This window comes from Scyliorhinus torazame, chromosome 3 (assembly GCF_047496885.1).
Source record: "Scyliorhinus torazame isolate Kashiwa2021f chromosome 3, sScyTor2.1, whole genome shotgun sequence".
NCBI lineage: Eukaryota > Metazoa > Chordata > Chondrichthyes > Carcharhiniformes > Scyliorhinidae > Scyliorhinus > Scyliorhinus torazame.
Window position 1 is genome coordinate 274,879,059 of NC_092709.1, and position 144,179 is coordinate 275,023,237.

Below are 144,179 nucleotides of genomic sequence, written 5' to 3' on the forward strand. Positions count from 1 at the left end.
ACAGTGGTTAGTGCTGTTGCTTCACAGCTCCAGGGTCCTAGGTTTGATTCCCGGCTTGGGTCACTATCTGTGCAGAGTCTGCACATTCTCCCCGTGTCTGCGTGGGTTTCCTCCAGGTACTCAGTTTTCCTCCCACAGTCCAAAGATGTGCAGGTTAGATGGATTGGCCATGCTAAATTTCCTTTAATATCCAAACAGGTTGGTGGGGTTACTGGGTTGCAGGGATAGGGTAGAGGTGTGGGGCTTAAGTAGGATGCTCTTTCCAAGGGCCGGGGCAGACTCGATGGGCTGAATGGTCTCCTTCTGCACTGTAAATTATATGATTCTATGATTGTTAAGATTAGATATGATATTTGTAAAGGTGGATAAGATCTGGGGAACTGTCAAGCTGTCAAGTCATTTAAATCTCCTGTCCTTTAAATTTTGAGATTAAAAAACAGGCAGCCAACAGTTGAAAAAAATCAGTGCTTGCAATTTCACTAGCTGTTTGTTTACATAAGCCTACCATCCACGACCTACCATTATTACAGTGTGGGGGGGGGGGGGGTTAATTCACAGTTTGATTGGCAGCTCCAAGTGGTTATAAAAGATCAGCCATCTTTGATGTGGCACTATGAATATAAATGTGTGTTATTATAAAGTACTCAGTCCTTGATAGGTTTTAAATGCATTGATTAGGCTTTTTTAACAATGAGAGTTTAACGCTGATTGCCATTCTGAGCAAGTTAATTTTCTGAAATTCCCTAGATTCAGGGAATGCTCGACTTGATTGGAAATTAGCAAATATAGCTGCTTTATTAATAAAGGGAGGCAGACAGATGCAGGAAATTATAGGTCAGTTAGCATAACATTTGTCATAGGAAGATCTATGGATGCTACTGTTAAAGTTGTTCCAGTTGGGCTAAATTCAAGGAAATTAGGCAGAGTTAAAATGGTTCTTTGTGAGGGAAATCATGTTTAACCAATTTTTTGGAGTCAATTGAAGAAGTAGAATGTGCTGTAGTTATAATTAGATGTACTATACTTAGATTTCCAGAAGGCTTGTATAAAGTGCCACATCAAAGGTTGTTGTGGAAAATAAAGGCTCATGGTGTAGGGGCTCACATGTTGGTGTGGATAGAAGATCGATTAGCTAACAGGAAACAAAGAGTAGCCATAAATGGGTCATTTTCTGGTTGGCAGGTTGTAACAAGTGTTGTGCAACAGTGATCAATGCTGGGGCCTCAACTTTTTTAAATTTGTGTAAATTACTTGGATGAAGGGACCCACATTATGGTTGTTAAATTTATTGATGATACAAAGAGAGGTAGGAAAGTAAGTTGTGAAAAGGACATAAGGAGGCTGTCACGGGACATAAATAGGTTAAGTGAGTAGGCGAAGATCTGGCGAAGAAATGGAGTATAATGTGGTAAAATGCACAATTCATATGTGCAAATGTGAGGTTGTCCATTTTGCTGGAAGAATTAAAAAAACATTTGGTTGAAATCTTCTATCCGAGAATGTCAATGGCTGGAACATCAAATTTTCTGTTCTCACTCACAATGAGTCCCGCCACAGACGAGACCGGAAAATGGTGCCCACTATATAAATGGTGAGAGGTGGTAGAGCTCTGAGATGCAGAGGGATCTGGGTGTCCTAATCATGAACCGCAAAAGGCAAGTACAGCATGTAATTTGGAAAGTTAATAGAATATTATTGTTCAATGCGAGGACAACTAAAATAAAAGTAGAGAGGTTGTGCTTCAGGTGTCCAGGGCATTGTGAGACCACATCTGGAGTACATTGGGCAGTATTGGTCTCCTTATTTAAGAAAGGATGTAATGCTTTGAAAGCAGTTCAGAGAAAGTTTACTAGACTTATACCTGGAATGGACAGGTTGTTTTATGAGGAAAGGTTGCGCAGGCTAGGCTTGTATCCACCGGAGTTTAGAAGAGTAAGCGATGACTTCATTGAAACATATAAGATCTTAAGAGATCTTGACAGGGTGGATGTGGAAATGATGTTTCCTCTTTGTGAGACAATCTCGAACTACGGGTCAATGTTTAAAAATAAGAGATAGATACTTTCCTACTTATCTTTGTAGCATCAGCAAATTTAGCAACTTTTGGTCCTTTCATCTAAGTCATTTCTATCAATTGTAAAAGGTTGAGGCACATTTAACACAGAGATGAGGAGAACCATTTTTCTCTCAAAGAGGAGTGAGTCTTTGGAACTCTCTTCCTTAAAAGGCAGTGGAAGCCAGAGTCTTTGAATATTTTTAAGGTAGAGTTCGATAGATTGTTGATAAGCAAGGGGTGAAAGGTTACTGGGCAATCAGATCAACCATGTCTTACTGAATGGTGGCGCAGGCTAGAGGGGCCGAATAGCCTCTTCTTGCTCCTAATTTGTCTGTTCATTTGTGTTACGATTTAGGGGTCATAGTCGAACAGTCTCTTAAATTGTTCTGGGGCTTTAATGACAACAATGATGATGAGATGAGATGTGGAGCATAAACAACAGCATGGATGTGCAGGGCCAAATGACCAGTCTGCTTTGTAAAATTTCATGTTGTTCAAAGTAACTTATTTCATAAAAGACAAAATTAAACAGGGAAATCTTTCGGGAATGAAATGCTCCATTATTGTTGGAATGCTGGCAAACCTCACAGCAGGGTTGTTTGTGAAACCATTCAGGTTTTTTTCACTCATGTTTATTGCATTTTTTTTCTAAGAAAGGCCATCTCTAATGCGAGGGCCTCTGAAGCCTGTCCTTGTCTCCCCCTAACACGGATAACATTTATCTCTGCGCCAAGGCCTCATGGACTGTTTTTTGTCAACCTGTCAATTGTAAAGCCGAATCTGGAGTTCAGTAAATAAAGATAAACGATCCTGTTGCAGCTCTATAGCCCCAGAGCTAAACCATGTTGGCCCCTCAGGATTTGGAGCTGCTTCGTTGACTTTTCAGACAGGCTAGTAATATAGCAGATGCGTACAGTCAATTCCCCCATCCCCCCTCCTCTGTCCAGCAGATTATGTTATTTTATTTTTCCTGTGATAACATTATAAGCATCAAGGTCAAAGGGAGCATTGGCATCATTCTGGCGCTCCATATATTCTTTAATACGTGAAGAAGCCTTTCTCAGCAGAAATTGATGCGGCAGAGGGAAAACAACTTTGATTTTTCTTTAAAGTGAGAAATTTTCTCTTTACCCGAAGCTCGTGTTGTAAGATAGCGTCTCTTATACAGCTTTCCAGCTCATTCATCAACAAACAAGTGTAAAAAAATGAAATTTAACTTTGTTCGTAAGGCGAGCTAAATCACTTCACTGCTATTGACTTTGGAGTTGACAATTTTCTCATCTATCTCATATTGCTTCATATTGGGATTGCAAATGTATTTGGTTATTTGGGAATTAAGCAGTTACACTACAATCAAAGTAAGAACCATAATAAACAATTCTTGGAAAAAGTCAAAATGCTTTCCTGAATAACCCACGCTGGCGGGACTCGGCCGAATTCGGCGGGCACTCGACCCGTCAAGGCCCGGAGAATCGCCGGGGGGGGCCACTTTCAACGGCCCCCGACTGGTGTGACTGCGATCCCGCGGGCACCTGAGAATCGCCGCCGGAGAATAGGTAAGCCAGCGTCGGGGTGGCATGGAGCGATTCCCGCGTCCCCTCCCGGGGATTCTCTGACCCAGCACGGGGTCGGTGAATCCCGGCCAAAGAGTCTAGACCTCTTGGGGGCCGCTTTAGCTCAGTGGGCTAAACAAAGCGAGGCTAAGAGCATGGGTTCAATTCCCACACTGACTGAGATTATTCATGAAGGCCTGCCTTCTCAACCCTGCCCCTTGCGTGAGGTGCGGTGACCCTCAGGTTAAATCACCAGCAGTCAGCTCTCCCCTTCAAAGGGGAAAGCAGCCTCTGGTTATCCAGGACTTTACTTAATTTTGATTTATTGTTTCTAGTTGTTCATTGCAGTGAAAGGGATAACTGGAACATTGAGTGGAATCTTACCAATACTGATCTGAAGTGGGAGGTCGAGACCATATTTGGGTCCCGATGCCGATATTTTCTGAGTCAGCCAATTAACAGGCTATCGCCAGCCTCCCTCTCCAATTATGGTGGGCGGGTAGGTGGATGGATGGATGGGAGGGGTGATCGGAGTTCCTGAGGTTGTGAGAGACCAGGAACCCCACCAGAGGAAGTGTGCACCCACAATGTGGGCTGGTGACTGAAAAAGCACCTCAACATGAAGGTGCCATTTGAAGAATTTAAAAAAGGTGAAAGGAAGAGCTGTCAGGCCTTCCCTGTGGAGGGTAAATCCTCTCCATGGAATGGCCTGCAGCTGTGGCCCTCTGGTACCCATTGCTTCAGGTGGGTGGGGGTCGGGGGTGGGGCTTGAAATTAAAGGAGACCTTACGGACGTGCCACTGGGAGGCTGCCCGAGGTACCTGCCAGGATTTGACTTCAGCGGAGGGGACCAGCCTACCCCCAGGCAGGTTGCTGATGCCAACCTGATTCCAGGTGGCCCGACATGCAACTTTCAAAAATTCCCAAACCGCAAACCTTTACCTGATAAGATCCTGCCCATTGTGTCCCAATGCATTTAATATTGAGGAGACTAAACAGCACTGGAATCACCTGAATCAAATTGTTCTATACTTCAATCAAATATTCATATGATGGATATATCTATCCTGCCAAGCTTACCAGCTGCATTGGACCAACAGATATCGGTCTTTAATTATACCCATATGAAACAGATTTCCAGCACAGCAGTATGTACAGGAATTGAGGGAGATGGCGCAGTAATATTGAGGGAAGTACATTTTTGCCATTTCTTAACTATTTTCCTGATGTTTGTTTCTTTCCTCTCTCTCGCACCTACAGATAATATTTATTTACCAGTAAACATTTTACTTAATTTATCATTGGTGTTCTTTGAAACGTTCCCTGTACAACTGCTATATTTATGTTGAAACACTGTTTGTTTTTAAATAAAAGTCAAAAGTGCATTTCTTATCAGAGAGAAAAAAGCATGATCTTGGAAATAAACGACGGCTTTGTGATAACTGGATAATTTATTACGTACCAATTATTCTTAATCTGCAGTATACAGTCTAATAGAAAACTGCATGACAATTTATAAAACAAAGGATCATTTATTTGGAAATAAAATGAAAATGAAATGAAATGAAAATCGCTTATTGTCACAAGTAGGCTTCAAATGAAATTACTGTGAAAAGTCCCTAGTCGCCACATTCCGGCGCCTGTTCGGGGAGGCTGGTTTGGGAATTGAACCGTGCTGCTGGCCTGCCTTGGACTGCTTTATAAGCCAGCTATTTAGCCCTGTGCTAAACCAGCCCCAATTACAATTATTTTCATTAGTCTGTGACAGATGAAGTCAGTAATTTATTTGTCACAAAGACCCATTGTGACACAAAAGAACAAAACGTTGCCGATAGGAATTGATCAGCCAGATGGAGAATATGTTAGAAGTCAGCTCATTGGGAATGGGACTTCAGCACTTAAAGAAAGTCAGATTTTGGATTTGGGATGAGGTCCAGAGGAGACTAAGGCCCAGACTTCTGCCACGATCTTGGCAAAAATGACAGAAGGGGCCAGAAATTCTAAATCCCACCCATGAATTTCCTTCTTTTCCCACGGCAAGGCTGAAGTCAAGCCAGGATTCATGATTGTATGGTTTATAGAGGCAGCTGGCCATTTAACTCACCAACTGCCTCCACAGAAGTAGGATTTTGGTAGGTCTAGAATGTGGAAACCAAAGTGTACAGATTAGACCACATGACCAGGTAAGAGCTGGACTGAACTTGGTGGATTCATTTGGAAGATCAAGGTACCTTTTTGGAGAGGTATGGTACCACTTTGAATATGGTCCTGGGATGCCTTTTGGAGAGGTAAGCCACCCTTTTGGCAGTGTAAGAAACACTTTGGGAATGTTAAAAGTAAACACGACTGTGCGTAAAAATTGCATAAACTCATTTGAACTGTTAAAGCTTTCAAATAACTCTCATGGTGATCAGAGAACTGCCAAAAATGGTTAAAGAACTGTCAAACTATCAAAGAACTGTCAAAGTTGTCAAAGGACTGTCAAAGGATACCAGGTGTGTTAGCATGGTGAGGCAAAGGGCAAAGTATGGTACATGGGCAGCATAGGATGGCTTGAATTACCATTAAATTGGCATAGGGGTTATAAATGGCTTTGGAGATGTGAGGAGCATAGGGTGCATGAAGGACCAAGAGAGTCGGCATGAGTTGGCATGGAGGTACACATAGGAGTGCCAAGGAGGTATGAGGGCCATAGGAGGTCGCATGGGAGGCATGGGTTGGCATAAGGTGTATGAATGGTCAGAGGTGGGTGGCATGAGGTGGCACTGGTTAGCATGGGTGCAGTCCTGGCCATTAGCAGAGCTGAATCAATTGAAGATGACAGCATCCTCATGCTTAATTTTCCTTCTCATTGTTGTGTCAAAATGACATGAAAAGAAATCCAAAACTGTATTTATTAAAGCATTATTCCTTTTGCTATTGTTAAAATGTACTTTCTGTTGGGGCAGCATGGCGGCACAATAGTTAAAATCAATTGTTACCTCACCTTTTATGACTCCTTAATTGCAGCTTTAGTAGGCTCACTGCCGGTATGTATTTTAAACCAGGGTTTTTAATAACATTATTGCCAGAAATTTAAAATATGGTGACCTGCAACTTCCAGATATCGGGGGAAAGCCACGGCCCACTGATACTGGAAAAGAAAACTGCGCAGTTACCTACCCATAGTTGTCAGGCCTTCAGCACGTCAATCTGCACATACTCCAGTGTGGCGCTGTTTCTATGTAGCCACGCCCCCTTTTACAAAGCAGGTAAGGAAACGCCCATTGAGGGCAGGCATTTAAACTGCAGGTTTATATTGAAGGCTACAGGCAACAAGTTAACAAGTGTTTAAAAGGTATCGGGTGGAGAATAGCTTTCGATGGCTAAAGCGCGGCAAACGCCGGTTTGACCTCAAATCGCTATTCTCCGTCCCCTCAAAAACAGCGTCATTGCGTTTCACTCGTGCGTACTTTAAACACCATTTGCATATCATTAGTTGACCCACCGCGATTCTCCGCCTCCGATGGGCCGAGTTCCGACGGCGTGGTTTACTTGCGCTTTCAAAAATCAGGAACCTGGCATGGTGGCTACTGAGAGAGAGAGTGTACGGACAGTGTCCACATCGCCGACAGTTGTGCACTGGCTGGGGTGCTTCTGCCAGGTCTGGGGGAGAATTGTACGGTGGCCAGGAGGTGGGCTGTGGGGTCGGGGTGGATGGACACGGCCGGTAAACAGCCATGCAGTTGCGCACACCGCTAACAGTCCACTTTAAATCTAGTGCCAGGGGCTGTGTAGATGTTCCACCCCCCCCACCCCCCCACCCCCGCCCCCGAGCACCGTCCTGGGTGCCCTCTGGCCCCAGCCGACCCATCAGCTGTATGAGCGTGCTCCAGCACAATCAGTGCCATCTTTATGGCTTCGAAATGTATGTGTGTGGGGAGTGTGTGGCTGCAGTTTGTCAGGCTCCCGAGTGTCAATCACGGACCCGGCCAATCCTGTACCTATTTTCATGGGAATCGACTGTGTTCCACGTGGCGCCGGCGCTACCCCTTTCACAGTAGCGGAATCGATGCAGGTGCCGTGCTGATTTTTCTGTGTAAAAGTCCATGGATTCTCTGTTGGTATCAGCACTTAGTCTCATAAACGGAGAATTCCACCCACTGTCTGGTAGAGTATCAGTCTTGAAATCAAAACCAGTTCCAGACGCGTGATAAACATTCATTTTAAAATCATTCTGGAGAAAGAAGATCAAATGACTCGAGTGACCATTTTCAAATCTCCATATTCCTTTGAGAACTGATAAATCTTCAGTCTGTTGTTTAAAATCCAACCGGTGTATACCAAAAAGCCGAACTCCAGGCTGAAGAACTCGAGGCCTGTCTCAGCTGGAAGATTTCCTAATATCGCTTTCAGAACTGACCAAGGGGGGTTATTTTCTGTACTGCATTGTGGTGAACCACTGTAATAGGAGATTACATGGCCGCAGACCTGCTGGCTGGCTCCGCCCACTAGGAACTGTATAAATAAGCATGACCTCCAGTGGCCTGCCATTTCTCCAGCTGCAGCAGGAGGCCACGCATCTGACTGTAATAAAGCCACAGTTGTACCCAACTTTAGTCTTTGTGCAACTGATCGTGCATCAGTTTATTACAGTCAGATTTTCCACAGAATGGATATCAGAATCAAACCCGATCGCCTGCAGCTGGATCCGCACTCGCCCGATGCCAGAAAAGACTTTACTCACTGGCTAGCATGTTTTGAGGCCTACATCAAGGCTGCAGACCCCGAGCCAACGGAGGCTCAGAAGATAAACGTCCTGTACTCCAGGCTGAGCTCCAGCGTGTTCCGATTGATCCAAGACGCCACGAATTACACAAAAGCAATGGAACTCCTTAAGGAACACTACGTGCAGAAGGCGAACACGCTCTTCGCCAGGCATGTACTCGCCACCCGCTCGCAACTACCTGGTGAGTCCATCGAAGACTTCTGGCGGGACCTAATTTCACTCGTCCGGGATTGTGACTGTCAGGCCGTTACGGCCGCTGAACACGCGAATCTCCTCATGCGCGATCCCTTCGTGACGGGGATTGCATCGGACCGCATCCGAGAACGATTACTAGAAGGGGCCACGCTCAAACTGGCGGAGACAAAAACCTTGGCACTCTCCATGACGGTCGCATCCTGTAACTTACAATCGTACCCGTCCCGGCGCGCTGCCCACCCTTCTACTCCTTCCTACACCTCCGGGATACCGCCGACGACCTCCTCAGCCGGGGCCCTGCCTTCCCAATACACCTGCGCCGCACGCCGATCCGCGCACCCCGGGGGTCCCCGCTGCTACTTCTGCAGTCAGCAGAAGCACCCCTGCCAACACTGCCCGGCCTGCACTGCAGTTTGTAAAGCCCGCAGTAAAAAGGGCCACTTTGCAGACGTGTGCCAGCCCCGCGCAGTCGCTGCGCTCGCGCCCGCTATCGCCCCCTCCACCATGCCAGACGCACAATGGGAGCCGCCATCTCTTCCCGGGTCCATGTGCGACCAATGGGTGCCGCTATCATGTCCTGCTTTGGCCATGTGCGCCCCATGGGCGCCGCCACCTTGTCCCGACCCCGCAATGTGCGCACCATGGGCGCCGCCATCTTGTCACCCACAGGGTCTCCGGACATCCCGACATCGGAACCGCACACGCTCACCACCCGAAGCATCCGATGGCTATCCGCAGCTCGCTTCGATGACGCTGGACCAATCTCGCTCGCACAACCTGGCCACCGCGTCAACGACGGTTAAAATCAACGGCCACGCGGCCTCGTGCCTGCTGGACTCTGGGAGCACCGAAAGCTTCATTCACCCAGATACGGTAAGGCGCTGGTCCCTCTCAGTCCACCCTGCCAATCAAAGGATCTCCCTATCATCTGGAACCCACTCCATCCCCATCTGAGACTTTTGTACAGTCACCCTCACGGTCCATGGCGCAGAATTTAGTACCTTCTGCCTCTATGTCCTTCCTAATCTCTGCGATGCACTCCTGTTGGGCCTGGACTTCCAGTGCAACCTCCAGAGCCTCACCCTCAAATTCGGCGGGCCCTTACCCCCACTTACCATTTGCGGCCTCGCGACCCTTAAGGTTGATTCCCCCCCTCCCTTTTTGCCAATCTAACTGCAGATTGCAAGCCCGTTGCCACTAGGAGCAGACGGTACAGCATCCAGGACAAGACCTTCATCAGGCCCGAAGTCCAGCGGCTGCTTAAGGAGGATATTATCAAGGCCAGCAACAACCCCTGGAGAGCCCAAGTGGTAGTGGTTAAAACCGGGGAGAAATACAGGATGGTCGTGGACTACAGCCAGACCATCAATCGGTACACGCAGCTCAACGCATACCCCCTCCCACGCATATCTGATATGGTCAATCAGATTGCGCAGTACCGGGTCTTCTCAACAATTGACCTGAAATCCGCCTACCAGAAGCTCTCCATCCGGAAGTCGGACCGACCATACACTGCCTTCGAGGTGACGGTCGCCTCTACCACTTCCTTAGGGTCCCTATCGGTGTCACAAATGGGGTCTCGGTCTTCCAAAGAGAGATTGACCGAATGGTCGACCAGGACGGTTTGCGGGCCACCTTTCCGTACTTAGATAATGTCACCATCTGCGGCCATGACCAGCAGGACCACGATGCCAACCTCAATAAATTCCTCCGCACTGCCACTCTTCTCAACCTGACCTACAACAAAGAGAAGTGTGTGTTCAGCATGACCTGGTTCGCCATTCTCGGCAAAATAGTCTAAAATGGAAATCTCGGGCCCGACCTCGACCGCATGCGCCCCCTCATGGAACTTCCCCTCCCCCACTGCCCCAAGGCCCTCAAACGCTGCCTGGGGTTCTTTTCCTACTACGCTCAGTGGGTCCCAAACTATGCGGACAAGGCCCGCCCACTCATTCAGTCCACCCAATTCCCCCTCGCGGCCGAAGCACAACACACTTTCGCCCGCATCAGAGCAGACATCGCCAAGGCCGGGATGCGCGCAATGGATGAGTCACTGCCTTTCCAAGTAGAAAGCGACGCTTCAGACGTCGTCCTTGCCGCCACTCTAAACCAGGCAGGCAGACCTGTGGCATTCTTTTCCCGCACCCTTCATGCCTCTGAAATTCGACACTCATCCGTCGAAAAGGAGGCCCAAGCTATCATTGAAGCTGTGCGGCATTGGAGGCATTACCTGACCGGTAAGAGATTCACTCTCCTTACGGACCAACGGTCGGTAGCCTTCATGTTCAATAACACACAGCGGGGCAAGATCAAAAATGATAAAATCTTGCAGTGGAGAATCGAGCTCTCCACCTATAATTACGAGATCTTGTATCACCCCGGTAAACTCTACAAGCCCCCAGACGCCCTCTCCCGAGGTACATGTGCCAGCGCACAAGTGGACCAACTCCGGGCCCTACACGACAGCCATTGTCACCCGGGGGTCACTCGATTGTACCATCTGGTCAAAGCTCGCAATCTGCCCTACTCCGTCGAGGAAGTAAGGACAGTCACCAAGGACTGCCAGGTCTGTTCGGAATGCAAGCCGCACTTCTACCGGCCAGACCGTGCGCACCTGGTGAAGGCTTCCCACCCCTTTGAACGCCTCAGCATGGATTTCAAAGGGCCACTCCCCTCCACCGACCGTAACACGTACATTCTCAGTGTGGTCGATGAGTAGTCCAGACTCCCCTTCGCCATCCCATACCCCGATATGACGTCTGGCACCGTCATCAAGGCCCTCAGCACCATCTTCCCTCTGTTCGGTTTCCACGCCTACATCCAGTGACAGGGGATCCTCATTCATGAGCAATGAGCTGCGTCAGTTCCTGCTCAGCAGGGGTATAGCCTCCAGCAGGACGACCAGCTACAACCCCCGGGGAAACGGGCAAGTAGAACGGGAGAATGGGACGGTTGGAGGGCTGTCCAGCTGGCCCTCCGGTCCAGGAACCTCCCAGCCTCTCGCTGGCAGGAGGTCCTCCCTGTCGCTCTACACTCCATCCGGTCACTATTGTGCACCGCCACTAATAACACAACCCATGAACGTGTTTTTACCTTCCCCAGGATGTCCACATCCGGGGTGTCGCTCCCGGCTTCGCTCGCTGCTCCAGGACCGGTCCTTCTCCGTAGGCACGTCCGACTCCACAAGGCGGACCCCTTGGTGGACAGGGTTCACCTGCTCCACGCCAACCCTCAATATGCCTACGTTGAGTTCCCCGACGGTCGCCAAGATATTGTCTCACTCAGGGACCTGGCACCGTCAGGTTCCACCCCAACACACACCCCCACCAATGCGCCCCCCCCCTTTTCCGCACAAGAGGACGAAGAGGACTTCTGCGCAGTCCCGGAGTTCCCCGATGACTGGCCAGCATCAGCACCGCCATCACCGCCATCGGTGCCACCTCCACCACCGCCAGCACCGACTTTGCCACCGTTACGCCGATCCCAACGAAGCACCAAAGCACCAGACCGGCTGAGCCTTTGACGGACTCCGGACCGTCAACATGGACTTTTCTTTCCCTACCACTTTACATAATTGCACTCAGTGTATATAGTTTCACGTCACCCCTGCCGGACTCATTTTTAACAGGGGGTGAATGTGGTGAACCACTGTAATAGGAGATGAAAGGTACGACCTGCACTGCAGGTTCGCCGGTAGCTCCTGCCGGCTGGCTCCGCTCATGGAGAACTGTATAAATATGCATGACCTCCAGTGCCCTGCCATTTCGCCAGCTGCAGCAGGAGGCCTCGCATCTGACTGTAATAAAGCCACAGTTGAACCCAACTTTAGTCTTTGTGCAATTGATTGCGCATCACGCATGCTGGGTGTTTCTCGCCAACAGGAGGCAGCCTGTTATTGGCCGGCAGTGGAATCTTCTGGTCTCACCATTGTCAATGGGATTTCCCAATGAATCCAACCCACGCCACTGGGAAACCCATAGCAGGGGTTCGACATTGGTGGAACCAGAAGATCCCGCTGGTGAGAACGGCCAGAAAATTACTGCTCTGCACCCCCCCACCCCTGGTAATCTTTGTGTACCAACTGCAGCTCGCGGTATCAGTACCAACTATAAAGCAAACTAGACAACCTCCGTCTTTAGCAAGTTGAACTCAAGCTCCTATGTGAAAGAACACTTCATTGGAGTCTGACTCTTGATTTTGATTATGACAATAACTAATGTTCGTTTCTGTGGTTCTAGATGGGCAATCAATTACACTCAAGCCAAAGTGATTTCATAACTAAAGGCTTTGATCTACTAGAACCTGTTCCCCAGCAGCTTTGATACAGAAAGTGAAGGCTGCTGGGACGGCACCATCTGTTATACCCCACCTTCAGGGCGGAGCTATGTAATACAGCCAATGGTAGACTCCAGGGTCTAACCAATGGTCATCAGCCTCTCAGGGACCTGGTACTACCACAGTTCTTTTACTATTACTATCCATAGCTGTAAAACTTTCTTTTTTTCTCTCCCTTCTGCTTACTGAATGTGTATGCAGTGGAATGGGATATTGCGAACACCCCTCCCCAGATTTTGAATGTAAAAAATCTAACCTTCTGAGTTAATCATAAAGCAAGTTTGCTTCAAGTGATTGGATTGTGTCATACAAACTGAGGGTTTGGGGAAACCCCCACAGCATACTTCAAAAAATAATGCAGAACATCTTCTGCTTATAGATAGTCAGTGAGAGGAAAGAATTTCAGTTTGTCTTTCTCTCTTATCCCTAACATCATATCTTAATGCTTAGTCATCCAATAATCTCTTCTGATTTCCAAGCTCAAGATGTGAAAGAATGTGACTCTTACCTTCATTCACCACAACGTTACCCTGAGTCGTTGATTTATATATACAATATGGCATGAGTTAGTTTATACATTTGGCTTGGAATGTGCACCTTGTACTGTTTTCTGGTTTTGTATTGTGGTCAAGAGGACAATGTTATGATCAGTGACAGAGGAAAGGTAAGGTGCAGGGCAGTTGCTGAATGGGGAATTGGTGTTGAGGTGACTGGCATTGCATTTGAGTTAGTTCTTCATGTATAGCTTGGGCAGAAGTGGGAATATCTGGGCTGCAAACTCCCATTCTCTTCCACTCCTTCCATCTCTACTTCCTTGTCCTCCTCATGCTCCTGTTCCTACACTTATCACCTCCAAGCTGATGCCAATGGCTGTCCCCTTATGATGTCACATTTGTGCAGCATGCAGCAGCCCACCATAACCCATTCAGCTGTGTACTGAGCAGTTCAGGCACTAGTATCATTGATTCAGCACGTGAATAGTCTGTTCTATCAGGTTTCTTGCGACAGTTTGGCTTTCACTGCATGCATGTCTCACATGTGCATGAGTTGTGAATAGACCTTCTCATCCACCCTTTGGTTTGGCACCGGAGCTAAAATGCAGATGGTACAGTGAACAGCCACAGAATGAACACATTGTGACTGCTGCTAGAATATTGGGCATTGACCTCTATGATGCACTTCCCATGGTCACACATAATTGTGGAAGTGGAATTTCTTCTGTTTTCAGGGCTTGGTAATAATCGGGCAGTCAGTGAACTATGCACCATGGGGAAGACTGAAATCTGTACAATCCTATACGCTTACCTGCCTACTTCTTTCTGCAAGAGGTGTGATGAATACAGGATTTTAGATATATTGGATTGTAAACATTTTTCGCGGCGGTCAGAGCAGGGTCTCCCCGTATCGGCCTCCCCGAACAGGTGCTGGAATGTGGCGACTAGGGGCTTTTCAAAGTAACTTCATTGAAGCCTACTTGTGACAATAAGCGTTACAGGGGCTGGTTTAGCACAGTGGGCTAAACAGCTGGCTTGTAATGCAGAACAAGGCAGCAGCGCGGGTTAAATTCCCGTACCAACCTCCCCGAACAGGCGCCGGAATGTGGCGACTAGAGGCTTTTCACAATAACGTCATTGAAAGCCGACTTGTGACAATAAGCGACTATTAGGAAGGCACCATGGCACCTGGGACACCCGAGCAACTGCCGGGCCCATCCAGGCTCGGTCGCTCCAGAGGACGGCACCAATGGAGGCCCAGGTCACAGAGCGGGGATCCACCTAGACGCAGCGTCAGGGCCCGTAAAGCCAGAAAGGTAGATACCGGGTAAGTTGGCACAGGTGCTGACAAAGGACAGCGTTAGGGGCTAAAGCACAAACAGTTATGGAAATGTTCACCAGTTATGTTCAAAATAAACACCTGTTCTCAAAAGTTCCAAACTGCATCGGTGCTCTTTCAGAAGGGTGTGAGGGATGGGCTGAGCTGGGCTGGCTGCAGAGTGGGCGCTGGGGAGGGTGGCATGGTCGGTAGAAGGGCGGACTTTGGAGGTGGGCAAGGGCCGAGGCCCCAAGGTCAGACACCGGACATCGCCCCGCCCCTCCCCCTCGCTTTCAACCCCAACCCCCCCCCCCCCCCCCCCCCCCACTCTCCCTACCTTCACCACTCCAAGGGTTCGGTGGGACCGTGTAATGGAATGGCCAACTCGTATGCAGGGGTCCCCCAGATGGACGGTGGAAAGTGCTACCGTGGGTGGCAGTCAGATGTTATTAAGTGACGCAGAACAGCTAAGCTCATCGCAGAGCGAATCGTCATCATCCTCCATCCCATGGACCAGCCTCGCTGTTACTGCCATCCCAGGGCCTGCACCCCATAGTGAGGAAGGTAGGAATCACAAAGGGGTTGCAGGGGGTGCGCAACCATGGGCCATGATGGGCGGTCAGTGGGGCGCTCAGCATCCGGTTAGTACTGGGACGGCGGGCCCGTTAATGATATGCCAATGGCGTCTACTGTACATGCAGAGTAAAATGCATTCATGCCACTGTTGAGGCACTAGAGCATGGCATTGCGTCGGGCACCCGGCACCGGCCACGATTTTTTGGCTCACGCGTGATTCTTTGGCCAATCGCCCTTCGCGATTCCGGGGTCGCAGGACAGAGAATCGCGCCCATGAAATTTGATAACTGAAGGCGGCGGAAAGAATTGGAATGGTCATTCACTGAAACACAATCCTGACCAGTCATGGATTGTTTTTTAGGTATAAACTCCTTGCAACTTCATACTTCTACACATTCGAGTACTTAATTAACAGTGTGTTGGATATGCTTGCGTGCAAAAGAATGATAAATGGCCTTTTGATGGTTAAGTGAAGCATTTCATAAGATCTCTATTCATTTCCTCTATTACAATCCCCGACCAGACCCTAACAGTGGCTAGAGTACTGGAACAAAACTCCAACATTTTATTTTATTTTGTAAGACTGTGTGGAAAGGATGCTTCATTTAAGGAGTGATTGCACAAAGAAATAGGGATTTGGTATTTGAAAACAAAACATTATTTTTAAGACGACTAAAATCTTTAACCACACACCTGAAAATAGCTTACAATACCCCTTAAACAAGATTACGAAAAACAGGCACCTTCCTGACTGCTGAAGCTGTTGATACAGTGACATCTGTCATGGTGCTGTGCAACAGAGTGCATGATTCTGTGTTCATGGACACACGTCTGCTGCACAATGGTTATTTAATGCTTATGTAGGCATAGGGAGCTTTTGGAGTATGCATTTTACACTTGTAAGCGGCTGGAATCAATGAAACACCATCAGATGAAAGAAATTTATGCTTCAGAGGATGACTAGGAATGCTCAGATGTTGCCTCAGTCGCTACCTGGTGCCTGAACCTGCTCTTCTCCCACAGAATGACAGCATTTGTGCTCCCACCTCTGCCAGTGGCTGCCTGTCAGCCAGACCTGTTATTTAACAAGGTGCACTTGCAGTAATTGTCGGCCGGTGAGTGTTTCTGTCCCTGCATTTTGAAATGCATATAAAGAAGAGAAGAATTTGCATTTGTAACACATCTTCCAATTCCCAGAGTATACCAAAGCACAATCACAACCATTATTGTAATGTGGGGAAAGACAGGAGTATAGGAACAGGAGTACACCATTTAATCCTTTGAACATCTCCAACAATTCAAAATCATGACTGATCTGGCATCTGACTATTTATCTACTTTCACCTCTATCCCTTAATGCCATTGAAAAACAAAAATCCACCAAATTCAAATTACCAATTACATAAGAACACAAGAACTAGGAGCAGGAGTAGGCCACCTGGCCCCTCGAGCCTGCTCCACCATTCAATCAGATCATGGCTGATCTTTTGTGGACTCAGCTCCACTTTCCCACCCGAACACCATAACCCTTAATCCCTTTATTCTTCAAAAAACTATCTATCTTTATCTTAAAAACATTTAATGAAGGAGCCTCAACTGTTTCACTGGGCAAGGAATTCCATAGATTCACAACCCTTTGGGTGAAGAAGTTCCTCCTGAGCTCAGTCCTAAATCTACTTCCCCTTATTTTGAGGCTATGTCCCCTAGTACTGCTTTCACCTGTCAGTGGAAACAACCTGCCCGCATCTATCCTATATATTCCCTTCATAATTTTATGCTTCCAGAAGATCCACCCACATCATTCTAAATTCCAACGAGTACAGTCCCAGTCTACTCGACCTCTCCTTGTAATCCAACCCCCTGAACTCTGGGATTAACCTAGTGAATCTCCTCTGCACACCCTCCAGTGCCAGTACATCCTTTCTCAGGTAAGGAGACCAAAACTGAACACAATACTCCAGGTGTGGCCTCACTAACACCTTATACAATTGCAGCATAACCTCCCTAGTTTTAAACTCCATCCCTCTAGCAATGAAGGACAAAATTCCATTAGCCTTCTTAATCACCTGTTGCACCTGAAAACCAACTTTTTGCGACTCACAAGGACACCCAGGTCCCTGTGCACAACAGCATGTTTTAATATTTTATCATTTAGATAATAATCACTTTTGTTGTTATTCCTACCAAAATGGATAACCTCGCATTTGTCAACATTGTATTCCATCTGCTAGAGTCTAGCCCATTCACTTAAACTATCCAAATCCCTCTGCAGACTTCCAGTATCCACTGCACTTTTTGCTTGACCACTCATCTTAGTGTCATCTTCAAACTTGGACACATTGCACTTGGTCCCCAACTCCAAATCATCTATATAAATTGTGAACAATTTTGGGCCCAACACTGATCCCTGAGGGACGCCACTAGCGACTGATTGCCAACCAGAGAAACACCCATTTATCCCCACTCTTTGCTTTCTATTAATTAATCAATCCTCTATCCATGCTACTACTTTACCCTTAACGCCATGCATCATTATCTTATGCAGCAACAAATATATTTTTTCAAATTCATTTACAGGATATGGGTGTCACTAGGCCAGCATTTATTGTCCACCCTAGTTGCCCTTCAGAAGGTGGTGGTGAGATGCTTTCTTGAACCACTGCAGTCTCTGGGGTGTAGGTACACCCAGTGTGCTGTTAGGGAGGGAGTTCCAGGATTTTGCTCTAGCGATAGTGAAGAAACGGCGATATATTTCCAAGTCAGGATGGTGAGTGACTTGGAGGTGGCGTTTCAGGTATCTGTTGCTCTTGTCCTTCTAGATGGATGCGGCCATTGGTTTGGAAGGTGCTGTGTAAGGAACCTTGGTGAGTTCCTGCATTGCATCTTGTGGATGGTACACATGTCTGCCACTGTTCGCCGCTGGTGGAGGGTTTGCATGTTTGTGGAAGGGGTGTTTTGTGAGGGCCACAAAGAATCCAGCATGAGTTGAAGGATAGAAAGAAATAACATTTATTTACAATAACATATATATATATATATATATATACAACAGCAGCAGCAGCAACTCCCTTGCTGCTCACTCCTCTCTATCTGGTTCCAAACTGGCCAGCTCTATTTATGCAGGGAATCTGCTAATGATTTCTCCGCCCCCCTCATTGGGGAAGCTCATACTCCCTAAGGATTGTGGGATTGCCCATAGTCCCCAGTCCCCAGCCAGTGGTAAGCAGGCAGGTTATGACATCCCTCCCCCAAAGTCCAAGGAATCCACTGAAGACACTGGCGAAGGAGGGCGTCAGACTCGTTTTGCCGCAGGCCAGACACCATTTGCACGAGGCGCTGGATCGGGCGGCGTGTAACGAGACGGAGAACGGCACTTCTGTGATGAACGGCGTAATGGTTGTACATCCACAGCCCGTGGGCCCAAGGACTCCCCCTCTGAGGTGTCCTGTGTCTCCATCTCGGAGTCGGAGTCCGCTGCCTCCGTCATCTCGGCGTCTCTATCTCCACGCAGTTTTGCAACGACCTGCGCAGGCTTTGGGTGCGGCACAAGAGGAAGATTGTGAGGAACACTCTCCACTGTCTCTGGTCTCTGCGGCTGTAGAAATGAGCACCGGGGGCAGGGAATCTTTGGAAGAAATGGTCTTCTGGACCAAACGTGGTCTACATGCTTGCGCTGAAGATGGCCCTGGGCTTGCACCTGGTAAGAGATAGGGCCCGTTCGGCGAAAGATAACGCCAGGGAGCCATTGGGCACCACCAGCAAAATTTCGAGCGAACACTGGGTCACCAGGGAGAAAAACCATGTCCCTGCCGTTCTTGAGTGCGGCATACTTTTGTGCCAATGTCTGGGAAAAACATGCTAAGGCGGGTGCGAAGTCTCCGGCCCATTAGGAGTTCCGCGGGAGCTACCCCAGTCATCGCATGTGGAGTGGTCCTGTATGAAAACAAAAAATGGGCCAGTCTCGTGTCCATAGACCCGGAAGGCTGCTTCTTTAGGCCCCGTTTGAATGTCTGCACTGCACACTCCGCCAATCCATTGGAAGCCGGGTGGTATGGAGCGGTGTGGATATGGTGTATGCCGTTCATCTTCATGAAACTCGCAAACGCCTCACTTGTGAACGGGTGCCGTTGTTCGTGGCCAGCACCTCGGGGAGGCCATGCGTACTGAAAGACAAATGCATCTTCTCGATTGTTGCGCAGGACGTTGTGCCTATCATCTTATGCACCTCTAACCATTTAGACTGGGCATCGATAACTAGAAGGAACATGGTTCCTTGAAAAGGGCTGGCGAAATCTGCATGCAAGCGTGCCCAAGGCCGCCCTGGCCATTCCCAGTGATGTAGGGGCACGGCTGGCGGAAGCTTCTGATGCTCCTGACAAATGGAGCAGTTTTGGGCCACCTTCTCAATGTCGGTGTCGAGGCCTGGCCACCAGGCATAACTCTGGGCCAACATTTTCATTTTGGTCACACCCGGATGTCCATTGTGCAAGTTCCTTAGTATCAGCTCCTATCCTTCTTCCGGGATAATCACACGCGTTCCCCACAAGAGGATACCGTCTTCCACGCTAAATTCTGACAGGTTGGAGGAAAATGCCCGCAACTTGCCTGGGAGTTGTCTATGCACCCACCATACAGGACTATGTGCCGAACCTTTGACAAGACTGGCTCCGTCTGGGTCTACTCACGGATCTGTGATGCCGTGACAGGCAAGGAGTCCATAAAATTTAGGGTTGCAACCACCTCACGACATGGGGCCGTCGAGAAAGGCAATCGGCTCAGTGCGTCTGCATTCGCTATCTGTGCTTCAGAGAATACTTGTAGGCAGCGAGGAACAAAGCACAGCGCTGGATCCTTGCGGAAGCAATGGGCAGTATTGGCTTACCCTCTCGGAAAAGTACTAGCAGAGGCTTATGATCAGTCACGTTAGTGAAGTGGTGGCCATACACATACTGGTGGAAGCGGTTTCACCGCAAAGACCACCGCCAGACCCTCCTTCTCGATCTGCGCGTATTTCTTTTCCGCTGCAGTCAATGTGCGGGAGACAAAAACTATCTGCCGCTCGGCCCTGTTCTCCACCTTGTGGGACAGGACGGCCCCAATACCATTTGGGGATGCATCACACGTGATGAGTAAAGGCTTTCCAGTATCACACAATTGTTGTTTTACCCGCTGGAAAGCGGTTTCTTGCGGCTGACCCCAAACCAAGGTGTGATTCTTCTTTAGCAGCAGATGCAACGGGGCCAGCGTAGTTGCCAGGTTGGGGAGGAACTTCCCGTAATAGTTTACGAGGCCGAGAAAAGAACGAAGATGCAAAGTGGCAGTCGGGGCAGTGGCCTGTTGAATTGTGCGCATCTTCTCTGCGGCGGATGCAAAACTTCGCGGTCCACAGACTACGTCCTTCACCTGAAAGACGCACTTTGTACGACGTAAACGGACTCCAGCCTCTGAAAAGCGTCTAAGGACAGCCTCCAAATTTTCCAAATGTTCCTGCTCCGACATCAAGACGTCGTCTAAGTAGACAGCGACACACAGTAAACCTCTCAAGATGCCCTCCATGACACGTTGAAAAATAGCACAGGCAGAGGATACCACAAAGGGCAACCGTGTATATTCATACAGGCCCCGGTGTGTATTAATAGTTACATATGGCCAGGAGGCAGGGTCCAGCTCCAACTGTAGGTAGGCATGACTGATATCTAATTTTGTGAACGAGAGTCCGCCTGTAAGCTTCGCATAGAGATCCTCTATGCGAGGCATTGGATATTGGTCAAGCTGGGAAGCCGTACTCACTGTAAGTTTATAGTCGGCGCACAAGAGAACTGTGGCATCTGGCTTCATTACAGGTACAATTGGTGTTGCCCAGTCAGCGAAACGGATGGGCCTGATAATACCCAAGGACTCCAAACAAGTGAGCTCCCCTTCTACCTTCTCGAGCAAGGCGTAAGGCACCGGGCGTGCCCGGAAATAGCGCGGTGTGGCTCCTGGTTTGACTTGGATATGGGCTACGGCCCCTTTTATTTTCCCCAAACCGGGCTGGAATGCATCTGGGCACCGTCCTAGTACCGCCATCAACCCTCCAGAACCTGTTTGGAGGATGTGCTGCCACTGCAGCCGCAAATGGCGCAACCAGTCCCGACCCAACAGGCTGGGTCCATGGCCGCGCACCACGATAAATGGGAAACACCCCTCCTGGCATCCAGAAACAACAGGGTCATCGTAGTTCCTGCAATGTCCAATGGTTCCCCGTATAGGTGGCCAACCTGGCCTGTGTGTTGGTTAATGTAAGGGTCTGTATACCCTGCTTGATGTGGTTGAATGTCCTCTGGGTGATCACGGAGACCGCTGCGCCAGTGTCCAACTCCATCTCAAGCTGGTGACCATTGATCCATACTGTCACCTTAATGGGGGCCACACGGGGAGCTGCCACACAATGCAGCTGCAGGCAGTCGGCCTTCATCTCCACATCCTTGGGAGTAGTCGCCGCAGGTTCATCCAAATGGAAAGTACGGCCCCTGGGCTGGCCCCAGTTTCTGTCGGAACGGTGGCGCCTCTGGCGCCCCTAGGACCGGCGTCCACGACGGGGTCGGCGCCCACAAGTCCAACACTGACATGGCTCCTCATCCATTGGTTCTGGAGAAGGCTCTCTTTGGTGAGGAACGTCCGGTGGCCACTGGCGTCGATCTGGATGCTGCCCCGCCCAAGGTACTGCAGGGGTGAAGGGAAACGCTCTTGGACGGAAGGGGTTGCGCCCCAAGGCGTGCACCTCCATTCCCTGTAGCTGCTGCACTCCCTATTCTGCGCTCTCCCAGGCAACACTATTTAAATGGCCTGTTGAAAAGTCAATGTTGGCTCAGCTAACAACTTTCTCTGGGTGGCTGCCTTGTTAATACCGCAAACCAAACGGTCGCGTAATATTTCTGACAAGGTCGCACCATAGTCACAGTGCTCCGAAATCCTGCGTAGCGTTGGTAGAAACTCTGCAAGGGATTTTCCTGGGGTCCTCTCAGCGGTATTAAACCGGTAACGCTGGACTATGATTGATGGGGTTGGGTTAAAATGTTGCCCCACTAAGTTCACAAGTTCATCAAACATCTTGGTGTCCAGCGCAGCTGGGTACATAAGGCTCCTAATCACCCCAAACGTATGCGGGCCGCAGGCAGTGAGCAAAATGACCACCTGCCGCTCATTTTCTGTGATGTCATTTGCCCGGAAATAGTAACACATCCGTTGTGCGTACTGGTTCCAACTTTCCAGCGCAGCATCAAAAACATCCAAACGTCCGTACAGAGGCATGGTGTAACGGAAAAAAACTTCCAACCTGTATCCAACAAAATTCCAGGGAAGTGGCTTCAGCAGCGTAGACAGCTATCCATTTTAACCCTCGTCGCCAGTTTTGTGAGGGCCAGCTGTCCAGCACGAGTTGAAGGATAGAAAGAAATAACATTTATTTACAATAACATATATAATAGCAGCAGCAGCATGCAGGGAATCTGCTAATGATTTCTCAACCCCCCTCATTGGTTGGTTTAGCACACTGGGCTAAATCGCTGGCTTTTAAAGCAGACCAAGGCAGGCCAGCAGCACAGTTCAATTCCCGTACCAGCCTCCCTGAACAGGTGCCGGAATGTGGCGACTAGGGGCTTTTCACAGTAACTTCATTTGAAGCCTACTTGTGGCAATAAGCAATTTTCATTTCCTTTTTCATTTCATTGGGGAAGCTCATACTCTCTAAGGATTGTGATATTGCCATTAGTCCCCAGCCAGTGGTAAACAGGCAGGTTATAACAGGGTGCCAATCCAGCAGACTGCTTTGTCGTGGATGGTGTTGAGCGTCTTGAGTGTTGTTGTAGCTGCACTCATTCAGGCAAGTGGAGAGTATTCTGTTACACTCCTGACTAGTGCCTTGCAGATGGTGGACAGGCTTTTTTTTTGGGGGGGGGGGGGGAATAGTGCAATGGTATCTTATATACCCACCTGATTTGCCCGCTAAAAGGCAGCACCTTCAACACTACAGCACAAAAAATGCCAATCTAGATTATTTGTTCAAGTCACTGATTTAGAAGTGACAGTACTCACACTGAGTAAAGGTAACTTCAAGTAACATCAATGAACAAGCCTTTCGAGCTAATTTATTTATTTCTCTCATGCATGTTTGTGCACTGCATGCTGTGAATGGATTATGACCTGGTCATTTAAATTTCGCACCACTTCTACTCTGTGTTCAAGAGAAGACAGGGCCACCCAACTACACGTGGACAGTGATTTTACGATGACAGCTATGCTGCTAAGGGGAGCTCAGATAGCAGGCCACTGGTGTCCTGAAGCAACAGTTCCATTGCTTGGGCTATGAAAGGGGAGACCTTCAGTATATGCCAGAGAGCGTACCTCGGGCCACCATGATCTGCTGTGCATTCTACCACTTGACCATCATGGGGGTGCAGCTCTTGCCAACAGAGTTTGGTGACAACCAGAGGAAGAGTAAGAAGAACATAGAATTTACAGTGCAGAAGGAGGTCATTCGGCCCATCGAGTCTGTACCGGCCCTTGGAAAGAGCACCCCACTTCAACCACACACCTGCACCCAGTAACATCACCTAAGCTTTTTGGACACTGAGGGCAATTTAGCCTGGCCAATCCACCTAACCTGCACATCTTTGGACTGTGGGAGGAAACCGGAGCACCTGGAGCAAAACCAGAGGAGGAGGAGGAGGAAGCATTTGACAATCATCACATCAGACCAGCTGTCCATGAGTGTCTCCTCAGACTCTGGTTCAACTGAAGATGTCCCAAGATCATCATTGCTCCACAAATTCCCACCTTACTATCACCCTGCTACAGGCCAAATACAGTGTTCTCTTGGCCAAAAACCTGAAACAAAATTACCCACAAAACAAACAATCTATGCCAATTTCATCCAATAAACCTTCTAATTAATACATGCAATATACAAATAATCACTTGTGATTCCCCTTAGTGCTTGTCTTGTTCCCTGGTGTTCCTACACAGTGCTACCCCAGTGGCTACAGCATGGCTGGTGGAAAGCTACTGACAGTCAATAGGGGAGATTCCAGATGGTCTCGCAGGACACCATCAAACAGCTTTGAGCCTTGAGGCCCTGGCTTCAGACTGCACCACCTCAGCATGAGCAGCAGTGGTCTGTGTCGAATGTGTAAGGAGATTTTAGGCCAGGTATCATGTGTGCTTAGTATACTGTATTAATATAAGATTAGGATATCGTAATCCTATGCATAAAGAAAAGGGGAAATAAATAGTGAAGTAACCTTACAGCAAAATGCACCTGAGGATCATCAGAATTAAATATTGAGGAATTAAATTATAAAATAGAACAAGGAGGAAGATTATTGAATGAAAAATGTAAATAACTAGATAAGTATCCTCATTTGATTTCTAATTAACCTACATAACTAAATTAAAAATCATTCGGAAAAGATACTAATACAGCATTAAAGCCCAATGGTATAGTCACTCTTTTCATTACATTACTTCTGCTTCATTCCATTTAATTGCTCTGAATATTTCATCGACATTTTACATTTCTGTATGCTAAGGTTTTTCGACAGGTTTATTTAGACTCCCTGGGATACCATGACATTTTTATTCAAGTAAAATTTTACACATACAATTGGAAAATGTGCAGAGCATGGCTGAGCAGAGGTGATGTTACTGGAATAGGTCTGAGTTAATAATCCAGAGAACCATATTCTCCACGTCATACCGCATGCAGTCATGGACAGTTTCATTGTCGAATTACGAATGGAGTTGAAAACTTTGCAATTGTTAGTGAACAGCCCACTTCCAACTTTTTGATGAAGAAAAGGTGGTTGCTGAAGCATTGGACTTTTAAATATTTAACAAATCTTTGTAATTCTCTAGTGTAGAGGCTCAGACATTGAGTGTGTTCAAAGCAGAGTTCAATAGAGATCCAGATACCACTTAACATCAAGGGATATGGGGATAGTGCTAAAAGATGGCTTTGAGGTAGATAAGCCATGATCTAGTTAAATGCTTGAAACCTCTAGACTGGAGATTGTCATTGCCTGGCACATCTGTGACATAAATGTAATTTGCCACTTATCAGCCCAAGCCTAAATGATGTTCAGGTCTTGCAACATATGGGCACAGACTGCTTCAGTATTTGAGAAGTTGTGAATAGCAGTGAACACTATGCAATCATAAGTGAATATTCCTAGTTCTTAACTTATGATAAAAGGAAAGTTATTAATGAAGCAACAGAAGATGGTTGGGATTAGAGCTATTCTGACAAACTCCTGTAGCAATGCCCTGAGACTGAGATGATTGAACTTCCAGTGACCACATCCATCTTCCTTTTGTTCATGTCATAGGGGAGATGAGCAGGACCTCGGCATCCCAACTTCTGGTTCGACACAGGGCTGAATGCTGTGCCCCACCCACTGTGGGGCATTCCCTGCGGGGCACTAAGGAATTCACTAGGAATGCACTAGACATTTCCCGCCAGCTGTCATCAGCCTGGGACACACACCAGGCAGGGGAATCGGTTGACCCTGTGGGACCGCTTTTGGGCACAAAATCTTCGGCAGATGGAGCGGAGCCTAAAGCTGGGATTGTGGGCTTAGGAAGAAGGGGAGAATCCTGAAGCCAAGAACACAGGCTGAAGAAGGGGCCGAGCCAGAAGCTATGAGGAGGTGGAGCAAGAGGGAGAGAGAGAGATGCTGTCAACACCTGGGAGTGAGGGTATAGGCAATATGACAACACCCATCAACTTTCTTTTCCAAGCTTGGTCAACGTACGAGGGAGAGTGATTTGAATAAACACCAAAAACACTCTGCTTTACATTGCTTCAGGTTCAACAGTTACACAATTTCCAAAAATCAGTCACCCTGCAAAGTTGGACTTGACCCAATCCTTGTAGCTGTCTATTTCACCTTGACCAATGAATTTTACTTTAGGCAGCATAGGGCTGCATGATCACCTTATGATTTAACCCAATCCTGTTCCCTAGCCATCTGTTGTTTTTCAGGACCCTCGCATCCTCTGTACCTTGTTCTCCCCTCCTCCCATCTCTCTTATTTTGGTTAGTTCTTGCTTGTACCATTGTCTGTCTGAACACAGGATGCTGAAGCTACTGATAAGAACTGCTTATTAAGCTGGCTGTGTTATTGCTGACCATATTATTTCTGTCCGAATCTGTCTGTCTTAGGAATGTGGTCAGGTTAGCTGGCTTAAATCCCATCATACATTGCAGCTATTACTATCAGCAAGAGTTAAATACTTGTTACTGCTTTGTCCTAAGAATACATGTTTAATGGTAAATAATGATTGCTTTCTATGATTAGTTTCAATCCTCAACAAACTAACTTATGTAGAGCTATTCTAGTGTTATCCTAGCTATCAGGTTTTAAGGGGTCTCATCTCAGAACCCCCCTCACTTCATAGTGGTTCAAGTATTGAGAGTCCATGAAGATTCCCCATTGATCCATGGAATGACCCTGATGCATAGAAATTCAGGGCAACCATCATTTTTAGTACGACAGGTGGCTACCAATGAAGCTAGAACTGCTCTCCCCAGCAATCATGTCGCAAATAGAAGTGACTGCTTCCCTTGAAATTAATAGCCTTCAGCACCACTGTCACTCAGTCATTAGCAAGTAGTCAAAGTGCTGCCTACACACTCTGCCAACACCCTGTCATCTGGATTGGCATCTTCACCAACATTCTCCTCATTGCCCTTAAGCCTCTTCAGCATCTCTCTGATGCACATGCGAATGGCAGGTTGGTTTTTGTTGCCCCTGGCCAACAGCCCTTCTCCCCTCTTCCCCCTCGCTCCTCAGGTTTTGGAGACAGTTGAATATTTGCATGGGGATATCATTGAAAACTTGAAGTCGACATGGCTGCCACCTTCAGTCGGGATCAAAAAGGTCAGAAGCAAGTCTTTTTGTTTGAACTTCATGCCTCTTAATCCTATGGCACTAAAGTTAAGTCAATGCCAAATAGGAATCAAGCTTAAGACCTTCTGGCTTGGATCTACAGTGTTTATTCATTGGGACTCTTGAACAATGCACAGAAGTACAATATAAATTTGTGGCAAGTTAAAGTTTACATTAATCATGTCATTTTAAATCTCTGTGATAGATTGGAGTATTTTTCCAGAAATGAAATGCACCTAACTTAATCATTGGACTGTGAGAATTGATGGATGTCAGGGTGGTCCAATTGCTCTCAGTGTTCATGTTCGAGAGAGGGAAAATTAGTCTGGGTTCAACATCCAATTATTAATTAGCAATCCCGCCTGAAAATGCATGTGTCTAACTGACAGAAGAAACAAGACGGTTCAGATCTGGTGTCCCCTGAGGTCAAGGAACCCAGTAATATTCACCGTAAGGCTCACACCTAGATATTGCCTAGCTAGACAAAAGTTTAAAAGATGAAAAGGGTTCACATTTCAGGAAAAGAAGAAAGGATGAAATTCGACTAAAACAAATTGCTTTTGAAATTAACATCAACAGCATAAATTTGCATTTATATAGTGCCATTAATGTAGTAAAAACATCCCAAAGAGCTTTACTGGAGCATTATCAAACAATAATTGACACTGAGTCATATCAGGTGATATAGAATGACAACCAATAGCGTGGTCAAAATGGTAGGTTTTGAGGAGCATCGCGCAGATGCAGAAAGGGGTAGAGAAGCAGGCAGGTTGAGAGAGGAATTCCAGAGCAAGGGGTCTTGGCAATTGAAAGTTAAGGTCGGGACCAGGAAGGTACAAGAGCCAGAATTGGAGGAGCAGAGAGGTCTTGGAGGTTTTTAGGGCTGTTGGATATTACAGTGATGGGAAGGATCGAGAACATGAAGGAATTTGAAATCAAGGATGAGAATTTTGCATTTGAGGCATTGACAGCCTGCGTGCCAATGTAAGCCAGCAAGCACCAGGGTAATTCATGAACAGCCCCTGATGTGAGTTATGATACCAGCAGCATCTGCAAATGTTAAATACAGAGTGACAAATTCTGCAACATCTAATAGTACAAATGAGACAATTTCTGTTGCTCATTTTGAGACTTATGAATCAAGGGCAGCATTCTCCAGCCTCCCAGCCACATGTTTCTCAGCACTGGGAGGCAGCATGCCATTTGCTGGCAGTGGTATTATCTGTTCCCGCTGCTGTTAATGGAAATTCCCACTGAAGCGATCCCATGCCGCCAGGAAACCCGCAGGCAGTGGTGCATTGCCAGCAGGACCAGAGAATCCTACCACCAGCGTCTGGCCTGGACTTGTGAAACCCTACCAACTGTCCTGGCCGGAGACAGTTCAGGCCTCTTTAACCTGTGAGAATCCCTCTCTCCAGTCGCACTGCCTGGACCTGTAAAGTCTTAATTACCTGCAAAGACTCGCATTCAAAGTCTCATCTTGCAGCATTGACTTTGTCTACATTTGTGGTTGTGGAACCACCTCTTCACTCACCTGAGGAAGGAGTAGCGCTCCGAAAGCTAGTGATTCGAAACAAATCTGTTGGACTTTAACCTGGTGTTGTAAGACTTCTTACTCTTCTTCAGAGATCAAGAGAAGGTGAAATGCGATGGATTATATATTGTGTAAGGGGCGGGGGGGGGGGGGAGGAACAGACAGAGAAGACTAGAAGGCCAGTGGTTGGTGGGAGCTAGGAGAGATTGCAACAAAGATGTGTAAGTCACAAGAGAGAGCAAGTGTTAATAGCAGTGTGAAGCACTAAAGAAGGTTCTAATTGGGGGCATAAAGGTTAGATTTCAGAATGTGTTAATGGGAGAACAAAGGTCAGTGTTCAGTGAAAGCCAAACTAAAGAACAAGTGACAAGTGGCCCAATGGGAAAGGGAGGAGCAGGGGATGTTGTGGGATTTGCATCGGGATAAATAATGTATTGGATTTTTTTTTAAAAGATCAAAATGGTGGAGAAAGTTCAAAGTTGTTTTTGAACTCAATGTTGAGTCCAGAAGGTCCATTTTGCATTGGGCTTCACTGGAGCATTGCAGCAGGCTAAGACAGATATGAGAGCAAGACGCTGAGTTGAAATCAAAAGCAATGCTCCTCCTCAGTGTAGAGGAGACTGCACTGGGAGCAATAAATACAATAAACCAAATTGAAGGAAGTGCAAGTGAAATGCTGCTTAACCTGAAAGGAGTGATTGGCGCCTTGAACAATGAGGAGGGAGGAGCTAAAGGGATAGGTGCTGTACCTTCTATAACTGCGAGGGAAGGTGCTGTTGGAACAGGATAAGGAGCTAGGGATGATGGAGGAGTGGACCAGGATGTCACGGAGGGAGTGGTCCCTGCAGAATGCTGATAGAGGGATGAGAGGAAGATGTTTTTCCTGGTGACATCATGCTGGAGTTGGCGAAAATGGCGGAGGATGATCCTTTGAATGCAGAGGCTGGTGGGGTGGAAGGTGATGACAAGGTGGGCCCTATATTGGTTCCGGGAGGGAGGGGAAGGGTGAGGGCAGAGGTGCGGGAAATGGTTCGAATGCAGTTGAGTGCCCTGCCAACAATAGGGAGGGAAGCTCTGTTAAAGAAAAAGACAGACATCAGAAGCGCGGAAGACATGACATGGTGGCAGTGAATCTGGGAGAATGGGATGGAGTCCTTACAGGAAGCAAGGTGGGAGGAGCTGTAGTCAAGGTAGCTGTGGGAATCGGTGAGTTTGCTTGTAATGAATATTGGTTATCGATTTATCACTGGAAATGGAGGCAGTGGGGTTAAGAAAGGGAAAGGAAGTGTCGGAGAAGGGTCATGTGAAGGTGAGAGAGGGGTGAAAATTGGAGGCATAACCAATAGATCTTTGCAAATAAAAGCATGAAGCAGCACTGATGCAGCCATTGGTGTAACAGAAAAAGAGCTGCGGGAGTGGGCCTTAGCAGGACTGGAACAAGGAATTTTGCATATAACCCACAAAAAGACGGCATGACTGGGGCCTTTGTAGGTGCATACCTTTTATTTTCAGGAAGTGAGACAAGTTAAAGGGGAAATTATTTAGTGACAAAACATGTTCAGCCAGGCATAGGAGAGTGGTCGTGGATGGGGATTGTTCAGGCCTCCTCCGGTCAAGGAAGAAGTAAAAAGCCCTGAGACAATTCTGGTGGGGAGTGGAGGTATGGAGGGATTTGCCATCTGTACTGAAGAGGAGGTGGTTAGGGCCGGAAAACTGGAAGCTGCTGATATGACACAGGGTATTGGAAGAATCTTGATGTAAGTGGAAAGAAGCTGGACAAGGGGCGAGAGAATGGAGTCAAGACAAGAAGAAATGAGTTTCATGGGGCAGGAACAATAATGGGTCTGCCATTTGGATTTTGGGAAGGAGGTAGAAGTAGGCTGTGCGGTGTTGGGGGACTATGAGGTTGGAAGCTTTGGTTGGAGGGAAGATTTCCAAAGGCAATACGGACAGTGGTGGTCCTGGACGATCCTGGATGTCCTGGATGAAAGGATCCGTACAATGTGGGAAGGGCTATTACCCAAGGAAGTGAACACCGAGACGGAGGCAACAGAAGCGTTGGTGTCAGTAGGTTGTTGCAATTTGTGTGCCATAGAACTGACAGTTGGATAGAGCAGCTTCTTCAGCACAGAGGATTGTGGTTAATGTAGCTGCCATTATCACAAATTGCCACATGGATTGAAGAGTTGATTGATCATTGATGAGAACCTGGGAGGTTGAATGATTGCAGGTGGGTGGTAATGTGATAGAAACACCTGCAACATGGTCTATCTAGAGTTGGAAACCATACGTAATGATGCGCAATCAATTACTCTCAAGACAAGGTGAGCCATAACTAATAGGCTTTAATCTGCTGGAACTATTCCCCAGCAGCTTCGATACAGAAAGTGAAGGCTGCTGGGATGGCATTGGTTCTTATACTCTGCCTCTCAGGGTGGAGCTATGTACATCAGCCAATGGTAGACTCCTGGGTCTAGCCAATGGTCATCCACCTCTCAGGTACCGCAATACCTGGTATTACCATATTCACCCCCTGTTAAAAAAGAATCCAGTGGGGTGATGGCCAGCGTTAATGTTGCCTTTCGCATGGTAGGACCAGGTATTGAGGTGCCGTGATGTCGAGGGTAACAGCAAAGTGTTCATGGAGAAGCAATCAGTCGATCGGGTGGCCTGGTCGTACTTCTGGAGTGTCTGGGCTTCGGTGGTGAACCTGATGAGGGTCCCGGTGGTTGCGATTCTGGGAACGTGGTGCCGTCCTCGCAGGCAGCTTCGTCCCCCCTAGGCGGCTCTGTTGGAGCAAAATGTGGGCAGGACGGGGGGGCGCCTGTAGGGGGCGTCGGTGCTGTTTCGGGCTGAGGCAGGGGCGGCGGGATTACTGACCCTCCGGTCAGGTGTTGCGGGGAGGGTGGGGGCACTGGTGCGGGGGCACATGGGGCTCCTGCGGGCGTCAGGTCCCGAAAGGAGACCGTGTCTTGGCGGCCGTCCAGGAACGCTACATAGGCGTACTGGGGGTTGGCGTGCAGCAGGTGACAAACGGGTCCGACTTGTGCGCCCTCACATGTTTCCGAAGCAGGATGGGTCCGGGTGTCGCTAGCCAGGTGGGGAGCGAGGTCCCGGAGGAGGACTTCCAGGGGAAAACAAGGAGACGTTCATGAGGTGTCTGATTTGTGGTAGTACAGAGCAGCGACCGGATGGAATGCAGGGCGACAGGGAGAACTTCCTGCCAGCGGGAGACTGTGAGATTCCTGGACCGTAGGGCCAGCAGGACGTCCTTCCAGACCGTGCAGTTCTCCCTCTCAACCTGCCTGTTTCCCAGGGGGTTGTAACAGGTCGTCCTGCTTGAGACGATGCCCTTGATGAGCAGGAATTGACGCAGTTCATTACTCATGAAGGAGGACCCCCTATCACTGTGAATGTATGCGGGGAAACCAAACAGTGTAAAGATACACTGGAGGGCCTTGATGACGGTGGTTGTGGTCATGTCCGGGCAGGGGATGGAGAATGGGAACCGGGAGTACTCGTCAATCACGTTCAGGAAGTACGTGTTGCGGTTGGTGGAGGGGAGGGGGCCTTTGAAATCCATGCTGAGGCATTCAAAGGGACTGGAAGCCTTTATCAGATGCGCTCTCTCTGGCCCGAAGAAGTGCGGTTTGCACTCCGCGCAGATTTGGCAGTCCCTGGTGACGGACCTGACCTCCTCGATGGAGTAGGGCAGGTTGCGGGTCTTGATAAAATGACAGAGACGAGTTGCTCAGGGTCGGGGCATATAACTCCACTTCGCGCTACGTAGCCCAGAATGGCTAGCCGGTCGGTGCTAAACACGCATTTATCCTTATTGTAAGTGAGATTAAGGATATTTGCGGTGTGGAGAAATTTTCGGAGGTTGGTGTCGTGGTTCTGCTGGTCATGGCCGCAGACGGTGACGTTATCAAGATACGGGAACGTTGCGCGTAAGCCGTACCGGTCGACCATTCGGTCCATTTCTCGTTGGAAGACCGAGACCCCGTTCGTGACACCGAAGGGAACCCTTAAAAAGTGATAGAGCCGCCCATCTGCTTCGAAGGCAGTGTACTGGTGGTCCCCATGACAGAGGGGTAGCTGGTGGTAGGCAGACTTGAGATCTACCGTGGAGAAACCCTTGTATTGCGCGATCCTGTTCACCAGGTCAGCTATACGGGGGAGAGGGTACGCATCCAGCTGCGTAAATCTGTTGATGGTCTGGCTGTAGTCAATGACCATCCTGTGTTTCTCCCTGGTCTTTACCACCACTACTTGAGCTCTCCAGGGACTGTTGCTTGCTTCGATGACCCCTTCCCTCAGCAGCCTTTGGACCTCTGACCTGATGAATGTCCGGTCCTGGGCACTGTACCATCTGCTACTGGTGGCGACGGGTTTGCAATCCGGGGTGAGGTTCGCAAACAGGGAAGGCGGGACGACCTTAAGGGTCGCGAGGCCGCAGACAGTAAGGGGGGGTATAGAGCTGCCAAATTTAAAGGTCAGGCTTTGCAGATGGCACTGGAAGTCCAGCCCAAGGAGGATGGCTGCGCAGGGGTGCGGCAGGACGTACAGGCGGAAATTGTGGAATTCCCGGCCTTGAACCGTGAGGTTCGCTAGGCAGAACCCTTTATCTCCACCGCGTGTGACCCGGAGGCCAGGGAGATCCTTTGGTTAACAGGATGGGTGACAAGAGAACAGCGCCTTACCATGTCGGGGTGAATAAAGCTCTCCGTGCTCCCGGAGTCGATCAAGCACGACGTCACGTGGCCGTTGATGGAGATCGTCGTAGCTTTCGCAAGCGTCCGGGGCCGACTCTGGTCCAGAGTCACCGAGGCCAGCTGAAGTAATTGAGAGTTCGAGTTCTGGTCGGGCAGCATGTAGTCGGCTGTGCTGGGGGCCTGAGGCCCCACCCAAGATGGCGTCAGCCATGGGTCGCACATGGAGTCCGGGGACAAAGAAGATGGCGGTGGCAAGGGACAAAATGGCGGCGCCACCCATCCAGCATGGTGGCCAGGGGGCAAAATGGTCGCGGCCGCAGATCGCACGCGGCCTGAGGATAGGGGGGTGGCGGTGGGCTTAGGACGGCCGGGGCCTGAAAAGGGGGCTGCCAATAGTCGCTGGAGACCGCGGCCACGGCACGGGCCTGGCAGACCCCGACATAGTGGCCGTTCTTGCCGCACCCTTTGCAGGCGACAGTGCGGTCCGCACAGCGCGGGCGAGGATGATTCGCCTGCCCGCAGAAGAAACAGCGTTGTCATGCGGCGGTAGCAGGCCGTCTCACCGTGCAGGCTTGCGGGGTCAGGGGAAAAGTCTGAGGGGCTGCCGCAGAGGAGTGTCACGCAGCCCAGGGGGGCCACCACGCGTCCGGGAGCAAAAGCCAGCGCGTTTTTATACACAACGTCCATGGACCCCGCCAGGACCCATGCCCTTTTTTTTTTCATTTTCAGTCAGTCAAGAGTGTCCATTTCTAGGAGCCTGCGGCGGATGTCGGGGGAAGTCATACCTGCCACAAAAGAATCCCTGATCAAAAGTTCCGTGTGCTCGTTCCCCGAAACTGGCGGGCAGCCACAGTTTCGGCCCAGCACCAGCAGCGCCCGGTAGCAGTCTTCCAATGTTTCCTCGGGGCTTTGCCTCCTAGTCGCCAGCAGGTGACGAGCGTAGACCTGGTTCACAGGGCGGATATAATGTCCTTCTAGCAGTTTGATCGCTGCAACATAATTCTCCACCTCCTCGATCAGAGGGTAGATCCCAGGGCTGACCCGCGAGCGTAGAAGGTGCATTTTTTGTCTTTCCGTGGGGGTGTCGGCAGCCGTGTCGAGGTAGCCCTTAAAGCACGCCAGCCAATGTTTAAAGATAGCAGCAGAGTTGTCCGTGTGGGGGCTGAGCTGAAGGCACTCCGGTTTGATCCATCCTTTCACTGAAGTTGTAGCAGATTAAATTGATGCGCAATCAATTACTCTCAAGACAAGGTGAGTCATAACCTATAGGCTTTAATCTGCTAAAACTGTTCCCCAGCAGCTTCGATACAGAAAGTGAAGGCTGCTGGGACAGCATTGGTTCTTATACTCCGCCTCTCGCGGAGCTATGTACATCGGCCAATGGTAGACTCCTGGGTCTAGCCAATGGTCATCCACCTCTCAGGTACCGCAATACCTGGTATTACCACACGTAAATTACTTTCTGAGGCGGGCTACTTTGTATTAAGTATGCACAGCTTATGTTCCGGTCCTAACCACGTCCATTCACCTTATCTTAACAAAGAACAAAAAGAACATTCCATAAATGAAGGAAACACACAAATTCATAGCGAAATTTAACAATATTTGATCAAGAAACAGACAGAAACAGAATCACAGATGAGGAACGTTCTTTGTTTTATCGATTTGTTTTGTTGCAATGTGATTTTTTGTTTCCTCTCTGCTTTTGTGGGCCGAGAACAGCAAGAGCAAATCAAGCAGAACAGAAAGATTCTTCTGCACTTAGATGTAGCCACCTGAAGGCAAGAGCAGCTAAACCCAACCTCTGAAACTAATCAGCAGCAGCTATTTCACCGCAGGCAGGGCATATGCCAGTAGCTTCCCTGATTTACAAATGGTGAAACACATAACAGCAAAATTTATACCTGGAACCATAAGACTCAGAAACAACTGTTGTCTCCATGCCTATAACCCATCCAAATTATTGATTTAAAAAAAACGATTTCATGCATAAAGTAGCCAATTTAAGATCTTATATTTGCCAATTTCATGATACAGGAACCTTACTGAACGATCCAGTGTTGTTTATTGCTTGAATAAAAGAAAAGGCACAGTCCTAGAGAGGTTAATATATTTTCATATGCATGAACCAATTCTTTTTTTTATTGTTAATTAAACTTTTTATTTTTATTGTACAAAGCGTTGAACCAATAAGGCTAAATAAACTAGATTATTTGTTGGGGAAGTGATATTATCAGGAAGATTGATATATACACACTTAAAGAATATTAATCCCTGAAGGATTCTGCCTTTATTTCCACTCAGCATTCAAATGTTGTTGAGTACAGTGGAAACTGCTTTTAATGACCATTGCTGGCATTCAATGAATTATCTTTTGAAGTACAGTCACTGTTTCCTTGTGACTAAATGTACAGATGACTTGTGAACAGCAAGGTCCTATGAACAGCATTGAGATAAATAGCCAGCTGATTTGTCCTTGATGGTGTTGATTGAGGCACAGGGAGAGCTCTCTGCATGTAAAATTCAGATGCATAGGTACTACAAAATGCCCTTAAAGGTCCAAAATTGTATGTGCGATATGTGAACACTTCTGATGTGGCCAACGGTGCCATTTTGGAGCTTGACGCTCACGCTATTGCCCTCTCTTAATCCTGTATGGTTGAACATGTGTTCGGCAGAAGGAGTGACTGCCACCAGTGCTATTTAAAGAAATTATCGACTACTTTCAAGTTATTCTTATTTTCACTCCTTAAGGGCCGGGATTTAATTCTTTCACCATACCTCCTCATTCTTTACTCCTCAACTATCCAAAATTGTTTCTCCCAATTCTATCTTTTCTGGAAAACTTTGATCAAATAACTCCTTATCTTTATTTTCCAGGGAATACAACTCCAGTTTGTTTAATCTCTGTTTACGGTTTGACACTTGCAGTCCAGTATTCTGGTAAAGCTATGCTGCACACCCTCCATGCTTGGTATATACACAGTGCTCTCTCAAGCTGTGGTACAACCTGGGCTTTGTCTAACTGAAGTATGGCTTCTAGCCCTTGGGTAGGATTTTTGAATGGCGGGCTTTCCACTCCAGGGGATTGCACCCTGCTGATCTGAGCAGACCCACAACCATTTAACACTCTGAGACCATTAATTGGCTGCAAACAGACTTCTGCCCCTCACTCAGATGGGAATCCCATCTCAGAGAGCTACCAGCCAACCTCACTGGCTATTATTCTGTCTTTTCCCATTTCAAAGTAACTTGTATAAGGACTTCCACCACTTGCTCCGGATACAGTGCGCCTCCTCTTTAAAAGATGAATGCTGGTATTAACTAGTGCAGATTAGCTTTAACTCATGTTCGCCTTTCACGATTTTGGCACCATGATGAGACATGCAAGCCCTCAATAGTGCAGCTAGCATTGGTTTCAGTTGCAATCATCGTAACCAACAAGCAGCATGAATCTTGGGTTATGCCTGCAATACAACAAATGGATACTGAGCAATCATATATGATGGAACAGGCATTCATGGGACTTTAGCCTCCTTTAATTTTCTTCATAGCATCGACTAACCAAATTCTCAGCGGTGAAAAGACCATTCAGCCCATCATGCCTCTTTGGACGAGCAGCCATAATTATGTCATTGCCGCCGGTTTTCCCGCCGGCGTGGGGACTTAGTCCCCAGAAGGGAGAATCCCGGCCAAGACATAAGACATAGGAGCAGAATTAGTATATTCGGCCATCGAGTTTGCTCCGCCATTCAATCATGCGTGAAATTTTCTCATCCCCATTCTCCTGCCTTCTCCCCAGAACCCCTGATTCCCTTATTAATCAAGAATATATCTATCTCTGCATTAAAGACACTCAGTGATTTGGCCTCCACATCCTTCTGCGGCAAAGAGTTCCACAGATTCACCACCCTCTGGCTGAAGAAATTCCTCCTCATCTCTGTTTTAAAGAATCGCCCCTTTGGTCTGAGATTGTGTCCTCTGCTTCTAGTTTTTCCGACAAGTGGAAACATCCTCTCCACAGCTACTCTATCCAGGTCTCGCAGTATCCTGTAAGTTTCAATAAGATCCCCCCTCATCCTTCTAAACTCCAACGAGTACAGACCCAGAGTCCTCAACCGTTTCTCATACGACAAGCTCTTCATTCCAGGGATCATTATTGTCAAACCCCTCTGTACCCTTTCCAAGGCCAAGACATCCTTCCTTAGTTATTGGGCCCCAAAACTGCTCTCAGTACTCCAAAGGGAGTCTGACCAGAGCCTTTTGCAGCCTCAGAAATACATCCCTGATCTTGTATTCCAGCCCTCAGGACGCAAATGCTAACATTGCATTTGTCTTCTTAACTGCCGATTGAACCTGCACGCAAACCTTAAGAGAATCTTGAACAAGGACACCTAAGTCCCTTTGTGCTTTGATTTCCTAAGCATTTCCCCATTTAGAAAATAGTCTATGCCTCCATTCCTCCCTCCAAAGTGCATAACATATCATAGAATTTACAGTGCAGAAGGAGGCCATTCGGCACCGGCTCTTGGAAAGAGCACCCCACCCACCCACCCCATCCCCATAACCCAGTAACCCCACCCAACACTAAGGGCAATTTTGGACACTAAAGGCAATTTTAGCATGGCCAATCCACCTAACCTGTACATCTTTGGACTGTGGGAGGAAACCGGAGCACCCGGAGGAAACCCACACACACACGGGGAGAACGTGCAGACTCCACAGTGACCCAGTGGGGAATCGAACCTGGGACCCTGGAACTGTGAAGCAATCGTGCTAACCACTATGCTACCGTGCTTTTCCTCCCACTTTTCCACATTATATTCCATCTGCCACTTCATTGCCCACTCTCCTAGCCTGTCCAAGTCCTTCGGCAGCCCCCCTGCTTCCTCAATACTACCTGTGCCTCACAGATCTTTGTATCATCTGCAAACTTAGCAACAGTGCCATCAGTTCCTCCTCCATATCATTAATGTACATTGTGAAAAGTTGTGTCCCAAGACAGAACCCGAGGCACACCACTAGTCACCGGCTGCCATCTTGTATCCCCACTCTCTGCCTTCTGCAGTCAGTCAATTCTCTATCCATGCCAGGAGGAAGGACATGTGGCCTTGCCTGAGGAGGGAGCAGATCAGGACGGACTGGAGAACTTGTCCGGGGAGGAGCCAGAGGTGTGGTAGGAGAATGGAGGACAGGAGGTGGCAAGGATCCGACCTGCCACGAACACCAGGGAGGCCCTCATCTTCACTAGATTCACATTGGACGAGGCTATGTCTGTCAGCTCAACCCTTTCCTTCACCCCCAATTCCCTCCTCCCCCCATCCCCCCCACCCCCATTTCCCATCTTCGCCCCACTCTTTCCCACTTCCCACCATCCCCCAACCCCATTACCCTCCTTCTCCTCCAGTCCTCCCCTCCCCCAATATCCCTCCAACCCCCAATCCCTCCTTTCTCCCCCAATTCTCCCTCCCGATCACTGCCCCCTCTCAGACCACCCTGTTCCAGCCTCCAAGGGTCTGTGTAACATCACTCCATGGTGATGGGCCTGTGTTGGCGCTATCAGCGGGTCAACATGCAAGGCAGTTGTGATGGTCACTCGCTGTGAGAAAAGCTCTGGTGCTCCTCAGTTTATGCAAAAGTCTGACTCCTGCGTTTCTGCTCACAGCAATCTCACATCCGTCCTCTGAATGGAGTCTATATCAATGGAGTTGGATCTTCTGTGCCTGGAAGGGGGCAGGGGGTGGAGGTAACAGAGGGCAACAGGGGTAGGGTGCAGGCAGGCCTGCCATGAAGATTACCGTGATAGAGGCTGCACGTGTATCAGAGTGTAGCATGTTTTAATAGTGAACATTTGATATTTCCATTCCCCCTCCTCCTACCCACCCCGTCCCCCCGTCCCCCCATCCCAGTGCCCACTCAGTGTTCCTCCCTTTTCTTGACCTTTCATGGCCTACTGCATCGTCTAGATGTGTCCCGAGGATGCACATCAGATGCAACCTATTGCGCTCTGTGGCCTTTGATGCCCTTGGCAAATGTCCTCTGGAGGCCCTGGAGCTGGAGACCCTGGCCGATTTACTGATGTCAAAGGCATCATCAAGTCGCCCTGTTCTGCCTGCTGGTGTTGAGATGCGCCAGTGTCAGGACAGAGGGATTCGGAAGAAATGGAGACCACTGTAGTCTCCTAGATGGCAGGCCCCAGGTTGGCCTCCACTGCTTCCTCCTCCCTGACGGTGCCAGTACAGCGCTCAGGATCTCCAGGGGCTGGAGGGGCAGCTGGAGTGAGCTTCAGAGACCTCTGAATCATCTGGTTCTGCCAGGCTCCCTATTGTTTGCACCACATTGTCAACACCCACAGTGACTGGGCCACACTCTGCAGTGCCCATTTGCATTTGGGACACATCCCTCAGCGACTAGGTCATGCTCTGCAGTGCCTCAGCATTGTCCACCTGCATCAGTGATACGTTCCTCTGCGATTGGGACATGAAGTCAAGGGCCTCAACCATGGTTGTCACAGACTGAGCCATGCCTTGGGCACCACCACTCAAGACGGGGACGTTATTGTCCAAGTTTTGCACTGCAGTTGCCACCCTAGCAGTGTTGGCCTCAGTGCCACGCATGGTCGGCAACATCGCCTGCAATCAAAGCCTTTGGAACTTCGGCTATCCAGTCACTGGAATGTCACTGACAACGCCTCCTGAATATCACGGCTCCAGCCTATCATCTGCATCAGCTCTGGTGGAACCCTGTCCAGAGGCTCAGAATCTGACTGGGACCCAGCTGAGTCCTGAGATCCAGCAGACCTCCAATTGCTGCCTCCACCTGACATGCATCAGCAACTCTGTGATGCTCACCAGATTTTTCTCCTTCCCTTTAAATTTCACATCCATGCAATGTTATCACCTCCTTTGTTAATGCACCTGTCCAAATCTGCCCGATGTGAAGCAAATGAGCCTTTCTTGTAAAAATAGGAGTAAATGCCACAGTACATTTATTCATGAATGACTATCCACTCAGGATTAAGCTGTTCCTACAGGAACGTTTTTAAGCTTTATTGTTATTACTGAGACAACGATCAGATGAACTCAGGTGTACGTTAAGTTTGTACATTTTTACAGATGAAGCCCAAAAGATTAGGGAACAAGAGTAGTGCCCAATGAAGGTACAGAAATAGTTGATTAGGAACATAAAAATCATAGGATCCTTGAGCACAGAAACAGGTCATTCACCAGAATGTTTGTGCCACCCCGTTGAAAAGAGCTACCCAGTATGCCCCAGACCCTCGCTCTTTCCATAGCCCAACAAGCATTTCCCAGTTCATGATGTAAACAATCATTCCTCCATGGCCACAATTTTTTGTTGATCGTGCGGCCATGTGCCTGACCCAGGACTGCGTTAAATCACATTGTGCTCGAGCGCAACATTATGGTCGGCTAGCACATGTGGAAGCTGGAGGTGTGCCTGCCGACAAGGAAGTCCATTAAGGAGCCAATTGCCAGTGATTTTCCATGGTCCATCCACTTTTATAGTTGGTGGATGGGTCAATCGGCCAGGTGACCTTCACATTTTTGATACAAACCCGATCCAGGGCGGGATAAAATGTCTGAGGTTAAATAAAATGTCAGAAGTTTACCTAACTTGCTTGAATTTTTTGAGGAGGTAATAGAAAGTGCCGATGAAGGTAACGCTGTTAGATACATAGATACATAGAAGATAGGAACAGGAGGAGGCCTTTTGGCCCCTCGAGCCTGCTCCACCATTCATCACGATCATGGCTGATCATCCAACTCAATAGCCTAATCCTTCTCCCCATAGCCTTTGATCCCATTCTCCCGAAGTGTTATATCCAGCCGCCTCTTGAATATATTCAAAGTTTTAGCATCAACTACTTCCTGTGGTAATGAATTCCACAGGCTCACCACTCTTTGTGTGAAGAAATGTCTCCTTATCTCTGTCCGAAATGGTTTACCCTGAATCCTCAGGCTGTGACCCCTGGTTCTGGACACACCCATCATTGGTAACATCTTCTCTGCATCTACCCTGTCTAGTCCTGTTAGAATTTTATAAGTCTCTATGAGATCCCCCCTAATTCTTCTGAATTCCAGCGAGAACAATCCCAACCTAGTCAATCTCTCCTCATATGACAGTCCCGCCATCCCTGGAATCAGTCTGGTAAACCTTTGCTGCACTCCCTCGAGAGCAAGAACATCCTTCCTCAGAGAAGGAGACCAAAACTGCACACAATTCTCCAAGTGTGGCCTCACCAAGGCCCTGTACAATTGCAGCAACACATCCCTGTTCTATACTCAAAACCTCTTGCAATGAAGGCCAACATGCCGTTAGCCTTCTTTACCACCTGCTGCACCTGCATGCTTACCTTCAGTGAATGGTGCACAAGGACACCCAGGTCCCGCTGCACACTCCCCTGTCCCAATTTACAACCATTCAGGTAGTAATCTGCCTTCCTGTTTTTGCTTCCGAAATGAATAACCTCACACCTATCCAAATTATACTGCATCTGCCATTGGTTTGCCCACTTGTCCAAGCTGTCCAAATCTTGCTGTAAGATCCCTGCATCCTCGTCACAATTCACCCTCCCACCTAGTTTGTTGATGTGGTGTACACAAAACTTTTAGAAGGCAGTCGATATAGTGCCACACAACAGACTCGTGAGAGAAGTTGTAGCTCATGGAATAAAAGCTGCATCACCTCGGTGGATATAAAATTGACTGAGTAGTAGGAAGCAGAAAGTAATGGTCAAAGGATATTTTTAAGGCTGGAGGAAGGATAGTCGTGATGTTCCCCAGGGGTCAGTATTGGGACTCTTAGTGATTTAGATTTTTGTGTGCAAGGAACAAAGTTTGCGGATGACACAACACCATGAAGAGGACAGTGTAGAACTTCAGAAGGTCATAGACAAGTGAAGTGGGCAGATAGATGGCAGGTGTGGAGAATTGAGAGGTGCATTTTGAAAGGAAGAATATGTAGAGGCAATATAAAATAAGGGGTAAAATTCTTAAAAGGGTGCAAGATGACTGGCCTTCTCTCCATACTCATACACTTCCCCTTTTGGCCTCCTCAGCTGCCGTACTGCACTATCCATGGACAGCAGGTCGAACTGCATTTGCAGTTTTTTCCTGAATGCCAAAAGCTCCGCAATCGGGTCCCTCGCATACGTACAATCCACCCCTAGAATCTCATCCACCAATCTCTGTCGCTCTGCCCTCACCTCTCCATCCTGGAGTTTTCCAAGGTGGGGGAGGGGTTTAAAAAGGAGTTGTGTGAAAAACGTTTTCCTCACATCGCATTCACTTTGGCAAATCGCTATAAATCTGTGCCCTCTCATTCTTGATCCTTTTCTGAGTGGGAACAGTTTCTCCCCATCTATTCTGTCTAGCCCCTTCATGAATTTGAACATCTCTATTAAATCTCCTCTTAGACTTCTTCTAGCACAATGATCTCTTTCCTAACCACCACCTTCAACGCCTCCCACAAAACCGAGGGTGAAACCTCCCCATTATCATTATTTTCCACATACTGGCCCTAAAAATCCTCACGCAAAATGCCAAGTCCAATAGCAGGGCTACATCTTAGCGCCACCCTCTATGGCACTTCCGACAGACTTCCAACACCAAGTCCACCCAATGTGGGGCATGGTCAGAAATAACCACCGCTGAGTACTCAGTCTTCTTCAATCCAGTGAGAAGAGTCCGACTCATAATAACATAATCAATCCTCGAATACACCTTGGGCGGGATTCTCCATTGCCCAACTCAAAAATCATGTTCGGCGGTCGGGCAGAGAATGGTCTCCGATTCCGAAATCGGGGCTGCCGCTAATTTGATGCCGGTCAGCCATGCTCCGCCCCCTCCAAAATGGCTTCATTGTGATGCACGGCGTGAGCAGTAGCACTGCCGTTTGACCCTCACCGGCCGGCCCACTCACAATACTCCGCCCCCGATAGGCCGAGTTACCGATGACGTGGGCCACATGTGGCCACACAAATCGTGAACCCGGTGTGGCAGATGCAGATCCAGCGCCGCTACACTCGATCAGGATCCGTGCCGCTTGCTGGGGTGGCTTCTGCGAGGGCTGGGGGACTGGTGGGGAGTGGCCAGGGGGTGGGCTGTGGGACCACGGATGGCGGGTTGGGTCCGCGCACGGCCCGCGCCATGTTGTACGGTGTGACCACTGCAGGTCGCCAGCCATGCGCATGCATGGCCCGGGACCCAGCCATTCTCCAGCTATTTTCACTAAGAAGTCTTACAACACCAGGTTAAAGTCCAACAGGTTTGTTTTGAATCACTAGCATTCGGAGTGCTGCTCCTTCCTCAGGTGAATGAAGAGGTATGTTCCAGAAACATATATGTAGACAAATTCAAAGATGCCAGACAATGTTTGGAATGCAAGCATTAGCAGGTGATTAAATCTTTCCAGATCCAGAGATGGGGTAACCCCAGGTTATAGAGGTGTGAATTGTGTCAAGCCAGGACAGTTGGTAGGATTTCGCAGGCCAGATGGTGGGGGATGAATGTAATGTGACATGAATCTCAGGTCCCGGTTGTGGCCTCACTCATGTGTGCGGAACTTGGCTATAAGTTTCTGCTCGACGATTCTGCGTTGTCGTGCGTCCTGAAGGCCGCCTTGGAGAACGCTTACCCGGAGATCAGAGGCTGAATGCCCTTGACTGCTGAAGTGTTCCCCGACTGGAAGGGAACATTCCTGCCTGGTGATTGTCGCGCGATGTCCGTTCATTCGTTGTCGCAGCGTCTGCATGGTCTCGCCAATGTACCACGCATCGGGACATCCTTTCCTGCAGCGTATGAGGTAGACAACGTTGGCCGAGTCGCACGAGTATGTACCGCGTACCTGGTGGGTGGTGTTCTCACGTGTAATGGTGGTATCCATGTCGATGATCTGGCACATCTTGCAGAGATTGCCATGGCAGGGTTGTGTGGTGTCGTGGTCACTGTTCTGAAGACTGGGTAGTTTGCTGCAAACAATGGTTAGCTTGAGGTTGTGCGGTTGTTTGAAGGCAAGTAGTGGGGGTGTGGGGATGACCTTGGAACATACGTCTTCATTCACCTGAGGAAGGAGCAGCGCTCCGAAAGCTAGTGATTCGAAACAAACCTGTTGGACTTTAACCTGATGTTGTAAGACATTTTACTGTGCTCACCCCAGTCCAATGCCGGCATCTCCACATCCCAGCTATTTTCAGCGTGGGAGCCGGGAGTTCCAGTCTAGCACCTCACCAGTACCAGAATCGGTGAGGGGTTCATGCCGATTACTTTTGACATAAACCTCCTACGGATTCTCCGTTCAAGCCGGCACTTAGCCTCCGGAACATACAATCCAGTCCATTATGTACCAAAGAAAAATGAGAACTCCTTCTTCCCAGGATGCACAAACCACCATGGGTTCACCCCTCCTGTCTCCTAAATAAATGCAGACAAAACCTTTGCCATACCAGTCGCCACCAAAGCTTTCACCTAGAGCATTCCACTTTCGGCTCCAACACACAGTTCATTTTGCGTCCCAAAGTCCATTGGTGGGTGTCCAAATCCGGCACCGTGGCCAGCAACTTTTTCATAACAGATACATTGTCCCAATTTGGCGCATATACATTCACTAGAACCACCTGCGTCCCCTCTAATGCCCACCCTGATCCACTATAACCCTCTCCACCCGGAAAGGAACCCTCTCATTAATTAGGATCACCACACCCACGGCCGTCCTATCAAAGTCCGAATGAAAGATCTGGCTCATCCAGGCTTTCCGGAGCCCAGTCTGATCCCGTTCCCTCATGTGAATCTCTTGTAAAAATGCCATGTTGGCTCCCAGACTCTTTAAATGAGGAAAACCCCTTTCCCTCTTTACTGGGTCCCCCAGTCTACCCACGTTCCAGGTGACTAAACTTGTCAGGAGACTCTCGCCCGCTGCCGCCCCCCCCCCCCCCCCCCCCCCGCCTCACCCTAGAGTCAGCCATTGCAACCGTGATGTGTCATACCTTCACCACCAGTTCCTAGGCCCCAGGTCCACCTAAGCTGGCCACCTGCCCCACTCAACAGGTGAGGCAAAGAAAAATCCCTGGTCATTGCTAGCTCCCTGCCTCCGCTACCTCCTCCCTTCCCCCGACACACCGGCAGACTGCCTGCGTGTCAGCTAACCCGCCTCCCAAACAAACCCTCTTGACTCATCGCGTCGTGCCAAAGTGGCCCAAAACAAGTCACAGTCCCGACCCCCACACCAAACAAACAAAGAACAAAGAACAAAGAAATGTACAGCACAGGAACAGGCCCTTCGGCCCTCCAAGCCCGTGCCGACCATACTGCCCGACTAAACTACAATCTTCTACACTTCCTGGGTCCGTATCCTTCTATTCCCATCCTATTCATATATTTGTCAAGATGCCCCTTAAATGTCCCTATCGTCCCTGCCTCCACTACCTCCTCCGGTAGTGAGTTCCAGGCACCCACTACCCTCTGCGTAAAAAACTTGCCTCGTACATCTACTCTAAACTTTGCCCCTCTCACCTTAAACCTATGCCCCCTAGTAATTGACCCCTCTACCCTGGGGAAAAGCCTCTGACTATCCACTCTGTCTATGCCCCTCATAATTTTGTATACCTCTATCAGGTCGCCCCTCAACCTCCTTCGTTCCAGTGAGAACAAACCGAGTTTATTCAATCGCTCCTCATAGCTTATGCCCTCCATACCAGGCAACATTCTGGTAAATCTCTTCTGCACCCTCTCTAAAGCCTCCACATCCTTCTGGTAGTGTGGCGACCAGAATTGAACACTATACTCCAAGTGTGGCCTAACTAAGGTTCTATACAGCTGCAACATGACTTGCCAATTCTTATACTCAATGCCCCGGCCAATGAAGGCAAGCATGCCGTATGCCTTCTTGACTACCTTCTCCACCTGTGTAGCCCCTTTCAGTGATCTGTGGACCTGTACTCCTAGATCTCTTTGACTTTCAATACTCTTGAGGGTTCTACCATTCACTGTATATTCCCTACCTGCATTAGCCCTTCCAAAATGCATTACCTCACATTTGTCACTTCCTGGGTCCGTATCCTTCTATTCCCATCCTATTCATATATTTGTCAAGATGCCCCTTAAATGTCCCTATCGTCCCTGCCTCCACTACCTCCTCCGGTAGTGAGTTCCAGGCACCCACTACCCTCTGCGTAAAAAACTTGCCTCGTACATCTACTCTAAACTTTGCCCCTCTCACCTTAAACCTATGCCCCCTAGTAATTGACCCCTCTACCCTGGGGAAAAGCCTCTGACTATCCACTCTGTCTATGCCCCTCATAATTTTGTATACCTCTATCAGGTCGCCCCTCAACCTCCTTCGTTCCAGTGAGAACAAACCGAGTTTATTCAATCGCTCCTCATAGCTTATGCCCTCCATACCAGGCAACATTCTGGTAAATCTCTTCTGCACCCTCTCTAAAGCCTCCACATCCTTCTGGTAGTGTGGCGACCAGAATTGAACACTATACTCCAAGTGTGGCCTAACTAAGGTTCTATACAGCTGCAACATGACTTGCCAATTCTTATACTCAATGCCCCGGCCAATGAAGGCAAGCATGCCGTATGTCTTCTTGACTACCTTCTCCACCTGTGTAGCCCCTTTCAGTGATCTGTGGACCTGTACTCCTAGATCTCTTTGACTTTCAATACTCTTGAGGGTTCTACCATTCACTGTATATTCCCTACCTGCATTAGCCCTTCCAAAATGCATTACCTCACATTTGTCCAGGTTAAACTCCATCTGCCATCTCTCCGCCCAAGTCTCCAGACAATCTAAATCCTGCTGTATCCTCAGACAGTCCTCATCGCTATCCGCAATTCCACCAACCTTTGTGTCGTCTGCAAACTTACTAATCAGACCAGTTACATTTTCCTCCAAATCATTTATATATACTACAAAGAGCAAAGGTCCCAGCACTGATCCCTGTGGAACACCACTGGTCACAGCCCTCCAATTAGAAAAGCATCCCTCCATTGCTACCCTCTGCCTTCTATGGCCTAGCCAGTTCTGTATCCACCTTGCCAGTTCACCCCTGATCCCGTGTGACTTCACCTTTTGTACCAGTCTACCATGAGGGACCTTGTCAAAGGCCTTACTGAAGTCCATATAGACAACATCTACTGCCCTACCTGCATCAATCATCTTAGTGACCTCCTCGAAAAACTCTATCAAGTTAGTGAGACACGACCTCCCCTTCACAAAACCGTGCTGCCTCTCACTAATACGTCCATTTGCTTCCAAATGGGAGTAGATCCTGTCTCGAAGAATTCTCTCCAGTAATTTCCCTACCACTGAAGTAAGGCTCACCGGCCTGTAGTTCCCGGGATTATCCCTGCCACCCTTCTTAAACAGAGGAACAACATTGGCTATTCTCCAGTCCTCCGGGACATCCCCTGAAGACAGCGAGGATCCAAAGATTTCTGTCAAGGCCTCAGCAATTTCCTCTCCAGCCTCCTTCAGTATTCTGGGGTAGATCCCATCCGGCCCTGGGGACTTATCTACCTTAATATTTTTTAAGACACCCAACACCTCGTCTTTTTGGATCACAATGTGACCCAGGCTATCTACACCCCCTTCTCCAGACTCAACATCTACCAATTCCTTCTCTTTGGTGAATACTGATGCAAAGTATTCATTTAGTACCTCGCCCATTTCCTCTGGCTCCACACATAGATTCCCTTGCCTATCCTTCAGTGGGCCAACCCTTTCCCTGGCTACCCTCTTACTTTTTATGTAAGTGTAAAAAGCCTTGGGATTTTCCTTAACCCTATTTGCCAATGCCTTTTCATGACCCCTTCTAGCCCTCCTGACTCCTTGCTTAAGTTCCTTCCTACTTTCCTTATATGCCACACAGGCTTCGTCTGTTCCCAGCCTTTTAGCCCTGACAAATGCCTCCTTTTTCTTTTTGACGAGGCCTACAATATCACTCGTCATCCAAGGTTCCCGAAAATTGCCGTATTTATCTTTCTTCCTCACCGGAACATGCCTGTCCTGTATTCCTTTCAACTGACACTTGAAAGCCTCCCACATGTCAGATGTTGATTTGCCCTCAAACATCCGCCCCCAATCTATGTTCTTCAGTTCCCGCCTAATATTGTTATAATTAGCCTTCCCCCAATTTAGCACATTCATCCTCGGACCACTCTTATCCTTGTCCACCAGTACTTTAAAACTTACTGAATTGTGGTCACTGTTACCGAAATGCTCCCCTACTGAAACATCTACCACCTGGCCGGGCTCATTCCCCAATACCAGGTCCAGTACCGCCCCTTCCCTAGTTGGACTGTTTACATATTGTTTTAAGAAGCCCTCCTGGATGCTCCTTACAAACTCTGCCCCGTCTAAGCCCCTGGCACTAAGTGAGTCCCAGTCCATATTGGGGAAGTTGAAGTCTCCCATCACCACAACCCTGTTGTTTTTACTCTTTTCCAAAATCTGTCTACCTATCTGCTCCTCTATCTCCCGCTGGCTGTTGGGAGGCCTGTAGTATACCCCCAACATTGTGACTGCACCCTTCTTATTCCTGATCTCTACCCATATAGCCTCACTGCCCTCTGAGGTGTCCTCTCGCTGTATAGCTGTGATACTCTCCTGAACAAGTAGCGCAACTCCGCCTCCCCTTTTACATCCCCCTCTATCCCGCCTGAAACATCTAAATCCTGGAACGTTTAGCTGCCAATCCTGCCCTTCCCTCAACCAGGTCTCTGTAATGGCAACAACATCATAGTTCCAAGTAGTAATCCAAGCTCTAAGTTCATCTGCCTTACCCGTAATGCTCCTTGCATTAAAACATATGCACTTCAGGCCACCAGACCCGCTGTGTTCAGCAACTTCTCCCCGTCTGCGCTGCCTCAGAGCCACACTGTCCCTATTCCCTAGTTCTCCCTCAATGCTCTCACCTTCTGACCTATTGCTCCCGTGCCCACCCCCCTGCCATACTAGTTTAAACCCTCCCGTGTGACACTAGCAAACCTCGCGGCCAGGATATTTATGCCTCTCCGGTTTAGATGCAACCCGTCCATCTTATACAGGTCACACCTGCCCCGGAAGAGCTCCCAGTGGTCCAGATAACAGAAACCCTCCCTCCTACACCAGCTGTTTAGCCACGTGTTTGTCTGCTCTATCTTCCTATTTCTAGCCTCACTGGCACGTGGCACAGGGAGTAATCCCGAGATTACAACCCTCGAGGTCCTGTCTTTTAACTTTCTGCCTAGCTCCCTGAACTCCTGCTGCAGGACCTCATGCCCCTTCCTGCCTATGTCGTTAGTACCAATATGTACAACGACCTCTGCCTGTTTGCCCTCCCCCTTCAGGATTCCCTCTACCCGTTCGGAGACATCCTGGACCCTGGCACCAGGGAGGCAACATACCATCCTGGAGTCTCTTTCACGTCCACAGAAGCGCCTATCTGTGCCCCTGACTATAGAGTCCCCTATAACTATTACTCTTCTGCGCTTTGACCCTCCCTTCTGAACATCAGAGCCAGCCGTGGTGCCACTGCTCTGGCTGCTGCTGTTTTCCCCTGATAGGCTATCCCCCCCGACAGTATCCAAAGGGGTATATCTGTTCGAGAGGGGGACAACCACAGGGGATTCCTGCACTGACTGCCTGCCCTTTCTGGTGGTCACCCATTTCTCTGCCTGCACCTTGGGTGTGACCACACTTACATAACTGCGATCTATGACGCTTTCCGCCACCTGCATGCTCCTAAGTGCATCCAATTGCTGCTCCAACCGAACCATGCGGTCTGTGAGGAGCTGCAGTTGGGTGCACTTTCTGCAGATGAAGCCATCCGGGACACTGGAAGCCTCCCGGACCTGCCACATCTCACAGTCAGAGCACAGCACCCCTCTAACTGACATTGCGTCAATTAATTAAATTTGTCTTTTTTTTTTTTAATACTTTTTTTAAATTTCAAAGTTACTGTCAACTATCTGTTTCCTAGCACTAGATTTCTAATAGAAATGCGATAGCTAACTATAATATTCTCCGATCTCTGGCTTAGATATCCTCTAAATTATAATTAAGTTATTATGTTTAATTAGATCCCAAATACTCAAAAAAATTTAGGTTAGAATCCCAACCAGCCACTCAGGTCACAGCTTTTCTGTGATGTCACTTCAGTTTCCCCCCGACACACACAATTTGAAAAACAGGTATAAAAGTAAAAATCACTTGCTTACCTTCTGAGATGTTCTCAGGTTCCCTCGCTGACAGAGACTGCTCCTCCACCTCCAATCCTTGACCTGCACAATGCTAATAATATAATAATATAATATGGCACTTACCTTACACCAATGGGTCTTATTATTAGGTTAGAGGAGGAGGGCGGGTGGGAGACACTACACGTGTAGTGTCTCGGGTTTCCTCTCCACCAGAATTTATTTGGGGGGGGGGGGGGGGCACTTGCCAGAGGTCGAACTTCTGGTTCCCGCCGAAATCCAAAGGGCTGCTCCTGCAAAGGTAAGTGCTTTTAAATTCACTACTCACCTCCCAGAAGGCCCCTGCGCACCGCTGCCGCCGAAATCCAAAGGGCTGCTCCTGCAAAGGTAAGTGCTTTTAAACTAACTACTCACCTCCCAGAAGGCCCCTGCGCACCGCTGCCGCCGAAATCCAAAGGGCTGCTCCTGCAAAGGTAAGTGCTTTTAAACTAACTACTCACCTCCCAGAAGGCCCCTGTGCACCGCTGCCGCCGAAATCCAAAGGGCTGCTCCTGCAAAGGTAAGTGCTTTTAAATTCACTACTCACCTCCCAGAAGGCCCCTGCGCACCGCTGCCGCCGAAATCCAAAGGGCTGCTCCTGCAAAGGTAAGTGCTTTTAAACTAACTACTCACCTCCCAGAAGGCCCCTGCGCACCGCTGCCGCCGAAATCCAAAGGGCTGCTCCTGCAAAGGTAAGTGCTTTTAAACTAACTACTCACCTCCCAGAAGGCCCCTGCGCACCGCTGCCGCCGAAATCCAAAGGGCTGCTCCTGCAAAGGTAAGTGCTTTTAAATTCACTACTCACCTCCCAGAAGGCCCCTGCGCACCGCTGCCGCCGAAATCCAAAGGGCTGCTCCTGCAAAGGTAAGTGCTTTTAAACTAACTACTCACCTCCCAGAAGGCCCCTGCGCACCGCTGCCGCCGAAATCCAAAGGGCTGCTCCTGCAAAGGTAAGTGCTTTTAAACTAACTACTCACCTCCCAGAAGGCCCCTGCGCACCGCTGCCGCCGAAATCCAAAGGGCTGCTCCTGCAAAGGTAAGTGCTTTTAAATTCACTACTCACCTCCAAGAAGGCCCCTGCGCACCGCTGCCGCCGAAATCCAAAGGGCTGCTCCTGCAAAGGTAAGTGCTTTTAAACTAACTACTCACCTCCCAGAAGGCCCCTGCGCACCGCTGCCGCCGAAATCCAAAGGGCTGCTCCTGCAAAGGTAAGTGCTTTTAAACTAACTACTCACCTCCCAGAAGGCCCCTGCGCACCGCTGCCGCCGAAATCCAAAGGGCTGCTCCTGCAAAGGTAAGTGCTTTTAAATTCACTACTCACCTCCCAGAAGGCCCCTGCGCACCGCTGCCGCCGAAATCCAAAGGGCTGCTCCTGCAAAGGTAAGTGCTTTTAAACTAACTACTCACCTCCCAGAAGGCCCCTGCGCACCGCTGCCGCCGAAATCCAAAGGGCTGCTCCTGCAAAGGTAAGTGCTTTTAAATTCACTACTCACCTCCCAGAAGGCCCCTGCGCACCGCTGCCGCCGAAATCCAAAGGGCTGCTCCTGCAAAGGTAAGTGCTTTTAAACTAACTACTCACCTCCCAGAAGGCCCCTGCGCACCGCTGCCGCCGAAATCCAAAGGGCTGCTCCTGCAAAGGTAAGTGCTTTTAAACTAACTACTCACCTCCCAGAAGGCCCCTGCGCACCGCTGCCGCCGAAATCCAAAGGGCTGCTCCTGCAAAGGTAAGTGCTTTTAAACTAACTACTCACCTCCCAGAAGGCCCCTGCGCACCGCTGCCGCCGAAATCCAAAGGGCTGCTCCTGCAAAGGTAAGTGCTTTTAAATTCACTACTCACCTCCAAGAAGGCCCCTGCGCACCGCTGCCGCCGAAATCCAAAGGGCTGCTCCTGCAAAGGTAAGTGCTTTTAAACTAACTACTCACCTCCCAGAAGGCCCCTGCGCACCGCTGCCGCCGAAATCCAAAGGGCTGCTCCTGCAAAGGTAAGTGCTTTTAAACTAACTACTCACCTCCCAGAAGGCCCCTGCGCACCGCTGCCGCCGAAATCCAAAGGGCTGCTCCTGCAAAGGTAAGTGCTTTTAAATTCACTACTCACCTCCAAGAAGGCCCCTGCGCACCGCTGCCGCCGAAATCCAAAGGGCTGCTCCTGCAAAGGTAAGTGCTTTTAAACTAACTACTCACCTCCCAGAAGGCCCCTGCGCACCGCTGCCGCCGAAATCCAAAGGGCTGCTCCTGCAAAGGTAAGTGCTTTTAAACTAACTACTCACCTCCCAGAAGGCCCCTGCGCACCGCTGCCGCCAAAATCCAAAGGGCTGCTCCTGCAAAGGTAAGTGCTTTTAAATTCACTACTCACCTCCAAGAAGGCCCCTGCGCACCGCTGCCGCCGAAATCCAAAGGGCTGCTCCTGCAAAGGTAAGTGCTTTTAAACTAACTACTCACCTCCCAGAAGGCCCCTGCGCACCGCTGCCGCCGAAATCCAAAGGGCTGCTCCTGCAAAGGTAAGTGCTTTTAAACTAACTACTCACCTCCCAGAAGGCCCCTGCGCACCGCTGCCGCCGAAATCCAAAGGGCTGCTCCTGCAAAGGTAAGTGCTTTTAAATTCACTACTCACCTCCAAGAAGGCCCCTGCGCACCGCTGCCGCCGAAATCCAAAGGGCTGCTCCTGCAAAGGTAAGTGCTTTTAAACTAACTACTCACCTCCCAGAAGGCCCCTGCGCACCGCTGCCGCCGAAATCCAAAGGGCTGCTCCTGCAAAGGTAAGTGCTTTTAAACTAACTACTCACCTCCCAGAAGGCCCCTGCGCACCGCTGCCGCCGAAATCCAAAGGGCTGCTCCTGCAAAGGTAAGTGCTTTTAAACTAACTACTCACCTCCCAGAAGGCCCCTGCGCACCGCTGCCGCCGAAATCCAAAGGGCTGCTCCTGCAAAGGTAAGTGCTTTTAAATTCACTACTCACCTCCAAGAAGGCCCCTGCGCACCGCTGCCGCCGAAATCCAAAGGGCTGCTCCTGCAAAGGTAAGTGCTTTTAAACTAACTACTCACCTCCCAGAAGGCCCCTGCGCACCGCTGCCGCCGAAATCCAAAGGGCTGCTCCTGCAAAGGTAAGTGCTTTTAAACTAACTACTCACCTCCCAGAAGGCCCCTGCGCACCGCTGCCGCCGAAATCCAAAGGGCTGCTCCTGCAAAGGTAAGTGCTTTTAAACTAACTACTCACCTCCCAGAAGGCCCCTGCGCACCGCTGCCGCCGAAATCCAAAGGGCTGCTCCTGCAAAGGTAAGTGCTTTTAAATTCACTACTCACCTCCAAGAAGGCCCCTGCGCACCGCTGCCGCCGAAATCCAAAGGGCTGCTCCTGCAAAGGTAAGTGCTTTTAAATTCACTACTCACCTCCAAGAAGGCCCCTGCGCACCGCTGCCGCCGAAATCCAAAGGGCTGCTCCTGCAAAGGTAAGTGCTTTTAAACTAACTACTCACCTCCCAGAAGGCCCCTGCGCACCGCTGCCGCCGAAATCCAAAGGGCTGCTCCTGCAAAGGTAAGTGCTTTTAAACTAACTACTCACCTCCCAGAAGGCCCCTGCGCACCGCTGCCGCCGAAATCCAAAGGGCTGCTCCTGCAAAGGTAAGTGCTTTTAAATTCACTACTCACCTCCAAGAAGGCCCCTGCGCACCGCTGCCGCCGAAATCCAAAGGGCTGCTCCTGCAAAGGTAAGTGCTTTTAAATTCACTACTCACCTCCAAGAAGGCCCCTGCGCACCGCTGCCGCCGAAATCCAAAGGGCTGCTCCTGCAAAGGTAAGTGCTTTTAAACTAACTACTCACCTCCCAGAAGGCCCCTGCGCACCGCTGCCGCCGAAATCCAAAGGGCTGCTCCTGCAAAGGTAAGTGCTTTTAAACTAACTACTCACCTCCCAGAAGGCCCCTGCGCACCGCTGCCGCCGAAATCCAAAGGGCTGCTCCTGCAAAGGTAAGTGCTTTTAAATTCACTACTCACCTCCAAGAAGGCCCCTGCGCACCGCTGCCGCCGAAATCCAAAGGGCTGCTCCTGCAAAGGTAAGTGCTTTTAAATTCACTACTCACCTCCAAGAAGGCCCCTGCGCACCGCTGCCGCCGAAATCCAAAGGGCTGCTCCTGCAAAGGTAAGTGCTTTTAAACTAACTACTCACCTCCCAGAAGGCCCCTGCGCACCGCTGCCGCCGAAATCCAAAGGGCTGCTCCTGCAAAGGTAAGTGCTTTTAAATTCACTACTCACCTCCAAGAAGGCCCCTGCGCACCGCTGCCGCCGAAATCCAAAGGGCTGCTCCTGCAAAGGTAAGTGCTTTTAAATTCACTACTCACCTCCAAGAAGGCCCCTGCGCACCGCTGCCGCCGAAATCCAAAGGGCTGCTCCTGCAAAGGTAAGTGCTTTTAAATTCACTACTCACCTCCAAGAAGGCCCCTGCGCACCGCTGCCGCCGAAATCCAAAGGGCTGCTCCTGCAAAGGTAAGTGCTTTTAAACTAACTACTCACCTCCCAGAAGGCCCCTGCGCACCGCTGCCGCCGAAATCCAAAGGGCTGCTCCTGCAAAGGTAAGTGCTTTTAAATTCACTACTCACCTCCAAGAAGGCCCCTGCGCACCGCTGCCGCCGAAATCCAAAGGGCTGCTCCTGCAAAGGTAAGTGCTTTTAAATTCACTACTCACCTCCAAGAAGGCCCCTGCGCACCGCTGCCGCCGAAATCCAAAGGGCCAAAATTACATTCAAATTTACCATCTGCCCTGCTGGGATTCGAACCCATGTCCCCAGAGCATTACCCTGAGTCTCTGGATTACTAGTCCAGTGACAATACCACTACGTCACTGTTTCCCCTAATATCGCTTGACCAACAGAAAACCTTGCAAAGGGCTCGTCCGGGATTTGAACCCGGGACCTCTCGCAAGTTTCGAAACCGACACACCCAAAGCGAGAATCATACCCCTAGACCAACGAGCCGCAAACCACTCCCATTAGATAGCCTACCTCTTAGTGCTAGCAAGATCCTGCCCCAAAACAACGAGAACAAAGGCCTACAACCCAAATCCATCCCCCAGGCCCATACTCCCTAGTTCCATGTCCCAATCTCAGCATAACCACTATGCTTCTCTTTCCGCCCAATTACCATATTAAACCCCCACTCTACCATCCCCTTGTCTCCAGTCTCCAAGGTAGATATCCCCCTCACCATCTGCCAAGAAAAAAGATCAGAAATATAACACATTATATTATAACATTTACAGTCACCCCAACCCAATTTACACAGACAGGAAAAAAACATCCCACCAACCCTCATAAAACTGGACCCAAGTTCTTTGTCCTTGCTGAAGACCTCAGCCTGCTCCGGCATGTCGAAATAATGATCCCTCGACTCCAACGTGACTCTCAACCTTGCTAAATATACCACTCTGAACCACTGACCCTTGTTGCACCGCCTTCACCTTATTAAATGCCGCCCGTCGCTTCACCGGTTTGGTACCAAAGTTCTGATAGATGCGCACCAAGTGCCTATCCCAATCGATGTTCCGACTCTTCTTGGCCCACTCCACGTCTCGTTCCTTCCTCTGGCAAGTGTGAAATCAGACGATCACTGCCCATGGTGGCTCGTTCAGTCAAGGTTTCTGGCACAAGGCCCGATGTGCCGTGTCCAATTGCGAGCCGGCGATCACGTCAGCCCCACCCACCAAATGATAGAACATTTCTGAAAAGTACTCTGTTGGCCTCGGACCTTCCGCTCGCTCCAGCACACCCACCACTCTAAGGTTCATGCGCCTCAACCTGTTCTCCAGATCTTCCACTTTGGCCTTCAGGCCCTTATTCCTGGCCGACATGAGCAGCATCTCAACTTCCAACAAGGCAAGCTGATTCCCTTGCCTTGCTAATGTCTCCTCTATGCCCTTCAGCATCTCCCCTGGCTCCTTTACAGCTTTGGCAGTCTTGCCCAGCTGCTCCAGTATCGGGTCCAACCGCCTCGATGGTGGCTTTAAACAACTCTTTAATATCCTTCCCTTAGTCAGCACGGTGGCACAGTGGTTATCACAGTTACCTCACGGCGCCGAGGTCCCAGGTTCGATCCCGGCTCTGGGTCACTGTCCGTGTGGAGTTTGCACATTCTCCCCGTGTTTGCGTGGGTTTCGCCCCCACAACCCAAAAGATGTGCAGGTGGATTGGCCACGCTAAATTGCCCCTTAATTGGAAAAAATGAATTGGGTATTCTAAATTTGTTAAAAAAGAAATAATCTCCTTCCCTTGTTACTCAAATTGGCCATCCACCTGTCTGCTAAACTTCTTAACTCCTGTGCCATCAAGCCAGCCAGTGTTTCTAGCGTGATGGGTGCAGCCACCTCCGCCATCTTTACTCCCGCAGATTCCTCTGTCAGGCTCCCAGCCAGGTGTTTCTTTCTCATAGAATTTTGATGAGGCTATTGACATTTCTCAATATAATCAACCAAACCTCACACCAATCTACTGGGTTAGAAATCAAAATCTCCTGAAAAAAATAGGCAACAAGGATCAAAATGAGGGACCTTGGCAGGAGCCATCTTTTGTGCGACCTGCTTTCATGTGCTGTCACTGGATGTCCAGCGCTGAGCCTTTCTAAGCACGCATTTCACACTGACTGTCAGTTCATAGGCCAGGGCAAAAATGACAATTACAAGAGGGCACAAGTTCAAGGTGAGGGGGGAAAGTTTCTGTAGAGATGTGCAGGGAAGTTTTTTACACAGGGGTTGGTGATGGCCTGGAATGCACAGCCAAGTGAGGTGGCTGAGGCAGCTATGTTAGCAACCTTTCAGACTTACCTGGATAGGCACATGAACAGATGGGGTATAGAAGGATACAGGCGGTTGGTCTAGATAGGACATGTGATCGGTGCAGGCTTGGAGGGCCGAAGAGCCTGTTCCTGTGCTGTATTGTTCTTTGTTCAAACTACTATTGGTTTTAGTTGATCATTGTGTTTGAATTTTTGACAATGAGCGTGTAGTATGATAGTGGATTCAAACAGGCAGGTAATTCAATGCCTATATGAAGAGCTCAGTGTGAATAAGTTCAAGAATACTAGATCACCACTAGATAATAATATTGGATAGATGAGAAATTGAAAGCGTAAGGCATGAATGAATAGCAGTAATAGGAAAAAAAATGAAAGATAGATTAGAATCATTAGATTAGAGCCAGGGAAGGGACAATAATTGGAATGAGGTGTCATCTGAAAGGTCATCATTCACCAGAGTGGACGTCTATGTCCTTTCATTCTAGCTTATACTATAGTCCGCATTGATAGACATGCATGATATTAAGCAAAACCCTTGAACTGCCAAAAGAATGTATTTATCAGATTGGGTTTCAAGCAACTTTACATTAATATTAATTTGAAAACATATTTTTGTGTTTATTTTTTTCTCCTAGTTTGAAATAGTCTATGTGATGCACTAGTTAGCAACACTATAAAATTTATCTCACATGCAGTCAAAGCTGACATTCATAATTAGTTTCAATAGTTGAGGGAGGGTGAACATCAGGCGCGTTCTGTTGCAATCCAATTTACCCTATTGGAAAATACTCAAGTGCGGACAAAGAACAAAAGACACACTGCAGTGGCTCGCACATAAAAATCCTGCCAATACATTTATAGTACATATAAAACAATACATTTTTGTCTTTGGATATTCATGGAAAAAAATTCAGAACTGAGATTGTCTACTGTCAATGCAAGCACAGACCCAATTCCAGGAATTATGATTTTCCATAAAATAAATGGACTGGAAAAATACGGGCCTATAAAATTGGTGCATGCCTAAGTTCTTAATTTACTATCTTGGAATGAAAAGAACTGTACAGAGTTGCTGAAGTGAATGATTTCATCACTACATAGGCACAGACATGAAGAACGGCACTTAGCTGAGGTGTCAGAGAGTAGAGAAACTTGTAGAACTAAGAGTCCGCAGCCAAAGGCATGATAATACTTTGTTAAATGCATACAGGATTTTAATTCCAAATCGTAGATTGAACAAAACAGTTTAAAATGTAAAATAAAGAATGGTTAACAGTTTGTGCATATCTGACGACAGCCTGGGCAGTAGAAGGCGCTACAATGGCCTTCAGGTGCCAGGGGTTAAGAAGGTGAAAAATGAGCCCTGTTTCCCAATGCTGATTGCTATATAGTGATTTCTGCTGGAGGTGCTCATGCATGGATGTCACCTGAGACAGGGTCAGGTTTGTCTATACAGGGCATACTCCCCATGATCGAGGAGACTGTCAACAGTCACTCTCCACGCTTATGCACAAAAAAACAGCCACTTACGTAATACACTGAAAGGTCTCTGCACTATAGTTTTTATCTATCATCTCGTCATCCAATGGAATTCATTGGCTGTCTGTCTGATAATGGTAACGGAAGACACAGCCTGGTTCAAGGATGGTCTTCAATACAATACAAGTTGGCAGCTCTGGGCCTAGCTGTGACATATCGGGGGGGCAAGCAGCAAACCCAACTGGACGAATTATTCTTGAAAGGGCATTTCCACTATCTTTGCCCTCACAAAGACAACTTTTCACTCCCAGGTCAGGACTGCAGACCAGGACATGTCCCAGTTCTGCAAAACTGACCCGGAAAAGTGAGCCACAGAATGTTGGATTTTCTTTCCGTGTTGGTGGAGTTCTCTGCAGTCAGGCCATGCGACCTTAGAATTACTAAGTAGGCTGCTAGGTGTGGAGGTGCTCCAGCACTGTGACCAAGATTTCAAAAAAAGCAATGAAACAAACTACATTCCTCCAAACCTCACCCTTCACACCCCGTCAACTCCCACACACTCCAATGCACCATTCCAAACCAAGCCATCTCATGTCAAACCATTTGCCTCTACCCAACCCGATGACCCTTTGTAGCCCCTATGCCAACTTAGCACCAACTTATTACAACCCATACCACACCATCCATCACCCTTTGACCATAAACCTACCATGCCAATATCCCACATGGGCAGATCTCAGAATATAGAACATCATAGATTATCATAGAATTTACAGTGCAGAAGGAGGCCATTCGGCTCATCGAGTCTGCACCGGCTCTTGGAAAGAGCACCCTACCCAAGGTCAACACCTCCACCCTATCCCCATAACCCAGTAACCCCACCCAACGCTAAGGGCAATTTTGGACACGAAGGGCAATTTATCATGGCCAATCCACCTAACCTGCACATCTTTGGACTGTGGGAGGAAACCGGAGCACCCGGAGGAAACGCACGCACACACAGGGAGAATATGCAGACTCCGCATAGAACAGTACAGCATAGTACAGCACAGGCCCTTTGGCCCACAATGTTGTGCCGACCATTGATCCTAATCTAAGATCAACCTAACCTACACCCTTTCAATTTATTGCTGTCCATGTGCCTGTCCAAGAGTCGCTTCAATATCCCTAATGACTCTGAGTCCACCACCTCTGCTGGCAGTGCATTCAATGCACACAGCACTCTCTGTGTAAAGAACCTACCTCTGACATCGCCCCTATACTTTTCTCCAATCACCTGAAAACTATGTCCCCTCATGACAGCCATTTCCACCCTAGGGAAATGTCTCTGGCTATCCACTCTATCTATGCCTCTCGTCACCTTGTACACCTCTATCAAGTCACCTCTCTTCCTTCTTCCCTCCAGTGAGAAAAGCCCCAGCTCCCCCTTCCCCCATATCCCCCATTCCTCCCATATCCCCCCTTCCCACATATCACCCCTTCCCCCATATCCCCCCTGTCACCCATCTCCCTCATACCCACCATATCCCCCTTCCCCATATCACCCCTTCCCCCATATCCCCCCTTGCCCCCATATCCCCCTTCCCCCCATATCCCCCCTTCCCTCATATCCCCTTCCCCATAACCCCCTTTCCCCATATCCCCTTCACCCATATCCCCCATATCCCCCTTCCCCCATATCCCCCTTCCCTATATCCCCCTTTCCCCAGATCCCCTTCCTCATATCCCCCATATCCCCCCTTCACCCATATCCCCCTTACCCCATATCCCCCTTCCCCCATATCTCCCTTCCCCATATACCCATTCCCCCATATCCCCCGATATGGGGGATATGGGGGAAGGGGGATATGGGGGAGGGAGGATTTGGGGGGAGGGGGAATATGGGGGAAGGGGGGATATGGGGGAGGGGGGATTTGGGGGGAGGGGGGATATGGGGGAAGGGGGGACAGACCCGACCCATCAGACATACGACACCCCAGGACGTTTCAAGGCAGCCACGAGGCAGGGACAGACCCGGAACAACAGGCGGACGCAGCGAGTGCGGCGATGCCAGTTGGCCACACCCAGCGATGAGGAGGGCAGCCACAGCAACAGGCCCCCGTCGCAGCCGACCCAGGACACTGACGCACAGGACACTGATGCACAGGACACTGACACACAGTACACCGACACACAGGGCCCTAACACACAGGACCCTAATGTGGTGATATGCATCACTGTAAATACACAGGGGGTTAATGTACATACACTACACCTAGCTAGACACTAGAGGGAGCACCAGAGACATCATGATACACAGACATTCAACCAATAGGTCAGTGAGACAGGACACGACCAATGGGCAGTCACGATACACTCAGACGTGACACTACCACAGGGGGGCATTACACCAACCTATATAAAAGGACACATCACACATGCTCAGTCTCTTTCCAGTGGAGACACTTAGTGAGTACAGACAGGGTTGATTGAAACACATCACACCCACCACGTGGATTGTAGCAGACTGGTTAGTTAGTCTGAGTAGCTATAGCAGGATTAACAGGAGAGTCAAATCCAAGTAGGAGAATTGTTAACAGTTTAATAAATGTGTTAAAGCTATCTCCAAGTCTGAACCTTCCTTTGTCAGAGTGCACATCAAGGAAGCAGCTTATGCTACGCCAAGAGCATAACAAAACATGGTACCAAGGAGTGACTGTTAAAATCCATATAGTTTCAACTCAGCAAACCATGACAACCAGCAACAGCGCCCAGGCAAGATGATCGAGATTCCGGTTCCACAGGGGCTCAGGTGCCACGGCAATCTTAGTGCAAACTGGCGTGCATTCAGGCAAAGGTTTGAGATCTTCCCGGTAGCAGTCGACCTACAAGACGTGGCCGATGCTGAAAAGACAGAACCTCTGCTCACAATTGCGGGTGCAAATGCAGAACAAATCTTCAAAACCTTCAAGTACTCCAGAGGGCAAGAAAAGAGAGACTTCCAGAGAAGTCCTGGACAAGTTCGAACAATACTGCGAGGAAAACACAAAAAAGCCAACAGAAAACGGTAAAAGAGGTGCCAATACTAACCATGAGGCCGAGGTAGGCGAGCAGCGAACGACAATTTTGATTGGTGGCCATCTTGGAAAAGGCACCGCACATGCGCAGTTGAGAGAAGGGTGCAAAGTAAAGGAACAGCGATCTGCGCATGCGCTATCCATTCCTATGCTCTACGTCACAAGCGTTATGACGTCAGAGGCCCCGGACCACGCCCACTGAAAGGGGAAATGTCCCAAAACAAGGAAAAAAATGTTTAAGCATCAAAACACGATACTTTCACCTGGAACGACAGCACAATGCCTGATCTTCGACCAGTAGCTGAAAGTAACCTATGCAGAACCCTGCAACAAGCAGTTACCACCGCCCTAGAAAATGATATGGTCCTTGAAGACTGCGACTCAGACCTTGATTTCTTCTTTGGACATCGCGAGCCCAATGCCAGCTCCAACACAAAACGTGGTGATATGGTCCTAGAAGACTACGACTCAGACGATGATTTCATCTTTGGAGATGGCGACCCCACTTCCAAATCCGAACTGCGATGAGATGTGTTGCACAGTGACGAATCCGACACAGACACGGATGTGTTCTTTGGACTTGAGGATCTTCAGCCCAGCATATATGACATCCCGACTCGTGAGTGCAGGATTATGCTGCGGCCTGACGCCAAGAGACAGAGAGCGGTACAAGCCCACAGAGAGCGGCCCGCTGCCACACAGAGAGTGGTCCACACACCGCGAAGAGTCCCTGCATCCACACAGAGAGTGGTCCATGCACCACGAAGGGTCCCAGCCTCCACACAGAAAGCGATGAAAGACTCCACAGCGAGACAACTTCACATCTCCACACAGAAACTGACTCCAGTGACACAAGCCTCTGCAGCGAGCTTGTGGACAGACTCCATGATAGAAGAAATGCAAGACATCAGAGCACAGTCCTTACATGAACAAGAAATGGCAGCGAGACAACTGCACGTCTCCACACAGAAAGTGACCCTTGTGACACAAGCCTCCACAGCGAGCTCGTGGACAGCCTCCACGATAGAAGCAACGCAAGACTCCAGAGCGCAGTCCTTGCATGAACAAGAAGTGATGACAGTCTCCACAGCGAGACCAATGCACGATTCCACACAGGGAACGCTGCAAGACTCCACAGAGGGAGTGACACAAGCCTCCACAGCGAGCTCGTGGACAGCCTCCACGATGGAAGGAACGCAAGACTCCAGAGCGCAGTCCTTGCATGAACAAGACCATAAGGGTCTAGCAACCTCCTCTGAGCAACCAGCAGCAGGTGATGCAGGTCTGCCATGCTCAAGTGCACAGCAAGAAGGCTATGACAGTCTACCATGCTCAAATGAACAGCAAGAAGACTATGACAGTCTACCACACTCAAGTGAACAACAAGAAGACACTGAGGCTCTACCCACTGTATGTGCGACCAGTGACGACGGCATCCCACTTCCCATACAAGATGTGCAACGTGACAGACCTCAACTAGTGTGTACAGAGGCACTCGACAATCACAGTGAGACAACTGGTGACTCTGGTGACACCACATTACTTCAAACATCATTCTCTCGAGCTTCTCCACAAGCAAATGCATTCCTGAATGTTTTCACTCCGGACAGGGAGCATCAAGAAACCTCAGCTGATTCAAGTGAACCTGAAATAACTCCGGACGGGGAGCATCAAGAAACCTCAGCTGACTCAAATGAACCTGCAATGACTCCGGACGGGGAGCGTCAAGAAACCAAAGCTGATTCAGGTGTACCAGAAAGGGCTCCAGACAGGGAGAATCGACAAGCTAAAGCTGATTCCAGTAAGCCTGACATGACTCCAGACGGGGAGTGCCGCAAACTCAGTGACGGCACGCTCAAGGAAACAGCAGATGCCACAAAGTACGCTGACACGAGTAACTGTGTGAAGCACTCGTATTATCCACAGAGTGTGGTCCTTGAGCGCAGCAAACACGACAACAAAAACAACAACCACAACAACAACATCAAAGACAATAACAAGAAGCGTACCAGCGGCAACAACGTCGACAACAAGCACGACAAAAACAACACCAATGGAACTACAATTGGTACGACATGGTACAACTCTGCAAATGTGGGACACTGTTACTGCTCAGCTCAGTACAATGACATACCATGGCAGGACGACACAGATTGCATACATTGCCACCACAAGCATCGAAAGAAAACGAGTCCAAAGCAGACAACAAAGTGATTTGACCACTTCTTGGTTCCTTACACATAAGGATACTGACAGCATTCACATGGACATACCATCATCAACATCACCAACTCACCAACCAAACAAGAAAACCACTCGACCATATTAATTAATGAACTTTGGACTCATACATATGAGTTGGACTTATTGTTTAATGATCACTGTTATCATAACTTGTACATATCATCACTTATCTACCTATTTTGTTCAATTTTCTTTAACACTGTACAGAAAATATGTAACCCGAAAAAAGGGGGGATGTCGTAATATGCATCACTGGAAGTACACAGAGGGTTAATGTACATACACTACACCTTGCTAGACACTAGAGGGAGCACCAGAGACATCATGACACACAGACATTCAACAAATAGGTCAGTAAGATAGGACACGACCAATGGGCAGTTACGACACACCCAGACGTGACACTACCACATTACACCAAACCATTTAAAAGGACACAGCACACATGCTCAGTCTCTTTCCAGTGGAGACACTTGGTGAGTACAGACAGGGTTGATTGAAACACATCACACCCACCACGTGGATTGTAGCAGACTGGTTAGTTAGTCTGAGTAGCTATAGCAGGATTAACAAGAGAGTTGAATCCAAGTAGGAGAATTGTTAATAGTTTAATAAATGTGTTAAAGCTATCTCCAAGTCTGAACCTTCCTTTGTCAGAGTGCACATCAAGGAGGCAGCCTATGCTACGTCAAGAGTGTAACAAAACATTTAGCACAGGGCTAAATCGCTGGCTTTGAAAGCAGACCAAGGCAGGCCAGCAGCACGGTTCAATTCCCGTAACAGCCTCCCCGAACAGGCGCCGGAATGTGGCGACTAGGGGGCTTTCCACAGTAACTTCATTTGAAGCCTACTTGTGACAATAAGTGATTTTCATTTCATTTTCATTTCATCTAACACACAGGACACTGACGCAAACGACACACACACAGTGGACAGATGGACAGGAATCACCACTCCAGGGGACCCCGGACTTCGGGTCGGATGAGGAGCACGCCATTATGCCACTGCTATCTCCTACACCCTCCACCATCGCAGAGACACTGACCTCGGTTGGGCACTTTAGCGATGAGGCATCTGGGACACTAACTGGTGCGCACAACACAGCCGTCCCGGTACAGCAGGTGGAGGCAGGAGCAGTCGAGGTGCCGGGCTCTCGGAGGGCATCCCGGCGCAAGCAACCACCTGCTGCCCAGACGAGTCCCGGGTTCCTGCAGTTACCACACCCACCCATAGACCCGATGCAGTCACGGACCAAGGGACGACCGAAGGGAGTGATGGCTGGCTTGCGGCAGCTGCAGACAAAGGTGGAGGAGTCCAACCGTGTGAGGAGCAGGGAGTGGTGCCGGTCATGTGTGCCACCCAGGCTGACACCGCACGGGTGGCGACTGCGGTTGAGGCAATGGGTCCAACGGTGTCAGACATGGGTCGCACTATGCAAGGTGTGGGGCTTTCCATGCAGGCGGCGTCCATGACCCAGGACATGGCTGCCCTCTCACAGGCAGCCATGAGCCAGAGCCAGCAGCAGATCGCAGAGGCGCTCAATGCCGTGGCCCAGTATCAGAAGGCAATGGCCCAGTCTCTGCAGGCAGTGGCCCAGTCTCAGCAGGCCATCGCTGAGGGCATCAGCGCCATTGCCTAGGTGCAGGCAGGCGTTGCCCAGACACAGATTGGGATGGCCAACTCCCTGAGCTCCATGGCTGCAAACTTGCAGACCCTTGTTGATACCAGGGCGGGCCTCCGTTCACATTCCCGACCCATGTAGAGGCCCGGGAACCATCGGGCATCCTGCGGGAGGAGGAGGTGCTGGGCCCGTTCTGTTCCCCCTGTAGGGGAGGTCCCGGAACACCGTGACACCTTGGACTCCCCCCACCCCACCCCTCACCTCCGTCCCAGGTGCATCTGGTGGGCAACGGGCAGGACAGGCTGGCAACTCGCCATCCCAGTCGCCCGAGCCGCAGCCTAGCCCATCTAGGCCGGGCCGCCCCAGGAAATGGCCCCCAAAGAGATCCCTAGTCACAGGGCAGGAATCACAGGAGTCCACATCCAATTCTGCTGTACCGTCTGGGGAACCACCTAGAAATAGTCATTGGGCCCGTAAGGCCAAGAAATTAGACACTGAGTAAGTTGGCATGGGTGCAGGGCACAGATTAGTTCTGGGGCTAGGGCACGTGTGTGAACTGTTTGTTATTAAAATCACTTTCACACCTAGAGAAGCTGCATTTGTGCTCTGTCCGATGCATTGGGGGGGTGGGGGGTGGTATGAGGTGAGCACCAGTGGGTGTATGAGGGGTGATAGAACTTTGGCCTCAGGTGAATGTGCCCCCCTTCCCCCCAAGTCGCAGCCGCATGCAGGGACGGTCCGGGTGGGGGGTGGTACTGTGGCCATGGGTCAGACATTGTCCAACGATATAGAGCCGAAAGCTCATCGCAGGGCGGGTTGTCATCATCTTCCATGGCCTGCAATAGACACGCTACTACTGCCGACCGTGTAAACCCATCCCGTTGTGCCACAGGTGCAATGGAGGGGCGGTGTACATGCGGGTGGGGTGCGGGTGGTTGGTGTTGGGTGGGCGTGGTGAGGATGGTTGGTGTTGAGTGGGTGGGGTGAGGGTGGTAGGCTGTTGCCATGGTGTGCGGTCTGTGCCCATACTCAGCGATTCCCACGCCCCCCTAGTCAGTGAACCGAGCGGCTATCAGCCTGTCCCGTGCCCGCTGGCCCAGCTGCTAACGGTGGGCTGCCTCCCGTCCATGTCCAGCCCGTCTGTCCTGGCCATTACCCCCATCTTCCTCATCTGGGGAGGTCTGCGCCTCGTCTTGCTGTTCCTCCCCTTCCCTCTCCTCTGCCTGCAGCACATCGGCCCTCTGCTGGGCTATGTGGCCCAAAGCACCTCGCTATCACACGCCTGGTCGCTGCATGGGCATCGTTTCTCCGCGTCAGTCTGTGGCCTCCGTGTAGGCCTCATCAGCCACGACCGCAACGAGTAACACCTGTCGCCCAGCAACCAACCCCTCAGCCTGGGGGGGGGGGGGGGGGGGGGGGGGGGGGGGGGGGGGGGGGTGTCCCTCGAACATGGTGGGGATGAAAGATTGCGCCAATATGAATGAGTCATGTACACTGACCGGGTACCGGGCGCAGACGTGCAGGATCCTCATGCGGTGTGCATCGACCACCTGCACGGCAACGTGCATCCCATCGATCGCCCCCTGGACCATGGGCATCCTGGCCACGGCAGCGAAGCCCGCTGCCCGGGCATCCTGGCTGGCCTGATGCACAGGGAACTGGATGTAGCGGTCCGCAATGGCATGTAGGGCATCTGTCATTGCACCGATGCACCGATGCACCAATGCCTGCGAGATGCCAGACAGGTCCCCACTCGGCGCCTGGAATTACCCCATGGCATAGAGGTTCAGGGCCACCATAATCTTGATGGCCACGGGGAGAAGGTGTCCTTCCCAGTGCCACGTGGTGCCAGGTATGCCATCAGGTGGCAGATGTGTGCCAGGGTTTCCCGGCTCATCCGGAGTCTCCTCCTGCATGCCCGGTACGTGAGGTTCTGGAACAACGAGCAGGGCCGGTACACACGGGGCCTCATCGGGCGTCTCCGTGGCACCACCACCACCTCCTCCTCCTCCTCGTCCTTTTGTGCGGGCTGCCCTCCAGCATGGGCAGCTGCCACCTGTCCCCCTGCGGCACGCTCCTCTGCTGCAGCCTCCGCCGCCTCCCTGCCACGCTCCTGCTCCAGCTCCCAGGTCAACATGTAGAAGTGCGGCTCCCGCCACGGCGGCCAACATCGCTGGGTGATGACCAAACATAACGGCCTGCAGGGGGTGGGGGTTGGGGGTGGGAGGGATAGACGGCATGTCACCATTGCCCATACCCACCCCCCCCCCCCCCCCCCCCCCCACCCCCGCAGCCAGGTGCCATGGGCTGCATGGTCGCGACTGTTGCCAGCTGGTACATGGCCAGGCGGACACCTACCCCTCCTCCCTGGCACGCACCCTCCCCAACCCCCCTCCCCCTCTCCTCCCCGGCACGCACCCTCCCCAACGCCCCCCCCCCCCCGCCTCTCCTCCCCGGCACCCTCCCCAAGCCCCCCTCTCCTCCACAGCACGCACCCTCTCCAACACCCCCATCCTCTCCTCCCCGGCACGCACCCTCCCCAACACCCCCCTCTCCTCCCCGACACGCACCCTCCCCAACCCCTCCCCCCCTCCTCCCTGGCACGCACCCTCCCCAACACCCCCCTCTCCTCCCCGACATGCACCCTCCCCAACCCCCCCCCAACCTCTCCTCCCCGGCACGCACCCTCCCCAACACCCCCCTCTCCTCCCCGACACGCACCCTCCCCAACCCCTCCCCCCCTCCTCCCTGGCACGCACCCTCCCCAACACCCCCCTCTCCTCCCCGACACGCACCTTCCCCAACCCCCCCCACCCTCTCCTCCCCGGCACGCACCCTCCCCAAGCCCCCCTCTCCTCCCTAGCATGCACCCTCCCCAACCCCTCCCCCCTCCTCCCTGGCACGCACCCTCCCCAACACCACCCCCTCCTCCCCGCCGCACCCTCCCCAACCCCACCACACCCTCTCCTCCCTGGCACGCACCTTCCCCAACACCCCCCCTCTCCTCCCCGGCACACACCCTCCCCAACCCCCCCCCCTCTTCTCCCTGGCACGCACCCTCCCCAACACCCCCCTCTCCTCCTCGGCACGCACCCTCCTACCCAGCATGCACCCTCTCCATCACGCACCCTCTCCATCACACACCCTCTCCAACTCCCCCCCCAACCCCCCAGCCCCTCATCCCCCAGCCCCTCCCACCTCCCCCCAGCCCCTCTCCCCCAGCTCCTCCCCCACTCCCACTCAGCTCCTCCCACCCAGCTCCTCCCACCCTTCCCCCCAAGTCTCTCCCTGCCCCCCCAGCCTCTCCCCCCCACAGCCCCTCCCCCACAGTCCCTTGCTTCCCCCCCCCAGCCTCACCCCTCAGCCCTTCCCTCCCCCCAGCCCCTTCCTCCCCCCCAGCCCCCTCTGCCCTTAGCTCCCCCCACCCCCAGCCCAGCACCTCCCCAACCCCTCCCCCAGCCCCTCCCCCAGTCCACCCCCAGCCCCTGCCCCCCAGCCCCTCCATCCCCAGCCCCTCCACCCACAGCCCCTCACCCACAGCCCCTCCCCCCAGCCCCTCCAGCCCCCCCACCCCTGCACGCACACTCCAACGGCTCCTGCGACCCCCCCCCTTCCACCACCAGCGGCCGTGTCGGCACTTCTCCGGCTGCCGCCCCACGCCGACCCCTACCTCCGCGCTGGCCGGCGTCAACCAGCACGACTGCTTGATGTCGTTAAATAGATGGTTTGATTTACGCTGGCGTGACCGGTGATCACGTCGGCGGGACTTCGGCCCATCCGGCCCGGAGAATTGGGGCGGCCCCGGGGCCCGTTGCATCGCACCGGTCCTCTACATTCTCCGAGGCGCGCGGCACGATTCACGTCGACAGGGTTCTTGGTCACCGGGGAATATCGGGGGCGGCCATGCGGGATTTACGCCGCCTCCCCAGGCGATTCTCCGACACGCCGGGGGGGTCGGAGAATCCCGCCCAATGGGTTCATTCACTTCTTATTCACACTCATGTCTATTTCTAACATTCCCAAGAGGCAACTTACTTCTGCCAAGGGCACCAAACTCCCTAAAATAGCACCTGGCCTCCACCATGAGTGTCCCAGCACCAAAGTTATGCCCTACCTCTCCAAAAAGATATCCTACCTCTCCAAAGTTCAGATCTGCTCTGACCAGGCCTAACCTGTGCATGTCATATTTCACACACCTTGGTCACCAAAATTCAACATGAATTGAGGCAACTGCTGATTTACGCTGGTAGGGGCCGTGTTAGGGAACTGGAGCTGAAGCTGGATGAACTTCGGATCATCCGGGAGGCAGAGGGGGTGATTGAGAAGAGTTACAGGGAGGTCACCACACCCAAGGTACAGGACAAGAATAGCTGGGTTACAGTCAGGGGGAAAAAAACAAACAGGCAGACAGTGCAGGGATCCCTCGTGGCCGTTCCCCTTCAAAACAAGTATACCGTTTTGGATGCTGTTGGGGGGGATGACCTACCGGGGGAAGGCCCTAGCGGCCAGGTCTCTGGCAATGAGTCTGGCTCTGGGGCTCAGAAGGGAAGGGGGAGAATAGAAAAGCAATAGTTGTAGGAGATTCAATGGTTAGGGGAATAGATCGGAGATTCTGTGGTCGCGAGCGAGACTCCCGGAAGGTATGTTGCCTCCCGGGTGCCAGGGCCAGGGATGTCTCGGATCGTGTCTTCAGGATCCTTAAGGGGGAGGGAGAGCAGCCAGAGGTCGTGGTGCACATAGGTACCAACGACATAGGTAGGAAAAGGGGTGTGGAGGTAATAAATGAGTTTAGGGAGTTAGGCTGGAAGTTAAAAGCCAGGACAGAAAGTGTTGTCATCTCTGGTTTGTTGCCGGTGCCACGTGATAGCGAGGCTAGGAATATGGAGAGAGTGCAGCTGAACACGTGGCTGCAGGAATGGTGTAGGAGGGATGGCTTCAGGTATTTGGATAATTGGAGCACATTCTGGGGAAGGTGGGGCCTGTACAAGCAGGACGGGTTGCATCTGAACCAGAGGGGCACCAATATCCTGGGAGGGAGGTTTTCTAGTACTCTTCGGGAGGGTTTAAACTAATTTGGCAGGGGAATGGGAATCGGATTTGTAGTCCAACAACTAAGGTAGCCGATATTCAGGACGCCAAAGCGTGTAATGAGGCAGTGGGGAAGGGAACACTGACAAAGGAGAGTACTTGCAGGCACGGAGATGTGTTGAAGTGTGTATACTTAAACACAAGAAGCATCAGGAATAAGGTGGGTGAACTTAAGGCATGGATCGGTACTTGGGACTACGATGTGGTGGCCATCACGGAAACTTGGATAGAAGAGGGGCAGAAATGGTTGTTGGAGGTCCCTGGTTATAGATGTTTCAATAAGATTAGGGAGGGTGGTAAAAGAGGTGGGGGGTGGCATTGTTAATTAGAGATAGTATAACAGCTGCAGAAAGGCAGTTCGAGGAGTATCACCCTACTGAGGTAGTATGGGTTGAAGTCAGAAATAGGAAAGGAGCAGTCACCTTGTTAGGAGTTTTCTATAGGCCACCCAATAGTAGCAGAGATGTGGAGGAACAGATTGGGAAACAGATTTTGGAAAGGTACAGAAGTCACAGGGTAGTAGTCATGGGTGACTTTAACTTCCCAAATATTGAGTGGAAACTCTTTAGATCAAATAGCTTGGATGCGGTGGTGTTTGTGCAGTGTGTCCAGGAAGCTTTTCTAACACAGTATGTAGATTGTCCGACCAGAGGAGGGGCAATATTGGATTTAGTACTTGGTAATGAACCAGGGCAAGTGATAGATTTGTTAGTGGGGGGGAGCATTTTGGAGATAGTGACCGCAATTCTGTGACTTTTACTTTAGTAATGGAGAGGGATAGGTGCGTGCAACAGGGCAAGGTTTACAATTGGGGGAAGGGTAAATATGATGTTCTCAGACAAGAATTGAAGTGCATAAGTTGGGAACATAGGCTGTCAGGGAAGGACACAAGTGAAATGTGGAACTTGTTCAAGGAACAGGTACTACGTGTCCTTGATATGTATGTCCCTGTCAGGCAGGGAAGAGATGGTCGAGTGAGGGAACAATGGTTGACAAGAGAGGTTGAATGTCTTGTTAAGAGGAAAAAGGAGACTTATGTAAGGCTGAGGAAACAAGGTTCAGACAGGGCATTGGAGGGATACAAGATAGCCAGGAGGGAACTGAAGAAAGGGATTAGGAGAGCTAAGAGAGGGCATGAACAATCTTTGGCGGGTAGGATCAAGGAAAACCCCAAGACCTTTTACACAAATGTGAGAAATATGAGAATGACTAGACCGAGGGTAGGTCCGATCAAGGACAGTAGCGGGAGATTGTGTATTGAGTCTGAAGAGATAGGAGAGGTCTTGAACGAGTACTTTTCTTCTGTATTTACAAATGAGAGGGGCGATTTTGTTGGAGAGGACAGTGTGAAACAGATTGGTAAGCTCGAGGAAATACTTGTTAGGAAGGAAGATGTGTTGGGCATTTTGAAAAACTTGAGGATAGACAAGTCCCCCGGGCCTGACGGGATATATCCAAGGATTCTATGGGAATAGAAGCAAGAGATGAAATTGCAGAGCCGTTGGCAATGATATTTTCGTCCTCACTGTCAACAGGGGTGGTACCAGGGGATTGGAGAGTGGCGAATGTTGTGCCCCTGTTCAAAAAAGGGACTAGGGATAACCCTGGGAATTACAGGCCAGTTAGTCTTACTTCGGTGGTAGGCAAAGTAATGGAAAGGGTACTGAAGGATAGGATTTCTGAGCATCTGGAAAGACACTGCTTGATTAGGGATAGTCAGCAGGGATTTGTGAGGGGTAGGTCTTGCCTTACAAGTCTTATTGAATTCTTTGAGGAGGTGACCAAGCATGTGGATGAAGGTAAAGCAGTGGATGTAGTGTACATGGATTTTAGTAAGGCATTTGATAAGGTTCCCCATGGTAGGCTTCTGCAGAAAGTAAGGAGGCATGGGATAGTGGGAAATTTGGCCAGTTGGATAACAAACTGGCTAACCGATAGAAGTCAGAGAGTGGTGGTGGATGGCAAATATTCAGCCTGGATCCCAGTTACCAGTGGCGTACCACAGGGATCAGTTGTGGGTCCTCTGCTGTTTGTGATTTTCATTAATGACTTGGATGAGGGAGTTGAAGGGTGGGTCAGTAGATTTGCAGATGATACGAAGATTGGTGGAGTTGTGGATAGTAAGGAGGGCTGTTGTCGGCTGCAAAGAGACATAGATAGGATGCAGAGCTGGGCTGAGAAGTGGCAGATGGAGTTTAACCCTGAAAAGTGTGAGGTTGTCCATTTTGGAAGGACAAATATGAATGTGGAATACAGGGTTAACGGTAGAGTTCTTGGCAATGTGGAGGAGCAGAGAGATCTTGGGGTCTATGTTCATACATCTTTGAAAGTTGCCACTCAAGTGGATAGAGCTGTGAAGAAGGCCTATGGTGTGCTCGTGTTCATTAACAGAGGGATTGAATTTAAGAGCCGTGAGGTGATGATGCAGCTGTACAAAACTTTGGTAAGGCCACATTTGGAGTACTGTGTACAGTTCTGGTCGCCTCATTTTAGGTAGGATGTGGAAGCTTTGGAAAAGGTGCAAAGGAGATTTACCAGGATGTTGCCTGGAATGGAGAGTAGGTCTTACGAGGAAAGGTTGAGGGTGCTAGGCCTTTTCTCATTAGAACGGAGAAGGATGAGGGGCGACTTGATAGAGGTTTATAAGATGATCAGGGGAATAGATAGAGTAGACAGTCAGGGACTTTTTCCCCGGGTGGAACAAACCATTACAAGGGGACATAAATTTAAGGTGAAAGGTGGAAGATATAGGAGGGATATCAGAGGTAGGTTCTTTACCCAGAGAGTAGTGGGGGCATGGAATGCACTGCCTGTGGAAGTAGTTGAGTCGGAAACATTAGGGACCTTCAAGCAGCTATTGGATAGGTGCATGGATTACGGTAAAATTATATAGTGCAGATTTATTTGTTCTTATGGGCAGCACGGTAGCATTGTGGATAGCACAATTGCTTCACAGCTCCAGGGTCCCAGGTTCGATTCTGGCTTGGATCACTGTCTGTGCGGAGTCTGCACATCCTCCCCGTGTCTGCGTGGGTTTCCTCCAGGTGCTCCGGTTTCCTCCCACAGTCCAAAGATGTGCAGGTTAGGTGGATTGGCCATGATAAATTGCCCTTAGTGTCCAAAATTGCCCTTGGTGTTGGGTGGAGGTGTTGAGTTTGGGTAGGTTGCTCTTTCCAAGAGCCGGTGCAGACTCAAAGGGCCGAATGGCCTCCTTCTGCACTGTAAATTCAATGATAATCTATGATTAATCTAGGACAAAGGTTCGGCACAACATCGTGGGCCGAAGGGCCTGTTATGTGCTGTATTTTCTATGTTCTATGTTCTATGTACATGTGCAGCTGCCTCCACGAAAAATTTCTGTTCAAATTTCGACCCGGGTCCAATCCTTCCTCCGCGAATATGGTAGGTGCAATGTTCGGGGGTGGGGCAGGCCTTTTGAATTTCAACCTCTTCCCTTTTTACATAATGAAAGAGAAGCTCTCCTTTATTTAAAAAATCCAGGCCTCACTCCTTTGACCTTCTTTTTGTTGTACGGTCTCTGGCTGAAGCATGGAGTTGCTGATTCAGATATAAAGTTGTGGGAAAGATGGGTACAGGTTTTGGAGGTGACAGGTCATTCAAGGACTTGGGAGAGGGCAAAAATGTTAAAGATGAGAGGTGATAATCTGCAGGGACAGAGGAGTCAGGGTGTGGAATAAGGAAACTGGTATATCAAATGTGGTAAAAGCATGAGAAGACGGCAACATTTTGAAAAAATCCTGCTTAAAATAGTCGGACCCTGTTAGAAAAAATTATAATGCAATAAAATCACAAGGATGGTTTCACAATAGGTGAGGGACATGCAAATGTTGCATATTTGCATAGTTTAATTGGATCTTTACTATTGACAATGTTAACACAGTCAGACTAATTTTACAAGTCCGTAAGGCAATAAAGGAACCTTGGCCGCCAGCAGCTTGGACTCATAAAATTACCTTGTGTTCCAGCTCTAGTATATGATTCAGAATTTATTTTAATTTCTTGTCAAATTGGGAAAGCTTCAGAGGTTTGTAAGTATAGATTCCGCATGTTTTGTTACACAGCTTGAAAAATGATCCTGTTTCAGGACTGAAATATGTAAGAAATATAAATCCAATATACTTCCAAGATGTGATGGGAATGGATTATCTTTTTTTTTTAAATTCCAATTGACGGGCAACTTAGCATGACCAATGCAGCTACCCTGCACATCTTTACATTGTAAAATTGAGGGCACTGCCCTTTCTGCCAGCCATTGGCGAGGTGGTGCATGACACACTGCAAGAGGGGGTCTTTGTCTGTCTCCTCGCGGAGACGAACCACCTGCTCACCAGACGCCGGGAGGGTGCTAGCACACAGCTGCACCTGTGATTCAATCTGCCGGATGATTTCCAGCGGTTCACTAGGCAATGTGATGGAGCGGGACAATGCATCAGCGATGATGAGCTCCTTGCCAGGCATGTACACTAAGGCAAAGTCGTACCTGCTGAGTTTGAGGAGGATGCGCTGCAACCGAGGCGTCATGCCGTTCAGGTCCTTGTGGATAATGTGGACCAGAGGCCTATGTTCCGTCTCGACAGTGAATGTCGGCAAGCCGTAGACATAGTCGCAAAACTTGAGAATGCCTGTGAGAAGACCCAGGCATTCCTTCTCTATTTGCGCATACCTTGTTTCGGTGGGCGTCATGGCCCTCGATGCGTAGGCTACTTGTGCCCAGGATGAAGTGTCATCACGTTGAAGCAGCACCGCACCGATGCCATCCTGGCTCGCATCTGTCGAGATCTTTGTCTCCCTGTCTGGGTCGAAAAATGCCAAGATGGATGCGGTGGTGAGCTTGACTTTCAGCTCCAACCACTCTTCCTGATGTGCTGCCTTCCACTCAAAGGCAGTGGACTTTTTCACCAGGTTTCGTAGGGCCATGGTGTGTGAGGCCAGGGATGAACTTGCCCAGAAAATTGACCATGCACAGGAAGCGCAACACCACCTTCTTGTCTTCAGGGACCTTCGTGGCTTCGATGGCCTTGACCTTGTCTGTGTCCGGGCGCACTCCCTGCTGAGAGATCTGGTCACCTTGGAACTTGAGTGTCGACATACCAAAGCAACATTTGGACCTGTTCAACTTCAGGCCATTGGCATGGACATGGCGGAATACCTGCTGGAGACGGGACTCTTCAGGTGTTGTGGACCATATGATGATGTTGTCCAAGTATACACAAACCCCTTCAAGATCCACATTGGAGGATGCCATTGCGTAAACCCGCTGCAGGAGGTTCAGCTGCTTGCAGGCATGCGCGCCAAGTAGGGATGCGCTGTCTGGCTTGACAATTTCAAAACGTAACCGTGCATGGGTGCTCCGGTTGGAGATGAGTAGATGGCAGGATCCCAGTGCTGTGATGGCATTTCTGTTGTAGTCCAGGAGCCTGCTGGCTGCTGGAAGTGTCATGATATTCAAACACACACATCATGATGGACACACTAACAGGCAAACCAGAGTACACAACACCACAACCAATCACAGACAAGAACACCAACCACATAAAAAGCACGAGCACGACACCTGGAGGTCAGTAGGTCTGGGGAGAAGGAAACAAGAAAGAGCTGTTGAAACACCACAAGCAGGGAGCCCCCCACGTGCAGAGTGCAAAGACCAAGTTGTAAATAGTGAGTTTAAATAAAGAAGCGTTGTACCATATGCAACTGTGTTGGCTCTTCTGTGTGTCAGAACACCCAACACCACATGGTACAGGAGTGGATCGATACCTGCCTACCAACCTGCCATTCTGGACATGGACCACACCGGCAAACCGCAGCCGATGCAAGTCACGGGGAACCTAGGCACCAACTGGAAGCTCTACAGGCAGCGATTTGACCTGTACATCCGTGCCACCGAAAAACAGAATGTCTCGGATGATTCGAAGATTGCAATGCTCCTCTTCTACGCAGGCCCCCACCCAAACGATGTCTTTAATTCACTGGTGTTCGAGGAAGGCGAAAACCAGGCCAAATATGACACGGTCATCCTCAAAATGGACCAGCACTTTCAAACTGAAGTAAACGAAACTTTCGAAAGATACATCTTTCAGCAACGCCTGCAAGGTAAGGAGGAGCTTTTTCAACCCTTTTTGACGCACCTCCGGATTCTAGCGCAGTCCTGCGGTTACGGCACCACCACAGAGTCCATGATCAGGGACCAGATTGTTTTTGGCGTTGCCTCTAGTGGCCTACGCCAGCAGCTTCTTAAAATAAAGAGCCTCACCTTAGCGTCTGCTGTGGAAGCCTGTGTCCTCCATGAAAATGCTGCCTGCCGTTTTGCCCGATTTCAGGCGTCCGAGTTGGCACGGAGGGGGTCCCCAGCCGTCGAATCGGCAAGCCAGGCCGCCCACGACGTTGAACGCATCCAGGCCGTCGATTTCTTCCCGCCCCACGGCCCGGACGACAGCGGCCGCTTCCCGCGCTTTTCGCGGTCTCCCGCGCAGGTGCGCGCCAAGAATAACTGCCACAACGAGGGACGCACTGCGCAGGCGCGCCCACCGCAAGATCGCACTGCGCATGCGCAGTGGCGCAACGAACGTCGTGACGTCATGACGTGCAGCAAGTGTGAAGGTCTACACTTAAAAGGGCAATGTCCTGCAAAATACCGACAGTGCAACAGATGTGCCATGATAGGCCACTACGCAGCCCGCTGTCGTGCGGCTCAACCCATGGATCCGGCGCATCCTCGACAACCTCGCACACGAGTCAGGACCGTCCAGCCCACGCATCACGACTTCCAGTTAAGTGATGCAGATGACCAGGATGACTTCCGAGTTGCCGTCATTGATGTCAACAAGGTCAATGCCATCAATCCAGACGATGAGTGGTGTGCCACCCTGACGGTCAACCGATCGCGCGTCGCCTTCCGTCTGGACACCGGCGCATCCGCCAACCTGATTGCTTACTCTGCAGTCCAGGCCATGAAGGTCAAACCACCCATCACACCATCCCGGCTTAAGATGGTTGACTATAACGGGAACGTTATCCCGTCCGTAGGATCTTGCCAGCTACAGGTGACTCACAAGAGGTACACGGCCACACTCCCCTTCGAAGTTGTGGGCTCATCAAAGGACTCGTTACTGGGCGCACAAGCGTGTAAGGTCCTTCACCTGGTACAGCGCATCATGTCTCTCTCTCCAGATGAGATATCCGACTTCCCGGATGCTGAGTTCCACGCGAATCTCCATTCCCTCCTTGCTCACAACCAGGAGGTTTTTGAAGGCATGGGGACATTGCCACACACGTACAAGATTCGACTCAGACCGGACGCCATCCCTGTCGTTCACGCACCTCGCAGGGTTCCTGCGCCTCTCAAAGACCGCCTCAATGCACAACTGCAGATTCTTCAGGACCAAGGGGTCCTATCCAAGGTCACGGAGCCCACGCCATGGGTCAGCTCCATGGTCTGTGTAAAGAAGCCCTCTGGCGAGCTCCGTATATGTATAGATCCAAAAGATCTGAACAACAACATCATGCGGGAACACTATCCCATCCCGAAACGAGAAGACCTCACCAGCGAGATGGCGCGAGCCAACATATTCACTAAATTGGATGCGTCCAAAGGATTCTGGCAGATCAAACTGGACCCGGCCAGCCGAAGACTATGCACATTCAACACCCCTTTTGGCAGATTCTGCTACAACCGGATGCCATTCGGCATCATTTCGGCATCTGAAGTATTCCACCGCATTATGGAGCAGATGATGGAAGGCATCGAAGGGGTACGTGTATATGTGGACGATATCATCATTTGGTCCACCACTCCGCAGGAACACATGCATCGTCTTCGACGTGTCTTCACCCGCATACGGCAAAATGGCCTGCGTCTCAACCGTGCGAAGTGTGCTTTCGGCCAGACGGAGCTGAAATTCCTCGGGGACCACATCTCAAGGTCCGGGGTCCGTCCCGATGCAGACAAGGTTAGCGCCATCACAGCCATGCCACGACCGGCTGACAAGAAGGCTGTCTTAAGATTCCTGGGCATGGTCAACTTCCTTGGGAAGTTCATTCCCAACCTGGCTTCTCATACAACAAACATGCGCCATCTCGTAAAAAGATCGACGGAATTCAACTGGCACCAGTCGCATCAGCGGGAATGGGAGGAGCTCAAGCACAAACTGGTCACGGCACCAGTGCTGGCCTTCTTTGACACGACTCGCCCTACAAAGATCTCAACAGACGCCAGCCAATCTGGTATTGGAGCGGTACTCCTGCAAAAAGACAGCACGTCATCATGGGCCCCGGTTGCGTATGCCTCACGAGCCATGACCCCTACCGAACAGCGCTACGCGCAAATCGAAAAAGAATGCCTGGGCTTGTTAACTGGACTGGACAAGTTCCACGACTATGTGTATGGCCTGCCACGATTCACGGTCGAAACTGACCACCGCCCCCTGGTCAACATCATTAACAAAGACCTGAACGACATGACTCCTCGCCTCCAGCGCATCTTACTTAAACTCAGGAGGTACGATTTTGAACTGATCTACACTCCGGGGAAGGAACTCATAGTGGCGGACACTCTTTCCCGAGCAGTGAGCACACCACCAGATGCGGAGGGGTTCGTGCGTCAAATTGAGGCACATGTGACTCTGACAGCAGCAAATATGCCAGCTGATGATCCTTGTCTGGCCCACATACGCGCAGAGACGGCGACTGACCCTCTGCTGCAGCGAGTGATGCGCCACATGACGGAAGGGTGGCTAAAAGGGCAGTGCCCCCAGTTTTATAATGTGCGAGATGATCTCACCAATATAGACGGGGTCCTTATGAAATCGCATAGGATCGTCATTCCACACAGTGTGCGCCAGATGATTCTTCGTCAACTACACGAAGGCCACTTGGGCGTCGAAAAATGCAGACGAAGGGCCCGGGAGGCGGTATATTGGCCGGGTATTAATGAAGACATAGCCAACATGGTGCTCAACTGCACAACCTGTCAGAGGTTTCAGCCAGCGCAACCTCCGGAAACACTTCTACCACACGAGATGGTGACGTCCCCCTGGGCGAAGGTGGGTGTTGACCTATTTCACGCGCTCGGCAGAGATTACATTGTTATTATAGACTACTTCTCAAACTACCCGGAAGTCATGCCTCTCCATGATCTGACGTCGTCCGCAGTCATTGGGGCCTGCAAGGAAACGTTTGCTCGCCACGGCATTCCAAGGACTGTCATGTCAGACAATGGACCTTGTTTTGCCAGCCGTGAATGGTCGTCCTTTGCCGCAGCATATGGTTTCACTCATGTGACATCCAGCCCTCTGCATCCACAATCGAACGGGAAGGCTGAAAAGGGTGTCCACATCGCAAAGCGGCTCCTGTGCAAGGCGGCTGATGACGGATCGGACTTTAACCTTGCCTTGCTGGCCTATCGATCGGCCCCGTTATCCACGGGCCTCTCGCCAGCGCAGCTACTAATGGGTCGCTCCCTCAGGACGACGGTACCTTCCGTCCTGGCACCGACAACAGACCATGAGGCGGTTCTTCGGAACATGCAACTGCAGCGTGATCGCCAGAAAGGTCGGTACGACACACGAGCGACGGACCTGCCCCCCCTGTCCTCCGGAGACAAAGTACGCGTCCATCAACCGTATGGTGGCTGGTCAGCACCGGCCGAAGTCCTCCGACAAGTGGCTCCCCGCTCGTTCCTGGTTCGCATGCCGGATGGTTCCGTGCGTCGCCGCAATCGGCGCGCCCTTCGCCGACTTCCACGCTCACAGCCACACAACACGCCAGATCCTCAACAGGCTTCCGAGGATGACTTTGTGGAGCTGCCGCACATCACGCCCTTTCCATCGCCACCCATGGCCATGCCTGCACAGCAGCCGGTGGTTCTTGATCCACCCTTAAGGCGGTCAACCCGAATTCGTCGCAAACCCATTAGAATGGACTTATAATACAGTTCATATGTTTAATAAGTTGGACAATTTTACATGATAACCTGTTGTTGTTTATCGTTCCAGATGTCGTCTGACTGGACAACTGTTCAAATTTTTTTTCTTCTTCTCTCGTTCGCATTTCTGTTATGTTATGGTACAACTGGATTCATGTGACGCACTCGACATCGCCCCATGTACATAGTTCCGTCATAGACACATGCTGCACACGACACACACACACTCTTAGATGCACTCACGTCACGATCATATTTATTACCACGTAGGCACATATCTTTGTAAAAAGGGGGGATGTCATGATATTCAAACACACACATCATGATGGACACACTAACAGGCAAATCAGAGTACACAACACCACAACCAATCACAGACAAGAACACCAACCACATAAAAAGCACGAGCACGACACCTGGAGGTCAGTAGGTCTGGGGAGAAGGAAACAAGAAAGAGCTGTTGAAACACCACAAGCAGGGAGCCCCCCACGTGCAGAGTGCAAAGACCAAGTTGTAAATAGTGAGTTTAAATAAAGAAGCGTTGTACCATATGCAACTGTGTTGGCTCTTCTGTGTGTCAGAACACCCAACACCACAGGAAGGACCTTGAGGGGGCTTCTTGATGCGTTTGAAATCTGCTTGTGAGAGGAGGTTGGCAGAAGCACCTGTGTCCAGCTTAAACTGGAAGGAGCAGTGGTTGGCCTGCATCACCGCACGCCATTCGTTTGCAGAATCCATAGCGAGGGTGGATTGAATTTGTGATGTGTTGGATGTGGCATATTCATATTTGGCAATGATACCTACACAGGAGGCGGAGTCCAGGCATTCTTCCTCTGGATCCGTTGTGCTGCCAGGATCAGAATCCTTTAATCGTTGTTGCACACTCTGAATGCGCCGTCGGCGGAATTGGGAGCGCTGGCCCCTGACTGGTGGTGCAGACCTGCACAAGGCTGCATAGTGTCCAGGCTTCCCGCAGTTTAAACATCGCCTGCCTCTTGCAGGGCAGTGTTTCTTTAAGTGGGCGTTGCTGCAGTTCGAGCACGTCATGACGTCGACGTACTGACGCTCCACGCGTCGTCGCACATGCACAGTGCGGGTGTCGGCCGCTTTGTTATCCTGTTCGCATCGCGCATGCGTGGGGCCCCGAGAAAAGCACGCAAAATGGCCGCTTTCATTAATGTTGAGGTGCTGCATCCGGGAGATGGCCTGCACACTCTCTGCCTCGTGGGAGGCAAGTTTCTCATTTTCAGCCGATTTGTACTGGGCATAACGGTTTTTGGCGTGCTCATGCACAGTGCATGTTTCAGTCGTGACTGGCAGGGTCATGTGCTTTATTTTCAGTAGCTGCTCTCGCAGAGGATCAGAGTGAACTCCAAAAAGGATTTGGCCTCTGATCATGGAGTCAGCAATATCACCATGTTACAGGACAGCGCTAGCAGGTGGAGGTTAGTTAAGGAGTTGAATGATTCATCTTTACCTTGCAGACGCTGTTTGAATATGTAGCGCTCAAAGATTTCATTGGTGTCCACTTCACAGTGACTGTCAAACTTGTCCAGGATGGTCTGAAACTTTGTCTTGTCCTGGCCTTCAGTGAAGTGAAAAGAGTTGAAGGTTCGATGGCTTGATCACCCGCTGTTGAGAGGGGAAGCGCGTTCTTCCTTGCATAAGGCGCACGCATGAGGTCTGAAGCTTCGATGTACAGCAGAAACTTTTGTTTGAATGTCCGCCAATTGGCACTGAGATTGCCGGAGGTCCTGAGCTGGTGAGGAGCCTGAATCTTCTCCATGGTGCCGGAATACATTCACTGGTCATCACGGAATGGACTGAGGTAAACCACCTAGATTAAACAGTCTCCTGGTAGCATGTTGTGTTATGTACTCTGGGATAACACAGGCTGCAACTGGATGCAGCTTTAACCAAAAGCTACTCCAGACCTTGAAGTTAGTTCAATCTGATTTATTGAACCAGTAGCACAGTTCTCTGAGTTCGACTCTCTGCTAACCTAAGTGTGGTTACTCTGTCTGACTGAACCAGACTAGCTCTTAGACACGTGCTGGAGGTGTGATACTGTACATACACCCTGACTCACTCTGTAGATGTTCATCAGTGGAAAGAGGCGGAGTGTGAGTGCCTCATGCCTTTTATAGTGAGATACCACCCCTGAGTGTCCTGCCTGTTCATTGGTCATGTCCTGGTCTCTGTGTTCATTAGCTGCCTGTCTGTGTCTGTCTGTATATCATTATCTGCATGACTGCATATCATGACACAGGGATTCTATGATTCTTCTGTCACGCCAGAAGGAAATTATGCCAGTCTCAAACCCATTTGTAAAAGAGTGGCACGCATAAGCCAGACCTCAGTTCGCTCTCAAGACTTTGAGGTGAGTGCAACATATATCGTACTGAGCCGCATCTGTTAGACTGAAAGCTGCTTTGTTGGGGCAGTGTGTTTTGTGCCCTTCAGGCCCATGCCGGGCTGGTCTATATGATGAGCATTGTGCTGCGGGACTCACGCAGCCTGCACACTAACGGACCACCGGGGATTCCTCCTATGAAATGGAAAGGAGTCACAGATGATAGTCAGTCCAGGGGATATGTGGACATCACGGTCACAAATCAGAAATAGCGACAGTGCAGAAGAGCATTGGGCATGCTCAATCATTGAGAGCATGGAGAACCCCAGCAGCAGGGAGGGGCAAGGGCTGAGGTCCTGGCTGATAACACCAGTGCAAAGGCCGAAAACCGTTACAGAGACCCGATATAACGAGATCTATTCTGCCATCCACGCTGTCATTGCATCAGACTGCTCAAAATGTGGTTCTGAAGCCTGGACCATTCTGGTGGTGCACAGCAGTGCATCCTCAGAGGATCTCCCACTTTGTGGTGGCCTGCTGTGCCCTCCACATCCTGGCACAGCAGTGGGGTGACTTGCTGGAGGAGGAAGAGGGACATACAACCTTGGTTAAGGAAGATGCGGAGGATGCTGGACCTGGAGGAGCTGAAGGACCTGCAGGAGCAGCCAGAGGATGGAGGACTGGCGGTAGCGAGGGTTCGGCATGCGAGGGCCAGGGAGGCGCTCATCCTCGCTCGCTTCTCATAGGACAAGGCATTGTCATCAGCTCACACACTTCCCCCCCCCCCCCAACCCCCTCACAATAAACACCACCCCTTGGCAACCCCCTCCCCCCAGTGACCACCCCCACCCACATTCCCCTTCCTCCCACCCATTTCCCCCATTCCCCGACCCACCCACACACCACCCCCTTCCCCAACTACCTTCCCAGGGTCTGTATAACATCACTCCAGGGTGATGGGCCTGTGTTGGTACTGTCAGTGGGTCACAATACAAAGCAGGAGAGTTATGATAAACCGCTGTGAGGTAAGCTCTGGTGTTCCTCGGTTTTCTCCACAGTATTTTTGCTGACAGAGTGCTCTCACCCACAACTTGCACGGGGTCTGCATCAGAGGCTCTTGCTGTAGGACCACTGTGCTTGGGGGGCAGGGAGTGGGGAAAATGGAGGACAGCAGTGGGTGGGGATTGGAGCAGTGCTCCATCAATTTCCATCTGTGCCTGGGACATGTCTCTCAGTGATTGGGACATGATATCGAGGCCCACAGCCATGGTTGCACTGACTGAGTAATGCCTTGGACAGCACCACTAATGACGCTGACATTGTGTTCCAGGCTTTCCACTGTGATCGCCACCCTAGCAGTGCTGGCCTCGGTGCCACGCATTGCCAGCACCTTCTCCAGCATCCGTAGCCTTTGGGACTCCTCCATTGCACTCACCGGAATGTCGCTGGCATTCCCTCCTGAATCTCATAAACATGCCTGAGCATCCGCATCAGCTCCGGGGCACCCTTACCTAGAGGCTTGGAATCTGTCTGGGACCCAGTTGAGTCCTGGGATCCAGCGGACCTCCAACTGCTGTCTCCCTTGGATGTTCTTGCCTCCACCTGATGTGTATCAGCAACTGTGTGGTGCTCACCAGATTGTGCCGCAGGTGCCTGTCCACAAATGTCGCCCACCGACCACGTGTGTCTCTGTGCTGGTGGAAGGAGTGAGTGATAGCTGTGACGCGTAGATAGTGGTCTCCTCGGAGCTCTCCTCTGAGGTGTTCAGTTGGTTGGCGGGAAGGGCAGGGGCAACCTCTGATGGCCCAGTCCCATCAGATGGAGATCCTGCGAGAGATCCTGTGGTCAAGTGAGAGGGAATGATAATTTTGTCTGACATGAGCAACTCACTTGAGACAGGTCATCTGGGTGAAGAGGCAGTGAATTCTCACCTCTGCGGTGCAGGCCAACCTCACTGTCGGTGACTGCTCTCTCCTCGGTCAACCCCACGACCTCCAAGGCCCATTCCTCATAGGGAGTAAGGGCTCTGATGTCCGGAAACCTGCCGGCCATCTGGGCCCTTTCCCGCCTGTTATAAGAACATAAGAACATAAGAACTAGGAGCATGAGTAGGCCATCTGGCCCCTCGAGCCTGCTCCACCATTCAATGAGATCATGGCTGATCTTTTGTGGACTCAGCTCCACTTTCCGGCCCGAACACCATAACCCTTAATCACTTTATTCTTCAAAAAAATATCTATCTTTATCTTAAAAACATTTAATGAAGGAGCCTCTACTGCTTCACTGGGCAAGGAATTCCATAGATTCACAACCCTTTGGGTGAAGAAGTTCCTCCTAAACTGAGTCCTAAATCTACTTCCCCTTATTTTGAGGCTATGCCCCCTAGTTCTGCTTTCACCCGCCAGTGGAAACAACCTGCCCGCATCTATCCTATCTATTCCCTTCATAATCTTATATGTTTCTATAAGATCCGCCCTCATCCTTCTAAATTCCAACGAGTACAGTCCCAGTCTACTCAACCTCTCCTCATAATCCAACCCCTTCAGCTCTGGGATTAACCTAGTGAATCTCCTCTGCACACCCTCCAGTGCCAGTACGTCCTTTCTCAAGGAAGGAGACCAAAACTGAACACAATACTCCAGGTGTGGCCTCACTAACACCTTATACAATTGCAGCAGAACCTCCCTAGTCTTAAACTCCATCCCTCTAGCAATGAAGGACAACATTCCATTTGCCTTCTTAATCATCTGTTGCACCTGTAAACCAACTTTTTGTGACTCATGCACTAGCACACCCAGGTCTCTCTGCACAGCAGCATGTTTCAATATTTTATCATTTAAATAATAATCCCTTTTGCTGTTATTCCTACCAAAATGGATAACCTCACATTTGTCAACATTGTATTCCATCTGCCAGACCCTAGCCCATTCACTTAGCCTATCCAAATCCCTCTGCAGACTTCCAGTATCCTCTGCACTTTTTGCTTTACCACTTATCTTAGTGTCGTCTGCAAACTTGGACATATTGCCCTTGGTCCCCAACTCCAAATCATCTATGTAAATTGTGAACAGTTGTGGGCCCAACACTGATCCCTGAGGGACACCACTAGCTACTGATTGCCAACCAGAGAAACACCCATTAATCCCCACTCTTTGCTTTCTATTAATTAACCAATCCTCTATCCATGCTACTACTTTCCCCTTAATGCCATGCATCTTTATCTTATGCAACAACCTTTTGTGTGGCACCTTGTCAAAGGCTTTCTGGAAATCCAGATATACCACATCCATTGGCTCCCCGGTATCTACCGCACTGTTAATGTCCTCAGAAAATTCCACTAAATTAGTTAGGCACGACCTGCCCTTTATGAACCCATGCTGCGTCTGCCTAATGGGACAATTTCCATCCAGATGCCTCGCTATTTCTTCCTTGATGATAGATTCCAGCATCTTCCCTCCTACCGAAGTTAAGCTCACTGGCCTATAATTACCCGCTTTCTGCCTACCTCCTTTTTTAAACAGTGGTGTCACGTTTGCTAATTTCCAATCCGCCGGATTATGAACCAGCTTCTCCTAGTGGGCAAAGAGGGTGGTATTGTGAGCGGCATGCTCGATGCATCAGGGAGGTTTCTGGCAGGATAGCATTCATGGGCACCAGTCTTGGGCTGGAGAGTTTGTGCCAGTGGGTGCCAGGGTTTACTGGGGCACAAGTGTGGTGATATGCTGTTGGAGGGGGTGTGCGAGGTGACCGGCACTAACTTATTCAGAGGACGGAGTTCAGAGGGGTGGCAGACGGCCGGTGTTAACTTACACTTGCGGCCCGTCGGAGGTCGTTGGTCTTCTTCCTACATTGGACAGCGGTCCTCCTGGTCATGCTGCCTGAACTGATAGCCACTGCGACTGCCTCTCAGGTGGCTATCAGGAGAGGTTTAGCTATGAGGGAGGTTGGATAAACTCGGATTGTTTTCACAGGAGTGACGGAGGTTGAGGGGCGACCTCATAGAAGTTTACAAAATTATGAGTGGCATGGACAGAGTGGATAGTCAGAATTTGATTTGATTTGATTTATTATTGTCACATGTATTAGAAAACAGTGAAAAGTATTGTTTCTTGCATGCTATACAGACAATGCAGACCGTACATAAGGAAGGAAGGAGAGACTGCAGAATATAATGTTACAGTTATAGCAAGGTGTAGAGAAAAGATCAACTTAATACGAGGTAGGTCCATTCAAAGGTCTGATGGCAGTCGGGAAGAAGATGTTCTTGAGTCGGTTGGAACGTGACCTCAAACTTTGGTATCTTTTTCCTGACGGAAGAAGGTGGAAGCGAGTATGTCCGGAGTGCGTGGGGTCCTTAATTATGCTGGCTGCCTTTCCGAGGCAGCGGGAATTGTAGACAGAGTCAATGGATGTGAGGCTGGTTTGCGTGATGGATTGGGCTACATTCATGACCTATTGTAATTCCTGTGGTCTTGGGCAGAGCAGGATCCATACCAAGCTGTGATACAACCATAAAGAATACTTTCTATGGTGCATCTGTAGAAGTTGGTGAGACTCGTAGGTGACATGCCAAATTTCCTTAGTCTTCTGAGAAAGTAGAGTCGTTGGTAGGCTTTCTTAACTACAGTGTCGGCATGGGGGGACCAGGACAGGCTGTTGGTGATCTGGACACCTAAAAACTTGAAGCTCTCAACCCTTTCTACTTCATTCCCATTGACGTAGACAGGGCATGTTCTCACTACGCTCACTCCTGAAGTCGATGATAATCTCTTTCGTTTTGTTGACATTGAGGGAGAGATTATTGTCATTGCACCAGTTCACCAGATTCTCTATCTCATTCTTGTACTGAAAAAGAAGCTTTTTCCCAGGGTGGAAAAGTCAAATACCAGGGGATGAGGTTTAAGGTGCGAGGGGCAATGTTTAGAGGAGATTTGCGAGGCAAGTTTTTTACGCAGGGGGTGGTGAATGCTTGAAACTCACTCCCGGGGGAGTTGCTGTAAGCAGGTGAGACAGCGACATTTAAGACATCTGGACAAAGACATAAATAGGATGATAATAGTGGGATATGGATCCTGGAAGTGCAGAAGGTTTTAGTTTAGACAGGCAACATGATTGACACAAGCTTGGAGGGCCGAAGGACCTGTTCCTGTGCTGTATTGTTCTTTGTTCTTGGTGCCAATGTCGTGTGCTGACTGGGAGTGAGTTCAGAGGGAACGTTTTTGAGCGTCTCCCCCTTGTTATTGGGGAGCTGCTGGGCAAGGTTCCGGCCAAACAGCTGGTAGGATAACCAGTTCAGCATGGGGGATCATTTTCAACACTAAGTGCTGCTAAATATTGGCCATGGTCTCGCCGTTTGGCTATCGGGAAGCACCCGGGAAGTCGCACCAGATATGACACTTGGAACTTTTCCCATTAAATTGCGCCCAAAGAGGAAGACAGAAGGGTATGAGGGGGAATTATCCACTAAAATAAAAGCAGGTAGTAATAGTTTCTACCAGTATGTAAATAGGAAAAATGAACTAAAGCATGCTAATCCTCTAGAGAGAGAGTCTGGTGAAGTGATCATGGAAAACTAGGACATGGGAGAGGTGTCGAACAAGTATTTTATGTATCTTCACTGGGGAAGATTATAGAACTTCCCAAATATACTTAAAAACCAAGGGATGAACAGGGGGGAGGAACTTCAATCGGGAAAAGATGTTGGGAAAACTATAGTGGCAGCACAGTGGCAGAATAGTTAGCACTGTTGCCTCACAATGGCAGGGACACAGAATCGATTAATGTCTTGGGTGGCTGCCTGTGGAGCGTCCACGTTCTCCTCGTGTCTGCGTAGGTTTCCTCCAGGTGCTCCAGTTTCCCCCCACAGTCCAAAGATGTGCAAGTTAGGTAGATGGGCCATACTAAATTGCCCTTTTGTGTCCAAAGGTGTGCAGGTTAAGTGGATTGGCCATGATCAGTGTGCAGGTTTCCAGGGAGTGGGCGTACTTTGAGTGCTACTTCAGAGGGTTGAGGCAGACGTGACGTCGAACTGTGGAGATTGTATGGATTCCTAAAGGCTGATAAGTCTCCAGGGCCAGATGGCCTGCATTCTTGGATCTTATTAGAAATGCCGGCAGAGAGAGTAGATGTATTGGTTATAATCTTTCAAAATTCCTTAGATTCTGGAAGAGTCCACTGAATTGCAAAAAGTTGTTGTAAATCCTATCTTTCTGTGCGCTTGTTGCTTTACTGGGATGAGGTGATGGTACATAAAGGAAGCAGATGTCCACATTCAACTATGGCATGTGACAAAGCTGCAGGGGAGCATGGTGCTGTTCACTGCAAGAAAGATGAAGTATAAAGCAGTGGGCCACAAAGCATGGCAGGGGTAGAAGCATATGTTAGTTGCATTTAACTCTGAACCCTACCTGACTGCATTGCAAGAAGGAAATAATGGAACTCTTACACCCACAACATTACAGAAAATGTAAAAACTGGGATCATTGCACTTTTGTTAGACAAGGACATCACGTGATATGGAACCAAAATCAGTGAATGGCTTTAAGATACAGGTCAACCATGATCTCACTGAGCAATGGAAGAGGCTCGAGGAGCTATCTCCTGTTCCTGTATTCTTGTGTTTTTTGCATTCCTAAGTTCAACAATCTCAGTAGAAAAATCAAAGCTCTCTAGCGCCACAACCAACAGTCCTGTCATCCTATCACACCCAGCCACAGGGAGTGGAATGTCAGACATGAGGTGAAAGTGACTGCCATTGACTTCAAGACAGAAGTTGACCGAGTATGGCATCAAGGAGCCCTAGCTAAACTGGAGTCAATGTGAATCACGGGGAAACACTCCACTGCTTGGAGTAATACCCGACACAAAGGAAGTTGGTTATGGTGATTGAAGGTCAATAATCTCAGTTCCAGGACATCACTGCAGGAGTTCTACAGAGTAGTGTTCTAGGCCCAACCATCTTCAGCTGCTTCATCAATGACCTCCCTTCCATCATAAGGTCAGAAGTAGGGATGTTTGCAGATGACTGCACAATATTCAGCACCATTCATGACTCCTCAGATAATGAAGCAGTCCATGTCCAAATGCAGCAAAACCTGGACAATATCCGGCTTGGGCTGACAAGTGGCAAGTTACATTTGTGCCAGACAAGTGCCAGGCAATGACCATCTCCTCAAGAGAGGATCTAACCATTGCCGCTTGACATTCAATGGCATTACCATCTCTGGACCCCCACAATCAACATCCTGGGGGTTATCATTGATCAGAAACTGAACTAGACCAGCCACATTAATACTGTGGCTACCCGGGCAGGTCAAAGCCTAAGAATCCTACGGTGAGTAGGTCTCCTCCTGGCCCCCAAAGCCTGTCCACCATCTACAAGGCACAAGTCAGGAGTGCAGTGGAATGCTCTCCACTTGCCTAGATGAGTGCAGCTCCAACAACACTCAAGAAGCTTGACACTATCCAGGACTAAGCAGCCCGCTTGATTGCTACCCCTTCCACAAACATTCAAACCCTCCACCATCGATGAACAGTGGCAGCCATGTTTACCATCTACAAGGTGCACTGCAGTAACTCGCCGAGGTTCCTTAGACAGCCCCTTCCAAACCCACTACCACCTAGAAGGACAAGAGCAGCAGATACTTGGAAACCCCATCACCTGGAGGCTCCCCTCCAAGTCACTCACAACCCTGACTTGGAAATATATCACCGTTCCTTCACTGTCGCTGGGGCAAAATCCTGGCACTCCCTCCCTAACAGCACAATGGGTGTACCTACACATCAGGGGTTGCAGCGTTCAAGAAGGCAACTCGCTACCACCTTTTGAAGGGCAACTAGGGATGGGTAATAAATGCTGGCTGAACTAGCAACCCGTAAACAAATTTTTAAAAACATTCTCCCATCTGGGTCTCAGTCCTGTGGCAGGGGTGGGAGTGGGGAAGGGGACACGGTGTGTTTCCCTATGCGGAGAATGAAGGAAAGCCACACCATCTTCCGTCCTCAGCATAATTAATTATACATCTGTCTTCTGTGGCAGGGAAGGCTTAATGGCATGCACCCTGCTGTCATTGCTGTGTGCCATATTTAAAAGGCACCCCAGCATCACTGACCCACCTTTGATGAAAGAGGATGGATCTCCAGCAAGAGCCTGAGGCTGGAAGATGGACATCCTCAAAGACACTAAAGCTTAAAGATCCACCTGATAGAGGTTCCACCAAACACTACTGTGATATTCCAGGCTCACTGGTGACCTCCATCCCAAATTCTGGAGGCAACCAGAGGCCTTCTTCAGGTAAGTCCCAGCTTTTGCATGGCATGTTGGTCCAGCCATGTTCTGGACTGGCATGTTTTCCCACTGTGGTCACAGAACATTGCCTGTGGAGGGAAGATTCTAATTGGGCCTTCAATTACATCCCATTAGCAGGATGCAAATCTGTTTCACGCCAGCCTCCGATGCGATCCCCAACCTGCCATGGCGGGCTATATCGGAAGATCCCGCTGTAATTTCACACCAACGTGAAACCAATTTTTGGGCCTCGCACTGAATTCTCCTTCACCACCTGTCTATCATTGATCCCGCCTGCCCATTGGCTGGTCATTGCCTGGCACTTGTCTGGCACAAATGTAACTTGCCACTTGTCAGCCCAAGGAGAATTCCGGCCAAAGGGTGGCTCATCAACCGGGCAACCAACAGCAGGTGGAGGCTCCATGAACATCCCAAATATCACCCCCGCTGGAGCTGAGTACGTAGCTAATTGCGTTTCTCTTTATTTGGCTCTGAATATGGCGGTCAATATGGTCGCCTTCCTTAATTCTAATTACGTTTGCTCTAGAGTCGCCAGGTATCTTTCGATACCGCCACAAGGTTCAAACCGAATACTGATCAAAGACTCGATACACCAGTTAGTTAGTTCAAAGTCAAATGCTTATTTATTTACACACACAGTTAAATATACTCAGGCTCAAATTCTACAGACTAAACTATCACTACTGCTAAAGCCTATACTTAGCTTCGGGAGCCCACTCAGTCAGAGGAACAATGGCCGTTGTTCGGTTCTGAGGTTGCTGGGGTCGAAGTGGTGAAGGGGAACAGCTAAGGTCGTCTGTCTGCTCGCGTGCGTTGACCTTGGACTTACTTGTTCTGGTGCAGCTGTTGGGCAGGTCACTCCTCGGTGAGAGCCGGAGCCAAGAGAACGATTCTCTCTTGGGGGAATCCTTCTTATACCCAAAAGGGGCTTTGCGTGCTTTTGGGTGGGCCTTGAGCTTGGCCCCAATCAATTGGGCCGTTTCTCGATCGTTCCTATCGATTTCATCCAATAAAGGGGTGGGTCCCCTGATGGCCGGGTGTGTCCTAGGTGGCCGTTGGCCTGCTTTGTTCTGGTCTCTCTGGCGCCGGGGTGTCTGCATTAGTATCGGTTACTCAAATGTTACTCTTTTGTTCCCAGAGATGGGCCATTAGTATGCTAATGGACCTACAATTTTCCTCTTGAAATCAGCCATGATTGAATGGTGGAGTGGACTCGATGGGCCGAATGGCCTTACTTCCACTCCTATGTCTTATGGTCTTATGGTCTTGTCTGGGAGCTGCACCTCCAATATGCAGACAAACCCTGAACCTGCTTGTTTTCTCAGTATTGTCCATTTACCCTGCAATCTTTGCAAAGTGTCCATTTTGTAATCGGGATGTGGCCATCCCAAATGGCTACAGCAGGATGCAAATCTGTTTCACGCTAGCCTCCGGTGCGATCCCAACCTGTCATGGCGGGCAGTATCGGAAGATCCCGCTGTAATTTCACACCAACGTGAAACCAATTTTTGGGCCTCGCACTGAATTCTCCTTCGCCACCCGTCTATCATTGATCCCGCCTGCCGGGGCATAGGAGAATTCCGGCCAAAGGGTGGCTCATCAACCGGGCAACCAACAGCAGGTGAACGCTCCATGGACATCCCAAATATCACCCCCTCTGGAGCTGAGTACGTAAGTGATCTGACTCTGCATTTACACTCCAACTTCAGTCTTGCAGGAAAACTGAAAAAGCCAATTTTTCCCTTTTTCATTTAGTTTGACTTTGTGACTGAATAATTTTATAGATTAAAAGAATTTGTAGAGATAAATCGTTTCACCAAAACTGCTGTTTGATTATGTGATTCATCCCTTTGGCTTACATTCGTGATGAAGAGAAGGATAGCACAGGGCAGAGAGTAATCTGTTCATACCACTAAATATAATGTATGATTTTGATTAGCAAGTCTGAATTTTTTTCAATAAGCTTTTTCTTTCCGGTTATTTTCATGCTCAGCAGTGATCTCCTCACAATTGAATACCATGCTAACATTCACTTCCCAGGCAGGCATGTGAAAGAAGAATGGTCATTTGGATGAAATGGCTGAGTCCCCAAGAGCAGAATTAATGCAATGAGTCAGTCGCTTCAAGAGTGGAGGAGGCAAGCTGGCAAGGACAAAAGTTTTTTTTTAAATGAATTGGTAGAAGAAAATTAAAGATGAGGATAGACATTAATCAGATGTGGGAATCTGTTAAAGACATGCGAGGCCAGCCGATTGATGGGTCAAGATCATGTACACATATCCCCAGTGTTTAAAAACAAAAGCAGCTGGAGTATTGTCAGATTTAGATGCTCAGTTTATAGAATGGAACTGACCCTCAGGCTCTGTGTTCAAAAAAAGACAGAAACATGTGTAAGATTAAGGGGCATGATTTCTACACATAATTTATAGCTGTTTGGTCTGATGTTAAGCTATCCGGAGAATTTAATTTTCATCGGCAAAGATGCAAAACCTTAAAGGCGAGAGTGTCGGAAAGACTTGGACAAATGGATATGGCAGGCAATTGCAACATTTCAATATTTGAAAATTGTAAAATGCGTAATTTAAATCAAACTGCAATATAGTCTACATAAAGACCTGGGACGGGATTCTCCGCAATCGGCGCGATGTCCGACGACCGGCGCCAAAAACGGCGCGAATCAGTCCGGCATCGCGCCGCCCCAAAGGTGCGGAATTCTCCACATCTTGGGGGGCCGAGCCCTCACCTTGAGGGGCTAGGCCCGCGCCGGACTGATTTCCGCCCCGCCAGCTGGCAGGAAAGGCCATTGGTGCCCCGCCAGCTGGCGCGGAAATGACTTTGCCGTGCGGCGCATGCGCGGGAGCGTCAGCAGCCGCTCATGTCAACCCACACATGCCCCGTGGAGGGGGCCTCTTCCGCCTCCGCCATAGTGGAGACCATGGCGAAGGCGGAAGGAAAAGAGTGCCCCCATGGCACAGGCCCGCCCGCCGATCGGTGGGCCCCGATCGCGGGCCAGGCCACCGTGGGGGCACCCCCCGGGGCCAGATCACCCTGCGCCCCCCCAGGACCCCGGAGCCCGCCCGCGCCGCCTTTTCCCGCCGGCAAGAGAGGTGGTTTGATTCTCGCCGGCGGGACAGGCATTCCAGCAGCGGGACTTCGGCCCATCACGGGCCGGAGAATCGCCGGGGGGGGGGTCCGCCAACCGGCGCGGCGTGATTCCCACCCCTGCCGAATATCCGGTGCCGGAGAATTCGGCAACCGGCGGGGGCGGGATTCACGCCAGCCCCCGGCGATTCTCCGACCCGGTCCATGAACACTGGTGCACTCAGAGAATTGCTCTTTGGCTGGAGGATGAAAAAGTTATCTAAAAACATTTCTGTTGAAGAAGTGTTATCGTGCCAATAACTGGTTATGACATAAAATCCTCTTACATTTTAAAATCTCTTTTCATTTTTTTCTTTGGCTGTATTTGTTTAAATAATGACTCCTTGCATATCTTATTAATCCAAAGAACTTTATTGTCACATGTCAGGGACCAGGGAACTAACTGCATTATCGCCTAATTTACAGATAATGGAACTCCGAATGGTCTACTCCTGCTCCTAGTTTTTATGAAGCACACAGATTCAGGTAACTTTAGCTTTGTTATTCCAGTATATCTGAGTTCCTGTTATAAAGCCAACAGAACAAAATGATGAAAGGAAGAGATTTTGCTTTCATGATAGATGTCATTGTGCATGGAATTCTAGAATAACCGGTACAAATGCCAGTTTCGCAGAAGTACTGTGTAACAGGACTGCACAACAACAAACAAGGAAAACTGGATTGTGTTCAGTCCATGAATAATAAAGAATACATTTTTTGGAGGGGAAGAAGTAGGGATATTTTTCATCCCTTTAATCATTGTCTCATAATTTCAGCTTTGGGAAACCAGGGGTAACATTCCTTATGCTCAGAATTTGAAAAAGAAAAGGCTTTTGAATGCAGCAGGGATCAAAAGAAAAGGCACATTAAAAAAGCTTTGTGAATTGAGAGGGTGACGCCTGACATTTGTACAACATTTTATTTTCTAACCACCTGGCTAATATGTCCATCACCAGTTTCTGAGAACTTTATCTTTTCTATCCATCCAGTCTGACAGTTAAAGCTTTTATAAAAATTGTGGCACTCACTGCAAAGCTCGCTAATTGGTGGGTTATTGTTGGACTATCAAGAGTATAATGCCCTCCATTACATTTTTGATACAGACTTAAACATAGTCGCCTTGGCATACTGAAGGAATACTGCTGGTCGGCGTGTCTTTCTTTTACAATTTCATCCATCAGACTAAGCTGTCACTAGATTAGCAATAGCTGAATGACTGAAAAAGTTCCGCAGTTTTATTATTATTTTTGTTGAAGATTCTGGGTTTTTTCCACTATTACTTTCTCAAACTGATTATCCCTTCTGATTCCAACTTGAGTAATTTTTTAAAAAATTCATTCTCAGGATGTGGACATTCTTGGCTACGCTGACATTTATTGCCCATCACTAAATGTCCTTCAGAAGATGGTGATGAGCTGCCTTCTTGCACCACTGCAGCCCCTGAGGTGCAGGTACATCCACTGTGCTGTTAGGGAGGAAGTTCCAGGATTTTTACCCAGTGCCTGTGAAAGAACGGCGATATGGTTCCAAGTCAAGATGGTGTGTGGCTTGGAGTGGAACCTCCAAGCATTGGTGTTCCCATGCATCTGCTGCCCTTGTCCTTCTAGGCAGTAGAGATTGCCACCTTTTTGAAAGGTTTTGTCGAAGAGGCTTTGGTGAGTTGCTGCAATACACCTTGTAGGTGGCACAAAGTACTGCTCCTGTGTGTCGGTGGTGGATGTTTAAAGTGGCGGAAGGGATGCCACTCAACAAGGCTGCTTTGTTGAATGTTGAGATTGTTGAGTATTATTGGAGCTGCACTCATCCAGGCAAGTGGAGAATATTCCATTACACTCCTGAGTTGTGCCTTGTAGATGGTGGACAGGAGGTAAGTTACTCTCTACAGGATTCCCAGCCTCTGACCTGCTCTGATAGCCATAATATTTATATGGCTGGTCCAGTTCAGGTTTTGGTCAAAGGTAACCCCAGGATATTAATGGGGGTGGATTCAACAATGGTAATACCATTGAATGTCAAGGGGAGCTGGTTAGATTCTCTTTGTTGGAGATTATCATTCCTTGCACTTTGTGTGGCGTGAATGTTACTTGCCACTTATCAGTCCAAGCCTGGATGTTGTCCAGATCTTGCCCATATGGACATGGGCTGCTTCAGCATCTGAGGAGTCACAAATTATTCTGAACTTTGTGTGATCATCAGTGAATATCTCCACTTTTGACCTTGCATGATGTGGAGATGCCGGTGTTGGACTGGGGTGAGCACAGTAAGAAGTCTTGCAACACCAGGTTAAAGTCCAACAGGTTTGTTTTAAATCACTAGCTTTTGGAGCACTGCTCCTCCCTCAGGTGAAACTGAGGACGGAGCAATGCTCGGAAAGCTAGTGATTCGAAACAAACCTGTTGGACTTTAACCTGGTGTTGTAAGAGTTCTGACATTACAGTTGGAGGATAGATCATTGATGAATGATCAAGTATTAATTTAGTTCCTCCACAAATAAATGATGAAACATTTGAAGATTCCAAAATTATTGAAAAAATTATAAGGAATAACACATCTCTCCAGGAATGTAACTGTTCAAATATAGGGTCTCCCTCACTTCTTTACACAACAGATCTTATGACAAATTGAAACTTGTTCCAATTAAGTATTAAGATAATAAAAGCCATTGCTGTCAATGCCAGTCACAAACTCCATCTCTTGCTGATCCAAATTGTCCCACAGTTCACCACCAAATCAAACTTTAAATTCACAGAATGGTGCTCAAATCCCTCCATTGACTCAGCCCTCCCTCGACGTAAAATCTCCTGTATAATTGTGTATTATTCCAATTTGGGCCGAGTACATTCCCCACTTCCTTTACTGTACCATTAGCCATTGCCCCTTCATCTCTCCAGGCTGTAGACTTTTGAATTTCCTCCCTAAACCTCTTTGCTTCTCTCTCCTCTTTTAAGATTCTAATCAAATATTTTGTCTCCCTGTCCTAATAGCTACATCCTTTACCAGCTGTCATTTTGTTTCTAATTATGCTCCAATGATGTGGCTTGGGATGTATTCCTATGTTAAAGGCACTATATAAATGCGAGTTGTTGTTGTCCCTCATCCAGTCAACATCTCAGTAGCGCTGTATTAAATACCAAGTGTGGGACATGTGCAGCTTCTCTTTTGTCTGTCACAGTAAGAAATCTTTAGTGACAACTCCTGTGTCCAAAGTGCACTTCCTCTTTAGCTGCAGTTGTCTTTACATGGCATCAACAACCCTATGTTCCCATTCCCTATTAGGCGAGCTGCCAATCAATTTAATGATAATGAGTATAACAATATGTGTATTGTAAGGAATACAAAGGGTTAACAATATGTTAATACTTCTCACCACCAGATGGATAAGGAGCAGTCGCATAAATATCATGTGACTCCTGGGATTCTGGGAGAAGGTGTTTAGGCGTGAGATAAATTAGTTGCATAGTATAGAGTTCTGTTGTTAGCGATTTTGTATAGTTTTATTTAATAACTTATTCCTTGTTTACAGGTTAGAATCTTTAATTTAGAAGTGTAAAGAAATCAGCTTTGTTCAATAACACAGCTTGATGTTCTTTGTTAACACTACATTCTTACGACAGCCTGATAGACCGAACAGAGAACATCACATGCTACCAGGAGTGGAAATATTAAGGTACCAGATTCTCACATGGTACCAGGAGAGGTCAGCAAGTTAGTTTGGTTAGATTTAGAGAGAGAGAAAAAATCTCGATGAAAAAAAACTTGCAAAGATCGAGAAAAATAAATCTCATCCAGACTCCGATCGCAACGACATCATGGAAGCCAGTTGCATCGAACAGCAGAGCCCAGTTGAAGCTTCATGGAGTGTGTGAAGACTTCAAATCAGTTCAAGACATCGGGTAATGTAAATGTGAACTGGAGGCAATTCAAACAACAGTTTGAATTGTACTTCTCAGCCTCAGACCTCGAAGCAGCCAGTTATAAGCAAAAGATTGCGCTGTTGCTAATAATGGCTGGAGCGCTGGCTAAAGAATTTGGATTCGGATTTGGACTTTGTTTATTGTCACGTGTACCGAGGTACAGTGAAAAGTATTTTTCTGCGAACAGAGCAACAGATCATTAAATACATGAAAATAAAAGAAAATAAAAGAAAATACATAATAGAGCAACAGTGGCCATTACTGAAACATGATTAAAGGATGGTCATGACTGGGAGTTAAATATCCGAGGGTATCAAACTTTTCGGAAGGACAGAGTGGATGGTAAGGGAGGTGGTGTAGCTCTGTTCTTTAAGGATGACATCCGGGCAACAGTAAGGGATGACATCGGTGCTATGGAGGATAATATTGAATCCATTTGGGTGGAAATCAGGAATAGTAAGGCGAAAAGGTCACTGATAGGAGTAGTCTATAGGCCACCAAATAGTAACATTATGGTGGGGAAGGCAATAAACAAAGAAATAACTGATGCATGTAGAAATGGTACAGCAGTTATCATGGGGGATTTTAATCTACATGTCGATTGGTTTAACCAGGTCGGTCAAGGCAGCCTTGAGGAGGAGTTTATAGAATGTATCCGCGATAGTTTCCCAGAACAGTATGTAATGGAACGTATGAGGGAACAAGCGGTCCTAGATCTGGTCCTGTGTAATGAGACAGGATTGATTCAGGATCTCATAGTTAGGGATCCTCTCGGAAGGAGCGATCACAATATGGTGGAATTTAAAATACAGATGGAGGGTGAGAAGGTAAAATCAAGCACTAGTGTTTTGTGCTTAAACAAAGGATATTACAATGGGATGAGAGAAGAACTATCTAAGGTAGACTGGGAGCAAAGACTTTATGGTGAAACAGGTGAGGAACAGTGGAGAACCTTCCAAGTGATTTTTCACAGTGCTCAGCAAAGGTTTATACCAATAAAAAGGAAGGACGGTAAAAAGAGGGAAAATCGACCATGGATATCAAAGGAAATAAGGGAGAGTATCAAATTGAAGGAAAAAACATACAAAGTAGCAAAGATCAGTGGGAGACTAGAGGACTGGGAAATCTTTAGGGGGCAACTGAAAGCTACTAAAAAAAGCTGTAAAGAAGAGTAAGATAGATTATGAGAGTAAACTTGCTCAGAATATAAAAACAGAGAGTAAAAGTTTCTACAAATACATAAAACAAAAAAGAGTGGCTAAGGTAAATATTGGTCCTTTAGAGGATGAGAAGGGAGATTTAATAATGGGAGATGAGGAAATGGCTGAGGAACTGAACAGGTTTTTTGGGTCGGTCTTCACAGTGGAAGACACAAATAACATGCCAGTGACTGATGGAAATGAGGATATGACAGGTGAGGACCTTGAGAGGATTGTTATCACCAAGGAGGTAGTGATGGGCAAGCTAATGGGGCTAAAGGTAGACAAGTCTCCTGGACCTGATGGAATGCATCCCAGAGTACTAAAAGAGATGGCTAGGGAAATTGCAAATGCACTAGTGATAATTTACCAAAATTCATTAGACTCTGGGGTGGTCCCGGCGGATTGGAAATTAGCAAACGTGACACCACTGTTTAAAAAAGGAGGTAGGCAGAAAGCGGGTAATTATAGGCCAGTGAGCTTAACTTCGGTAGTAGGGAAGATGCTGGAATCTATCATCAAGGAAGAAATAGCGAGGCATCTGGATGGAAATTGTCCCATTGGGCAGACGCAGCATGGGTTCATAAAGGGCAGGTCGTGCCTAACTAATTTAGTGGAATTTTTTGAGGACTTTAACAGTGCGGTAGATAACGGGGAGCCAATGGATGTGGTATATCTGGATTTCCAGAAAGCCTTTGACAAGGTGCCACACAAAAGGTTGCTGCATAAGATAAAGATGCATGGCATTAAGGGGAAAGTAGTAGCATGGATAGAGGATTGGTTAATTAATAGAAAGCAAAGAGTGGGGATTAATGGGTGTTTCTCTGGTTGGCAATCAGTAGCTAGTGGTGTCCCTCAGGGATCAGTGTTGGGCCCACAACTGTTCACAATTTACATAGATGATTTGGAGTTGGGGACCAAAGGGCAATGTCCAAGTTTGCAGACGACACTAAGATGAGTGGTAAAGCAAAAAGTGCAGAGGATACTGGAAGTCTGCAGAGGGATTTGGATAGGCTAAGTGAATGGGCTAGGGACTGGCAGATGGAATACAATGTTGACAAATGTGAGGTTATCCATTTTGGTAGGAACAACAGCAAAAGGGATTATTATTTAAATGATAAAATATTAAAACATGCTGCTGTGCAGAGAGACCTGGGTGTGCTAGTGCATGAGTCGCAAAAAGTTGGTTTACAAGTGCAACAGGTGATTAAGAAGGCAAATGGAATTTTGTCCTTCATTGCTAGAGGGATGGAGTTTAAGACTAGAGAGGTTCTGCTGCAATTGTATAAGGTGTTAGTAAGGCCACACCTGGAGTATTGTGTTCAGTTTTGGTCTCCTTACTTGAGAAAGGACGTACTGGCACTGGAGGGTGTGCAGAGGAGAGTCACTAGGTTAATCCCAGAGCTGAAGTGGTTGGATTATGAGGAGAGGTTGAGTAGACTGGGACTGTACTCGTTGGAATTTAGAAGGATGAGGGTGGATCTTATAGAAACATATAAGATTATGAAGGGAATAGATAGGATAGATGCGGGCAGGTTGTTTCCACTGGCGGGTGAAAGCAGAACTAGAGGGCATAGCCTCAAAATAAGGGGAAGTAGATTTAGGACTGAGCTTAGGAGGAACTTCTTCACCCAAAGGGTTGTGAATCTATAGAATTCCTTTCCCAGTGAAGCAGTAGAGACTCCTTCATTAAATGTTTTTAAAATAAAGATAGATTTTTTTTGAAGAATAAAGGGATTAAGGGTTATGGTGTTCGGTCCGGAAAGTGGAGCTGAGTCCACAAAAGATCAGCCATGATCTCATTGAATGGTGGAGCAGGCTCGAGGGGCTAGATGGCCTATCCTGCTCCTAGTTCTTATGTTTATGTTCTTATAACACTGGCATCGGGTGAAGCATACAGGGGTGTAGTGTTAATGAGGTCAGTCCATCAGAAGGTTGTTTAGGAGTCTGGTAACAGCGGGGAAGAAGCTGTTTTTGAGTCTGTTTGAGTGTGTTCTCAGACTTTTGTGTCGCCTGCCCGATGGAAGAAGTTGGAAGAGTGAGTAAGCCGGGTGGGAGGGGTCTTTGATTATGCTACCTGCTTTCCCCAGGCTGCACGAGGTATCGATGGAGTCAATGGATGGGAGGCGGGTTCATGTGATGGACTGGGCGGTGTTCATTGCTCTCTGAAGTTTCTTGTGGTCTTGGGCTGAGCAGTTGCCATACCAGGCTGTGATGCAGCCAGATAGGATACTTCTTGTAAAAGTTGGTAAGAGTTAATGTGTACATGCCGAATTTCCTTAGTTTCCTGAGGACGTATAGGCGCTGTTGTGCTTTCTTGGTGGTAGTGTCGAAATGGGTGGACCAGGACAGATCTTTGGTGATGTGTATGCCCAGGAATTTGAAGCTGTGAACCATCTCCACCTCGGCCCCGTTAATGCTGACAGTGGTGTGTACAGTACTTTGCTTTCTGAAGTCTTTAGTTTTCCTGGCATTGAGGGATAGATTGTTGTTGCTGCACCACTCCACTAGGTTCTCTATCTCCCTCCTGTATTCTGACTCATCATTATTTGAAATCCGGCCCACTATGGTCGTATCGTCAGCAAATTTGTAGATGGATTTGGAACCAAATTTTGCCACACAGTGATGTGTGTACAGGGAGTATAGTAGGGGGCTAAGTACGCAGCCTTGTGGGGCCTCGGTATTGTGGACTATTGTGGAGGAGGTGTTGTTGTTTATTCTTACTAATTATGGTCTGTGAGTCAGAAAGTCGAGGATCCAATTGCAGAGTGAGGTGCCAAGGCCTAGGTTTTGGGCTTTGATATGAGCTTGGCTGGGATTATGGCATTGAAGGCGGAGCTGTAGTCAATAAATAGGAGTCTGATGTTGAAGTCCTTGTTGTCGAGATGCCCTAGGGATGAGTGTAGGGCCAGGGAGACGCCATCTGCTGTGGACCGGGTGTGGTGGTATGCGAATTGCAGTGGGTCAAGGCGTTCTGGGAGTATGGAGGTGATGCGCTTCATGACCAACCTCTTGAAGCACTTCATTACAACTGAAGTCAGGTCCACCGGACGGTAATCATTGAGGCACGTTGCCTGGTTCTTCTTTGGCACCGGTATGATGTTTGTATTCTTGAAGCAGATGGAGACCTCGGAGCGGAGTAGGGACAGGGTAAAGATGTCCGGGAACACATCTGCCAGCTAGTCCATGCAGGCTCTGAGTGCATGACCAGGGATCCTGGCTGGACCCGTCGCCTTCCGAGGGTTCACTTTCAGGAAGGCTGTGATGGTGGAAATGGGTGTATTATGGGTCACTCAACAGCGGATTGTCGGTTTCCTGCTCGAACCGAGCATAGAATGCATTGAGTTCATCGGGAGGGGTGCGCTGCTGCTGGAGATACTGCTCGGCTTCACTTTGTAGCACGTTATGTTGTTTAGGACTGGCCACAAACGCCGAGTGTCTGTAAAGCTAGTCTGTGACTCTAGCTTGGTTGATATTCTCTCTTGGCATCTCAGATGGCTTTGCGGAGGTCATACCTGGATTTCTAGTATAGGTCAGGGTTGCCTGACTTGACCGCCTCAGACCTGTCCTTCAGTAGAGAGTCAATCTCGCGATTGAGCCATGGTTTCAGGTTGGGGAACGTACGTACTGCTTTATTTGGCACGCAGTCGACCACACATTTTCTGTTGAAGTCTGTGACGGTGGTAGCATACTCATTTAAGTTGGTCGCTGAGTTCTTAAAAATGGACCAGTCCACTGTCTCTAAGCAGCCTCGTAGGAGCTCTTCTGTTCCACTTTGAGAATGAAGTTGAGAAAAAGAAATATGACAAAGTCATTGAAATGTTTCAGAGCCATTGTGAGCTTAAAAGAAATGAAAAGCTGTGTGCACGATTGCAAAGGCAGCAAAAAGTAACGATAGAAGATCCTATTAAAATGTGCCGTGTAAGAGAACTTGCTAAAAATAAATTTGGCGAAATATTCAGCTGGGAATGTGGTGCGAAAGTACACAACGTGGCTGACGCCATTGAACGGTGGTCCGTTCGGTTTCTTTTCTTTTATTGACTTTGTAGTGGTTTGATACAACTGAGTGGATTGCTCAGCCATTTCAGAGGGAATTTAAGAGTAAACCACATCTGGATCTGGAGTCGCAGGTAGGTCAAACCAGGTGAGGACTGCAGTGAACCAGCTGGTTTCATGGTCATCATTAGACTTTTAATTCCAGATATTTATTGGATTCAATTACGATCTTCTGCCATGGAGGGATTTAAACCCAGGTCCCCAGACTATTACCCTGGGTCTCTGTATCACCAGTCCAGTGACAATAGCACTGCCTCCCCCGCATTAGGGGCATTACAACACATCAAACATAGTCACACTCACTCACACTCACACTCACACACTAAGGGGAAATTTAGCATATCCAACCCACCTAACGTGCACGTCTTTGGACTGTGGAAGAAAACTGGAGCACCCGACGAAATCCCACGTAGACACGGGAGAAACTCCACACAGACAACCCCAGGCCAGAATCGAAGCCGGGTCACTGGCACTGTGAAGCAGCCGTGCTAACCACTGTGCCACCGTGCCGCTCTATTTAATAATAATTCATTGTTTGGACAACCTTTTTCATTTCCTTTGTAAGTTGAATAATTCTGTCTCTTCCTTTTCTCTTTTTTCCTGTAAGAAGTCTTACAACACCGGGTTTAAGTCCAACAGGTTTGTTTGTTGGACTTTAACCTGGTGTTGTAAGACTTCTTACTGTCCTCACCCCAGTCCAAAGCCTGCATCTCCACATCATGGCTTTTTCCTGTGACCAGGATTTTCCAGTTTTCTTTCAGAGTGTCAGCTCGGTCAGGAAAAGCAGAGTCTAGCCTGCTGTCTGCGCTGTCGGCTTTTCCCGCCATATTTTTGATAGCCTAAAAAAAAGTGAGGGGCATGTCCCACAATGTCATGTTGGCAGGGTAGGTTCTGCCAGCAACTTAAGCTCTTGAAAGATCAGGGCACCCCTTTTCCAGGGCCCCCTGGTGGTAAAAAGATAAAAATAGAAAAAAGGAACCCCTCCACGGACACAGAACCCCCGGCACTTCGCCCACAGAGCCCCCTCTGGCACTACCTCCAGCACCCAATTATGCCATTGCCAGGCCAATCAAGCAGGGAAATCGTGCATTGGCGCTCCCGCTTATTTCTCCTCCCCTCCACCATTCCCGATCACCAAAAATGGGGTGGAGAATTCCCCCCCCCCCTTTTCTGTTTCCCCTACTTTTGCTGTTACCTTTTTATTTTCCTGTATTTTACAATGTACCTTTTAATAAAAAAAACAATAAGTTTAAAAAACAACGGGCGCGATTCTCCGATCCCGCGCCAGTTGGGAAAATCGCCTGGTGCGCCATTTTTCCCCGCGACACCGGTCCGACGCCCTCCCGCGATTCACCCAAGCGGCGAGAATGGCCCTGTCGAGTTCTGCGCGGCGCAGGCCGGAGAATCGCCCGGGACACCCAAAATGGCGATTCTCCGCTACACCTGCTATTCTCCGGCACGAATGGGCCGAGCGGCCTGCCCAAAACGACGGCTTCCCGCTGGCGCCATCCACACCTGGTTGCTGCCGGCGGGAACAGCGTGGGAACGCTGGGGGGGGCAGCCTGTGTGGGGGCGAGGGGGGTTCTTTCACCGGGGTAGGACTCTAAAGGGGTCTGGCCCGCCATCGGTGCCCACCGATTGGCGGGCCGGCCTCTCTGAAGGAGGACCCCCTTTCCTCCGCGCCCCGCAAGATCTATCCGACATCTTCTTGCGGGGCGGCCTCGGGGAGGACGGCAACCACGCATGCATGGGTTAGCGCCAGCTGGCACCGGCCAACCTGCGCATGCACGGGTGACGCCAGTTACGTGGCGCCGGCCGCGTCATTTAAGCGGCGCCACTTTTACGCGGCGCCAATGCCCGGCGCATGCTGACGATGCTGCTTTCGCGACACGCCCCCCCGAGTTTCTCGTGGCCCCGATCCTAGCCCATTTTCGGGCCCTGAATCGGTCAGGATCGGGGCCGTTTCGCGCCGTCGTGAACCTCGACGCCGTTCACGATGAAGTGGGCACTTAGTCGTGGGAGCGGAGAATCCCGCCCAACAACTGTGCATTGGCATTTGCTTCAGAAATTGACCTGTAAATCGTCGCATTATTGAGAATTTATTTAACCTAGTTAAACTCTTTTAAAGCTAGATTGACAACTCTGCTTTTAAAAATAACACTGCTTTTCAAAGAATTCTTTCTTCAATTCCCTTTCGCTACTCACAATAAAAACCTTTGTGGTTACTTCATTGGCACTATCACTCAGCCTGAGACAATCCCAAGCTGCAGTCTATCAGAGGAAGATTAAAAATGGGGGCAGATGGATTGTTATTTCTTCACAGGATGCATTTGAAATGCAACAAGAGCCTTACCCATTCCTTTTCCAGCCGCATCTGACAATTTAAACTTGAGGCCGTAGTGGGGAAACAGTGATGGTTTTCCCGCTCTGTCAAATCCACCTGAAAAAGGAGCCAGAGTTAGTTGGGGGCTCAATACGGTAAGTTTTTAAATTTGTGTTATAGTTCTCTTTTTCTCCTATGGCCTCAAAGGAAATCCTGTGCCTGAGAATCCCACAACTAAAGAGTCCCTCTCAGAGCATTTAACTGATTGCCGAGTGTTACAACCAGCCACAGGTAAGGTTCCCCAAATGTTGTTGATCCGGGCAACACCCCTCGATTTGTCACGTCTGGCTGGGATACCCCCCAAAATTGCTACAAAGCCAATTGAGGAGGGATGATATGTCCGTGTCCAAGTCAGCATGGATTCACTAAAGGGAAATCATGCTTGACAAATCTTCTGGAATCTTTTGAGGATGTGACCAGTAGAGTGGACAAGGGTGAACCAGTGGATGTTGTACATCTGGACTTTCAAATGGACTTTGACAAGGCCCCACACAAGAGATTAGTGAGCAAAATTAAAGCTCATGGTATTGGCGGCAATGTATTGATGTGGATAGAGAACTTGTTGGCAGACAGGAAGGAGAGAGAGGGAATAAATGGCTTCTTTTCAGAGAGCTAGACAGTGGCTGGGGTACCCTAGGGTTCAGTGCTGGTATCCCAGCTCTTCACAACATATATTAATGATTTAGACGAAGGAATTACATGCACTATCTCCAAATTTGCAGAAGACACTACGCTGGGTGGCAGTGTGTGCTGTAAGGAAGATGCAAAGAGGCTGTTGGGTGACTTGGGCAGGCTGGCTGAATGGGCAAATATTTGGCAAATGCAACATAATGTGGGTAAATGTGAGGTTATCCACTTTGGTGGCAAAAATAGGAAGGCAGGTTATTATCTGAATGGTGATAGCTTCGGAAAAGCGGAAGCGCAACAAGCCCTGGGTACTATGGTGGAACAGTTGCTGTAGGTTGACATGCAGGTACAGCAGGCGGTGAGGAAAGCTAATGGCATGCTGGCCTTCAGAGCAAGAGGGTTTGAGTATAGGAGTAGGGATGTCTTGCTGCAGTTATACAGGGCCTTGGTGAGGCCACACCTTGAGCATTGTGTGCAGTTATGGTCTCCTCGTTTGAGGAAGGACATTCTTGCAATTGAGGGTGTCCATCAAAGGTTCACCAGACTAATTCCCGGGATGGCAGGACTGACATATAAAGAAAGACTGGATCGACTGGGCTTGTACTCACTGGAGTATAGAAGAATGAGAGGGGATCTCATAGAAATACATAAATCCCTTATGTGACTGGACAGGCTAGATGCAGGAAGAATATTCCCAATATTAGGGACATCCAGAACTCGGGGTCACAGCCTAAGAATAAGGGGTAAGCCACGCAGGACTGAGATGAGGAAGAACTTTTTCTCTCAGAGAGTTGTGACCTTGTTGAATTCGCTACCACAGAAAGCTGTTGGAGCCAGTTCATTGGATATATTCAAGAAGGAGTTGGATGTGGCCCTTGTGGATAAAGAGATCAGAGGATATGAAGACAAAGCAGGGATGGGATACTGAATTTGCATGATCAACCATGATCATATTGAATGGTGGCGCAGGCATGAAGGGCCGAATGGCCTACTCCTGCACCTATTTTCTATGTTTTTTATGACCCCTCCCCCTGGCATCCATCCTCCTGCAAGCCACCGCCTGCAACCTGGAGGTTGGCATTGCAGCCCCCCCCCCCCATCAACACAATACCGCACCTGTGCCCCAGTAAACCCTGCCATCCACTAGCACACCCCATCCATTCACATCGACGGTGCCCACGCCTACCCCACCCATAACCACCACCCCCCCCCCCCCCCCCCCCACAACGATGCATGTAGCGTGCTGCTCACAATGGGCGGCACGGTGGCACAGTGGTCAGCACTGTTGCCCGACAGCACCAAGGACCTGGGTTCAATTTCCGGCCTTGGGTCACTGACTGTGTGGAGTCTGCACATTCTCCCCGTGTCTGTGCGGGTTTCCTCTGGGTATTCCGGTTTCCTCCCCCAGTCCAAAGTTGTGCAGGTTCGATGGATTGATCATGCTAAATTGCCCCTTAGTATCCAAAAGGTTAGGTAGGTTGCGGAGATAGGGTGTGGCCGTGGGCCTAGATAGGGTGCTCTTTCCTGGGGTCAGTGCAGACTCAATGGGCCGATCGGCCTCCTCTGCACTGTAGGGATTCTATGATTCCATGAATGCCCTCTTATTGTCCCTGCAGGAGAAGTTGACACACAATAACAGAAACTAGAGGGACAAAAATGACTGCTCAATATCCCTGGTGTTGCCTCATGGCGCCGGGGACCCCAGTTTGACCTTGGCCTCAGGTCACTGTCCATGTGGAGTTTGCACATTCTCCCCATGTCTGCATGGATTTCACTCCCACAACCCATAAAGATGTGTTGGGTAGGTGGATTGGCCCGCTAAATTGCCCTTAATTGCAAAAAAGAATTGGATACTTTAAATTTTAGAAAATGACTGATCTGATGCCATAATCTTTAACTCCACATTCCCAACTTATCCCCATAACCCTCAATCAATTTACTGAGCCTAGGAGCTGCACAGTGGTGCAGTGCCTAACACTCTGCCTCACGGAGCCGAGGTCCCAGGTTCGAATCCTGGCCCTGGGTCACTGCCTGTGTGCATTTTGCACATTCTCCCCGTGTCTGCGTGGGTCTCACTCCCACAACCTAAAGCAGTGCAGGGTAGGTAGATTGGCCACTCTAAATTGGCCCTTAATTGGAAAAAATGAATTGGGTACTCTAAATTTAAAAAAAAAATTTTACTCAGTCTTGAACATACCTAATGACCCAACCTCTACAGCCCTTTGGGTTGAAAAATTCCACAGATTCACTACCCTCTTGGAGCAGGAATTCTTAAATGGGTGACCCCCAACCCTGAGATTATGCGCTCACCAAATTCTCAAAAAGCACATTCTTGGCAAAGGTAGACAGTTTTTGTCAGTTGCCTCTGGACAAAGAATCCAGATTGTTAACTCCATTTATCATTCCATTTGGTCATTATTGTTTTAACAAGTTACCATTCAAAATTGCTTCTGTAACTGTGATATTCCAAATGTCTCTGACCCTGAAAGGCATAGAAGGTGTAATATGTAAATGAACGTAAAACTCATACATGGTTCATCAAGGGAACAACGTGACTGTAATTACATGACTGTCGAGTCCTCAAAATTCTGCACAAAGCATGTTTGACATTAAACGATAAATGAAAATTTGCAAAGCCTAGATAAAATTCTATAGCCACGTTCAGTTTTCGGAAATTACAGCTGGCCAGCAGAAAATCAAGGTTATTGCGAGTTCCCACATCCTCAAAACATCACAGAATGATAAAGGTTTCGAAGGATAGTCAATCAAGTAGGAAAGTTCCGACCAAACTTGTTGGAAATCAATGAGCCATCAGGGCAGCTGTTTAGACAAGGTCAACAGTGGTGCTGGAACGTGGACCAGCAAATTGCTTTTGACAAGATCAAAAAGAGTATTGCCAGAATAGGTAGACGGATCATAATCCTAACAGCTTGGAACTTCACCAATACTTTGAACATCTTTCAATCGTCGATGATTTCTTCACTTTTTGGGGAACAGGGGGCGTCATTCTCCGACCCCCCGCCGGGTCGGAGAATGGCCGTTGGCCGCCGTGAATCCCGCCCCCGCCGAAGTCTCCGCTCCCGGAGATTGGGCGGGGACGGGAATCCGGCCGCGCCGGTTGGCGGGACCCCCCGCTGGATTCTCCGGCCCGGATGGGCCGAAGTCCCGCCCAGGAATTGCCTGTCCCGCCGACGTAAATCAAATCTGGTATTTACCGGCGGGACCAGGCGGCGTGGGCGGGCTCCGGGGTCCTGGGGGTGGGGGGCGCAGGGCGATCTGACCCCGGGGGGTGCCCCCACGGTGGCCTGGCCCGCGATCGGGGCCCACCGATCCGCGGGCGGGCCTGTGCCGTGGGGCACTCTTTCCCTTCCGCCTCCGCCACGGCCTCCACCATGGCGGAGGCGGAAGAGACTCTCCCCACTGCGCATGCGCGGGAAACTGACAGCGGCCGCTGACGCTCCCGCGCATGCGCTGGGAAACTGACAGCGGCCGCTGACGCTCCCGCGCATGCGCCGCATTTCCGCGCCAGCTGGCGGGGCAACAAACGCCATTTCCGCCAGCTGGCGGGGCGGAAATCCCTCCGGCGTCAGCCTAGCCCCTCAATGTTGGGGCTAGGCCGCCAAAGATGCGGAGACTTCCGCACCTTTTTGCCGGCGCGATGCCCGTCTGATTGGCGCCGGCTTTGGCGCCAGTCGGCGGGCATCCCGCCGTTGGGGGAGAATTTTGCCCAGGATTCTCCAGCGTGCGCTTAGGGAAGCGAAAACAAGGACTTTGGCCCCCTTCTCCATGTGTAGTTCTGGCTGCTCCGATACCCCGAAGATGGCCACAATTGGGCATGGCTTCACCCTCACCCACCACAACCTTGGACATTGCCTTGGAGAAGGCTGTCCAGAACCCAGCAAATTTGAGACAAGCCCAGAAATGTGGGTGTGGTTGGCCGGGCCCCTCTGGCACCCTTCACATTTATCCTCCACCTCCGGGAAGAACCTGCTCATTCGGGTTCTGGTTAGGTGTGCTCTGTGCACCACTTTGAGCTACATTAGGCTGAGCTTTGCGCAGGAGGAGGTGGCGTTAGCCCTGTTCAGTGCTTTGCTTCAGAGTCTACACCCTGCCTGTCCCCAGTTCGTCCTCCCATTTTTGTCTGGTCTCGTCCAATGGTGTCCGAGCTCCGTCCAGTAACTGTCCGTATATTTTCCCATATAGACCCCCCTCATTGCTGCTTGTGCCTATCAGGTTCTCTAATAGTGTGGTTTCTGGGGGCTCAGGTTACCCTACTGTCTCTTTGTGCAGGAAGTGCTTTACTTGGAGGTGGCTCATTTCCTGTCCTTTTATTAGTTTCCACTTCCTCGTCAGTTCGCCAGTCTGTGCCCTACATAGAAGTCCCTGACTGTCAATGTGCCCCCGTCCCGCCTCCATCTTTTGAAGGTTGTGTCTAGCATGGCTGGGGGAAGAACACCCCAACCTGGCCCATTGCCCACACTGTCTCCAGAATCCCACCTAACCTTTGGACAACAAGGGGCAATTTAGCATAGCCAATCCACCTAACTTGCACATCTTTGGACTGGGAGTAAGCCAGAGCACCCAGAGGAAACTCACGCAGACATGGAGAGAAAGTGCAAACTCCACAAAACAGTGACCCAAAGTTCGAATTGAACCCGGGTCCTTGGTGCTGTGAGGCAGCAGTGCTAACCACAGCTCCACCATGCCACCCTATATTTTGATGACAGATTAGCCTATGGTGGTACGGTGGCATAGTGGTTAGCTCTGCTGCTTCACAGCGCTGAGGACCTGGGTTTGATCCTGGCCCCGGGTCACTGTCCGTGTGGAGTTTGCACATTATCCATGTGTTTGCATGGATCTCACCCCCACATCCCAAAGATGTGTAGGGAAGGTGGATTGACCACGCTAAATTGCCCATAATTGGAAGAAAAAAGAATTGGGTACTTCAATTCCAAAAAAATGACAGAGTAGTCATCAACACTTCGATACAACATTCTCCAGAAAATCCATCAAGGTCACTTGGGAATAGGAAAATGGCGAGTAAGAGCCCAGGGGTCTGGCCACTGACCAGGCTTTAGTCACTCCATTGAAGAGTTAATCACAAATTGCCTTACATGTCGGTCGATATTGTTTACATGGACTTCAGTAAAGCCTTTGACAAGGTGCCTCACGGCAGATTGGTACAAAAGGTGACGTCATATGGGATCAGGGGCGAAATTCTCCGGAAACGGCGCGATGTCCGCCGTCTGGCGCCCAAAACGGCGCAAATCAGACGGGCATCGCGCCGCCCCAAATGTGCGGAATGCTCCGCATCTTTGGGGGCCGAGCCCCAACATTGAGGGGCTAGGCCGACGCCGGAGGAATTTCCGCCCCGCCAGCTGGCGGAAAAGGCCTTTGTTGCCCCGCCAGCTGGCGCAGAAATGACATCTCCGGGCGCCGCATGCGCGTGAGCGTCAGTGGCCGCTGACAGTTTCCCACGCATGCGCAGTGGAGGGAGTCTCTTCCGCCTCCGCCATGGTGGAGACCGTGGCGGAGGCGGAAGGGAAAGAGTGCCCCCATGGCACAAGCCCGACCGTGGATCGGTGGGCCCCGATCGCGGGCCAGGCCACCGTGGGGGCACCCCCCAGGGCCAGAACGCCCCGCGTCTCCCCCAGGACCCCGGAGCCTGCCCACGCCGCCTTGTCCCGCCGGTAGGGTAGGTGGTTCAATTTACGCCGGTGGGACAGGCAATTTATCAGCGGGACTTCGGCCCATCCGGGCCGGAGAATCGAGTGGGGGGGCCCGCCAACCGGCGCGGTGCAATTCCCGCCCCCGCCGAATCTCCGGTGCCGGAGGCTTCGGCAACCGACGGGGGCGGGATTCACGCCAGCCCCCGGCGATTCTCCGACCCGGCGGGGGGTCGGAGAATTTCGCCCCAGAGCTGAGGTGGTAAAATGGATACAGCACTGGCTCGGATACAGAAGGCAAACGGTAGCAGTAGAAGGGTGTTTATCTGAATGGAAGGTTGTGACTAGTGGTGTTCCACAGGGATCTGTGCTGGGGCCTCTGTTGTTTGTGGTGTACATAAACGATTTGGAGGAAAATGTAGCCGGTCTGATTAGTAAGTTCGCGGATGACACCAAGGTTGGTGGAATTGCAGATAATGTTGAGGATTGTCAGGGGATACAGCAGGGCATAGGTAGGTTGGAGACTAGGACAGAGAAAGGGTAAATGGAGTTTAATCCGAACAAATATGAGGTAATGCATTTTGCGAGGTCTAACATAGAGGGGAAACATATGGGGCGGGATTCACCACTCCCGTGCCAAAGTGGCCGGGCTGTCGTGAACGTCGTCGAGGTTCACGACGGCGCAAAACGGCCCCGATCCCGACCGATTCAGGCCCTGACAATGGGCTAGGATCGGGGCCGCGTCATCTACACGCGCCAGTCCTTGTCGCCCGCGTAAAGGCGGCGCCGCATAGATGACGCGGCCGGCGCCGCATAACTGGCGTAATCCGCGCATGCGTGGTTGCCGTCCTCTCTAAGTCCGCCCCGCAACAAGATGGCGGACGGATCTTGCGGGGGGAAGGAGGTCCTCCTTCAGAGAGGACGGCCCGACGATCGGTGGGCACCGATCGCGGGCCACCCTACATTTGAGGTACCCCCCGGTGCAGGATCCGCCCTCGCCCCCCCCCCCCCCGCAGGCCGCCCCCCCCCCCCCCCCCAGCGTTCGCGCGCTGTTCCCGACGGCAGCGAACAGGTATGGACGGCGCCGGGGGTAACCCGCCATTTTGGCCTGGCCGCTCGGCCCATCCGGGCTTGAGAATAGCGGGGGTGCCGGAGAATCGCCATTTTAGGTGTCTCCGGCGATTCTCCGGCCTGCGGCCCGCGGACCTCGACCGGGCCGTTCCTGCCGCTTGGGAGAATCGCGGGAGGGCGTCGGACCGGCGTCCCGGGAAATTTTGGCGGCCCAGGCGATTCTCCCAACCGGCGCGCGAGTGGAGAATCTCGCCAAACGTAAATGGCAAAACCCTGAGGAATATAGAAAGTCAGAGAGATCTAGGCGTGCAGGTGGCAACACAAGTGGACAAGGTAGTCAAGAAAGCATATGGAATGCTTGCCTTAATTGGACGGGGCATCGAGTAATAAAACTGGCAAGTCATGCTACAGTTGTAAAGAATCTTGGTAAGGCTGCACTTGGAATATTGCGCACAATTCTGGCCGCCACACTACTAGAAGGATGTGGAGATTTTGGAGAAGGTGCAGAGGAGGTTTATCAGAATGTTGCCTGGTCTGGAGGGTGTTAGCTATGAGGAGAGGCTAAATAAACTCGGACTGTTTTCTTAGAAAGACAGAGGTTGAGGGCTGACCTGATAGCGGTCTACAAAATTATGAGGGCCATGGATAGAGTGGATGGGCAGGCACTCTTTCCCAGGGTGGAAGGGTCAGTCACCAGGGGGCATTGGTTTAAGGTCCATGGGGCAAAGTTTAAAAGGGATGTGCGAGGTAGGTTTTTTAAGCAGTTGGTGGTGAATGCCTGGAATGTGTTGCCAGGGGAGGTTCTGGAAGCAGGTACATCAACCGCATTCAAAAGTCATCTTGACAAACACATGGATAGGATGGGTATAGAGATATATGGCACAAGGAAGTGCTGAGGGTTTTGGCAAAGGTTGGTATCATGACCGGTACAGGCTTGGCGGGCCGAAGGGCCTGTCCCTGTGCTGTATTGTTCTTTGTTCTTTGAAACTTTCTTATTCACAGGTTTATGCTTTCCCAATGAATCTCTGCACATTATTGCTTGTGTGCATTGCTATGTAACCCCCCCAGTTAAAGCATGTATCTAGTAGCTAATTGAACAGACAATCAACAAGCCAAAGGTTATATAGAGATTTACTGACCTGTATCTTTAACAAACCTTGATACCTGTATCTTCTTTGTTATAAACTTATTGTTTTCAAAAGAGCTCCCCAATTTACACTGCTGGAGAGCATCTCCTCACAATATCCAGTGACACCTTTCTAATTATAAGAGTGGCGATCTCTAAGATGTTGGAATTCTTCCTTCCTTGTCTCCAAGAAGTTAAAATTGGCTGTGATTGCATTAGAGAATTTGAATTCCAAAGCCTCCATAGTAACAATGGGAATATTCTTGTGACATGGTGCAACTGCACCTTTGATCTGCTCAACTGAGTTTTCCACCGCAGATCTTGGACTCCATGAATTTATAGATGGCCGTTGTTCAATACCCAGAGAGATGCCGGGCTGGATTTTCCGCCCATTCAGGGCAACAGGATTCTTCCAACCCACTGCAGTGAATGGGAGATTTGGCTGAGCGCCAACTTCTCCATCCTCGCTCGTAGTTGCAGCAGAGAAGAATCGCAACAGAAATCCTGTGTAAATGTATGACAAGACCTGATAATCAGGCTCTGGTATAGCACCACAAAGACCACAAGGCTCGCAGCTCCTGTGGCTCAGTACCTGTGCAAAAAAGAATGCCAAACTGCACTGTATAACTGAACGTTCACCAGTCTCAATGCAAATGCAGTCCCTGAGGTGAACTATGGGGTGGCAGGCTCATAGATACATTGAATCATAGAACCTACAGTGCAGAAGGAGGCCATTTGGCCCATTGAGTCTGCACCGGCCCTTAAAAAAGACCACCCTACTTAAGCCCACACTTCCATGCTATCCCCGTAACTCAGTAAACCCACCTAACCTTTTTTTCATGATCATCAAGAGAAGGGTTAGAATCAAAATGCAAGGAGTCTGGCAATAGCATTGCACTTAGAGATGCCTTCAGTAGGCCAAATCTAATCTCAACTAACAAATTTGGTCCAGCTTTAGTTGGTGTACTGATGAGAAAATATATTCTTTACTTTTACAAATGAAACTTTCTCCGTTCTCACAGTTGACCTTAGTGTTCCCATTTGTCCTTGCAATTACAGCATAATCCCAACATCTATAGTATCAAGCATTCTTTAGTGTTTAATTACAATAAGATTTTCTGGCTCCATGCTTCCCTTTGATGAACATCCAAATCTTAAACTCACAAAGTATCGAGAGGTTCCCCCACTGAAACTTGTAATGCTCCCACCCATGCAATCTTATGCTATTTGAAAGCTTCCTATGATTGGCCCATTATGCCAGGGAAGGTATTGCCCACTTCACTTCCCTATCATTTTATTCTACTCTTTATTTTCTGAATTACTATTCACTCTGTCAAATCCTTCCATCCACTGCATCTGTTCCCTATTCTTACAATCTTATTCCCTGCGGTAACAGGTTGTTACATTGTTATCCCTGCACGTTTTAAGCCAATGTCAATTATTCAAATACTTTTATTCCCTTTACAGATGACAGCATATAACAGAAGTCACAGAGGATAAAGATTGCCATATCTAAACGTAATTCCTTTGACGAGGCAGCACAAGAGATCCCAGGCAAAAGGGCAAGAGGTAGAGGCAGATAATGAGTTCAAAGATCTTGACCAGTGATATGACTACTTTTGTGCCTTTGGTTCCTATCTTGTTTATTTATTCAAAACCCGAACCATAGTAGTCACTAAAGATCGTTTCCTCATTAGTTAATCCATAGAAAGCAAAATGTGATTAAATTGGTATCAAAGTATAAATATTCTAACATTTGTTCTTTCCCAAAATATGCTAGATGAAGCTGATCCAGGATCCAAGGAAGCAGAGGAAACAAGTGCTTCTCTGATCAGTCATCAGCACTAACACTGACCTTGCAAAGTACCAGCTCAGCTACATTCACCCTGGGAGATTTTGTGAGTGAATGATGAGAGTTTACCAGGAGTTAAACAGAGCATGAATGAGCAGGTGCACATGGCACTGACACAGAAGGAGCAGGAACCAGCTGTCTAGAGGGTTAGTTCACATCCATTCTCAGCTGACGAGGACAGGGAACTGGTCCTTAGGGGCCCTGCTTTTAAAACAAGGTGCTTCATCAAAATAAAAGATTACTGCTGTCATTGGAGTTGTGCGTCTAGCAACATTTAGCACATGGCAGCTATTGTGTAGGATTTCACAAACAAACCTGTGGTGTCCTGATACAATCTCTACAGTGTTTCACGGAGCAAGTGTTAGCTCCAAGGGTATCTGCACTGTAACCTCTCATGACAAAAGTTCAGCACCAGTCATGCCATCTCTCACAAATATTCAGGAGCGCTACCATACAAGCCTAGAACTGGACCATCTCCAACCCCTGTTCCCAGAGATCAAGGGCCTTTCACTAACACAGTCTTGACAGAAACCTTACATATTCCAGTCAATGGCAGAACACAAGGGGGAAGCAATAGATTAGGAGAATGGATATCAGACAACTACTGAAGGTTAGTACATACAAGATTCATAGGTTCCATTTTAGGAAATAGCATTTGATACACTTCAGTTTAACTGTGTTCACTGTACCTTCTATTTATTGCATAGTATATTTTGTAACTAGGTATCAATCTAGTAATTAATGGGCATACTAAGATAGATCTGCAATTGTTTATGACACGGCTGTCATGTTATTATAATTATATAATACCTTGGGCATATTTACTACACAAGACACAAGACATCAATTGCTCATACGGGATTGAGTAAGCATATTGTGGGTTAATTCATTGAGATTAGGCATTTGAGAACAGATCTACATAGGATTTTACTTGAAGAAATCAGCTGTGTGTGTGCTCTGCTCAAAGCATAAGTGAAAATAAGACTGGGTCACATGACATATTTCCCCTCTAGTGATGACATGTTGTTATCCCGAAAGGCATAGCATAACATTCCCTTTCATCATGAAGGTACTTCCCCACTTCCAAAGAAGTATAATTATTTAGAATATTGTCATGTGAGAGTACCTTTAAGAAATGGATGTTTTTATTGAATAGCTGTAGTGGATGTACCTTTAAGAAATGGGTGTTTATTAGATAGCTGCAGTGATGTCAGAGTGTGGGTGGAGCTAGGCTGTCTGTCTGTATTTACTTTCGCTTTGGGCTGTTTGCTACAGGGAGTGTATTCATTTCATTTTGAGAGCTGGATAGCTGCAGGCAAAGCAAAGAGCTGTATAAGGATCTCTCTCTGCAAACTAAAGACTGTCTCCAGATCAATTGGGTGATTTCAAAGTGCTGACTGCTCTCAGTAGTGAATTTAAACCTGATCTCTGTGTTAAAAGGGTCTTTTATCTAATGGATGTTAATAAGGACAGATTAAGGTTTACTTATAGAATATTGTATCTGTGGGGAGGATTGGTGTTGATAGTTGTTAAGATGTTTACTGTGGGTTTATAAAGTGTTAACTGGTTTCATAAATAAACATTGTTTTAATGTAAAAGTACTGTAGAGTTATGTTGCATCACACCTGCATAGTGGGCCTGTGTGCTCCCCATAACCACAATCTATTAAAAGTTGTGGGTCAGGTGAACTCCATGATACACTTTGGGGTTCTCTAAACCCTGGCCCATAACAATACATGTTCCTGTCCAGTTACCATTACATAAGTACATTGAACAAATAAATCTATGAGCCTCTGAATTCCTTGCTAGTGCTGTTGGGAGGGCTTATAACTAACTCTTTTTTTTAAAAAGAGTAATCAATAATTTTTTCTCCAATTTAAGGGACAATTTAGTGTGGCCAATCCACCTAACCCGCACATCTTTGGGTTGTGGGGGTGAAACTAAACTAACTCACCAGAATATTAGAGAGGAATACCAGGATGCACAAAATACTATCCTGGATAGATACAACGGATCTAGAGAATAATAAGTCCTCTGAAGTCAGAGTTAGGGAGAAAGTAATGAAGTCTAAATCAGGATCACTGTGCATGTATGTGAATGCACAGAGTATAGTGAATATGATTGGGGAGTTCAAGGTACAGATTGCATGGGAAAATATAATGATTTGACAATAACAGAGACCTGGTTCAATAAAGGGTAAGACTGGGTTTAAAATATTGGTACAGGGGGCGGCATTCTGTGATCCTGAGGCTAAGTGCTGACTTCGTCGTAAACGCCATCGCGTTTCTCGATGGCATCAACATGGCCTCAGGAGCAGAAATTCTGACCCCCAGGGGGTTATGGTGCATCACAGGGGGCCAGCACGGCACTGGAGCGACCCACGGCGCTCCAGTTGCTGATCCCGGTGTCAGATGGGCGCCGCGGGGTCTGCACATGCGCAGTGGAACCGGCGCGATTGCCGCGCATGCACGGTGGCTCCTTTCTCCGCGCCGGCCCCGACGCAACATGGCGTAGGGCTACAGGTGTTGGCGCGGAACAAATGAGGCCCCCAGCCCGAGAGGCCGGCCCGCCGATCGGTAGGCCCCGATCGCGGGCCAAGCCACAGCGGAGGCCCCCCCGGAGACCAGCCACCCGCCCGCCCCCACCAGGCCACCCCCAGATGCATCTACGCTGAGGTCCCGCCGGTTAAGAGCAGATGTGGACGGCACCAGCAGGACTGGGCTTTTTTAGCATGGCCGCTCAGCCCATCACGGGCCGAGAATCGCCGTGGGGGGTCGCGTAGAGCAGCCCCCGACCAGCGCCGTGCCAACCGCGCCGGCGCCAATGCTGCCAATTCTACGTACTCTGGAGAATCGGCGGATCGGCATCGGGGCGACATGGCACGATTCGCGCCAGGCACGACAATTCTCCGGCCCGGCCCTGGCTGAGAGAATCCCGCCCAAGGTGTTTAGACAAGATGGGAAAGGAACAAAAGGAGGGAGGGGTGGCAGTATTTGTTAAGGAGAGCATTGCAGTTCTGGAGATAAAGGATGTTCCAGAGGATTCAAGGACAAAATCAAATTGGCTAGAGCTGAGAAACAAAAAGGGTGCAATTACATTGCTCAGTGTAGTTTATAGAGCACCAACTAGTGGGAAGGATGTAGAAGAATAAATCTGCAGGGAAATTACAGAGAGATACAAACAATATGGAATAGTTATAATGGAGAACTTAAATTATCCGAATGTAGACTGGGACACTGGTGGTATAAAGGGTGAAGATGAACAAACATTCCTAGATTGTATTCAGGCATATTTTCTACAGAAATGTGTGGGCAGCTCAACAAGAAAGGATGCTCTGTTGGACCTGGTTCTTAGAAGGTGGGCCAAGTAGGTCAAGGATCAGTGGGGTAACATATAGGAGACAGTGATCATTTGTTTAGGCTGACTTCAATGAGGCAAGAACGGAGCTGGGCCAGATAGACGGGAATAACAGTAGCTGAACAATAGGCTATCTTCAAAACAGAAATGGCTCGGGCACAGTTAAGTTTAATTCCGTTAAAAGAAAAAGGCAGGGCAATCAAATCCAGAGCTCCCTAGATCAAAAAGTAGGTAGAAATTAAGATAAAGAAGAAAAAAATGTGCTTATGACAGGTTGCCCCTTAATTGGAAAAAATGAATTGGGTACTCCAAATTTGTAAAAAAAGGAAATAATCTCCTTCCCTTGTCACTCAAATTGGTCATCCACCTGTCTGCTAAACTTCTTAACTCCTGTGTCATCACGCCAGCCAGTGTTTCTAGCGTGATGGATGCAACCACCTCCACCATCTTTTCTCCCCCAGATTCCTCTGTCAGGCTCCCAGCCAGGCGTTTCTTTCTCATAGCCAGTTTGATGAAGCTATTGACATGACTCAATATAATCAACCGAACCTCACACCAATCTACTGCGTTAGAACCCAAAATCTCCCGAAAAAAACAGGCAAAAAATATCAAAATACCGGGACATTGGCAGAAGCCACCTTTTGTGTGTCCTGTTTTCCCATGCCGTCACTGGAAGTCTAGCGTGAACCTTTCTAAGCACACATTTTACGCTGACTGTTAGTTCATAGGCCAGCTAATGTAAAATGGACATATTGCATCCACGTCCAGGCCTGCTAATTGCAAGCGCTCACAAGCTTAAGATTCAGGCCCATGTTGTGTGAGGGGGGCAAATACACCTGTCACTGAGAGCAAGTAGATACTTCCCTGGGCAATAATAATTCGTACCAAATTGAATAAACTGGAATTGTTCTCCCTAGAGAGACGGAGGCTGAGAGGCGACCTGATAGAAATTTATTAGGGGTACAGATAGGGTGAACATTTGGAGGCTTTTTCCCAGGGTGGAAAAGACAATTACAAGGGGGCACAAGTTCAAGGTGAGGGGGGAAAGGTTCAGCGGATATGTGCGGGGGAGGTTTTTTACACAGAGCATCGTGATGGCCTGGAATGCACTGCCAAGTGACGTGGAATAGGCACATGAACAGACAGGGTATAGAAGGATACAGGCGGTTGGTCTAGATTGTACATGTGATCGCCGCAGGCTTGGAGGGCCGAAGGGCTTGTTCCAGTGCTGTATTGTTCTTTGTTCTTTGTTCTAACCTGCACCTCTTTGGGTGTGTTAGAGGACTGGAGAATTGCAAATGTTACACCTCTGTTCAACAAGGGTTGTATGGCTAAGCCCAGCAATTACAGGCCAGTCAGTTGAACATCAGGGGCGGGATTCTCCCGCACTTGGCACGATAGCCCGACGCCGGCTCCAAGAGCGGCGCGAACCACTCCAGCATCAGGCCACCTCGAAGTTGCGGAATCCTCCGCACTTCCAGGGGCTAGGCTGGTGCTGGAGGAGATGGCGCTGCGCCAACCAGCGCCGAAGGGCTGCCGTGGGCCGGCGCGAGTTGGCGCATGCGCAGAACCACTGGTGTGTTTCCTGCGCGTGCGCAGGGGGTTTCTTCTCCGCGTCGGCCATGGCGGAGCCTTACACAGGCCGGCGCAGAGGGAAAGAGTGCCCCCAAGGCACAGGCCCGCCCGCAGATCAGTGGACCCCGATCGGGGCCCTCCCGGGCCGGATCCCCCCATGCCCCCCCCCCCGAGAACCCCGCTAGATGGCTGACAAGCCTGGTCCCACCGGGAAGGATCATGTCCATTTCTCCGAAAACGGATGGCCACTCGGTCCATCGGGGCCAAAGAGTTGCCGGTGGGGGGCCACTGCCAACGGCCCCCGACTGGCACGGGGTGATCCCCGCCCCCGCATGACAACCGGCGCCGGAGAATTCGGCAGCCGGCGTCGGAGCCGCGGGGCGGGATTCACGCCGCCCCCCGGCGATTGTCCGAGGAGGTTTTGTGAGGAGGTAACAGAAAGAGTCGATGAGGGCAATTCTGTTGACGCGGTGTACTTAAACTTTCAGAAGACATTCGATACAGTGTAACACAACAGGATCGTGAGAAAAAGTTACAGCTCATGAATGAAAGGGACAGTAGCAACATGGATTTTAAAAATGGCTAAATAATAGGAAGCAGAGAGTAATGGTCAATTAATATTTTTCAGGCTGGAGAAAGGTTTGTAGTGGTGTTCCCCATGGGTCTGTATTTAGACACTTGTTTTTCCAGATATATATTAATTATCTAGATCTTGGTGTGCAGGGCTCAGTTTCAAAGTTTGTGGATGATGCCAAACTTGGGAAGTACTGTGAGTTGTGTAGAGGACAGGGTAGAACTTCGAAAGGACATAGACAAGTTGGTGTAGAGGGCAGATAGGTGGCAGATGAAGTTCAATGCGGAGAAGTGTGAGGTGATACAATTTGGTAGGAAGAACAGGGAAAGACAATATAAAATAAGGGGTAAAATTCTTAAGGGGTTGCATGAGCAGAGGGATCTAGAGGTGTATATGTGGATAGATCATTGACGGTGACCGGACAGGTGGAGAGAGAGGTGGAGTGAAGCATATGGCCAGCACAGTAGCACAGTGGTTCGCACAATTGCTTCACAACTCGAGGGTCCCAGGTTCGATTCCCGGCTTGGGTCACTGTCTGTGAGGAGTCTTCACGTTCTCCCGTGTGTGCATGGATTTCCTCCGGGTGCTCCAGTTTCCTCCCACAGTCCAAAGACGTGCAGGTTAGGTCAATTGGCCATGCTAAATTGCCCATAGTGTCCAAAAAAGGTTAGGTAGGGTTACGGGGATAGGGTGGAGGTGTATGGATAGGGTGGAGGTGTGGGCATAGGTAGGGTGCTCTTTCTAAGGGCCGGTGCAGACTCGATGGGCCAAATGACCTTCTTCTGCACTGTAAATTCTATGATAGTATCCTGGGCTTTATTAAAAGCAGTATATAATACAAGAACAAGAAGTTTATGCGGAACTTATACAGGACACTAGTTAGACCTCACCTGGAATATTGCGTACAGTTCTGGTCATCACACTATAGGAAAAATGTGAACGCATTGGAGAAAATGCTGAAGAGGTTTACAAGAATGATTCCAGGGATGAAAAACTTCAGTTATGAGGATAGATTGGAGAGAACAAAGAACAAAGAAATAAAAAGCACAGGAGCAGCCTTTTGGCCTTCCAAGCCTATGCCAACCATGCTGCCCATCTGACCTACAACCTTCTACACTTCCGGGATCTGTATCTCTCTATTCCCATCCTATTCATGTATTTGTCAAGAAGCCCCTTAAACTTCACTATCGTACCTGTTTCCAAAATCTCCTCGGGCAGCAAGTTCCAGGCAACCACTACCCTCTGTGTAAAAGAACGTCCCTCACACATCTCCTCCAAACTTTGCCCCTTGCACCTTAAACCTATGTCCCCTAGTAATTGATTCTTCCACCCTGGGAAAAGCTACTGACTAGCCACACTGTCCATGCCCCTAATAATTTTATTTACTTCTATCAGATCGCCCCTCAACTTCCGCCATTCCAGGGAGAACAAACCGAGTTTAGCCAACCTCTTCTCATAGCTAATGCCCTCCATACCTGGCAACATCCTGGTAAACCTCTTCTGTACCTGTACCAGCTCCAAAGCCTCCACATCCTTCTGGCAGTGTGGCGACCAGAATTGAACAATATATTTCAAGTGTGACCTAACCAAGGTTCTGTACAGCTGCAGCATGACATGCCAATTTTTATATTCAATGCCCCGGCTGATGAAGGCATGCATGCCGTATGCCTTCTTGACTACTTTCTCCACCTGCGTTGCCACTTTCAGTGACCTGTGGACCCGTACACCCAGATCCTTCTGCCTGTCAATATTCTTAAGGGTTCTGCCATTTACATATATTTCCTACCTGTATTAGCCCTTCCAAAATACATTACCTCACATTTGTCCAGATTAACCTTCATTTGCCATCTCTCCGCCCAAGTCTCTAACAAATCTATATCCTGCTGTATCTTCTGACAGTCCTCATCTCTATCTGCAATTTCACCAACCTTTGTGTCATTTGCAAACCTACTAATCAGACCAGTTATATTTTCCTCCAAATCATTTATATATACTACAAACAACAAAGGTCCCAGCACTGATCCCTGTGGAACACCAGTAGTCACAGCCCTCCAACAACACCCTTCCACTGCTATCTACTGGCTCCTATGACCCGAGCCAGTTCTGTATCCATCTTGCCAGCTCACCTCTGATCCTGTGTGACTTCACCTTTTGTACCAGTCTGCCATGACAGACCTTGTCAAAGGCCTTATTGAAATCCATGTAAACAACATCCACTGCCCTACCTTCATCAATCATCTTTGTCACTTCCTCGACACATTCAATCAAGTTAGTGAGACACGTCCTCCCCTTCACAAAACCAATCCAATCCAACCCTGTCTTGAAGAATTCTCTCCAATATTTCCCCTACCACTAACACACAGCTCATCAAAGAACAAAGAACAAAGAACAAAGAACAAAGAAATGTGCAGCACAGGAACAGGCCCTTCGGCCCTCCAAGCCCGTGCCGACCATACTGCCCGACTAAACTACAATCTTCTACACTTCCTGGGTCCGTATCCTTCTATTCCCATCCTATTCATATATTTGTCAAGATGCCCCTTGAATGTCCCTATCGTCCCTGCTTCCACTACCTCCTCCGGTAGTGAGTTCCAGGCACCCACTACCCTCTGCGTAAAAAACTTGCCTCGTACATCTACTCTAAACCTTGCCCCTCTCACCTTAAACCTATGCCCCCTAGTAATTGACCCCTCTACCCTGGGGAAAAGCCTCTGACTATCCACTCTGTCTATGCCCTTCATAATTTTGTATACCTCTATCAGGTCGCCCCTCAACCTCCTTCGTTCCAGTGAGAACAAACCGAGTTTATTCAATCGCTCCTCATAGCTTATGCCCTCCATACCAGGCAACATTCTGGTAAATCTCTTCTGCACCCTCTCTAAAGCCTCCACATCCTTCTGGTAGTGTGGCGACCAGAATTGAACACTATACTTCAAGTGTGGCCTAACTAAGGTTCTATACAGCTGCAACATGACTTGCCAATTCTTATACTCAATGCCCCGGCCAATGAAGGCAAGCATGCCGTATGCCTTCTTGACTACCTTCTCCACCTGTGTTGCCCCTTTCAATGACCTGTGGACCTGTACTCCCAGATCTCTTTGACTTTCAATACTCTTGAGGGTTCTACCATTCACTGTATATTCCCTACCTGCATTAGCCCTTCCAAAATGCATTACCTCACATTTGTCCGGATTAAACTCCATCTGCCATCTCTCCGCCCAAGTCTCCAGACAATCTAAATCCTGCTGTATCCTCAGAGAGTCCTCATCGCTATCCGCAATTCCACCAACCTTTGTGTCGTCTGCAAACTTACTAATCAGACCAGTTACATTTTCCTCCAAATCATTTATATATACTACAAAGAGCAAAGGTCCCAGCACTGATCCCTGTGGAACACCACTGGTCACAGCCCTCCAATTAGAAAAGCATCCCTCCATTGCTACCCTCTGCCTTCTATGGCCTAGCCAGTTCTGTATCCACCTTGCCAGTTCACCCCTGATCCCGTGTGACTTCACCTTTTGTACTAGTCTACCATGAGGGACCTTGTCAAAGGCCTTACTGAAGTCCATATAGACAACATCTACTGCCCTACCTGCATCAATCATCTTAGTGACCTCGAAAAACTCTATCAAGTTAGTGAGACACGACCTCCCCTTCACAAAACCGTGCTGCCTCTCACTAATACGTCCATTTGCTTCCAAATGGGAGTAGATCCTGTCTCGAAGAATTCTCTCCAGTAATTTCCCTACCACTGAAGTAAGGCTCACCGGCCTGTAGTTCCTGGGATTATCCTTGCTACCCTTCTTAAACAGAGGAACAACATTGGCTATTCTCCAGTCCTCCGGGACATCCCCTGAAGACAGTGAGGATCCAAAGATTTCTGTCAAGGCCTCAGCAATTTCCTCTCCAGCCTCCTTCAGTATTCTGGGGTAGATCCCATCAGGCCCTGGGGACTTATCTACCTTAATATTTTTTAAGACACCCAACACCTCGTCTTTTTGGATCACAATGTGACCCAGGCTATCTACACACCCGTCTCCAGACTCAACATCTACCAATTCCTTCTCTTTGGTGAATACTGATGCAAAGTATTCATTTAGTACCTCGCCCATTTCCTCTGGCTCCACACATAGATTCCCTTGCCTATCCTTCAGTGGGCCAACCCTTTCCCTGGCTACCCTCTTGCTTTTTATGTACGTGTAAAAAGCCTTGGGATTTTCCTTAACCCTATTTGCCAATGACTTTTCATGACCCCTTCTAGCCCTCCTGACTCCTTGCTTAAGTTCCTTCCTACTTTCCTTATATGCCACACAGGCTTCGTCTGTTCCCAACCTTTTAGCCCTGACAAATACCTCCTTTTTCTTTTTGACGAGGCCTACAATATCACTCGTCATCCAAGGTTCCCGAAAATTGCCGTATTTATCTTTCTTCCTCACAGGAACATGCCTGTCCTGTATTCCTTTCAACTGACACTTGAAAGCCTCCCACATGTCAGATGTTGATTTGCCCTCAAACATCCGCCCCCAATCTATGTTCTTCAGTTCCCGCCGAATATTGTTGTAATTAGCCTTCCCCCAATTTAGCACATTCATCCTCGGACCACTCGTATCCTTGTCCACCAGTACTTTAAAACTTACTGAATTGTGGTCACTGTTACCGAAATGCTCCCCTACTGAAACATCTGCCACCTGGCCGGGCTCATTCCCCAATACCAGGTCCAGTACCGCTCCTTCCCTAGTTGGACTGTTTACATATTGTTTTAAGAAGCCCTCCTGGATGCTCCTTACAAACTCCGCCCCGTCTAAGCCCCTGGCACTATTTGAGTCCCAGTCAATATTGGGGAAGTTGAAGTCTCCCATCACCACAACCCTGTTGTTTTTACTCTTTTCCAAAATCTGTCTACCTATCTGCTCCTCTATCTCCCGCTGGCTGTTGGGAGGCCTGTAGTATACCCCCAACATTGTGACTGCACCCTTCTTATTCCTGATCTCTACCCATATAGCCTCACTGCACTCTGAGGTGTCCTCTCGCAGTATGGCTGTGATATTCTCCCGAACAAGTAGCGCAACTCCGCCTCCCCTTTTACATCCCCCTCTATCCCGCCTGAAACATCTAAATCCTGGAACGTTTAGCTGCCAATCCTGCCCTTCCCTCAACCAGGTCTCTGTAATGGCAACAACATCATAGTTCCAAGTAGTAATCCAAGCTCTAAGTTCATCTGCCTTACCCGTAATGCTCCTTGCATTAAAACATATGCACTTCAGGCCACCAGACCCGCTGTGTTCAGCAACTTCTCCCCGTCTGCTCTGCCTCAGAGCCACACTGTCCCTATTCCCTAGTTCTCTCTCAATGCTCTCACCTGCTGACCTATTGCTCCCGTGCCCACCCCCCTGCCATACTAGTCATCGCCCTGTAATTTCCTGGAGATGTTGGGACTGTTCTCCTTGGAGAGAAGAAGACCGAGAGGAGATTTGGTAGAGATGTTCAAAATCATGCGGGGACTGGACAGAGTAGATAGGAACAAACTGTTGCTCCTCGTAAAAGGATCAAAAATAAGAGATGAAAAGTTTTCAGCCAACGAGTGGTTCGCGTCTGGAATGCACTGTTGGAAGTGGCGGCAGGTTCAAATGAGACATTCAAGAGAGCATTAGATGATTACTTGAATAGAAGCAATATGTAGAGGTATGGGGAAAAGACAGGGAAATGGCACTAAGCCACAATGCTCGTCTGGAGAGCTGGTGGAGACACAAAGGGCCAAATGGCTTCCTTCTGCGCCATAACAATTCTGTGATTCTGAGATATTTACTGAACAGGACACAAGGCACCAATTGCTTACAAAGTTGCAGGTTCATTTATTAAATCTAGGCACTCGACAGCGGTTATACACAGGTATAAATCTCGAGGACATCAGAGATGTGCTCTGCTTGAAACAAAAGTGAAATGAAGACTGGATCGCATGACACATTTTCCTTCCACTGATACCATGCTGATATCCCTTAAAGACATATTGCAACAGTGGTGAATATGCAAAGGTTAAATATGGCAACTATGAGGTCTCTTCAATCAGAGGAGAGTTTTACATTTAACAAAGGTTAGGAGTCAAGTAGCAATATCTGTAACTTGCTGAGTCTCTGGTAAATTATCTTCTTATTTAAGCACAAGTCTCTCCTCTGGCTGCTCCTCGCTGATTATTTTGTGGAATGACAAATTTGTGGAAAAAAACAACAAACCACAATGGCATTGTACACTTTTGCTAAACTGTAGAAACAGACCTATCAAGGTATCTAAATTCCTGCATTGTATATGAAGTTCTTTACAATATCTCTTTGTAGATATTTCAAGGCCATTTGAGATAATAAAACTGATCCTGCTAATGAACATATTTCAGCCTTTAAAAATCTAACCTTGAGTATTGCTGTTTGTGCTCTGCAACAAGAGGGATTGAACCATTGAATGCACACTGAAATTTACACAGAAGTAAATAGAATTAAAAATTGGACTGTCCTCCCATTAAACCTCCCATTTGATAAGGTTGAAGTTACTCTCTATCTCTCCATATTTACCCCATTGAACCTCTTCATAACTTTGAAAATTTCTATTAGGTCTCAGATTAGACGGTGAGCCCCAGCCCCACCCATTCTACCTTTCTTGATAGTTGCACTTCTCATTTCTAACATCGTCCTTATGAATCCTTTCTGCGCTTTCCCTGGTGCCTCAATATCCCTGAAGAGCACCCACTTAATGTTTGATTTTTTATTTCTGTGATCTCTATCAATGATAAAAATAAAGGGCCAGTAAATATGGACAAAGGGAGAACTTCAAACATTATAAACATGGCAAGAAACGTTTCTCTGATGGTAATTTCTTGTTGCCTTCAAGATGTTCTTTTGGAATCCTTTTGTGATTTCACTAGGAATAGCAAACAAAGGAAATCTTGCTGCGATGTTTACACTGCCAGTAGCACATAGCAACCAAATGAAATCATCGCTCCAAAATTTGCTGACCACATTATTTTCCAGGCTAGATCGGAAAGACATGCTTGTTAGGTGAATTGGACATTCTGAATTCTCCCTTTGTGTGTCCGAACAGGCACCATAGTGTGGCGACTAGGGGATTTTCACAGTAACTTCATTGCATTGTTAATGTGAGCCTACTTGTGACACTAAAAAGATTATTATTATATAATCTACAAGGTGCAGAAATATGAATAGAAAAAGGTATAAGACCACATGCACAAACATCACAGTGCATATAATAAAAATGTAATAGACATCCTGGAACAATTTCAAGGCTGTAATCACCCTTGGCTATCCATTATTCTCTGTAATAAATAAGCTCACAGAAAAAACGTAGTATTGTAAAGATGTGATTGTTATCTTGGCAACAGAGTTGATTACAAACTGCCCTTGTATCCAAATAAGTTATGTCTTTGTATGTAGATATTCATGTTTATCCAATGCCAATATCAATATATGTTTATAGCTCTGCTTCATATTGTCAGCATCAGAATTGAAAAGGTGCCATTGTTTCAAATGTCATAGAACAAAAACACCTTTGTACTGGATAAAGGTATTCAGGATTCAAAGATATTCATGAAAATGAAATAATTCGGATGCAGTTTGATGTCTGATATTTTTATATCATACATAACTATGAGTTGAAACCTTATCAAGTGATATTTTAATTATGATATTTTAATTCAGACAATGGCCAGGGAAATAGATGAAGTTGGTGTAGCGAGGCAGCTAAGTTTGTGGTGGGAACCAAATGTAATGAGCCGGATTCTCTGACCCGGGACGCCCGTAATGCATTCCCCGATTGGAAGGAGAATCGGGCGCCGGGGCAAAATCAGGATTGGCGCTGGGCACTGGCCTGAACACAATGCTCTGACCCCCTGCTGGCAGTGGGAAAGAGGTCCACACCGCTCAACAGCATTTGCATATATTTAGCGGGCTCAACATCTTGTGCTCTGGCCTCCTGCGATGTGCCAATCACCGTGGCCAGGGTCACGTGAGTGCGGATCACTTCTGTTTTTACCAGCATGGCCCTGACACGGTGGACCTCACAGTAGGCCAAGGTGGCTCCTTGGCCCACCGTGAGGTCCACCACACCAGGGTCACGGTGGTAGATACCATCCAAGCCCATTCGAGTGTTTTCCACCCCCCCCCCAACAATGGACTGCCTGCCCATGCCGCCTCTACCCGACCCCCCCCCCCCCCTCCAAGCCTCCTCCACAGGGACCCCTGTAATAGGGGAACCACCCACAGGGACCCCTGTGATAGCGGAACCCCCCAAGAGGAGGACATTTCTGCACCAGCAGTCCTTCAAATGAGAAAATTGAGGGGTAGCTGGTTACCCATCAGTGTCCATCTGGAACCTGACATTGTGATGTTATGGAAAGGGACAAAGATGGACCAGAAACAAAGTTTCTGATGGGGGAAGGCTAATTTTAATATGATAAGACAGGATCTGGCCAAAGTTTACTGGGAGCAGCTACATGATTGAGAGTATAAAGGTCAGGAGCACAGAATTGACTTCGCAGGAGGAGGCCAGTGTTCAGGTAGGTGGTTTGAAGTGTGTCTACTTCAATGCCAGGAGTATACAAAATAAGGTAGGGGAACTGGCAGCATGGGTTGGTACCTGGGACTTCGATGTTGTGGCCATTTCGGAGACATGGATAGAGCAGGGACAGGAATGGTTGTTGCAGGTTCCGGGGTTTAGGTGTTTTAGTAAGCTCAGAGAAGGAGGCAAAAGAGGGGGAGGTGTGGCGCTGCTAGTCAAAAACAGTATTACGGTGGCGGAGAAGATGCAAGATGGGGACTCTTCTTCCGAGGTAGTATGGGCTGAGGTTAGAAACAGGAAAGGAGAGGTCACCCTGTTGGGAGTTTTCTATAGGCCTCCAAATAGTTCTAGGGATGTAGAGGAAAGGATGGCGAAGATGATTCTGGATAAGAGCGAAAGTAACAGGGTAGTTATTATGGGAGACTTTAACTTTCCAAATATTGACTGGAAAAGATATAGTTTGAGTACATTAGATGGGTCGTTTTTTGTACAATGTGTGCAGGAGGGTTTCCTGACACAATATGTTGACAGGCCAACAAGAGGAGAGGCCATATTGGATTTGGTTTTGGGTAATGAACCAGGCCAGGTTTTAGATTTGGAGGTAGGTGAGCACTTTGGGGACAGTGACCACAATTCGGTGACGTTTACGTTCGTGATGGAAAGGGATAAGTATACCCCGCAGGGCAAGAGTTATAGCTGGGGGAAGGGCAATTATGATGCCATTAGACATGACTTGGGTGGGATAGGTTGGAGAAGTAGGCTGCAAGTGTTGGGCACACTGGATATGTGGAGCTTGTTTAAGGAACAGCTACTGCGTGTTCTTGATAAGTACGTACCGGTCAGGCAGGGAGGAAGGCGTCGAGCGAGGGAACCGTGGTTTACCAAAGAAGTGGAATCTCTTGATAAGAGGAAGAAGGAGGCCTATGTGAAGATGAGGAGTGAAGTTTCAGTTGGGGCGCTTGATAGTTACAAGGTAGCGAGGAAGGATCTAAAGAGAGAGCTAAGACGAGCAAGGAGGGGACATGAGAAGTATTTGGCAGGTAGGATCAAGGAAAACCCAAAAGCTTTCTATAGGTATGTCAGGAATAAAAGAATGACTGGGGTAAGAGTAGGGCCAGTCAAGGACAGGGATGGGAAGTTGTGTCTGGAGTCTGAAGAGATAGGCGAGATACTAAATAAATATTTTTCGTCAGTATTCACTCAGGAAAAAGATAATGTTGTGGAGGAGAATGCTGAGACCCAGGCTATTAGAATAGATGGCATTGAGGTACGTAGGGAAGAGGTGTTGGCAATTCTGGACAGGCTGAAAATAGATAAGTCCCCGGGGCCTGATGGGATTTATCCTAGGATTCTCTGGGAAGCCAGGGAAGAGATTGCTGGGCCTTTGGCTTTGATTTTTATGTCATCATTGGCTACAGGAATAGTGCCAGAGGACTGGAGGATAGCAAATGTGGTCCCTTTGTTCAAGAAGGGGAGTAGAGACAACCCCGGCAACTATAGACCGGTGAGCCTCACGTCTGTTGTGGGTAAAGTCTTGGAGGGGATTATAAGAGACAAGATTTATAATCATCAAGATAGGAATAATATGATTAGGGATAGTCAGCATGGCTTTGTGAAGGGTAGGTCATGCCTCACAAACCATATTGAGTTCTTTGAGAAGGTGACTGAACAGGTAGACGAGGGTAGAGCAGTTGATGTGGTGTATATGGATTTCAGTAAAGCGTTTGATAAGGTTCCCCACGGTAGGCTATTGCAGAAAATACGGAGGCTGGGGATTGAGGGTGATTTAGAGATGTGGATCAGAAATTGGCTAGCTGAAAGTAGACAGAGGGTGGTGGTTGATGGGAAATGTTCAGAATGGAGTTCAGTTACAAGTGGCGTACCACAAGGATCTGTTCTGGGGTCGTTGCTGTTTGTCATTTTTATCAATGGCCTAGAGGAGGGCGCAGAAGGGTGGGTGAGTAAATTTGCAGACGACACTAAAGTCGGTGGTGTTGTCGACAGTGCGGAAGGATGTAGCAGGTTACAGAGGGACATAGATAAGCTGCAGAGCTGGGCTGAGAGGTGGCAAATGGAGTTTAATGAAGAGAAGTGTGAGGTGATTCACTTTGGAAGGAATAACAGGAATGCGGAATATTTGGCTAATGGTAAAGTTCTTGGCAGTGTGGATGAGCAGAGGGATCTAGGTGTCCATGTACATAGATCCCTGAAAGTTGCCACCCAGGTCGATAGGGTTGTGAAGAAGGCCTATGGAGTGTTGGCCTTTATTGGTAGAGGGATTGAGTTCCGGAGTCATGAGGTCATGTTGCAGCTGTACAAAACTCTGGTACAGCCGCATTTGGAGTACTGCGTACAGTTCTGGTCACCGCATTATAGGAAGGACGTGGTAGCTTTGGAGCGGGTGCAGAGGAGATTTACCAGGATGTTGCCTGGTATGGAGGGAAAATCTTATGAGGAAAGGCTGATGGACTTGAGGTTGTTTTCGTTAGAGAGAAGAAGGTTAAGAGGAGACTTAATAGAGGCATACAAAATGATTAGGGGGTTAGATAGGGTGGACAGTGAGAGCCTTCTCCCGCGGATGGAAATGGCTAGTACGAGGGGACATAGCCTTAAACTGAGGGGTAATAGATATAGGACAGAGGTCAGAGGTAGGTTCTTTACGCAAAGAGTGGTGAGGCCTTGGAATGCCCTACCTGCAACAGTAGTGAACTCGCCAACATTGAGGGCATTTAAAAGTTTATTGGATAAGCATATGGATGATAATGGCATAGTGTAGGTTAGATGGCTTTTATTTTTTGACTTCCCATGTCGGTGCAACATCGTGGGCCGAAGGGCCTGTACTGCGCTGTATCGTTCTATGTTCTATGTAGGAAAATCTTCATCAGAACAGTGGGATTCATTCAAAAAGGAAAGAGAGAGAGTAGAGGGTAATATGTTCCCATGAAGATGAAGGTGGAAGCAACAAGTCCAGAGAACCCTGGATGTCAAGGGATATGCAGGGTTGGATAAGGGGAAAAAAGGGAGGCTTATGGCAGATATTGAGAGCTCAAAGCAATGGAAGCCCTAGAAGAGTATAGAAAGTGAAAGGATTATTTTAAAAAGAAATTAGGAGAGCAAAGAGGGGGCATGAAAAACACTGATGGATAAATTGAAGGAAACGCCAAAGCTGTTTTATAAGTCTACTACTAAGGGGCACAAGACAGGGGTGTCTGCTGCCCCCGCTCTTGATTGCTTTGGCAATAGAACCGCTCACTATAGCGCTAAGGTCCTCTATTAAGTGGAGGGGAATAAATTGATGAGGGGTGGAGTATCTGGTGTTCCTTTATGTGGATGACCTGCCTCTCTATATTAGGGATCCAGTATGACCCTCTATGGACAAGATAATACAACACACGAACAGGCCCCTCGGCCCTCCAGTATTTTTGGCTCCTCCTCGGGTCACAAGTTGGACTTGGACAAGAGTGAATGTTTCTCAGTCAACCCCTGGGGAGGAGAGCCCAACTGGGGATGTTACCTTTTTGCCTTACAAAGACCAGCTTTTGCTATTTTGGGGTCTGGGTGGCCCAAACTGGGCCTCGCTTCATAAATTAAATCATGCTAATCTATTTGACAGTATCAAAACAGACGTGCAGAGGTGGAATCACCTCCCCCTATCGTTGGTGGATAGGGTTCAGAAAATGAACGTGAGAGTTTTCTTTTTCTTTCAATGTCTCCCTATTTTAATAATAATAATAATCGCTTAATTGTCACAAGTTGGCTTCAATGAATAATAATAATAATCTTTATCGTTGTCACAAGTTTACATTAACACTGCAATGAAGTTACTGTGAAAATCCCCTAGTCACCACACTACGGCGCCTGTTCGGGTACACAGAGGGAGAATTCAGAATGTCCAAATTACCTAACAGCGCGTCTTTTGCGACTTATGGGAGGAAACTGGAGCACCCGGAGGAAACCCACGCAGACAGGGGGAGAACGTGCAGACTGCACACAGACAGTGACCCAAGCCGGGAACCTGGGACCCTGACATTGTGAAGCAACAGTGCTAACCACTGTGCAACTGTGCTGCCCTTAGTGTCTTCTTTCATTAATATCAGTCTTCAGCCAATACGATTCACTCCACATATTAAGAAATGGCTGAAGGCACTGGATACTTCCAAGGCTATAGGCCCAGACAATATTTTGGCAATAGTCCTGAAGGCTTGTGCTCCAGAACTTGCCACACCCCTAGTTAAGCTGTTCCAGTACAGCTACAATACTGGCATCTACCTGGCAATATGGAAAATTGCGCAGGCATGTCCTGTAGACAAGAAACAGGACAAATCCAACCCAGCCAATTGCCGCCCTATCGGCCTACTCTCCATCATCAGCAAAGTCACGGAATGAGCTATCAACAGTGCTTTCAAGTGGCACTTACTCAGCAATAACCTGGTCATGAACGATCTGTTTGGGTTCCGCCAGGGCTACTCAGCTCCTGACCTCATTACAGCCTTGGTTCAAACATGTACAAAAGTGCTGAATGCCAGAGGTGAGGTGAGAGTGACTGTTCTTGACATCAAGGCAACATTTGACTAAGTATGGCATCAAGAAGCCCTAGCTAAACTGGAATTAATGGGAATCAAGGGGGAAACTCTCTACTGGCTGGAGTCATACCTGGCACAAAGGAAGATGGTTGTGGTGGTTGAAGGTCAATCATTGCAGCTCCAGGACATCACTGCTGGAGTTCCTAGGGTACTGTCCAGAGCCCAACCATCTTCAGCTGCTTCATCAATGACCTCACTTCCATCATAAGGTCAGAAGGGGGGATATTTGCTGATGACTGCACAATGTTCAACGCCAGTCACGACTCCGCAGATAATGAAGCAGTTCATGTTCAAATGCAGCAAGATCTGCACAATATCCAGGCTTGGGCTGAAACGTGGCAAGTAATTCTCGCCACACCAATGCCAGGCAATGACCACCTCCTACAAAAGGGGATCTAACTTTCGCCCCTTTACATTCAATGGCATTACCATCGTTGAATTCCCCCACAATCAACATCCTGGGGGTTACCATTCATCAGAACCTGAACTGGACTAGCCATGTAAATACTGTGGCTACCAGGGCAGGTCAAAGGCTAGGATTCCTACCGCAAGTAACTCACCTCCTAACCCCCAAAGCTTGCCCATGAGGCACAAATTAGGAGTGCAATGGAATACTATCCACTTGCCCTGGATAAGTGCAGCTCCAACCACACTGAAGAAGCTCAACACCATTCAGGTCAAAGCAGCCGCTTGATTGCTAGCCTTTCACAGACATTCAATCCCTCCACCACCGACGAGCAGCGGCAGCTGTGTGTACAGTCTACAAGGTGCACTGCAGCGACTCACCAAGCTTCCTTAGGCAGCACTTTCCAGACCTTTGACCACCACCATCTACAAGGACAAGAGCAGCAGGTACCTGGGAACCCCACCACGTGGAGTCTCCCCTCCAAGTCGCTCACCACCCCGGCTTGGTAATATATCGCTGTCGCTGGGTCAAAAGCCTGTAATTCCCTCCCTAACAGCACTGTGGATGTACCTACACCTCAGGAACTGCAGCGGTTCAAGAAAGCAGCTCACCACCACCTTCTGAAGGACAACTAGGGATGGATAATAAATGCTGGCCTAACCAGCGACGCCCACATTCCGTAATTTTAAAAAAAAATTAAATTATGTAAATGTATGAGTCATTTAAATAACTGTACCACCATCAATGGTTTCTCCTTTAGCAGCGTCTGTTCACATCACCTGGAACGTCCTCACTCAGTTCTCCAATTCACCATCTCCCTCCTCACTTTCCCCATGACCCTTTCCTCTCCTGTTTCCTTCCCACTTGGTGTGCACTGCTATCCACCTGCTTGCAAAGCATTTTTGTACATAAAGTGTGTTATACAAATGTCAATTTTGTTATTCAGCTATGATTTATGAATGGTTACAAATACAATGGGGTGACTTTTGAGAATAAGTTTTTTTTTAATGATTTTTTGTTATCTGATAGATTTGATCTCATTTCCAGCCATGTCATTCAGTATGCCGGATCGGGATATCAAAATACTTGAAAGAGTTTGCCTTATCAACATTCACTCGTCCTAGCTGACAAGCTCTCACAATGCGTAGGCGAAGCTTGACATTAAAGCAACATATGTAAGATGGAAGTGATAACACTCAGGGGTTCAATATATTTGACAGGCTGTTGTCACACAAATAAATGAAAATTCACTTCCTTCCAATTATTTGTTACTCAATTTTAAATACTGCTGAGAAAATAACAGTGCTTTCCTTCAAACAGTGAATACATTGCTTTTCTGAATTAATCCACAGTGCACATTTTTAAAAAATCACGAAATCAAACAGAAATGGAATAACCTAGCCACCTTTTCACGTGCAAAATATTTCAGGAGCATACGTAAAATCAAATTTGTTCAGATTTGGTTAACGCGCACTAATTACAGGCTAAGGAAGTGGGGAATGATCACAGGGAGGGGACATACCAAAGGGCAATTAATGCTTTCTCACCCAACTCAGTTATTTCATTTATATCTGTCAAAAATGCTTATATTTTATTTATGTCAACCCTCACCATTGTAAGGCTGCTGGATCTACTGGCTTTTAAGTAATCACAAAATTATCAATTTCTTGCCCTGCTTATTTTGAAGAGTTATTCCTCTTCTTCCTCTTCACATTTGACAGCATTATCATCATCAAATTTCCACACCATGGTTAGCATTGACCAAAAGCTAAACTAGACCAGCTACGTAAATACTGTGGCTACAAGAATAGCTCAGAGGCTGTGGATAACCAGTAAGGGAATCAAATTTATGGGGATAAGGTAGGAAAGTGGAGTTGAGGATCATATCAGATCAGCCATGTTCTCATTGAATGGCGGAGCAGGCTCGATGGGCCGAGTGGCCTACTTCTGCTCCTATGTCTTCTGGTCTTTTGGATTCTGTGATGACATACCCACCTCCTGACTCCCCAAAATCTGTCCACCATCGACAAGTCACAAGTCAGGAGTGTGATGGAATACTCTCCACTTTCCTGAATGAGTGAACCTCCTACAATGATCAAGAAATTCAACACCATCCAGGAAAAAGTAGCCTGTTTGAATGCTGCCACATCCACCACCTTAAATATCCATTATCTCCACCACAGGTGCAACATGGTACTATATGCATCAATGAGAAGATGTACTGCCAAAATTTGCAAGACTCCTTGAACAGCAACTTCCAAAAGGGCAACATCTACCATCTAGGTGTAGCAGGCCCATGGGAAACCCATGACCTCTAAGTTCCCTTCCAAGTTACATTCCAATCCTGAAAAGAGTCTCCTATTCCTTCATCGTTGCTGGGTTTATGCCCTGGAACTTCCTCCCTGAGAGCACTGTGGGTTTACCTTCACTCAATGACCGACAATGGTTCAAGAAGTTGGCTTACCATCAGTTCTCAAGGAAAATTAGAGATGGGCATAAATACTGGCCTTTCCAGTGATGCCCTGATCCCATGAATGAATAAAAACGTTAAAAATGAAGTTTTTGAAGTGGCAGCAATATTATAGACATACAGTTAGCATCCTGCACCGCTGACATCCTGCTTTGAACTCAGGGTCCTAGCTTTATGAATAGCTGAACCCAAGAAAAGGAAAGGTCAGCACTTATGTAGTGTCTTTCATGACCTCAGGATGTCCAAAGGTGCTTTTCGTCAAACAAAATACTTTTTGAACTACTCACAAGTGTAATGTCAGGAATGCGGCAGTCAATACAGTCTCTGTGTAATGCACAGAGAGCTCGGGATAAATGATTGCCAAAAGAACTGGGATAACTCTCCCCTGATCTTCTTCGAGATAGTCCCTTTGGATTTTTTACATCCACATAACAAGGACATGTGCTGCCATCTCGGTCAGGAAGTGCACTTATCGACCAGTCGGTGAACTGGCTGAAAACCCTATCAGTTCCATGAGGGAAGCCCAAAGGAATTAAATGGCCTTCAGGCTTAAGTGTCCACCAGTGGGTCAACCCCATGATTGAGGTCCTCTGTGGCTGAAGTCCCACCCACCAAAAGCTGCTGGCCAATCAGAGGCCTCCAGCTCCTCATGCTGCTGCCCCAGTGAGAGCAGTGACAGTGGCAATGGCAATATACCCACCAGATGCCCCGGATCATCGTGGGACCCAGACAAAAGGGATATGATGGGAATCTCAAGCTGGGGGGGGCAGGGGATGGTGGTAGGGGGATGGGGGGTTCACAGGAGGGGGGAGCGGGGAATAAGGCTGTGGGCAAAGTAAGAGGGGGTAGTTTTCAATGGCCAGCCTTCTATGCAATGCTGTGTCCCTTGGTTGGCTGCTGGAAAACCCAAGAGTTGCTGAGTGGCCTTTGGGAAGTGGCAGATACTTGTATGGCCTTCATTTAATCCACTAAATTGAGGTAGCTTCAGGCAATTGTATGTCAATTGCCTCACGAATTAGCCTAATTTACAACCCGCCCTCGGTGGCTGGGAATCTTGTATCAGCCTCTTCTGCCCTCTGACTTAATCGGGGGAGGTTTTGCCACCAGCATGAGAATGGCGCAAGGCCCCTCCAGTGATTAATGGGTCGGGTCGTCATGTTTCCCACTGCATTAAATCCAGTCCCTCACCCAAAATACTTCCTCAGTACTGCACTGGAATATCAATCTGGATTTTGCATTCAAATTCCTGGAGGGAAAGTTGACCCTACAACACACTAACTCAGAGGAACAATGCTACCAATAAGCCATGAGTTGGAGAACAGGGGCTGGATTCTCCCGCCCCACCGTGCCACATTTCTGCCCCGACCCGCCGGTGGGATACTCCATTACGCCGGCCAGTCAATGGCATTTCCCACTGTGGGGCAGCCCCACGCCGTCGGGAAACCCCCGGGTGCCGGCATAACGGAGAATCACGCCGGCGGAGAATCCAGCCCCAGATATTTGTGCTGTAAAACTTCACATTACTTGTAATATATTGAAAATTCTATTCATTTTTAGAATCTGAACTATGATTTTATTCTGTAACCACAGTTTAAATTAAATGGTTCATTTTGAAGTTCTGCTGGTTGGTGTGCTTTACAGGAGAGCAAGTTGTTTGTAGAGAAACAAAATTGTTTGATTGTTTTATGACTGACTTCCTTGAGCTGTAGCAGCTGTGTGCATCTTAATAGCCCATAATACAATGAAGTGTTTTTTTAAATCAGTTTGAAGAAATACTAAAAGCAGCCTGAATGTAGAATGGCACTATGTTTAAATAAACCGTGCATTACTTTAATTGATCTGTACCAGAGGAGAAGCTTTATTTTCTGTTATTGGTGGGAATTGGGTTCAAATATTTTGGCAAGAGATTGTGACTTGATGACTGGTATCAAAAGGAAATGTGTCATTTGTTTGTAATGGAATGTAAGCTTTTGAGGTCTGAGGATGTGTGATTGTTTCAAAGGTCGGGGGAGAAGAGATGATTTGCACCTTATAGCCAAGAGGAGAGGTGAATTTGGACCATCTCTAAAAAGGAAGGAGGAATGGGAGACTGAGATGAAAGTTGGATAATTAATGCCTTTGTTGGCACAGTGATACCATGGCTTCAGGGATATGGCTCTTCTGGATACAGTTGAACATCATTTGAAAGACAAAGGAGAGAGTGGGACATCAGCTGTGTTGACAACACCAAAAGTTCCTGGGATCTTGAGAGATGACCTATCTTGTAGGTCAAGCACAACTGAGGACCCTTGTGGTAGAAATTAAGAATTTGGACCTTTGAGTTTTTAATTCAAAGGGTTTATACCTCAAAAAACAAAATCTTACATGTTGAGATTGATTATTACAGAAAAGGAGGAAGAAAGAATATCACTGGTCACAGGGTTCATGTTCTGACTTCTCACTCCCAACAGAAATTCTTCCTTACCTTCATCTGAATTTCTGATGCATGCTCTAGTGGTCAAAAGTCAACAAATGTCTGCTTAAAAATGTCGGAACTATTTTTATTAAACTGTAAAAGAAAATGAACGCTACAGTAGAGATAATGAAAAAAGCCATAAACATTGTAAATTTTCCGTAAAATGAGATATCACTCACTTTCATTTCACTGGGGTTTCTATGGATTTCCTGCCCAAGAATGATCAGGAGAGCCTCCAGAGAATGTGAAACCCGAGAGTTCTTTTGGAAATGGAGAAGAGAACGAAAAAGAGGAATGATAAGATCTGGGCAGCATGGTAGCACAAGTGGATAGCACTGTGGCTTCACAGCGCCAGGGTCCCAGGTTCGATTCCCTACTGCATCACTGTCTGTGCGGAGTCTGCACATTCTCTCCGTGTCTGCATGGGTTTCCTCCGGATGTTCCAGTTTCCTCCCACAGTCCAAAGACATGCAGGTTAGGTGGATTGGCCAAGCTAAATTGCCCTTACTGACCAAAAAGGTTAGGAGGTGATGTGTGATCTACCCTGGGATAACACAGGCTGCAACTCGATGCAGCTTTGACCAAAAGATACTCCAGACTTTGAAATAAGTTCAATGTGATTTATTGAACCATTAGCACAGTTCTCTATGAGTTTGACTCTCCTGCTAATCTTGCTATGGTAACTCAGTCTAACTAACCAGTCTGCTCTAAGCCACGTGGTGGGTGTGGTGCTTCTGATCTGCCCCTGTCCTACTCTCTAAGTGTCGCCTATGGAAAGAGACAGAGCATGTGTGCCCTGTTCTTTTATAAGGGTTGTGGTAATGCTCCCTTGTGGTAATGCCACCTCTAGGTGTCTTGACTGCTTATTGGTTGTGTCCTATTCTATGTGTTCATTAGCTGTATGTCTGCATGTCATGACATCTCCGGTGCTCCCTCTAGTGTTTACTTAGTTATAGTGTATTTACATTAACCCCTTGTGTATATACAGTGATGCATATCACCACAGGAGGGATAATTGGGTTACGGGGATAGGGTGGAAGTGAGGACTTAAGTGGGTCAGTGCAGACTCGATGGGCCGAATGGTCTCCTTCTGCACTGTATGTTCTATAAATTTATGTTTTGGTCATGGTCCTTCATCAGACTTCAAGGGATTTTCCAACATTACGTCCATAAATATTAAGTTATGAGAAGCACTCAAACCAATGTAAATCATCCAGTGTCAAAAATACAGAACATTGCAGTTTACACCAAAATGACTGAATTCTCATTCCTTGGAGATTCCCCCTTGGTCACAATTGAAGAATTGAAAAACAAACTAAGACAAAACTCTTCCAAAGAGCAGTCTTCCTAACTGCTTGCTGTACCTGCATTCTTGCTTTAAGTGACTTGTGTACAAGGACATTCAGGCCCCTTTACACATCAACATTTCTCAATCTATTCACTGTTTAAATAATACACCGCCATTCTGTTTCTCACCCAAAGTGAATAATTTCACATTTATCAATGTTATACCGCATCTGACATGCATTTGCCCACTCACTCAACTTGTCTCAATCACCTTGAAGCCTCTTAACATCCTCCGCACCACTCACATTCCCACCAATTGTTGTGTCATCATTTTGGGATAAATGAAGGCGAGTATAATAGCTAAATAAGGGGACTCTATTGTGGAGTTGGAGGAGGTCTCATGCAAGCATGCTTGCCTCTGAGTCCAAAGCTCTGGGTCGAGTCCCACACAAGGGACTTGATGGCCAAGGAAGGTGTGTTCATAATGCAGCCAAATACATTGATAATCATCCTTCCACATCCTTCCACCACACATCAATGGCAGATGATTAGAGAAGGCAAAATCCCTGGTCAGCATATGATTGAAAGAAAGTTGGAGCCTCTATCACTACCCATAGCTCCAAACTACAACTTATAGCAAGTTGGACTTTCTAAGTGATCCATAACATGCCATGGCGGTGTGGGCAGAGCAGATGATCCAGAGCTTCTTGTGCGGGGAGAACGGCAATTATCGCCAAAGTAGCTTAGATGAACTAATGTGGTACCAATGCTAATTTATCTCCATCATTCTGGTACATTTGATAATGCATCCAAATTACTTCTATTGGTAATAATGAGGTTGACCCTACATGGTACACATGAGTTGGAACCAGTGCATCCTACACATTGATTCATCGAAATATCATTATGCTATCACTGGTACTTAATGCATGAGGTGTTAGGAGTCTTATTGAGATCAAGGGGTGCACAATCAGGTACCAGCAGCAATTAAACGGGTGTTGTTTAGGCTTAATGCTGTGCAACTATTTGGTCTGTGGCACATTCACCCTGCTCTGGGTTTGGAGGTCGAGTGAAGGAAGGTGTAGCTCATACTGCGGAGGAGGAAAGTTCCCATTGCAAATGGACAACACAAAACTGTTTCAAGACTCCATCTCTAATGGAGGTCAATCTGTCATTAGCATGAAAATTGCTGCAGTAATGAACCTTGCACACAATTTTCACAGGCTGTTAGCTCACATACTTTTCAATTAAATAGGGAATGCATAGTGCATATGGGACACAGAGGAGCAAGACTCAGGTCTCAGCATTTGACACTTCAACATTCAAAGCACAATAGTGCTTTGGACAACACCAATTACATCATCAGTCCCATGATGCTTGAACTAGAAAATCCATTAGCAGAGGAGACAAAATGTTTTCAATTCCATACGACTGTTTATGAAAATACAAGCGCTGATGGTGCAACTGCTTCTGAAAAGACATGTTCACTATCTGCACATTTATGTTCGGCTTTCTGATTCCAAACATCCTGTTTCAATTAAAGTTTGACTACTTCACATTTTCATCAGAATTCACAGAGCCATATACTTGTGTGAAGGAGTAAAATTCAATATCACATCAATACGCATTACAAAAAATATATTTTTGAATAAGATAAAATTACTACTTTGCACAAAGAACTTGTTGAAAGAAAAGCAAGGAAACATGCCAGAAAAAATGATGATTAACTGCTATAATTCCAAAAACTTATTATTTTTTTCCCGTACTTTTGCCGTGGAAAAACACAGCGTCAGATTTTGGCTACCCAGCGGCTTAGCTCGAGTCAGGAGGTTTTGTGGCTCACCGGACATTCTTCAGTAAAAAGTATCCCAAAATGTGAAATGCAGGAGAAGGCGTATGGGATGAAGTCAGGCCCACTGACCCTGTAAGTAGATGCCAAGGGGCCATGGGGGTATCAAAGCAAGTTGATTAGAAGGCCTGCCTCAGACCTCTGAGACTTAGTCCCAGTTGCTTCAGAAGACTTTACCAGTCTTCACCCCTTCACCCCTCACACTCCCTTTCCCCCTCACCCATACACTCTGGTCTCATAGTGTCCAAGCCAACTCAATGTCAACTCATTCAGTATATGGGCAAATGCCAGGAGTCATGTGGAGATGAAAATCAATCCTAATACTCTAATACAGCTTTCACATTACAGATTTGATGGTGAATAATACATTCATGAATGCATCAAATCTTCTAAAACACAAGTGGTCAAACCTTTATTAAACACGAACAAACTTCTGGCCATACCCC

At 48.6% G+C, this 144,179-nt stretch overlaps 1 long non-coding RNA gene and 1 other non-coding gene across 2 annotated transcripts; one reads left to right on the top strand and one right to left on the bottom strand.

Annotated features, from left to right (window-relative positions):
* The first annotated feature begins 6,797 nt into the window (after nt 1–6,797).
* LOC140409605 (uncharacterized) lies at nt 6,798–116,806 on the top strand. Its single transcript, XR_011940424.1, has 4 exons — nt 6,798–6,860; nt 95,148–95,207; nt 116,231–116,332; nt 116,544–116,806. It is a non-coding gene; the product is annotated as an uncharacterized lncRNA (long non-coding RNA).
* On the bottom strand, nt 55,586–55,675 carry trnap-ugg (transfer RNA proline (anticodon UGG)). Its single transcript is given in 2 exon segments — nt 55,586–55,621; nt 55,640–55,675. It is a non-coding gene; the product is annotated as a tRNA-Pro (tRNA).
* Nucleotides 116,807–144,179: the final 27,373 nt, after the last annotated feature.